The sequence below is a fragment of the Podarcis muralis genome, chromosome 1 (assembly GCF_964188315.1).
Source record: "Podarcis muralis chromosome 1, rPodMur119.hap1.1, whole genome shotgun sequence".
NCBI classification, from domain to species: domain Eukaryota; kingdom Metazoa; phylum Chordata; class Lepidosauria; order Squamata; family Lacertidae; genus Podarcis; species Podarcis muralis.
Window position 1 is genome coordinate 64,621,177 of NC_135655.1, and position 144,179 is coordinate 64,765,355.

The following is a 144,179-nucleotide window of genomic DNA, read 5'->3' on the forward strand; positions in this document are numbered from 1 at the left end:
AGCAGAAGTGGGATGGATTTGGCTTGATGCAGCTTCATAATGATGGTGAGAAAAACTGAGGAGTCAGAATCTCAGGACATTCAAATGCCTTTTTAAAAATAAACAAACTAATAATGGGAACTTCACAGTGAACAAAGCCAAATCAAATATCTCTAGCTCACTTATTAGCTGAGAATTCTACTGTAGGCAAAAGGAGAGCCTTGGATGTTATTCACACATGCATGTTCCTCACCTGATTACTTGCCACTTGCTGGGTGGTAGCAGATGTATGAACTGACACTCCTTCACACCTATGTATTTGAGATGATGAAAAGTGATGGAAGTCATTTCTCTGGTATATGAAGTCTCTCATTCACACACCCATTTTCATTCGAGCGGTCACTCCATGTCCTAAGAAAATAGCAGCTATACACAATCTATGTGAAGCATGGCTGGGATCTATGCTAGTGTAGTTGTTTCTAAAACTTGGTTGGGGCCAGGACTGGCACGGTCCCTAGTGACACACTGCTCTGAAAAATTGACGACGAATGTTGTTCCACTTTCCTTATGATCCTTACCATCAAGACCCCACACATGGGAGGTAATTGGAACTATTAGGAATGATTAAAAGAAGGGTGGATCTAAGAAAACCACACATACACTAGCTGCAAATAGCCTTTTCATTACTTATAGCACTAAATCAGACTGAAGAGTCAATCTGGTTATCATGGAACAATGTCAAGTGCCATTTAATGACACCTCAAAAAAGGCACATAGGTGCCTTGGAAAAATTCTATCACAAGGCATACTTCAAGAACTCATGTTGGGGGACACCATTCTTTGAAGCATACCTAAGACAGGGCACACCTCTCTTGGATACCTAACTTAGCACAATCCTATTCATGTCCATTAACAGATCTGTTTTGGGGAGGATGACTGCGGCTACAGGAAAGAGGGTGTGTGTGTGGTTTGTGGAAGAGAATGGGACTTACTTCTAACTAGACAGGCATATAATTGCATTGACAGACATCTTGGAAGAGGCTGTTGTCCTCCTTTTTGAGATAGGAGGGAATGTTGTTTTAAAGCAGAGCCCTTATGACATACCCATGGATTACCTAAAAGAAGATTTTTCTTTTCAGAATTCTTGTAATTTATATATATATATATGCAGATTTAAGCAGATTTGCAGTGCAAACATATACCAAGCTACTCAGAAGCAAGCCTTATAGTACTGAACGGAGCTTACTCTCAGTTAAGTGTGCGTATGTTCATACTTACCAGTAAATGTCACTGAACTCAACACAGTGTATTTATAATCTCATAATATACTTTGACTAAGAATTCAATTGGTGACAACCCTAATCAAAACATTTCTATGATTTGATTCCCAAAGTATCAGTTTTATTCATCATAAACAAGTTCTTAATATTATTTAACTATTGTACATTTTGAGTTGTAGCATAAATCCATTTTAGCAGGTGTTTGGGATGCAAGTTAAAACCAAACCAGCCTCAATATATTAAATGCATGCATTCTTATTAAGTCTAAACTTTTTAAGAGGGCATTTTTTTCCTGAATCATCAGGATATATAATCTGGAAATCATATGTTGTGTGTGTATCTATTTCTAATCCATATCTATAAATAAAATGGGGGTGGAGTGCATGTGAATATGCATAAGCAGCTAAACATACAACTTTTAAAATGCCTCTCTTGTTATGAGTTTCTCCAGAGGCCTACTGTCTTCTGACAGCAAAAGATAAAGCTGGCTAATACAAATGAGTCACTGTTCCCTTGAAATAAGATGATTCAATTCCTATGGACTTGAATAATTAACTGTTGGCTTATTCTAAAAGATGCATCAGTAAACAGTAACAGAAAGCATAAGCCTCATCATGTTTGCTCTCTTTGTTGTATATATTACCATGGGGGAAATGATACACACACACACCCCTACTTCTAATGTGTGGCATGTTACTTCTGGGGTAGTTTGTCCACCTTTGGTTCTCACCCTGAACTCAGCTGTCACCTGTGGTTCCTAAAGGCTGTCAGCATGTTACAGTGGCCACACCCTGAGAACAGTTTCAGCTGGCCAGCTAAACCAGGTGAGGGTAGCTGATGAGTCTCAAGCCCTCAGTGAGTTAAGGACATCCCCTGCATGTGAAGCAGGCTCCGGTGGCTTGAATGGATGAGACCAATAGCAGGTCCAAAGGTCAAGAAAGCAGTTTCTACGCGTGCAGGAGAGGCAAGAGAGGGACAGATAGGGCTTGTCAACCTGGGAAGGTAGCCCACCTAGGAGAAAGAAAACTTTGATCCTAAACCACCGCTGCCTTTCAGGGTATCTTCAAGAGAAGAAAAGGCTAAGGAGTAAACCCAACACAAATCTGGAGCAGAGTCCCTAAGACGGTGGGATGATGCCTTGTATGCCTCCTTATGGCAACTCCTGCAGCCAAGCTGCTGCCAAAGGTATAGCTATGCTTTTCTTTGGACCACATCAGTCAGACCAAGATGGGGGTCTTGTTGTCTGGGCAGCCCAGGACCTCCATACTCGCAGTCCTGGCTTGCACCCTGGGGAGACCACTCAGTGCTGCTAACACAGCAGTTTGACTTCATTCATTGTGTCTCGAGACAGATGGATGCCAACAGCATACACATCCAGATAAATTGCAATATTTAAAAAAATAATGAAGGGCATGTATGCCATATAATATCCATTACTGTGGAAAAATCCAATTGGCTGTATACCTGGTCTCCACCACCATCGTTCAGCCCGGACACTGAGATCCTCCTCTAAGGGTCTTCTGGTGGTTCCCTCACTACAAGAAGCGAAGTTACAGGTAACCAGGCTGCCCTGTGGAACACCCTCCCTTCAGATGTCAAGAAGATAAAGAATTACATAACTTTTTATGTTTGATGTTTTACTATGTTTTATATGTGCTGTAAGCCACCCAGAGTGGCTGGGGAAAGCCAGCCAGATGGATGGGGTATCAAGAAGAAGGAGGAGGAGGAGGAGGAGGAGGAGTTAATGCTAATAATAATAATAATAATAATAATAATAATAATAATAATATATTTGATGCCTATATCCATACTTTATTATGCACAATGATTCAAGTGCTGGAAATAAGGGACACTTCAGTCATTATATTTTGGGGGGTATATACCTAATGTTTTTAAAGTGCACAACAACAAATGTCCATTTGCAAACATATGTACCGTGATGCAGGTACTCTAATCAAGAAACGATGACTGGCAACCATTCCCTGTTGAGTGTATGCTTGATGGCAAATCATGCATCTTGGTAATGTGTGAAATACACAGGTGAAATGTACACCACCGCTGTAAATTAAATATAATTGTATAAGACAATCATTCCCAATGTGAGTATTTTAATCTACAGCTCCTATTATGCCTAGCCATTGATCATGCTGGCTGAGACTGATGGGAGTTGGTGTCCAAAACATTTGGAAGGCCCCACTTTGGAGCAGGCCAGTATGAAGAAATAACTTCCTAATATAGTAGTCATTTCATGTTGAGCATTTCCTGAGATTTGAACAGGAGCCGGATAATAATTACTATGCCAAACTTACTAGTTAGAAAATTTAAGTGCAGCATACTTGCAAGGAAATGGAAAACCAATATAGTGTAGTGATTAGAGTGTCTGTGGAGATCAGATCCCCGCTCAGCCTCAAAGGTCACCATGGGTCCTTCAGACATTTACTCTCTCCAAATCTAATCTACCTTACAGGATTGTTGTGAGGATAAACTGAGATAGCCTAGATCTATGTACACCACCCTGAGCTGATAGGAAGAAATGTGGGATACAGATGTGGTTAAAAATAAGAATGCACTCGGCCATGGTTAGGCTGGGATTGTGTGGTGATATGATTAAAGTTAGTGAGACTGTAATCCTTATCTGGGTGTAGCTACATTATGTTTGTCTACTCCAAAGTAGGGAAAGATAATTCACAGAAATCAATGAGACCTATTCAAGTGTGGCCTGTGGGTCATTCTCTTAAAGGAAAACTGCTGCAAGTATCTGGGAAGAAGAGTGAACCAACTCTCTACAACATAATATGAAATTTGATACTGTTGTCAGTACAATTCCCCAGTGAGAAGGATAAATTGTGGTCAAGACCTGGACAGGTTAACTAGTGGTCATCCCTTCTGGTGGTACCTTTTATATACAAAAAGAGGTCAACACGATTGGAGAAGAAATTTGAAACCTAATACCAGCCATGAAACAAGACATCTGTTGGACTCTTATTTGTTTCTTTTTAAATGGGCTTTAATTGAAAGCTCAGTGAAAAATGCAGGTTACAGTCTTTGTGGTATCAATAGCTTATAGCAACATCTGAACCGTGATGCATCTAAATTATGTTTGTTCACTTTCTAATTTTAATTGTTTAAGAGCAATACATTATTAGATATATATTTATAGACATATATACACCACTTCAAACAATTAATCGTAAATAATAACCCCTAAACCCTGAAATAATATATTTCCTCACATTGGGCATTTATTTTTGCACATATAATTGTAAATGAGAAGACGTTCAAGTCACTTAAGAGCTATTTGTGTAGCTTAAGAGCCATATGTTAATGGAAATTCTGGACCAGCCTCTTCTTGAGTTCAACTTTAACTTTATTTTACACATTTTGCTAGCCATATAACCAGCATGGCTGCATGTTAAACAAATCCTAAACATTTACAATGATACTGACTTTACTTTGTGTGAGGATCTGTATCTCAAAGTGGAATATTTAACATTAAAAAGCTGAAATTTAAACCAGCTTCAAAATACAAAAAAACAAACATACATTTTCTCTACATTAATGCTGTTTGTGTTAAAACAAGTTAACTTCAATGCAAGATTTTCATTTTCAGTATAGAAAAATATCAGTTCCTCTAACTTTACCAGTTTTAGTAGCAAAGCTAGTGATCTTGCAGATCGTACACACTCTCATAGTCTCTCTCTCATAGTCTCCTATGGGAAGGGAAAGTCCAATGCAACATATTGTTTGAGCTTCCTTAGAAGACTGCAAGTATACCAGCACTTCTTTCTATTGCCCTTCATCAAGGCAATAGGGGAGGAGAAAGAGAGTCTCCAATAGCAAGACGATGGGGTTGGTTAAAAACCAAGTCATTGGGGTGCAAAAAATATTGTGCTCAGTGGTGGCTGGCACCTAAATATGGGAGTCAGATGACTCACATCGTGGCTGCTTAGGAAGACAAGAAGCATCTCTCATTTAAATGTTGCTCCTGCCTAAGGCACATTCAATTACAGTGGTACCTCGGGTTACATACGCTTCAGGTTACAGACTCCGCTAACCCAGAAATATTACCTAGGGTTAAGAACTTAGCTTCAGGATGAGAACAGAAATTGTGCTCCGGCGGCGCGGCAGCAGCAGGAGGCCCAATTAGCTAAAGTGGTGCTTCAGGTTAAGAACAGTTTCAGGTTAAGAACGGACCTCCGGAATGAATTAAGTACTTAACCCGAGGTATCACTGTACCAGTCTGCATAACACATATGACTATACCACTGTATAGGGTTCTCTCCACTTGAACAGGAATCTTGAAAAATGAAGGTTCCCGATCAGACATAGAGAAGCCTATTCATATATACTTATATGCTCATCGGTTCTGTGCAGACTTTAAACTGAGCATGCACAGGTTGTGGAAAGGCGTTGTGCAGTCCTGGCCTCTCCCATATACATCTATTTATTGACTTTCTGAAACCAGCCACACTGGTCCCTTTGTTTTCCCTCTCTTCAGAGTAAACTATTGTGGGAACTGCACAAGCCTATGTGAATTGTGGGGCTCTGGTGTACATCAAGGTGTGCATCCAACCCCCAGCTGAATTGCATGTGCATAGAAGAAACTACTAGAGCACCCACAACTCTGAGGAATGCAAAGAAGAAACTACTAGAGCACCCACAACTCTGAGGAATGCAAGCAAGATATTGGAATGGTTGATTCACAGAACGATATAAAATTATCCCATTTGGGCAGTACAAAGATTACTAAAATTGACTCAATATTTGTACAGGACTGCATCAGTATTTTGAAACGTCAGTGTTTGCAGTAAGCACACAGTATACATGGAACAGACTTTCAAACATACCAATCATTTATATATGAGCATGACAAAGCACTAGCTTGCACTTGCAAATTTCAAGTAAGAAATAAAAAGTACAAAACCTTTTAAGGAAAGAACAAATATACATAGCTAAAGTCTATCGTAATATTTAAAGTATAACATAGTCAACTTGTAATTCTATAATAATGTTACAAATCAAGGTTTTGGAATAGGAAGGTTCAAAATTCCAAGCAGAGGCCTATACTGAACATTATCCTACAGTTTAGTTAACTTGTCTCAACCGCATTATGAAGGCATCTGAGATTTCCTAAAGATTCGACAGACAATGGTTGAAATGTTTGCAGTAGTTCATAGGGTCCATCTGGTTTGTACAGACAGTGTGAAACATCTAAAGCGTAAGTTGAAGTTTAGTCATGTTCCTGTTGTGCATATTATGATGACGGACCAATTCATCAGACCGAGCAAATTTTTTTTGACAGCTGGGCCACCGACAACTGAAAGGCTTTTCACCTGTCAACAAAACACAGAGTTATTAAACTGTCACAGGATGAATTTTTATCATCTAGGCCCATCCCTTCTTTGCATATAGAAAATGTCAATAGAAGAGTGTCCCTAACTTTTAAGTATATGGTGCTCCATCAAGGTCTTTGGAATCTAGCCTAGTGATTTCAAAGGGAGATGGATTGTGCTTTTAGCTTCTATTACTTTTCATTAAAAAATATTAATTATGTTTCCATCATTCTCTGCCTCCAAAAAAGCTCAGAGTGCCTTATTTATGCCTCCAACAGATCTTCCATTCAGGCAATGCTCAGGAGTAGATCTAGTTTGCTTCAGCAGGATAGCTGCTTCATCCTCCTATATATCATACTCTGGGCAATAGCTTCTATTATTATTTTCAATGGGAAATGAACATTCAGAATCTATACAGAACTGAGACTTATGGAATAATATTCTCCTGTTATCATGTAGTTTAAAGCAGTTATTTGTTTTTGGTTTGTTTACAGATTTATATGCCCTTATGGGGAAATGCTCACAAGGCAGCTTACAGATAATTACCATTAAACAATAAAAACAAAAATCAACAATAATCTTTAAGAAGTGCCACTCACTTTTAAACAAAGGAATGGTCAACTTCTACTCTTGGCTAAGCCAGTTTCAGCTTCCTTTTCACATTAGAAGGCAGCCATCCCAACCCCACCAACTTTCAGCAATGAACACAATAGTATGATAACACAACAGTACTGAAGAGGCAACCGACCTCAAAAGAATAGATCAGCACAAAAGTGGCATAACTAGTACTCTCTGCACTGCAGTTTTCAGAAGCGGACTACGTTCTATGTTAATGGTGTATTTGAACCTCATCAGAGGCAAACTTTGGTAATATGGTTCCCTAAGCGAGGACAAAAACTGCCGCCGCCACCCTCTATTTCTGATATTTCACAATAATTACTTTTGGTTCAGTGGCTTTTTATGGATCTTAAAGGGTATGCTTATAAATATTGGTTCTTTCAAATTACTATTATTATTTAGTGCCCCTCGCCTCAGTTCCCTGTGCAGAAAAACCGCCTGCAGCACCCTAAATCTGACACTAATCTCATGCAGCACCAAGGCCACAATTCAGATCAGCACTTTAGCACAAGGGAGTAGGGTTTAACTCTTCCTCTGGCGGCAATCCTGCGCTGCTGAAAACTGCCCGTACCTGAAGCTGCAACTTGCCTCCAGAGCTGCAGAAAATGGCAGCTTTGGGGACAAACAGAAGCTATGTATTGCGGGATATGATTTTTTACAAGAAAATGGGGCAGGGGGAAAGCTAAATCTCCTCTTCTGCCAAGCTGTGGTCCTGACAGAGATATACAAAGAGGGGGATTGATTATTTGCAGTGGCAACACCACTCTAAACTTCTAAGAATTTTTTGTAGATGACCCATTAATGAAAGCAGCAGATAATTTTTACATTCCTTTCAAAATATGATCATACAGTCTCCAGCTTCAGTGCAGTTCTCACTATTTTTCAAATACTTAATGTTCAGGTGAAGGCACACGAAGCTTCATAGGATGGACTAAGCAGGATCACTTGTTTAGCACATCTCCATATAGCACCAAAAGAAAAGTGCCGATATCACCTAGAAAAGCTCTAAACCTTTCAGCATTTGTTTATATTTTGCACCCTTATTTGAGTTTTACTTTTCCACCATGTGATAGTGATAACTCTAACCCATGCCTCTTATGACATTCACTAATTTCCTGGAACTACCATACACATTTAAAACATAGCAAAATCAATTCAGGTAAAATAAATTTAAAAATATAAATGGGAATAAAAGTATACGCACTTGTTTTACCTGTATGAGTCCTGGTGTGAGTCTTCAGGTGGTCAGATCTGGAGAACTTTCTCTGACAGGTTTTACACTGGAAGGGTTTCACACCTAAATAGATAAAAGAAGTCTAGTCCCATGTTCCAATACCTTTTCAGAGAAGTGAGGGACACCAGTTGCTTATGACCTCCAAACTATGGATTTTTGCTTTGCGTTTGTTGTTTAATAGTTACCAAAATTAATCTTTCTCTTTGCACATGCCTACACATCCCAAAGGTCATTAATCAGGCTTCTCAACTTCATAACCCTTCTTCAACCCTCTTTCACCAGTTAGTGCTTTCACAGTGCCTTTGTTCCTGGCAAAGCAGGTAAGGATGAACTCCCTACCAGATTTGTAACTTGAAAAGTAGCAAATGAGGAACATCCTCTGGTGCTGGGGCATTATTTCATTTAAATTTGAAATTTACTTTTGTTCAATATTCTACATATTTTCCTAACACGTTAAAAAAAAGGTCCATCAATTATGTGCTTTAACCTAGGAAATTTACTTTCTATATCCACAAAATGATATGCTAACCAACAAAAGAGCTAACCAACCATAAAGCTAAGCACAATATTCCATGTCCTTCATCACCAAGCCTAAAGTTTTAATATTTGTTAACAAAATGTTTGATGCCCACAAAAAAAAATGTTTAACGGTGTATTTCCCCTAGCAGAAAGCACTTCCACAAACCAATGCATTTTCTTTTCTTTTATTCACTCCCTACCTGGTTAAGTTCCCCCATCCCTTCCAAAAAGCTGCTCCTGAGGGTTTGGAGACTTCTGGGATAGTATGGAATATGGCATGGAGTGCTGAAGTAAATTGGAGAAACTGGATGGCACACTACCCATTGAAGCAAGGGTACTTAACCTTTTTTGTCTGAGGGATACATTCATCCTTGACCAACCTGGGGAGAGGGGCACATGCCACATGTGGGTAGCTACATACCTAGGCTCTCTTGCGCCCTTTGCAAGGAGCTGTATCAGCACCTATCCACCCATCCATCCCTTGCACCCTTGGTAGGAGATACATTGGTTCCTCCAAAGCCGGGAGAGACCATGGACCAGAAACTCAAAAAGTTTACTTTTTGTTGCCTTCTGCACTCCTCCAGTGATTTCCTCCATGGCCATCTCCATTGTGTCTGCTCCACCTCCCCACATCCTCCTCCTCCATCGGTTCACCTCCCTCCCTCCCCGCACTGCTTTCCCTTCTGCGTCCTTCTTCCTCCCTCCCTCCCTTTTTCCTCCTTCTGCAACTCTCACCCACTCTCTTTAGCTTTCTTCCCTCCAAGCCCTGCTGGGTGCTCCACTCAAACTTCTAATAGTACCCCCAGCCAATTGGGTTGGGGCCCCTGCAGAGATGTTGTGATGGTCCACACCAGTGACCAAATTCTTCTGCCAAGGTGCTCAGAGGAGCCTGCGTGTCTCACCTGGCCATCCGGAGTAGTGGAAGTCCTGCCCAGGGAGCATGCAGATGGGCAGGTGGGCTTTTAGTCACTCCAAGACACTTTTTGCACCTCCCTGGGCCTGCGCCCTTGGGAGGGGCCAACCTGAGTAACCCCCAGGTATGCCCCTGCTTGTGGGTGTAATTGAAAGTTGGTGTGGCTGCCCCGCACTCTCACTTGCAAATGCACAGGGCACATCCCCCTGTAGATTAGCTGGGGGGATTATTGCCCCCTTCCTACTTATCACATGATTGTTCTGATGACTGAGGAGGGGCTGGATTGTATCACCATCAAGAATGTTGGGCTGGACAGAGGCAGTTAAACTTCACCATCCACCACATCACTGTTTCTTTCTTAATTTTTCTTTCTGGCACAACACAAAATATGTGGGGTCTTTGGGGTCCCCCAAAATTTGCTTGGTGACTGCATCAAGCCCCCAAATCTATGGCTAGTGATGCCTCCACTAAGCCAAAGGCACTACTGGGTACAACCCTATATATGTTAACTCCAGAGATTCCAAAATTTGGTACAGAATGTTCTGCATTAGCAAATGTTCTCATTATTTCTTAAAACAAACATATAAAATGCTCAGGATTATTGCCCATTCACAGGACCATTGGGATAGGACTATCCTAAGTATGATTTGATTTTCAAACCAATCCAATCAAAGCGCTGCTACTTCCACATCATTCTGGCCAAACAAATTTGAACCATAACTTCACCTCTACTAACTCTTAAAAGAGTGTGTGTGCATGTTTACTAACTGGGAAATGGAGAGAACAGAAGGGGGGGTCCTTACTTTTTCTAACTGATGAGATGATTTTTCTAACTGGTGAGAAGGCAGCTTCAGTGTAGCTATGTTAAGAGTACTGCACCAGATGTTCTGTATTGTGCTCCTGACAGTGTACTGCTCTGAGCAGCTGAAAATGGTGCCAAATGGAAATGGTTCCTAGAACCAGCCTTTGAAATTGAGGGCTTCAGGGCAGCTGAAAGTTAACAATGTACAGTGCCATGAAAAGTGCATCTTGCACAAAATTCACTCCTGATGGCCACAGTAAGCGCACCCAGTGTCAGGTGATTGGCAGCTGGATGTTTGGGCTGACAAATGCCACCTCATGAACCAAACTAGCCTGTTGGATCAAATTAGACTGGCAGCTCACAGGTTCCTACTTTCTTCAAAAATACGCCCCAGGATTTTAAATTGGGCTCAGGTGGAAATAGGCAACCAATACTGGTCTTCCAAAATAGGTGTAATATAAATTGCTCTGGCTGTACCCATTAAAAACCTAGTAGTCATGTTTTGTCATGTTTAATTCAGCATAGTAGTCCAGCTTGGAGGTTACCAGCGCATGGATCACTGTGGCTAGGCTATCTCTGTACAGGAACAGTCACAGCTGAAGAAGCAGCCATCTCTGATGAAAGGTCTCTCTGACTTTTGCATAGCTTGCATGTGACCTACTACACAAAGGCACGAGTCACACCCATTGAGCCACCCACTTTTGTGCCTGGCCGTCCCCACCACTGGCATGTGTCCCCCAGAAGATTGCCTGTCAGGAAGCATGATCCTTGATCTGATGAAGTTTCCCCATCCCTGTTGTCAAGAAAACCAAGGAAGCAAAATAGCAATATTATCTGCTGCTTTGTTTGAAATACTGAGACACAAACAAGAGGCTTTTCACAACTGATTTAACAATTCCAGAATAAAGACATCAAAATCATCAGGCATTCAGTTTGCATTAATAATATATTATAAATTATGCATGTAAATAAAATGTATAAATGCATGTAACGGCTCTCCAAATAACTATGTTTCTACTTAGTGAAGTTTGCATAAGCCCTTTCACCGGATTATTCATCAGGATCACCTGTATCAATGGACAACATATTTGTTCTTTGCATCTTAAAAACAATTGGATTCTCCTGCATCTAACAATATGTACCAAAAGCACAAATCGTTTTGCTTCTCCTCAAAACAGAAGTGATAGTGTTGCTAGCTATGCCACAATTTTAATGATACATGAAAATATCCACTGCATATGTTCAATAAACTGCTTTTTTGCCGTTTAAATTTGAATGTATCCAAACAATTGATGACACGTGAGCCCATAATCCTGAATTACAGGGGCAAGGAGGAGAGAAAGGAATTAGAATTCAAGTTTTCATACTCTAGGTTATGGAAACTGCAAACTGCTACAAATTTCAAAAGCCAAGGCATGCAACAAACCTGTATGTCGTCTTTGGTGTCGTTTGAGTTGATCTGAACGAGAAAATCTTCGTTCACAGTCCTTAAAGTCACACTGATACGGTTTTTCACCTTAGGGAGAACAAGTTTCATTTGAAAAAGGTGAATTAAGTTGGAAAATAAAAGCCCATACGAACACACTAGAACAATTTTCAATCACATACACATTTAAAGCAGGTGAATATATCTGTGTTGTAGCAGGGGTGCTTTATATAAGTCATTTTCAAGGAAAATCTCTGCATGGAAAGAATTGGGTATGCAGTCACATCTGAACTGTGGCAAAGCAGTTTATTTTGCTACCAGTATATGGATACGACAACTTATGTATACTGCAGTTACCCCATCTGGGTACTTAATGCAAAGTAAGTTAAAATTCCTTTAGGAATGATAATCCTGAAACAGATGTTTGTCAGATTCTGTCAGTTTTCTGCCATCAGAAATCAGTTTAAAAGCTGTTCTGACAACCTTGTAGATTTAAAGTACCAAGGGTGGGATTTTCCAAACCAACCCCGGCAGCAGAAGACTTGCACGAGGACTTTCGATTGCATAATGGGGCTTTCAGTGGGCTGGATCCAAGCGAAGCATGAATGAAGGTCCATTGAATGGTGGGGAGAAGGTGACTTCTTCCAGTTCACCCTTTTGCCTGCAGTAGGCCTTTGAGCCCCCTTAAATCTGCTCGGAGGAAGAGGGAACCTTCCAAATGAGAGTGAGAGGTGTTACTGGAGACAGCAGTGTAAGGGGGAATCACATTGAACAGGAGCTTCTGTGGATTCATAGCCCATTCCATGACCAGGACTCTTGTTACTTCTTAATTGCATCTTATGTTTTGAGACTATTCAGTCACTGTCTACCAAAGTCGCAGGTGGGCCCATGCTTTGTTTTGATTTTGGTTTATTTTATTTTTTATTTTTGGAGAAGGTCAACATGTACTGGAAGTGATTAATAATTCAAGATCACAAGGGGCAATTTACCAAAAATAACTAAGGATAAAGTTACATAAATAATATGCTTATTTTCTTCCAACATTAATAGATTGTGAGACCATAACATTTGTTGGAAGAAAGGCCATGCCTTCATCTTGCCCCAAAATTGTCCTATCTGTGATTTTGATTTTGTTCTCTAGATCTAGTAAAATATGTCAACTTTGCCATAAGGGCATCCTCCTGAATTCTTCTATGGGTGCTTCATTGCTCAATCTCCATTTCTCAGCATAAAGAATTGTAGCTGCGACTGGCAAGTAAGAAACCATGTCTAATAGAACCTTCCAAATGATTTAGCAATTTTTTAAAAAAAATACTGGGGTTTCGATTCATATGAGATTTTAGTAGGGCTTTCTATAGAGGCCAGATAAACATCCAGAGTGGTGGCAGTCTTTGTTCTGACCCTTTGCGGGCAAAAGGCTTAGGAAATAACTCTATACATGCCTCACTCTGTCACAATAAGTCATTTCATACAAGTTTTCTTGAGGCAGAAATGCCATGTGCTTATACTTGTAATGTCCCAACTTTTCAATATTTTGATGGCAAAGAAGGAAAACAGCATACAAAAAAATTTGCATTTGAAGCAAAACAGGCAAATGTGCATTGGTAAGATATTTATAGTCAATGGTCAATTCAGATGTTCAGAAACAGAGGAATGCATATGAACCTGTCTTATTGAGTCAGAACATGGGTGCATCTAGCACAGTTTATTCATTTTGTTGCTTTTATATCCCATCCATCCTCCCAAAGGAGCCCAGGGGAGCAAACACCTCTGTGGTTATTTTTTTTAAAGAAGATTAAAAATAAAATGAAAACATATTATACTCATTTTTAAAAGGAATAAAAAAATCTAAAAACAATAAAGCACAATAAAACATATGAATCAGATTTAAGAGCAGGTGTAACACAATCTTGTGTCTGGATTGGCCTGCCAAAGCTGACATTTTCAGCAGGCATCTAAAAGGGTAATGATGGTGACTGCCTAATATCAATAGGCAGGGAGTTCCAAAGTTCAGGTGCTGCCACGCTAAAGGACTAAAGGTAAAGGTACCCCTGCCCGTACGGGCCAGTCTTGACAGACTCTGGGGTTGTGCGCCCATCTCACTTAAGAGGCCAGGGGCCAGCGCTGTCCGGAGACACTTCCGGGTCACGTGGCCAGCGTGACGAAGCTGCTCTGGCGAGCCAGAGCCGCACACGGAAACGCCATTTACCTTCCCGCTAGTAAGCGGTCCCTATTTATCTACTTGCACCCGGGAGTGCTTTCGAACTGCTAGGTTGGCAGGCGCTGGGACCGAGCAACGGGAGCACACCCCGCCGCGGGGATTCGAACCGCCGACCTTTCGATCGGCAAGCCCTAGGCGCTGAGGCTTTTACCCACAGCGCCACCCGCGTCCCTAAAGGACTAGCTTGTTACAAATGCAAAGCAGACTTCCTCTGAGTGACAGTGAGTTTCAGGCTGGGTTCCCCTGCATCCCTTTCATCTTCTAGAGATGCTAGTGATTTGGCTTGGAACCTTGTTCATGCAAAGCATATGCTCTGACCACACAGCTAAGAATCCTGCATAGTGGCATGCATTTCTACATTTCTTCAGGACTAATAAACACTGAATCAGTTCTAGTTTATTCAAGATGCTATATGAGTCTTTTGTAAACTAGGTTTATTCCTATTAAAAAGAGTTGTTTTTGCTAGCATGCCATAAAGCAACTGCTTTGAAACATCGTTATGTCTTTTCCAAATGACAAGCGACATCACCCATATTAACTGCTCTTTCACATTTACACTGAAAGCAAGGAGTTCAATATCTAAACGTTTCTGTTGGATATCTGTAAGAGAATCTTTATAGCTTCCTGTGGAAGTCACCCAAAGGAGTTTACTGGCTTTTAAAACCCAAAATGGGTTGTTTCCACGTCCATTCAGATTAATTTATTTATTCAAAAAGTTATATTTGTCACATGTGTTTAAAACGGTTCCTTTTAAATCTGGCCACAAGGTCTCCCGTAGGAATTGCTGTGCCTTAAAACTGATTGTGAGGAAGGCTGAAGCCTTGGCAGATTTAAGGCAGAGAATGCTGGTGGAACACAATGCACTGAGCAGATTGTAGTCTCCAAAGTTCAGTGCAAACGCAGTTCTAAAGCATGAGCATTTGAGCAGCATGAAGTGATACATTTCACACTGCTTCCACATTGCAAACAAAGGTCTTCTGTTATTATCAGGCTTACTGGAACTGTTATATCTTTCTCAAGTTAAGCTACAGCAACCATCTGCTACAGACCTCTGCTGTCATTCATCTATGTGTGGGAATGTTTTCAAACAGAATATGTCGTTTACCGTTTTCAGTATCTTACTATCTTCACATGTCTCTGCATTTCCGAATAGAAACTTTCATCATTGTAGGAAATCACATTAGATTTTGATGTAAAACATGCATGAAGCCACTTATGTAATCAAGAAAGTTTCAATAACCCAGGGACCTCATCACACTTTATGAGTTGTATCCAACTAGGCCATACTCAAAGTAGATCCATTATGCTCAATCCATTAAAATCCATTAAAATCAATTGACCTCCACTAGTTTCAGTGGATCTACTCTTGAGCAATGCTTTTTCTGGGGGTATGCAGGGGTATACATACCCCTAAACATTTTGTGAATCTTTGTACTGTATTTATTTTTGAACTATAAAATGGTGTTTTCTTGAGACAAAATGAGAGTACAGTATCCCTAAATATTTTAATAGGAAAAAAGCACTGTTCTTGAGTATGACTTAGTCAGATGCGACCCTATATGCCTAAGATGTTTCAAGTTTACACCCATAAATACAAACATGGGTGTCATACAGTTCCCTTGTCAGGAATTATATGCTGAATAGCAAACCATGTACAATGTGTGAATGGCTTTTGGCATTGTTACAAATCTTATAGCTTCTGTGTGTTCGTCTTGAGCTATCGCTACTATTATCTGATATTTATTCAGTGTAAGAAGTATGCTAGGTCCCAAGCACTTTGTTGAATGATAACATGGGGCATCTTGTTATGCTTCCGATGCAGTTTGTGTCCTGAAATAAGGGTTAAGAATTTAGGACAGTGCTATGGGAGTTGCCCTGTGGTGTCCTGCAAGGTTACATATTGTGCCCCGTGCTTTGTAACACCTATATGAAGCCCCTGGGAGCTGTCATTAGGAGATTTGGAGTGAAGTGTCATTATGCAGAAATGACGGGGGCCTTTTGCTTGCAGAGTATGTGCTCTGCCACTGGGCTACTGCCCTCCTCCCTATAATTAGCTACCTATGAATTTCTAGTAAACATCAGGATTGATTCAGACACATGCTGAGATATGAGATGCCAGAAGCACACTTTCCAACACAGATTGGGCTCATAGAAAGCACCTGCTCAGCAGCACACAAGGGGACTAGATGAGCAACATCTGACCTACTGAAAGCCATAGATTAAGGGTGACCACCACATATCTATCCATAATGCAGACTGCTGCTACTGTGCATTCATGCTTGGGTGCACAAATTATTCTTATAGCATGGTAAATTTAATGTGCTGAACATCAGAAAACCTATTCCCATCTCCTTCCAAAAAGGTGAAGACAGATATCATCACCACTGAAAATGTAAGCAACAGAAACTTGTGGAAAGTCACTCAATGGGGAATACCTGATAAACCAGCTATGAAACATTTACAGGAAGAAAGACCATGTGTATTTATTTTCCAAAGAGCTTTGTGGTTATGTAGAAAACCCCATTCATGATACTTTTTTTATACACTAGCTATCTATAAATTTAAACTGGCCTCAAGATTACACTCGGTGCATACATTCCAGGAAATAGCAGTTGTTCCCCAGAGAGCTGTCTCCCACTCGTTTCTCCTCAAGGTTAAACCACTTCATTCTATTCTGTTGAGGCAGCAGACTGATAAGGGCCCGGAAAAGTGAAGTTTAAGGGACATCCCCATACTGATCACCAGTAAGCTCCTTTCCTGCCCCTTTTGCCTTTGGTAATTAGGAAAACACACGGAAGGTTCATCTTCACAGCTATCTTCCCACTGTCTGGTCCCAAATCTAAGGTGCAAAAGACTTGGGGCCAGATTCTGCTAAAGAATTGTGCTAGTGGGAAGCAGGGCAATGAGTTTCACCAGCATGATGGAGATTTCCCCTCTTCTCCTCTCCACTCCCATCAGGTCTGGAGAGTCAGGAGAACCTCCAGAACAGCTCACAGGAAGAGAAGAGCAGAGGTCCTTCAGTCTAGCAAGCAGAAATGCTTGCATTGATGGAACAATTGTATTAGCTCAATGTTGAATTCCACCCATTTGCCTGATTGGAAAAGAGTCATGAAGCACAATTGCATCTTCAAGAATGTTTTTCTTATAGGAGGGGAGCGAGAAACCAGTCATACCAAGGAGATGCTGTCTGTTATGTGTAATCAGTGTGTAATTATGGGAATGCTGATCTGTAGCTTAGCTTGGTATGTGCATGCGTGCTTGCAGCAAGCTCAGCAACTTGCATCAGTGCAGCATAGGGTGACCAGAAAAGGAAGATGTGCCTCCTGCACCTTTAATACCTGTGTATAAAATGGCTTTTCAGCAGGTGTAGGCTGTCATTCAAGCTACCATGTAGTCATCCTAATGTATAGCCAGAGCTGAAAAGTTGGCATCAAGTTTACAGAAGGGTTTATATGTGCTGATACTTTTTCTCTCAGAGTATAATACCTCATAACTGGTATAGTTCTCCAAGTTCATGAATATATCCATGGGCCTTGAAAAACATTATTGTTCTGAAGAGGAATGGGGTACTGGATGAGGTTGGAAAGACTGCACACCCAGAGAGTGCGTGCTCACAATGAACAACTTCATAAGCTAACTCTAAAGGCAATCCTTTAATTGGAAGAGACCAGTCTACAGTGATGGTGGGAACAAAATGGCCTAGTCAGGAAAGAATGTGTAATAAAAACCACAAGACCCAGTATGAACTGGGGTGAGCTGCTCCAGGTCATCAGGTTTGTGACAGTGACTTATGCAAATGTTCTGAAGAAGAGACGGTTGTTTAATTTCCACACTCTGTATCCTTCCCTGGAGAAGGAGCCATGACTTTCCAAACAAAATCTTTAATATAAATTTGTTAAAGTAATGAAATTTTGCTTTTCAAAAGTAGAAAAAATGTTGCAAGAACTGTGCCTGTTATATGGTTGTTTGTTCTGTGCAAAACATTTTTACAGTTTTGCTGAGAAGAAAACTCCGATGGGTACAAAGTAGTACACTTCACTGATTAAAAAACTAAGAGTGGCATTCTACTAATGAGTCACGTCAGTGCATAAGGACTTCTGTTTGTGCAATAGGGCTACCCCCCTTCATCTGGGGGGTGGGATTAGGCGAATCCCTGGAACAGTGCATGGGGGAAAGAGGTGAGGGGTCATTTTGGCTAGAAAGCGCGAAATTGCATTCCTTCCAGACTCCCAAACCATACACCAATTTCCAAAAAACCTTCAAAAACACAAATCATAGTTGCTGGGTCATGTTAATGGTGATTGAAAGCTCCATGAAATCTTACCACTTAATTCAGTGTATTGTTTATATTGCTTTCCCCCCATTGTATTTCTCAGCTTCCTAATGCTCCAAATCAACCAGATGCCTTTTATTATTATATGTTTCAGTTAATGGTATTGTTAATAACCAGCAAAGCACTCAATAAGCAGTTAAAGGGCACATGAGAAGTCAGCAAAAGCTGTGTTGAAACATTAAGAAATGCTGATATGAATTCCAAATTTTTCTATCCGAGCTCTGCATGTTTTCTAATCCAACTGTGGGTAACACTATCTGAGTGAGCAGTCTGCAGGAAATGTAATGAGCCAGTCATGTATAAATATCTAGGTGATGAGAAAGAGGAATCTTATGGAGCACATCCAGATCCACTCCCATGTGTGTGTGTGTGTGTGTGTGTGTGTATTATCAAGCACAATTCACTGGAAAAACATCACATACAAATCATTAATTTGGAATGATATACAGAAGCATTTTGTTCCTTAAAAAAAACCCTTCAAGACTTGTGAGGCCATGCCTGACAAATAAGGTAGTCATTCAATTGTGCTGTATGTGCGAAGCAACCACACACACACACACTGCATCCCTATTAGAGGTGACCAGTGAAGGACTATCTTGCTCTTTTTAGCCCAAGGACCCTAAAATGCCCCATGTTGGAGGGATTATGAACACAGCATGGTCATGTATTCCACTGTCTGAAGGAGTCTTCTACTTGAAGCGGCTGACAGAGTGGTGTAGAGCTAACAACTTGCTCATAAATACAAGGAAGACAAAGGAGCTTGTGGTGGACTTCAGGAGACAGAAGAGCAATGTCCAGCCACTTTTGATTGATGGGGTCTGTGTGGAGAGGGTAACAACGTTCAGATTTCTGGGCATTGAATTACAAGAGGATCTGTCCTGGAGTGTCAACACAAGGGGGCTTGTGAAGAAGGCGCAGCAGAGACTGTACTTTTTGAGAATTCTAAGGAAAAATCATCTTCCGCAGAAACTGCTGCTTGCCTTCTATCACTGTGCCATTGAGAGCGTGCTCACTTATGGCTTATGTGTGTGGTACGGAAGCTGTACTACCCAGGACAGGATGGGGTTGTGCAGAGTTGTTAAGGCAGCAGAGAGCATTGTTGGCTGCCCACTCTCCACCTTAGAGCAGATTTATGCCACAAGGTGCCATAGGAAGGCACTGGACATAGTAAAAGATCCATCGCATCCTGGTCACTGTCTCTTCGAGCTCCTGCCGTCGGGACGGAGATACAGGACGATGAAGACAAGAACGAGCCGTCTTAAGAACAGCTTCTTCTCCAGAGCGATCTTGGCCCTGAATGGGAAGCCTGGACTTTGAAAGTCATCTAATCTTCCTTGCTGTATTATACTGTATTGTTTTAATTAGTGTTTTTATAGTTGTTTTGATTTTGTGTGGAGTGCCCTACCTGGGTGGATGGAGCAGCCAAGTAATTTCGTTGTCCCCGAGAGGGGGCAATGACAATAAAGATTTATTATTATTATTATTATATTATTATTAAGTGTCTACTCCAAGTCTTAATTAAAAACCATAGTAGTTCCTTGAGGTTCCCCATCAGCAGTAAGAAGGCCCAAAGGTCACCTAGTCATAGTGTTTCCCATTATATATACTGTATTTCTATTTAAATCATATGAATTTGTATATAAATTTGCATACCTACAAACCTATGCGAATTTTATGCAAATCAGCACTTGCTTTTGCTGTTGGTATGTAAATAGCCATTTTATATGAATGGGTTCAATTCCCAGTACAGTAAACACCAAAGCACAGAATCAGACTTCTAACTAGGGACAATTTTGCAATCCATTAAAATACTTACCTGTGTGCTTTCTTCCATGCATCTGCAGATGAGACAGTTTGAAATATCGTTTATTGCAGCCAGGGTATTCACACATGAAAGGTCTTTTCTCATTTGTGTCACCTGCTGATCTAACAATCATAGGAGCTACTCCAGGTACTCGTCTCACATCCTATAATGGCATTAAGAATTTGGATTATTATATGACCAGTTTTCAGAACTGGAAGCAGTGCATGCAATAACTGCTCCAATTATACTACCTTAAACTCAAAAAATTGTAATTAATATATATTTAATTTGTTTATTCATCTTTTTTTCTCCTTCCTGTAAAACAAGCTTTAACATATTACTGCTTAGCGAAAAATGAAAATTTCAGTTAATAATCACATGTCATCTGACATGCCAGATCTAATATTTAGGAAAGTGCAATGCCACTTTGAAGTTTCCCATTTAGAGGAATATTGTAGCTTGTTCTAAAGAAAATTATTTCTGTTGTTTCTTTTTCTTTAAGTCAGCCAATAGTTTCTCACTGAGTTTATTACTGATGCAGTGGAACAGTGGAGAAAAGATCCTGTATAGAAGTGTAAAAGAAGAAGAAGAAGAAGAAGAAGAAGAAGAAGAAGAAGAAGAAGAAGAAGAAGAAGAAGAAGAGGAGGAGGAGGAGGAGGAGGAGGAGGAGGAGGAGGAGGAGGAGGAGGAGTAAAAAATAATAATGCATGGCATAGAGAAAGTAGATAGAGAAAAGTTTTTCTCCCTCTCAAAGCGCTAGAACTCATGGACCTCCAATGAAGGTGAATGTTGGAGAACTCAAGGCAGGCAAAAGAAAGCTCTTCACACAGCACATGGTTAAAAGTATGGAACCCATTCTCACAGGAGGCAGTGGTGGCCACCAATTTAGATGGCTTTAAAAGGGGATTCGGCAAATTCATGGAGGATAAAGTATATCAGTGGCTACTAGCCATGATAGCTGCCTCCATGGTCAGATGCAGTAATTATTCTGAATGCCAGTTGCTGGAAACCACAGGAAGGGAGAGAATCCTGTCATGCTTATGTCCTGCCGGCGAGCTCCCTATGGGCATCTGGGACCATCGCCTGATCCAGTTCTTAACTTAAAAGCAGCAGTTTCCAATGACAGCCTGGAAATCCATTTAGAATTGTACATTTTCTGCAGTATACTTACCTGTATTCCTCTAAAGACTCCATGGGTGTGTATTCTATACTGGGCCCCACAGCTGTATAACATAGGGCCTGCATGGTTATCACTTTCATATCCTGTTGCATGGCTGAAAATAAAGAGAGGCCAAAGGTTGGAAATTAACTATACTCTGTTGATGAAGTATTAGCGACAGGCCTTCATTCAATCTGAAAACAATGAAATAGACCAAGGAAACGTAATGGAAACTTAGTGATTCTGTTTCAAACATAGGTTTCAAAGCAGTGCTTTAAATTTTGATTACTGGAAAAAAAAAACAGTACAGATAGGGGTGGGGGAACACAGAGAAGCAAAAGTTAATGCAGCAGATACGTGCAAGTTATTTATCAGTTAAATGCCAAGTTGGCTATTGCTAATATCTTTGGAATGAGCAAAATGCTTCAGGTTTCACATTAAGTGCAGTGGGTTTTTGTCAGCACCTCATGACTCAGATATAACCAGATAGGACTGAGAAAGTGATGACATTTACAAGAACAGCAGTGGTGCAGCCACAGGATAGGATTACAAATCAGAGTCCTAACTATTTAACCCACATATCAGCTTGGAAGATGTACTGTAGCTTAACCTTTAGTAAAATCAACAAACAAGGAAATCGTTACCTTGTGGAAATCAATGATCCCCCTCTGTGCAGCAAGGATGCAACCCAAACATTTCCCTTGAAGTATTTAGGACTTTCAGTTTAAGGCTAAAAATAAGTGAACTTCATCCTGCAACATTTAACTTTCTATAAATATAAACCTGTATTTACCAGACTTCTGATAGCTGAGACACACACTTTTATTCTAAAATGAAACTGGAGAACCATTTCAGTCTTACACTTGAAGAAAAAAAATTACCTTTAAGTCGTGTAAGAGTTAAGAAATTACACAACACCCATCCCTTGACTTCTGTATCAGTCATTGATATCAGTGTGCTTCCTAATTGGAAATTCAATGGAACTTACTCCCAGATAACTGTGCAAGACTGCAAATATGCAGGACAATAATAATTATTATAATAATAATTTATTATTTATACCCTGCCCATCTGGCTGAGTTTCCCCAGCCACTCTGGGCGGCTCCCAATTGAGTGTTAAAAACACTACAGCATTAAATATCCTATGCATCCTATGCATGCTTGTTTAGAAGTACATTTCATTGTGGCTTTCTCCCTAGTAAGTATGTTTTAAGGACTGTAGCCTCAGGTAGTTTGTTTCTTATGGCACAGCACACAGAATGGAAGTTACTGGCATAGATGGAGACCTTTTGCGGGGGGACCATTTGTGCTCAGAACTCTTCTTTACCTTGAAGCTAGGTTACTTGCCCATGGGCAAACCTCTGGGGAATGCGTGTCAGTTGTGGGAGCAGTCAAAGTGAATGTAGTTAGACACACACACACACACACACACACACACACCACTATCTATCCTCCATCCAGGCAAGCAAGAAGTATTATCACAGTTCAAGGGACATTCCAGCCATATGTAGTGGCAGATGCAGAGCATGGCTGTTGAGGGTCACGGCCAGTGGGTGAGTGTCCTGTATAGAGGCCTGAGGGCTAGAAGGTCCCATTCATCCCCTAGGCCTAAAGTGCTCCACCCCTGGTATAATCCAAGGAACCCTCACAAAATATCATATCCTATTATAATGACCCAACACAAACAACATGGAAAAGGAAAGAGGCATGAATAAAAAATGGATTCTCTAACCAATAAGAAACTGTAGATTTTATCCTCATCAGTCAGTCTTTTAGAAAAAAATGAATGTTATAGAATCATAGAACTGTAAAATTGGAAGGGACCCTGAGGGTCATCTAATGCAACTCCCTGCAGTGCAGGAATCCTGCCCACAGCCAGGGCAGGCTCAAACCACCAACCTTTTGGTTAACAGCCACATGCACTAAACCATAGCACCACAGGAGGGCCCCAAGATGTATGTAACTAGTCAATAAAATTTCCACTGCTGTTCCTAAATGAAAGAACATCCATGTGTCTTTGTGCATTATGTAAGTATGGATGAATATATTATTATTATTATTATTATTATTATTATTATTATTATTATTATTATTACTACTACTACTACTACTACTACTACATATTACTTATAAAGTTGCCCTTCAATAAAAATTTCTTGGGTGGCTTACAAGCAAGACATTATTTTAAAAATACTGAATTAATAATTAAAATCAATAAAAGACAAAAACTATATTTGCAACAGCAACAGCATAAATAGTCTGTAGCCAACTAAGTCCTACTCAAAGTTAGACCCGTTGATATTGATGTAATAAATTTAAGTCCATTGGTTTCAATTGGTCTACTCAGAGTATGTCTTATTTGGATACAACCCACAGCCTGGATTATACTACAATAGCCCACAGTAGCCTAGAGCAGTATAAAACACAACTGCCAATTCAAACAGTTTGAACACCTTATTTCAAGTGCTAAAAAAAGATGCATTCACAACCGAGAAACAAAAAAATTCCCCCAAAATGTTAAGCAAGCATTATATATATCTCTGTTTAGAAGACCAAAAAATACTTGATCCTTGGGACAGAAGAAATGTAAAATGATTGAGCATAATAGTATATAGTACATCCAAGGCTATTTAAATGTATAGCTTATATAATAAAATGTGTGATGAAAAACAGAGCAGCTCTGAAGAATCATGACAACTTTGTTAAAAAAAACCAATAAAAAGATATCTGAAAAGTATGAATCCTTGAATTACTTCCTTCCACAACCTTTATTTTGTTGCACTGGCATTGTTCGTAAGATGGATAAACTAGAGCCCCAGGTTAATAAAGATGTACTAAGCTTTTTCTAGGGAATCCAGAGGCAAGTTAGCAAACATCAGCATAAAATATGAAAACTGAGTGATTCATCACCATCAACCCTGGATGTTTTTTAAACAGTTGGGGGGAAGTGGGGGGGGGGGAGAGATTACACAGAACAGATACCACATTAAGCCATAACTTAACAGCAGTTCAAGAAAGAGATCAGGATTTTAGCATGGAGAAGCAGCCAAAAATGTGAGGCACAGAAAATATGCCACTTTCATTTAGGAAAATAATGAAATACTGTTCAATGTGACTATTTAAAACAATTGTCATCATAGCACTGAAAAATATACACTGCTGCTTCCTTTGGTAATAATGCTACAACCAAGCAGATGCATTACAAAGATTATTTACATTTTTTTTAAGAAAAAGTAAAACTCTGTTGAGGCATTCTCATTGCCCAAGCAAGGCCAGTGCCACAGTCTAGAACAGTTAGGCACTCTTAAGCCCATTGCTTTCATTGAGCTCCGCTAATTGTACCTATTAAATTAGCTCCTCCATTTCCCCCTTCCTGCTTCATCCCTCAACACCCCATCCAATCTTGTTGCAAAACGCCCAAAGAACACTTCTACTGGGGAGGGGAAGTTGGGAATGGGGTTCTGCCCAGGCATATCCTGATCCGCACCTATTGCTTATTGCAGTCTTTGCCTTCTGAGTTCTAATTTGAATTATATTCAGGCTTGGAAACAGCACCAGGCAGCTCCCAGAAAATTTTATGATGGCAGGTACTTGACATTTGCTGGGAGTCAGTGTTCTGGAAATCCTTTTAACATGCTGATCATATTGGGAAGTCACCAATTTGAAGAAGAACCAAAACTTATTCTTTTTTTTTTTTTGCAAGTGGAACCACCATAACCATGGAAAAAAGTAGTGGATGACGGAAATGTAGTTGGGTCATTAGTGTTTAAACTACATACCATGGGAGAAAGTAATTGTCAAAGATTGGCAGTGTTGTATAGATTTAAGACACCTTTGTCACGGCTAAAATGGCCGCTGTTTCTTTAATATGAATAAAGCTGGGTCAGCATGAGTCAGCGGTTGTATATATAGAGTGAGAAATGTTAGTTTGTTGCTGAGTTGGGTTGGTTGGTTGGTTAGTTAGTTAGTTAGTTAGTTAGTTAGTTAGTTAGTTAGTGAAAGCTGGTAGTGTTGGTATGTACAGTTGGTCAGTTGCTTTTGCACAAAGACTTTTAAGAATAAAAGTCCTCAAGGATACTTTTCTCATGGACTCTTTTATGCCGACAAGGGTCTGAGGACCAGGCTGAGGAGACAAAGGGAGGTCAGAACCCTTTCCTTTTTTCTTTTTTCTTTTTCTTAGATTGAATAAAATCTTTTTTAAGGACCGGCTTTTTTTCAGAAGCCATGCCAGGCTATGATGGGATAGGAAGGAGGTGAGAAAGCCCTGTTGTGAACAAAGAACACTGCATGCACTTCCATGCCAGTAAAATCAGGATAAAGAAAAGGTCGTGTGCATCTGTGAACTTGTGTTACTTCAGCATGACCTATTTGGAAAGAGTGTGAAACATTGCTGATAAGCCCTCGTGTGTTCCGGTTTATGATTAATATATGGCTTTGAACCTCTGCAGTTATTTAAATATAGTTTATTGTATATCGCTTTGGATTTTTTTAAAAAAGAGAAAATCCATAACCCCACTTAGGATGGGGAAGCAGTAGGCTGGCACAGTCACCTCTCCACCAGCAGAGAGAAGTGGTGTTGGGTGGGGAGGCAGGTTCTGGGGCAGTAGAAGCTCTGGGGGGTGAGTGGGGTCAGGGACTGAGGGTACCAGAGAGTTTGGATCTGCTAGATTCAAGTCTCCTCCCGATATGCCATCCTGGAGCTGACACACCAAAACAAAAAAACAAAAAAACTACTGCCTGCACCACCTTTCTGCCTTGCCAGCAGGAGGCAACCGGACAGGCAGCAGTAAATTTGCCGCTCCACATCTCCCTAGTCCCTTGTTAGAATTGCTCTGCCCACATGGCATTTATAAAAACTAGAAATCTCAGCAGTAGAAATATATAACAACTTATTCACAGAGCAGGGAATCCTAGCTTCTACTTTTTGTGTGCTTGTAGCATAAAAGAGGGTTGCTTAAAGTGGTAGATTAGCAGATAAATTGTGAAAAAGAAGCAGCAGATGAACCTCCCTTAGAATAAGATATCATTTCCTTCTGTAGTTCTTTGTTATGACTCCCACTGTTGTTCATTGACTGTTACACCAGTGGCGTAGCGTGGGGGGTGCAGGGGGGGGCCGGCCGCACCGGGCGCAACATCTGGGGTTAGGGCAAATCCACAGGTTAGGGGGCGCAAATTACTTGCCTTGCCCCGGGTGCTGACAACCCACGCTATGCCACTGGTTACACCACTGGCAAGGGCTTGGCTTTTGTTTTTAATTGTATCTAGAATATCATGCACTTAATAAATAATAAGTCATCATCATAATTTTAAATGCATTTTTGTCAAACACAAAATGAATGGTTTGGTTTAATTGCAATTTAATTTTAGGGTCATGTGAATTGATTATATTTGGAGTGTACTATTTTAATATGAAAAAGAATTTATCACCCACCTTTCACCAGCAGGTCTGAGGGTAGGTTTGGACAATTTAAGAATCAGTATTAAAAACAGTTAAATATAGCTGTGATTACTGCATTGCAGGGAGTTGGACTACATGATCCTTTGGGTCCGTTATAACTCTGGTTCTATGAAATCACAGTCTCAGGAGCAGGGTTAGGGTCCTGAAAAACACATCTCATTTGTGCATGTGTGATTTTAACAAATGTCATATACATCACTTGATCTGTGTTTAAGGTTTACTCACAATGGAGTACATGAACTTGCTATTATTTCAGTGTCAACGATGCAGTGCCCACAGACACCAGCATGCCTGCTAGTACTTCCTATGGTGAAAGGTCTCAGAATATATCTATTTATTTATACAGTGTTTTACCAAATTTATAAACTTCTTCGCAGGTTGAGGCCATCAAAACAGTGTACAACACAATAAAAAGTAAGATAAATCCAAATTCTGAAAACAATTTAAACCATTTCTGCAAATTCTATAGATGTACAATTAATTTTTCACAAATGACTGCATCACACCTCAGGGAAACAACTTCCGTAGGTGCCTAAACACTGGACGCCTGTCTCATAATTAATTCCAGAGGTCTGGAGCTGCAACACTAAAAGCCCAGTTTCTAAGTGGACTTCCAGGGCAGGTGATACTCTCAGCAGCACCAAATCTGGGGAGCGTAGTTGCCCAGTGGTGGGGGGGTGTGGCTTAGGTAAGTTGTTTATGGTTCAAAAATACATGATAACATGTTAGCTCTTCCAGCCCAGTTCCTGTTTGCACAGGCTCAGACTCTTCTACACTGAACACACCCCATTAAACTTCACTGGATTCCACCTTCCCATTTGTTTTGAACAGAGGAGAGTTGCAAAGAGCTCCTCTCTCTTGAGTGTGGCAGTGGCTGATTTGGGTACCTTTCCCACTAATTAATGGGGTTGCTGACAGGTGAGTGATATGCCCACACCATTTTATGTTCCCATCTCCTTTTCTGCTCTTTTAGATGTGGCTGCGCCTTCAAAGTATCTACTATGTGTTGTGCCACAACCATGGAACCATTTTTTGTTGTGTCACACCCCAATGGCAGCTGTTTTATGACTGGTGCCCATGGCATTTCCTCAAAATTCCAAGTGGGGCCCAAAGCTTGGTGACCCTTGAAGAGAGCTGTTCAAAGGACAGTGATTCCAACTATGAGTGTGCACACAGCAATGATGGATGTAGCCCTTTCAGAAAACCATCAGTCGTACTAAAACCAAGTGTTTGACAAATCCAGTAACATCTACCCCTTCTGGAAGGCTGTTCCAGAAGCTAGGTATGGAGATGATTTCTGTGTACACCACCCATCATTGTGTACTATTAGGGCTATGCCTATGTCCAATCACATATGCCCCCAAGCAGAATCTGCTATGGTGCTTTTTAAAAAAATCATTTCTCAGATTTTGAAATCCTTTTCAAACATTTGTTGCAGTATAGTATGGGAAGGAAATCTTAACTAAATCACATAGGGAAATGACAGCAAGTATATAAAGGCTATAATCTGTGAAGAGATATATAGAAGTCACATATTTCAATGCAAAGAAGGATGCCAATATTCATTAAGTTCTTCAAGAAGGAGGGAAACATCTGAAACACTACACTCCTGGGAATCCCTTATGAACAGTCCATGTATTTTAAAGATGTAAATCTTAGGAAGAGTAGCTTATGTTCATGGCAACTGAAACTGAAGGCGCTGTGTTTTGTAACTCTCTCAGCCAAAGAAGACAGATAACTATTTTGGCTCATATTACCAACGATGAGGCTATGTCTAGCTCTGATTTTCCACAGATTCTACAATCTTGGCCTATACCAAAACATTTAAATTGACTTTACCATAGATCGTTCATCATGATTCCATCTTCTCTTTGCTTTTTCCTCCTAAACAACCCAGGTCGCATCACTGCTAAAAGTCTGCACTTATGGATGCATAGAATGCCATTTATTGTCTTCATTCTACTTTCAATATTTCTGTTTAAGCCAGGGGGTTTCCTCCTCCTCCACCACTCAGATCCCTAAAGAGTAACCTCTTCCTTGCTTTAATTACTTGGATCTCAGACAAGGTTTATATGCTTCTTCATTTTGCAGGATATTTTCTCTAGAAGAGACAAAACATCATATCTAAAGAGGAAATTGCAGACAATGAAGGAGAAAAGTCCGAAATGGCCTCCAAAAAAAAAAAAAAAAGGCAGAAGTGGGTATTGTATTGAGATTTAAAAAAAAAAAATCAAAACCATGTAATGTGATGGATTGTTGAGAAACTGGGTATTCTTTCCATTTTTTCTCTCCTGTGAGTTACATGCCAGATGTCAAAGGTACGTACCGCTGGAAACATTGGCCTCAGTTCATTACCATGTTACCGTTACATTTTACATCACTATTTAATGTGAATTTTATCCTGCACATTTTTTTTTTGCAATGTAACAAGTACCATATCTGAATGGGATGCAAGAGTACATTATTGTTATTGTTGTTATTATTATTTATTTGTATCCTGCATTTTTGCCTGACAGGGGCTCACTGAAGTCTGCAAACACATTACATGGGTCATACAATAACGTTCACCAAGGAAGTAGTTTAAGAATCCTTTAATCAGTTGGAGATATGTGCTGTTAATATTATTCCCATCTGTGCTCAAACTATCCAGCAGAGATGGGAAAACTGTGATCTTCCAGATGTTGTTGGGTTTGCACTTCCATCAGCCCCAGCCAGTGGTCAGGGATTATGGCATTTGTGGTTCAATAACATCTGGAGGGTCATGGGTTCCCAAGCCCTGCAACAGAGGATATAACAGTTTGCTACATCCTAGGAGAAGGGCTTATTTGTTTTTATAAGCTTACCAAGATGAATAAGTAGCATCATTAACTTACGTTTATTCGCAACGAATTGCAACCACACCACTGAGATAACTACAGGTTTCAATTTTCAGTCATCTTAGCATGACTTTATATGTAGCAGTTTCCATATAATAAATGACACGTTTTCTCAGTGCTGCCATAGCAACATAAATAATGCGCTCCATCATACTGTTCTCACTGTAAATTTGCTTACTGGCCCAATTTTATTTCCTTTCTTTTTTAAGGGGGGGGGGACTCCTGATGTCCAACACACAGAAAATGAGCTGAAATAAAAAAAGTGTTGTTTTTTAATTGCTAGCATATGCAGTGCTGAATCATTTGAAACAAGTAGCACTGAATAAGAGTGCTATCTAATAATGCTACCTCCCCATAATTAGATAGTATACATTTTGGTTAAGATTTCCAGTGACATGTTAGGATATCTCTTGCACTATAGGTTAATCCATTTCTGTTTAGTGTCATGTCAAACTCACATTACTTACACTCTATCTTTATTTAGTTTTCAGCTCATTCCAGGGCTTCTGTATAATAAGTACATGCTATGTCTGCACATGCTGGATTTGGGGGGGGGGGGGGAGACCTGGATGAGCAACTACTTCTTCTTCATCTTTATGTCTCCCTTCCCACTAATTTTTTTTTAGAAAGAATCTCTTGACAATAATTGATTATGTGTGGATGGGGAATGCTCAGATCTAATTTTTCATGCTTCTGTTAGGGCTTGGTTTCAACAAATACACAAAGCATAGTCAGGAAAAACTAATTCAGAACCTCAAATGGGAGGGTGTGGAGGAATTCCAACACAGAGAAATGTGCACTTAACGCACGTTGGTCTCAGAGAGACTAAGTGAGACAACTCTTCCAGTTGCAGCTAGGCTGTTTGAACTGTGGGATTTCAGTCCACAAATAAATATTGTTATAAGATAGGATAAGGAAATTTGCTTTTCTTCAAACCAAAATTATTTTCAACATGCTAACACCAGAAGGATCCAACTATTATCTATTACAGTGGTACCTTGGGTTATAAACGCCTCGGGTTACAAACACTTTGGGTTACAAACACTTTGGGTTACAGACTCCGCTAACCTAGAAGTAGTACCTCGGGTTAAGAGCTTTACCTCAGGATGAGAACAGAAATCATGCGGTGGCGGTGCAGTGGCAGCGGGAGGCCCCATTAGTTAAAGTGGTACCTCAGGTTAAGAACGGTTTCAGGTTAAGAACGGACCTCCAGAACAAATTAAGTTCGTAACGAGAGGTACCACTGTAGTTAATTAATACCCATCTATCTTTTTAAAAATAAAATAAAATGCTGCAGCTTTACTCTCAGAAGATGCAAGTAAACACCTTGCCAGAAAAAAGCAATTACATATAAATGAAAATAAAGCAATTATAATTATTTAAAATATAGTGAATCATTTCTTTCATACATTTGTGAAAATGCATTTTCTTATTTTCTCTCAAATGTTGATTTCAAATCTACACACCAGATACAAATATCATTTATAACTCACACAGTCGAAAGGTTCTACTCCACCAAAACATGCTAGCCAACATTAAATTCTGTGAGTTGTCCTCTGATTGCTATACTTCTAATGACCTTCATCTCCCCACTCTGTTCAAACTTCAGGAAAGAAAGGAGTGCACTGTCCAAAACCGCCCCCCATATCCTGCCTGCAGCCTCATCAAATATCTTTAGTAGCATGCGGCTCCTTCAAGAAGGACTTCCTGCTTCCAGGGTAACAGGAAACAATTTCTGGGCAAGCAGTGGCCAGACTGGAGCCCACTCCCTACAGGTGGGAGAGAACAACAGTCCGGTCCATAGGGAGGAAGCTCAGGAAAATGGGAGGGACAGCGGAAAAGCAAAGGCAAAGGATGTACAGTAAGATCTATGAGAATTCAAGGTAATAAAAGGACGCAAGAGACGGAAAAAGTATGAAGAAATGGGGAGGAAGATTAAAATAAGACATTTGAAAAGGGATGGAGAAAAGGAAAGCGTGGGCTGCGGCATTGTTACTGTCAGGAGCCACTGTGGATGGAACCGGGACCCACTGTGGCTTTGACCTGAGCTCTGTTGCTCTTTTTGTGAGCAAGCAAGGCCACTGACTAAAACCGTCTCCAGGCCCATCGTCCTGCCTCAGGCTCCAGAGTGACACAGCCCATCCAAGCAGACCACTGGTTTCTTCTGACCTGGCAAAGCTGTAAAAGCTTCCAGATCAGCCTTAGGGTTTCCCCTCTTTGGGGCCAGTTGACAGAAAATTAAAGGGCCAAACGAGGTTTTCCCCACATATCCACCCTCCATTATGTATCGTGAGTAAATAAAATCCTGTTGTATTGGACCCTGCCTCCACACCCTTTCCAAACTGATGAACTTTAGCACTTGGGTCCATTCCAAACCCAGAGAACTCAGTTCCCCAACCCCAGGCATCACCCAGACCCCAACATCTGGTATCCCTGGTCAGGCTTGGGTTTATACTAGGCAATAGTCAGCTTGGCTTTTTCTATGTGGTTACTATGCCCAAACTTTATTTTTCTGCCTGCTGGCCCTGTTCCTATGTACTCTCCATCTCGCCAGCTCCCTGCGACACAGCCCTGCAGTTTTGGGAAGGCTGGATGCAGTAGGCACAGATTTTGAGCAGCTCCATTTATGGAGTTATTCCAAAAAGCTGCAAGTTTATTCAAGGTGTATGGTTTTGTTAAGAAATGCTGGTGAAAAATAGTGCCGCTGTTCTGAAAGTCACCCCAAAAATAAAAAGGCTGGTTAGTCCAGAATACCATCCACATCAATGAATGAATGCTGTCACAGCCAAGGCATCTATGGGACTATCAGGCTGCAGTCATATATGTTCTTACCTGAGAGTAAGTTCAACTGAACTCAATGGGACTTACTTTTGAGTAGACATAAATAAGATTTCACTGTACATCAATGGATACTGTAAATCTACACGATTACACCAGTGTAAGTGAAAGCATGATTATCAGAAGTGCTTATGACTGCACCATATATATTTTTTCAAATGTTATAAAATGAATGCAATCCGCACCTATAATGTGTTATATAAAAGATTATAGCTCATAACAAATTAGATAATATTGCTCTCTTGTGCCCTTTAACTGCTTAACACGCTCAAGAAAAAAATGGTTTTATTGAGCATTTCAAAATCTAACACACACACAAACATAAACAGCCAGGATGTCAGTGACAAATATCCACATGCTAAGAAGTTTAATATTTTGATAAGTCGTTTTATCAAAAAATAAATTATATCATAATTCTGCAATATAAGACTGATTTAAAAACAAAACAAAAACATAAACCTTACCCCTTAAGTTGAGATCCCAAGTTCATTTGATTCCATGTCATGCATTCAAGCTGTGAGGTCATTTGGTATAAATTGTCACTGTTACAAAAATATTTAAAGTTAGATCTAAAGTTATGTGATCCAGTTCAAATAATTTGTTTTAACTGAGAAGCAATATTCTTATTTTCTTCTTTAAAAAAAAAACATTTCGAAAATAAAGGTAAAGCAGTTTAAAGTAATTTATTGCTTTGCCAACATGGTGCTTATCTGTAAGGCTGAATTAAAAAGAAAGAAAAGAATAAAAAAAGAGGAGAATATCAGAGGAGAATATATCATACTACTTTCAGGGTAGCATTCAACTAAGTTTTATTTAGAATAGACTCACTGAAATTAATGAACAAGACTAAGGTCATTAATTTCAGTGGGTCTACTCAGGGTAACACTTAGTTGAATACTTCCCTTATAGTGCTTTTAAAATGTCCATAAAATATGATATAACAAAATTAGTTCTGCAAAGACGAAAAACATTACATGCAATTAATTTACAGTATTTATAGACCCATAACAGCAAATTATTGCTTTGGGGGAGCTGGGGTGGAATTCAGCATCATGCTCTTTTGATCTGAACCCCCCTCTCCTTTCCCATGTGATGTTCTCGGGGGTTCTCCAGGATCCCTCCTCGTCAACTTTTAGGGGTGTGGGGGTATGGAGGAGGAGAGGAAGGAAAGCCCTATAATGCAAGCAGAAGGCCTTCTGTAGGGCTTCCGCTGATGGGGCTTGTTAGCTCAGTTCCACCTATATTTTTTTACTCTTCAATGAAGACTGCAATAGTTAATTAACTGAAACAGCTATAGGGATAGGTGATTAATATTGCTTCATAAAGTAACTTGACTCCAAGTAAAAAAAAACATAAGAACCTGAACTTCAAACTGGGCTCCACCAGCTATGAAGTTTGTGAACACAAATGCTTTTTATTGTTTCATTTTTATTATTATTAAAATATTCTTAGAAAACATCACCTTAATGTTATTAATATAATATCTGGGGACTATTCTTTGAGTGTTGACGTGGGCAAAAGGTGGTATGTAAATGTTTCTATTTTTAAAAAGGAGAACTAAAATAGCTGCAAGACCCATTACATGATTGTCATTGGACACTTCCACCCCATAACAGCATGTTAGTACTGTAGTGATCCAAGCAAATACTTACTGCACATAGGTGCCAACTCCCTGAGGCCCTGGTGCCCAAGCACCCAAGCACACACCTACAAATTTTGGTTCTATGGTCATGCATGCTGCATGGGCACCCACAGACCCAGTTACCCACAGTCGCAGGGCCACGCTGGTACTCCTGTTACTGCATAGTTCTTTCAGAGGACTAATTATTACATGAAAATGCTCCCATTTCCTTGGAGCTCTTAGGAGAAAAGTACTTTGGCTACCTCATGAGAAGAGAAGACTCCCTGCAAAAGACCCTGATGTTGGGAAAGATTGAGAGCACAAGGAGAAGGGGACAACAGAGGACGAGATGGTTGGACAGTGTTGTTGAAGCTACCAGCATGAGTTTGACCAAACTGCGGGAGGCAGTGGAAGACAGGAGTGCCTGGCGTGCTCTGGTCCATGGGGTCACGGAGAGTCAGATACGACTAAACGACTGAACAACAACAACAACAACAACAACAACTAGCTAAGATCAACTTTTTTACAAGTTGCTAAAGGAACCTTCCTGGTGAAGGAAAAGAAGTTACCTTCCTTGATTCTCTTTCATACTTGCATCAGGGGTAAGACAACATAAAGTCCCAGGGCCATATCAGGCACCCCAAGGCTTTCTTGCAGCCTGCACATAGCCCTGCTCTGCTATCAGGCATCCATTTGCCCCTGTTCTTTGTTATCAGAAAACATTATTCTGGGGAAAGTCTTGGTGTGCTGGCCATTCACTGTGAATTTTGAGATACAGATAGATAGAGGTAGAGATAGATACACACAAACACACACACCACTATAAATCGGCAAACCTTTATAAATTTAATTAGAACTAATTTCACTCAAATATATATTTTTTATACCATTTTCTCTTCAGATTTCACTGGACCACTTTTAATATACACCCTTAGAAGCAAATAAATAAAGTTAAATGACTTCAGCTGCGAAGTATGCATAATATCATTTGTCATTACCGCTGAATACTATTATTCATGAGATTGTCTAAACTGCTATTATGTGACTACAATGTCCTGCATATCAGCTCAGAAATTGTTAAGACTCTCCTGCAGTTTCCCCATTTGCAACAGCAGCTCGTGCTGGTCTGTGCCACTACATTTTGCAATTCCATGAATTCTTCCTGTAATGCTGATGTAATTAATTCCTCCAGGGCCCTGATTTTTATTAGAAGCGCCAGACCTCTGCATTTACAGCAGGAGATTTTCCTTTAACTTTATTTCATTTGACAGTTCATTTATAAGGGCCTCCTCCACAAGATCTCCTTTTTTCCTTCATTTGCTTTTTCATCAAGTAATACACTTACTCATCTTGTCACCAGCAGAAAGCCACTCAGGTTGCCAGGTCCAATGACTTGTATGTATATTTTTATGAGTTACGCTGAATGGAGATTTCTGCTAGGGCAGCGTTTTCATCTTGCAGTGCTGTAGTGACAGGAGTAGCCAGACCATATGCAATTTTTGCTTGAATGAAAAACCCATTTTTATATATGTAGATACAGGAGAAGGCAATTGCCAAAAGGATTTAGAAATCAGGACAATTTTTGAACTCAGGCACAGGTTGCAGTATCTTAAGAACCTAAGCAGAAGCCTGCTAGATCAAAGCAGGGATCCATTTAGTCCAGCATACAGCTTCCCACAGAGGCTAACCAGATACCCACTGGGAAACCACAAATAAGTCATGAAGGAAGGCAATACATCTCAAACTGTTGCTTATGAACAAGCAGGTTCCAGGTAGCCATCATAACTAATAACCATTGATAGAAAGACTCATGGAGCAAAATCAGTCTTACTGCCTTTCAAAGCCATCTAACCTAACAGTTGCCACCAAATTAAATAGCAGTGAGTTCTATACATTAATTATGCTTTTGTGGAGTATCTAGTTTCTCTAAAATCTGCTGTAAAATACTTTCATTGAGTAACCTCAAATTCTGGTGTTACAGTAGGGGAAAAACTGCTCCCTATCCACTTTGAGAACGCTATTCATGGTTTTATATCAGGACCTCCCTTGCTCACATTTTTCTAAACTAAAAAACCTAAAATGTTTAAACCTTTCCTCATTTGGAAGCTGCTCCTAACTCCTTGGTCATTTTAGTTGCCCTTCTTTTGCACTTTTCCTAGTTCTACAATATTATAGATCCATGCTATTGACTCTAGCTAAGCGTTCAGTATTCTGTCATTATAAAACCTGAAAGTTCTGTTTGTCATGCAGTCAGGACAACTTGTACAGTATCTACTTTGTATGGAGAAGCAACTAGTGAGGGGTATAATCTGACCAAATGTTTGTTTGTTTATTACACAAATTTATAGGCTGCTTCACAGTTTAAAGCCAGCTATGCATTGAACATGGTAAAAACTGAGCAAAACACAGATATGGATGCTCTAAGAAAAATAAAATCAATTCAATGAACTCTAAAAACAAGAAAACAGACCATGCAAATTCTAAAAAACAGTGAGAAACAATTGCATCAGATATAAAACTGATCTTCCAAAAATTGCTGGATGGAAAATCTTGAAAATTCTCATGAAGAATGGATAAGTTATATACCAGTTTTTGCACTACAGCCTTCACACTGTTTGTAACTTTTTTGTGCCTATCCAAAACATTCATTAAATTTACCCTGTTGGCAGTTTAGATTGTGTCGAAAATTGAACAGTATTGTGCCTTTTGCCAGTTTAGTGAAAATCCAGTGTGTATTGCTTAAGTGGTGATTTGAGGGTCCACCCAGCCCCCTCCAGGGTTGAAGCACAATGTCAATAAACCCTACTGGGTAGGATCAGGGCTCCCAAAAGCCTCATGTTGTCCTGTCACTCTGTTGTTGTTTTTCTTCTATACTTTTCTGAACTCTTAGCTTTATATTTTTCTATAACTCCTTGTTTCTCTAGTCTGTGGACTTTGCAAGAAGTGAGGCTGTGCAAACTGGTTCCTGCAGAGCATTGAAGAACTCTGGATTGTTTGTTAAAGCACAGCAGTGGAGGATTAAAAAAAAAAGTTTAAAGCATCATTGACTTTTTAAAAATCCTGTGTTGCTCTGCTTTAACACACACATAAAAACAGAGCTTCATGCTTAAGGTCTGTTGGAGGACACAAGCAAGTCCTGGATTTATTTATTTTTAAATGTACAAGGAAGAATATGCAATACTTGGCCACCTATTAATTATTTTAAGGTACAAAAGAGCAAAAAACAAACCTCTCTCCCTTTGCTGAAAACATAATGTTAATATGAATAATGGAGTCCAAATGGCCTAATAAAGATATTGCCCTAATACAGTTTTTATAGAGGAAAGCTCCTGACAAAAGCCCCTTGACCAATATGTCTGAATTTTGACAGACTTAAATTTGTTCCTGTAAATTTCATCCACTTTGGACAAAAGGGGGGAAAGGAAATCACAATTTTTAAATTCCTGATTATGATGAATGGGGACCAGAAATAATTGTTTTATGCAGAATGGCTCAGAACTCAAAGCAGAGATCAAAACTTGATAGAGCACAGAGCAGGGGTGCCAACTTGAATAAACTATTGGGGGACCCAGGTAACCCCTGCCCCACATAATTGATCATAAGACGTGGAGCATGCACACCATTTGAATGGCAATTCCGTTCAACTTGGGGGGGGAGTTGGCCCCCTCAAATATTTTATTGGGGGGAGCCAAAGGGACCTTGTTGCTAGGAGTTGGCTCCTATGGCACAGACTGAATGAAAAAAAGATCAGCTTTTTTTTTTAATGCACAAATACTAGGCCAGTATTGGGTCTTATGCACACATCCCTAACCACACACACCACACCACAAACAAGCAGTGTAGCAGACCTCTTTGTTTCCATGATGGGAAGGACCCTGTGGGCACATGCAATGTCTCTGTGGATGCATGTTCACCCACTGGTGCCACATTGGTCACCCTTAAACTAAGGACAAGTATTGTGGCACATGGCTGTGTAATTGATTGAAGCCTGCCTCCCAGAAGAAAAAACAGCTGCTGTTGAAGTGAGCAGGCTGTGAAGTGGAAGGCAATGCACAGGGGTGTAAATGCTGCAATTGTGCAGACTCATTAACATACATAATATAACCCTAAGACTGCAATTTGAAGAGAAGAGTTTCTGAATGGCTAATGCACAGTAACTGATTACAACAGAGCACCTGCGGATACATGTATGGAAAAATAACAAATAAGATAGTGTCAATGCAACCTCAGGTCACTTCTACAGGAGGACCTTTGCCTTAGAAGATACCTCTTCTGACCAGGATGATCAGATTATTCCCCTGACTGTGCAATTAATCTATTTAGAAGTTAGGCCCATTAAATAAATTGGGAGTTGCTCCCAGGTAAGTGTGTATGCAGCCCAAATATGCTGTTGCTAGTTTCTGTTTCTACTCCAGTCATTCATGACAATGAACCAGAATAGAAGCCTGGAAGATCCAGAGAATGAGTGAGTGAGGAAATAAATAAATACTGTTTCTGATTTATTAGGGAGCAGAAAATAATTCCATGAGGCCCTCTATGATGGCTAGAAGAACTTCTGTCATATAACATAGTGTTGTGAGTGGTTGAGGGCTTAGGCTGTATGCCTGAGTGCCTTCTAATTCCTGGATGCAGCTGGAATAGCCAGGCCAGCTTCTTGGTAATGCCTCACCAAGCATGTGGGTAGGCCTCCCCTCCCTCAACTGGCTGGTAGTTAGAAGGACAAAAGCCAGAGTTTTGTGAGAGAGAGCTGGGCTAGAAGCAGGAGGCAGGCAGAAGCCTGAGAGGGAGAGACATACTTGATATCTGCTTGAATCCAAGGCTGTGACTATGGGAGACACAAGATCTTCTTGGGGCATTAATGCTGTGAGCCCCTCCATTGTAGGCTCAGGTTGAATATATGTGTAAATAAACCATATATCATAAAGACACCACAGTCTCCGCTGTCCCTCATTACGAGGAAACCGAACCCTGGGTCAGTGCCTGCAACCCCTGGAATCTTGCGCCACACATAGATTGGGATGGCACACAACAATATTCAAATCTCATTAAAATTGGCTTACATATCAACATGCAATAGAATACATTTTTTGAACCAATGAATCTATTCAAATATCTGCTTTAAATGAGTCTGAAGTACTAGAACTAATTGGAAATAATTGGATTGTTTCAATTATTATGAACTGAACCTCCTAAGCCACTGCAAAGAAAGTACTACAAAAGTCAGTCTTCCCTTCCAGAGATGGTTTGAAAATGAAGTAGGGGGAGGGGAAGACATTCATACAACAGGGATTAATGTCCGTTGGAGTGAAATAAAAGGAAGTTAACTTTAAGCAAAAAAAGGGGGGGACTTAAAAGGAAACCAGTAGTAGATCATATAGAGTTTGTTTTGGCCTGTACTGCTGCCTACGAGTTCTTGACCTTGGTGCAGAAAGAGCTATAATCTGCGCTGCGACTCCTCCACTCTTAAAGTCTTTGTAAGTGTGACTCATAGTAAATTTTCAGCATTAAACATGTTTACTACATCAAACTGCATCAAACTGATACAGAAAAGTTCACAATGTCATTTTAATAGATCCGCAACTGTTGGATATCTAATGCATGTTTGGAGTCGGTGTTTCTTTGCCTTCTGCGCCTGACCATCAAACACCAAAACAACGTTCTTGAAAAACAGATATTACCGGTATGTTGCAGCTAGGGTTGCCAAGTCAACAATGAGGAGATTCCTGTCTGTTAAGGGTTATATAGAAGGAATGAATATATTTTTCCAGATACAGCTTTCCTACTTAACAGTTCTGCTATGACAGGAGAAGCTGTATTTGGGCAAATTCCCCTTTTCAAATATTTCAATCATGCAGCATAATCCCATGCAAGTTTTTCAGACTCGCTCAGTTCAATTCATAAACTGTGTATACACGTAGCCTTTCAGACATAAGGGCTTGTTTCTTCACAGTGTGCTTTTGTACGTAATGGTTTGCAATTGTACACAATAACTTCCTCTAAGGCAGCAGCTAATATCTGTGTTGACTATGCACACCGGTGGGCATGTTTTCCAACTAGTGCACACTGGTGTTCTCTAGACCCCTCTCCTCAATTAGTATGTCCACTGAGTTCAGATACTTTTCGCCCTTTCAAAAGAGAGAGGTGGAAACTGGTGTGCTGATACACTAGTATTCAGAAGTATACAGAGGTGAGTAAGTCACTGTACTGTTTCCTGTTTTACTTATTTCGTTCATTGACAAGTTAAACATGGTGAGGGGGGGGGTGGCACAGCCCTGCAATGTCAGTAGGTCTGCCCCAGTAGGAGGTGACCTGACAAAGCACTCTCCTCTGTACACACGTCTGCAGCAAGCACTTGAGAAGTGCATGCTAGGCACAAAGCAGATTACAACGGTTTCAGCAAAATTTGCTTTGGATTGGCAAATAGTGCAGGATGGGGATGGCATTGGGATGATGTCATGCATACAGCACTCCAAAAAGGCACCTGCATCCAGCACTGGCTGCACGTTATCACACAGTGTGTATACACACTCATAGATAAAGGAGCTATCCTGGCAACTGTTCTTGCTACAAGGAAGAAACATTTACTAAAACAAAAGCAGGACACACACACAAAAAAGTCCACCATAATATTTGTACTGCGAAAAGTTATAGGATTCTGGTAGGAAGCTAGGGACATGCACAGATTGGAAATAAAGCTTCCTTGAAAAAGGAGAGAGAGAAAACGGCATGGTGCATCTGCAGCAGCACAACTCAACACCTTCCAGCAGTTTTATTAAAGTGCTAACCAAGTCAGTAAGTGCTATGGCTTTTTGATAGTTATTGAAAAGTACAAAAGTACTTTCACCCTATGCTTTTGGGTGCTTTGACGGAACTGTTTTTAGAAGTTGTTTCTTTGGCCATGGATGGATCAAGCTGTTAAATGGAGGGACACTGCGTGATACAGATTTGAACAGCTATGCTCATGTTATAAACTGCAAAATGTATCTGCTTAGTACATAATCTGGTTGCTTTGTCAGAATTATGAGAACATCAGCGTTAAATAATGTTTAGTCCACAGTTGCAAACAAAGTTATGGAAACACACTGTAAATGATATTTTAAACCTCAGAAACAAACAAAAAATGGTATAAATTGGGACTCTAAAGATCAGATTTTTAAACAGGTCCTTGTCCACAGTACTAGGGCTCCAGATGTGCAGATGCACACACCAAGCTATGGTATCCCCATTTCCTGCTTCTTAGCAACATATGCACAGAGCTGTCATGCCCATTGGTATAGTGGAGCAGGAACACAGGGGAGCAAAGCTCTGATACTTCTCTGCATAGAAAGAGCAGTGGTGTAATATGCCAGGACTTCATTTGCCAGAGTTGTAAGGGGTTTTTTTGGGGGGGGGGGGTGGAGGACAGAATGGAAAGGCTCACCCAGTGACTAGCTCAAGTTCACTCAGTGAGTTTGATGTCTGAATGGAGATGTGAACCTAGGTCTCTCCAGCCCAAATCCAACACGCAAACCAGTACACACACACCCATTGCCAGATCCCTATTCTATGACTGCCATAGCTGATCTTAATAAAATGGGTTTTATACTATGTACTGTTGCTCTTTGGTGGGGTGGAGGCATATCAACAAGCTGCTGCATTTTTGCATTTTCCTCAGGGAGTGTGGCTGTGGGAACTCCTGCACTTCAAAATGTACTGCTACTTGTTATGCCATGGCCTTCAAAATGGAAATAATGGAAGCATCAGAGTAAGGACATGATGTAAGTGAGTGGAAGCACACCACTTTCTTGCTTAGGAACCAAATCTTCTGGAGCCTGCACCCCACTCCTTTGCCGCTGGGCATTCTGCAGTGTCTTGGCATCGAGGAGTTTTCCATAGGAGGGTGGTTCTGGTCCAAAGAGGGCTCCTGTGCAGCTCAGAAGGCTTACTACCCAGTTTGATCAACAGGACTACTATCTCTAAAATAATTAAAGTTATCTTATTGAAATTCTAGCTGTTATTAAGTCAGCAGAATGAAGTATTATTATTTTTTCATAAACAAGTTACTGTGGTCACTGACAGGAATTGTGCTCAGTGAGTCTTGCCAGCCAGTCATTAAATATTATTAATTGTGCTTCCAAAGATAGTTTCCTTGAGAAATGTAGTCATTTCAGTTTCTCAGAGTTTGCTCCTCAGTTTTCATACTGAGTATCTTCAGATCTACCACAATGGGAAGGCAAAACTAAACAAATTCTCAAATGGATGAAGAAGTAGGTTAAGGCGGTAGAGGCATTTTGAAAACATGCATATTTGGTTTGAAATAGTAAGTCCCATTGAAGTGGTTCCTATGGAGCACCATCTTGACTTGTAGTACCGGGGTGTAAGCAAGGGGAGAGAGGTGGCGGCCCCTCAACCAATCCAACCGGAAGGCCAGCTTATGAAGAAAGTAGTTTGCAGAAGGCTGATGCCATAGCGAGGCCTTTGAAGTCAGCAAATCATGGTTCTGCAAGAAACTCTTGGGCAACCTGAAGCAGAAAACCGCGCGGACTATGTGCGAGGCCAATCAGGTGAGAGATGCATTACTTGGGCAGAAAAGAGCTACCCTTAATCCGACAATAATGAATGGGACATAGAATCTAGGGAGCCTATTAGAGCCGAAGTCTTGGCTACACAATGCATCTCTTTCCGCTTCGTTTGCTGCCGCATTGCTTCTGGCACCGGCCGGTGAGCGACAAACAGAGCCTAGAGGATACTTTGTTCGGTTCCGCTAACGGCTGACACCCCAGCCCTGCTCCACTCGGATCTCACTCATTAAGCTTAATGAAGCAAGCGCAACGCTCGGCTCCACGACTCCTGCACAGCAACACCTCCGAAGGTGGAGAGGCGCTCAGGTCCGTGCTCCCCTCCCCGCCCCACCTTGGCCCTCCTTACAGAACCCTTGTGGGGTTTCGCGGGGCGGAGACCTTTGCTCTGCCCTGATCTGAAATAATGTAAGAGGCACAGGAGTCTCCGCAGTCCCGATTTACTGGAACCATGTTCAGGAGGTTACCCGACGCAGGCAGACTTGGGAGCAGTCTCCTTTAGAAACAGTGGAACTGACTGCTAAACACACCCAGCAAAGAAAGAAATCGTGGTGTCCCACAGAGGTGCGCATTGCGCAGAGGAGATTTGCTCCCCACGGTTATTCCTGTGCAACATCTCTCTCTCTCTCTCTCTCTCTCTCTCTCTCTCTCTCTCTCTCTCTCTCTCTCTCTCTCTCTCTCCATCCATCCATCCGATCCATGCATCCCTTTTTTCCCGCGTCTCCTCCTTCAGTTACTTCAAGTCAGGCTCACTAGCAAAGGGGCTTCTAGAACTGAGCGGCACAATATCAATCAGTAGAGTTAGAACGAAAGTCCGCGCCGCTCTCCTTTGCAGGAGTACATTGTTTTTGCGCCGCACGTTTCTTAGCAGCTCCCTAGACATGGGACTGCTTCCAAGTTCACCAAAAGTTGAAGCATAGGTGGGAGAGAGCGGAGTGGAGGGTTTTGTTCGGGCTCCTAAACAAGCTCAAAACAAACTTAAAAGGTGCTTCGCTCTTCTCCCCTCGGCCCCGGGCCCGCTCCACCATCGCTTCAAAGCAAAGGGCAAGAGCTACCGGTCCCAAGGCAAAGGGTAGCAGATGGGGGTTGTTTTGTTTTTTAAACGCCTGCTGGAGAGGCCACAAAGCTAAGCCCGGATAGAATGGAAAGGGACGGTTTTGTTTAAAATCAACACAGTGTGGATGGCCTTGAGCGAGTTACGTTTTCAACCTCGGTTCCCCCATCGGCAGGGAAAGGAGAGGGGAAAGAAAAAGCTACCAACATCTCCTGTAGTGATGTTATTTCAGGTACTGCATCCCGCATCCGACTTTGAAAAAATGAGAATATTATTTTGCTGTGAAACCCCGCAGTTTGGTCTTTTTTCTCACAGTTGGTATCCATCTCTGGTAAGAAGCCGTTTGCGCTGATTAAACTTTACATCCCCAGAATTCCGGAATGCTGCCTATCTCAGGGACGCCTTGACATTTTGAAGTGGCTCCTATTTGGTCCTGCCATTCTGCGGTGGTGGAAAGGAACACACCCGGGTAACTCCCTTCCTCCTTTCTGTCAGAGAGATGGACTTTTGCCACAGACCAGAATGGAGAAAAATTAAGGAGCGCATCCTTTCCTTCGGCTTACTAATTAACAAATGAACGAGCTCCTTAATTTTCCATATCACTGACAGACCAGGCACCCAGCACAGTTAAATTGAGTAATACTTCTGTGTCCGGCCACATTGGTCCCATAAACTTCAGTGGACCCTAAACTGAACTTGCTTCCAAGGTCCTAGTAAACTGGACTGTGAGAAAAGGGTTGAGTTCCTTTCTAGATCTGAATGCAGCTTTATCAAGGCCTTGGATGAAACACAGAATAAACCCAGTTGTTCCAGGCTTAGCACCAAATACAAGTAATTAATGCTCTATACAAAATACACCCATTTTGTGTCAGAAACCATTTTTTTAAACTGAAGAGGTTGGCTGGTTAATTGGGACATGAAAGCTTGGGCTACCATAAATTTATTCATCTTTAAGGTGCAACAAGATTCTTTTTTTGCTTTTGCTGCATTGTATTATCAAGACTAAATCCGCTTTAAATGATAGCCACTGTTAACAAATATGGGCCTAGAGTCACAAAATCCTTTCAATGAGAATTTAATGGGTTTGTTGGAAGGAAAGGTGGGATAGAAATCTATGAATTTAATTTTTAAAAAATTGCAACAAGAGTGGAGTAATTTAAAATAACAAAAATAGATACGGTGTTTGTTTCATTTATCTACCACCCTAGAATCAAGGATAGAAACCGCAAGGGAATAGATTTTGGCCAAACATTAGGAGACACTTTCAAACTGCAAAAGGCTGTTCCATAGTGGATGAGACTGCCTCCGGTTGTGATGGGCTCTTCTTCCCTGGAGGTGCTTAAAGCAAATGCTGGAGGACAGTCTGTCAGGGATTCTGGTAAGGAAAGGCATTGCAGATCCTGCATTAATCCAGGGGCTTGGGCTAGGTGCTATCCAATGTACCTTCCAATAACATTGCCACATCATATATATTTTTAATAACAAACAAATATGAGCATCTAAGAGCAACACGGTTTTCTGTCCTTGCATTTTAATATTTACGGCTATATTTTGTCAACTTTAATTCTCTGAAAGGAGAATTAGAGACATGCTAAAGTAAGATGTTCCTCATGTTATTGGAGGCCTAAATATGAGAGTTTTGTATAAATAAAGTCTGGTGGGGTGAAGAAGAAAGGAGGAGGTATGGGACAGCAATTCAACTTTGGAGGCATTTGCACCAACAATAAAGCTGTTTTGCCAATATGTGGGAGGTGAACTGTACACAAGAGAACTGGAAGATGAAGAGACCAGAACTAAAGGCTTTGTACCTGTTGTATGGGGTCCTCAGGAGCAAAGCCTGGCTGCCCGTGCAACTGTCCGTCGGGGTGTGGCAGCCATAAACAGGAGGAGGCACCGAATATTGCTGGTCACCTGCAGACAAACCATAGAGAAGTTACTACCCCATAGCAGGGCTGATTTCCATGCTCAGAAGTGTTAATGTCACATCCTGTAAGCTAGAGGAAGGGCTTTTTCTCATGCTCAGGGGTCGATGGGGGCAGGGGGCACCTGAGTCTCCAATAATTTGGAACCGATAATTATTTCCATTTTCAGTAGATATTTCATCATTGAGTAGAACAGAGCTAATGCCTATAGTTATTTCTAAGCTGTGTAGCCATTGACAAAAATCTTATGGAAAACAGGCAAACACTTTGTTTTTGCAAGTGTTCCGTCGGATCCCCAGTTCTGTGTGAGCTATCGGATGATAAAACCTTCAAATCTCCCTTCAACCATAAACCTGCAAAGTGCTTTTTTCTGAGCCTCCCATTTGTCACATGGAAGTAAGACCATAGGAAGCTGCCCTATACCAATTCAGATAATTTATTAATCTAGTTCAGTATTGCCTATAACACTACATTGACTGGCAGTGTTCTCCAGGATTTCAGACAAGAGCCTTTCCCACCTCGACCTACAGAAGCAAGCCAGAGATTAAATTTGGGACTTTTTGTATGCAGCACGATTACTCTGGTGCAGGGGTCAGCAAACTTTTTCAGCAGGGGGCCTCGCCACTGTCCCTCAGACCTTGTGGGGGGCCAGACTATATTGGGGCGGGGGATGAACGAATTCCTATGCCCCACAAATAACCCAGAGATGCATTTTAAATAAAAGGACACATTCTACTCATGTAAAAACACGCTGATTCCTGGACCGTGCGCGGGCTGGGCTTAGAAGGCGATTGGGCCAGATCCGACCACCGGGCCTTAGTTTACCTACCGATGCTCTGGTGTATGCAGTAATACTGGTCAACTTTATATGGCTGTCCTGAACATAACTTTATTAGGAATTGCTCCCGGGTAATTGTGTACAGGATTGTAGCATTAAGACTTCTAACATTTGAAACACCTTTTGTAAATGCTAGGAGCATCATCCAAACAAAGGGCACTATCAAGCTTGAAATCCCAAGATGGTTTCAATGGGATCTGCTTGATTTTGACTGCTTTATGCCCTGAATATTTAGTCAATAATATCACAATAATGTCCACCCAGTAATATAATTCAATCATACAAACTAGAAGTGTCCACTTAGGCATGATAGGGCTTAGATTTTTGTCCATAAGCGTGTGTGTGTGTGTGTGTGTGTGTGTGTGTAAAAGTTGCACTTTCAATGAAACCTACTACTTATAGTGCACAAGCATATTTATTCAGAAGTAATCCTTACTGTATTCAATGCAGGTTGTTCCACTCTTAAACTGGAATAAATCCCACTGAACTCATTGAGACAATTAGGAGCAGTCAGGCCTAGCACTATTGAAGTCATATGAGCTTCAGAAAATCTACACTTGTCTATGATTAATGTACTTTTATGTGCACAGGACCACATTTGTGTTCCGTTATCAATGGCACAATCTCTGAGAAGGTATTTTGAATACCAACGGAGTTTTTATGGGTACACATAAGGGCAGACCACTGCCATCCTGATCATGATTATCAGTACCACTAACCTGTTCCCTACTTATTTGTCTCAAAACTACTTCCATTTGGTTCCTAGAAGCCTAAGTAGTTACCTAGAGACGTCTGCTGGACGATGGGATCCTCGTGCTTGAAGGAGTGGTTTGTAAACTGCGCTGCGTGGTGAGAGGGGGTGTGGCCATAACTTGGAGTCCCATCAAACGCCACCGTGCCGTAACCTGCCAAGAGAACAACATTGTCAAGAACCAGGAGTTGAATCGCCTGCCCTTGAACTTTCTCATGAAGCGGCTTCCTGCAAGAATGTCCCCACCCGGGGCAGGCAGGCGTCGAAAACCTGCAGCCCCCGCTGGTGGCTCCTTCCTTCGGGAAGAGAGAGCCTGCTCAATGAACCCAGATAAACCCACGGCGTGACCAAAATAGTTCTCTCTGTGTTTATGACTGTGGTGAGAGTCCATTCTAAATCTGGTCTTTGGGGCTGTTTGCGTCACTTTCTCCGTCATTCTTTAATTCCTGAATTAGCATCCGAGCTCGGCCTAGTGGAAGGTAACTCTTTCTTTCCATAAACATCAGCACACAGGCTGCTGGTGGCCAAGAACTGCTGAGGGGAATCATTGGGTGTTAAGAGATCCATTAACATCCGAGGCGCACGTCTAATTACTTTCCCCACGATGTGCCTCAATTCTCTTTTTGTAAAATGACGGCAGTGCCGCTTCTCTCTATCTCTCTGGGAGCAAGGAGGACTGAGTAGGACGCGCTCAGGCACGTGCTGCAGGAGCTGTGGGCAGGGGGGAGAATCGTACAGTTATAAGCACTTGTTTTTTAACGTTGATCTCAATGTGACTTGCTGCCAAGTCATAACGAGATCATAAGTTTGTTTACTTGGAAATGACTTGTGTTTGGGAATCTAGGTGCCAAGTAGGCTGTTGGGATGGCGAGGCTCAAAGGTTGTTGTCAAGACTAGTCAAGCCTGGGATCGATGCTTCGGTGGGAAATTAGGAGTCAGGCGTTTTGGCTACGCCTGGAAAGGGCAGGCCGGTCGCTTCTCGCAGTGAGCGATGCTTTCATTAATTCTTCCTCATATTTAAGAGAAAGTCCCCCGTCTGTTGAGCAAACTAGTCTGCCGTTTCACATGTAAAAGGTACCCTTTAATCTCGTTCTCTCTTAACTTCTCACTTATTTTATAAGATTAACTTTCTGAAGAGCCTGCAATAAAAATGGCAGGCCGTTAAATGAAAAATAGCCTCCTACTTTAAGCGAAAATTGCTCGCTCAAATAATAATAAACAGCCTATTTTTTAAAAAAACGGAGTGAATTCAGATGGAAACGGATCGCCTCTAGTGACCTCAGGGTGACACCGAATCGTAAATCAGGCTTTTGGACACCAACTTTCATTAATTACTTGGAGCCAGTTAAACAACTTCAGCTAAAAAGTAATTACAAAGCAATATTATCTTTGAGGCTTCTCGGCTCATCAGCATTTACCCCAAGACCAAAGAATGTTTAGTGTAGCCCTTATGAGATCTACCCTTGGTTTCCCAACCACACGTTATGTTGACTTAGAAATATATTTTAAACTCTATGCTTGCAAAGTTCTTAGGTATACTTAAAGACTAGCGTCTTCTCAACCCCCCCTCCCCGCCCTCTTTCAAGATCACCGTTTATTTCGAGAACACCAAACTGGCGGCAGGGGGGGGCAGGCAAGATTGTGCAAGGCACGCAGAGAAAGCAAGCACCGCTGCACACTTTTCTGTGACATGAGCTTTCCTAGGGCAACAGCCTACTTCGCTAGATGCATCTGGCGGACTCCTGAAGGAGTGACCGTTCTTTCAATAAGCAGTAGATCGGGGGTGATCATGATGGATGTTAGACAGAATGTGACAGAACTCGGGAGAGAAGGGCGAAAGGGAAATTCTTCCAGATCCCTCAGTGACAACCCAAATAAAAGCAGAAACACATAAAACAAAGAAGGTTCTGGTAGAAGACAATCTAGACCTCTATTGCTAAACACATATCTGTGTACTGAGAACAAACATCCTTAGCATGTTTACTCAGAAGTACTATTGATTTCCTAAACGTGATCCCTGGTAAACTTGCCCACGCTTCAACCATCCTTGACAGTGAAAACCCATTGAAATTCATTGGATGAAATCTGGAAGCCACCCGCGTTGGTTTATTCTGCCTGTGAACCGTTCTACGTACCGATTGGAACGGAACTTATGTTAATATTTGCAAATGTAGGTAATCGGAGTACCGGGCCCTTTTGCTTTAGTGTAAATAAGACCCGGAACGTGAAGGCATTTCCTTAAGAAGTAAATCTCACTGCTTTTAACGGAACTTGGCTCTAGAAAACAATGATTGGATCGTGGAATTAAGCTCTTGTTCTAAAGTGCAGTTGTGCTGGCCTCCTGGAGTGCCACATTGATGCCAATGGCGCTGATCCAGAAAAAAATTATCTACGCGGATTGCAATTTTTCTGCTTTAGGGTCTCAGCATAAAGTAGACTGGCGTACCTGCTTCCGGTATAAAGCGTTTGCAGTGGCTCCTATTCTTGCAAACTTTTACAGTGAGATTTTACGGTGAAATGGCTAGATTTGAATCGACCGGTTTCCACTAAAGTCAGCAGGACTAAAAGCCGGTCCCGGTCCTGAACTTATTTCTGCTGAAGTGAGTCTAAAGGCCGCCTAGTTGGAAGCAAGTTTCTTTGTAGCACGATATTTCCTCAGCAAATGGTTTTCTCGAAAGCAGGAACCACTGTGCTCAACGGGGCTTAATCTCGAGCAAGTGCGCCTAGGGCTGCAGCTCCAGTATATCCTAGATCTGAATGTAAACGGGCTTAAATCACAGTGTTTACAGTGATATGGAATGGGCTGCATTCTTCTCTTGTCCTCTCTGGAAAACGCGCTTTCCTAAAGCGCTTTTGGTAACTGCCCTTCCCCACCCCTATCCCTGCCACAGGGGTGCAAAAATGTTTGGGCCTGAAGGGCGAGGCAGAGAGTTCCCTCCACAAGAAGCGAGGGAAGGTACCCAGCACTGTTTTCCCCTTGCCAGTTGGCCAGCGGTGGAGCAGGGAGCGGGAAGCGCCACTCCAAGGCTGCTGCGTGCGCCTGGCGCGTTCTGTTGCGCGCAGCCTTCCCTTTTTTTTCCCCGGCGCACGGACGGCGTTGACAGCCGGTGCCCAACCCTTGCACTTCCCTGCTGCAGCTGTCCCGGGCTTCTTTATCTCCGCTCATAACCCACAAAGCAAAGGTTTGCCTCCTCCCTTTCTCCCTCCTCTTTCCTTTTCAACTTTCCCCGAAGCATTGACACTTCAGATCTGTTCGTTACTCTTGGCCCAGCGTGCAACTTTATTGGGTGACCTTCACAATTCGACTCGGAGCAGAATGATGTTTTGGCCACATTTCCCGGTGTTGCCTGACCCACAGCTTCAGGAATGCGATAAGGGGGCTGAGTTCTGAACCAGCCCTCTGATAGCGAGAGCTCTTTAATTAGGTCTTTATCGGAGGCCGGGCTGATTAAAATGTGCTGAAAATAATTGAGATCTGGACATCTGGCGGAGAAGGCAAATCTTCTGAAGGGATACAATTGTTGGAGGAGCCCAGCTGCATGGAAGAATAGAAGCGACGGGGAGGGGGACGCGGACGGGGCAAGAGATTCAAAGCAGGAAGGTCCCCCCCCCCCCCAAGCCTTGGCAAAACCGTCAAGGTAGTATCTTTCCCACGCTGGAAAACTCGTCTGAAACCTAAACTTCAACCTTGACTGATTCAAAGCAAGAACATTATATTCGTGCCCAAAACATTGTTTGCCAGCTTCTCCAAATTCTTCTCAGCCACCCAATGAAACCTTGGTGTCCTGCCATAGTGCTCTCCCCTGCCCTCTCTTGCGTTCGCCTGTTTCAGCTAGAAAGACGCTGGTGGTTTGTTTTTATTCTGGATTATCGTTAACTTTCTTCTCTACAATTTTTTTAAAAAATCATACTCTTCCTCACCCTTGGTCTTGTGATGCAGTAATTAAAGCAAACCAGCATATTGTTATCACCAGCTTTCTCACTTTCGAGTATATAAAGATCGGGGATCTAAGTTTGAATCTAAGGTATCTGGACGAACCTGTCACTCATCAGGACCAGGACTCACGTTGCCAGGAAACCCATATTTATCAATGCGGCCTTTTGAAAATCAAAAGTATGGATATTTATTTTCTTCATATCAAAAAAGCAGTTATAAGAACTCGAATTCTTATTTTACAAGCATAACTGCCCTACCGAAGTAAATTATTTTCTTTCGCTATTCTGATTTAATATAATATATAGCCTCTGGCTTCTGACAGAATTACCGTGTCTCGGAGGTAGGGCGTATGGACAAAATGCACGCCTCCAAAAGCGATTTCTCATCACTAAACAAGGCGAGGAGAACTAATGCAATTGTGGAACTTCTATTTAGCACTTTTCAACAACACTAATCTGACTTATTAAAAACAGAATATAAAAGTTGCTGTTGATTAATGTGTCCACGGGAAAGCATGGATTTGGGATAAATTGTGCTAATTTCCCCTGCATTCTTTTAATGTTAACAATTACATTTATCCTGCTGTCATTCAAACTCTTTTCCTATATCTATACACTTCAGCTAATCTAGAAAGATTCTTTTGCAACAACTAACAAAAACTGACAACAAATATATTTCTGGTCTCACACACAAAAAGGTGTAAGAAGGGATGTGAATTTTAATCGACACATGATAAAGTGATATAATGCAAAACAATTCTAACTGCAATAAGAGAATTCCAAGGCAATGTTCTTCAAAAAAAATTACTGTATGTATTATATATGCATATATGTTCACAGGTATGTATGTGCATGCATACATACAGGGAGAAAGATACACGAAAAACATGCAATTGGATCAACATAGCAACAGAGGTTCTAATCTCTTATATCTGAGTTTGCTTATTTCCTTCTCCTTCCCAATCGATTTTCCTTTTGTGTTGTGTATTTTCAAATGGCAAGTCTTTGTCTGGGAGCCTTTTCTGAATGAGGAGTGGAATAAAAATAATATCTAAATGAAAATAAATGAAAATCAACTGGTGGCGAACAGGTTGGCAGTTCACATCAAAAGAAATTGAATTGCACTTCTGTTCCATTCTGACAGTTCTGATAAATTTAACTACCCTCCCCCATGATACACAGAAACCCACACATTATATAGGAATCATCATCATGATGTGGAATTCGCTAAGGAGTCAGAAATTGTCAGACCCAATAACCAAACATCAGCATTCCAGTAGGGCAGGGTCCATAAAAAATTACTATTGACCCAGATGCAAGAACTTGATTGGGGGGAGGGAGAGAGGTTAACTGCTATTTAGAAAAGGAGTGGCTTCCCAAAATAATGAAAGAGATTGCCTCCCTAATCTAACATTTTGCAGAACAAAGCTCTAGGTCTTAAAACCCGCCAACAAGGTAACGCTTCCTAAAAAGGATTTTTAAAAGTTTTCTCTCTCCTCTCTTTATCCATGGAAGTGTTACAAATTTTAGCCATGCTGATTTGGTAACTTCCTTAAAATAATGATAAACTGAGTGGTTTCGTGCAAAAGTAAAACTTGGCGAACTGTATGAACTGCGTGAACTATTGTGAACTGTTAATTCGATTAAATGAATTCTTACTGGAAATTAATCATACTTTGGGCTGCTCTGCATTGTTCCAGAACCGCATTTTCAAGGGACAATTGCAAAGTAAGCAAAAGGAGGTTCACTTTTCTCCAAGATGCCTTCCCTCCAAGACGCTGTTGAGAGCCTCAATCTGTGTAGTATTGCAACAGATCAAGTTACAGAAGCAAACACGAGTAATTATGGAATTCACAACAAATAATTCTCTGGAATTCACCAATAATTATATAGTACTTCCACTTCATGCATCTGCTAAAGTAAGCTATTGCCTAGGAAAACTAGTCAACTCAACTCAACTCAGGTCGCAATAAACTGTTCAGGTGACAAACAATCCACCTGGAGATTCCCCCGAATTGAATTGGAGCTGCAGGGTCTAAGGTTAGGTCCCACTAATTTCGCAGTAGAGGACACGCCTTTCTCTTTTACATATAGGAATCTAGATGAAAACAAGAACAATTTAGCATTTTAGTTGAATAATTGTTTCAAGCTGCTTCCAGTTTTACAGTCACCTGTTTTCCTGTTCCTAAATAGAAGAGCAGTCAGAATAAGAATATGACTCGATTCAAGACAAATTTCCTTGAGTCAATGGGATTCTACATATTGTTATTTGGACGTGTCCTCTACCGAAATCAATAGAATTTACATGTCTAGGTCAATTTATTTGTTTAAGGTGCAGCAGAGGTTCCGAGCTTAACTGTTCTTATAAACCCCCGAGTCTAAAGAGATAATAGTGCAGTCCTACACACGTCTTCTCGGAAGTAAACCCCACTGAGTATCTTGCTACTTACTCCCAGGAAAGTGCGTTTAGGATCGCAGTTTGAGTCCTATGGATTTCAACAGAACTTACTACCACACACTTATTGCTGAGGATTGGGGGGGGTACTGTTTAGTACACCGTTCCCCTGAGAACTTACACCTTTTAGACGACAGCTTTAATATATTCCTCTACAGCTATTGTGTAAAAATTGTTATTCAGCCAAGCTCTGCGCGGGAAAAAAACCCCACACGTTTCAGCACAAGGCAACTCCTTTGCAGGTTTAGCTTCTCAATATGAGCAGGTCAGCCAATTGCCTAATGTTACCTTTCTCCCACAGCCCTTAAAAAAAAACAAAAAACCATTATATGATAATTCGCACCATCTCCAGTTTTTATAGACTAGCAAAAGAATCCTGCATGCAAGCTGCACAAGGTAGTTTATGGAATTTAGTTCCAGTCAAATAAATCTTAAAATTCCTGTTGGTAAGTGTCATTCCCGCGGTTTAGTTTCTGTAACATTAACCAAACATTTCGCAGGGTAATCAAGAGCGCCATTATGTACTTTGCCAGGATATCTCCAAGTAGCACTACAACCTGTTAGCTAAAAAAGGAACGAAGTGGGCGTGTGTTCAGAGCACGGATTTTAGAGTTTTACTAACACCAGGCACCACTGCAGTGAGAATAAGTAAACGAACGCTAACTGACAGGAAAACTGATATCCCAAAGAACTGTTAAAGATAATTTACACACACATACACGGAGAATTTTTTGCACATGGGGTAAGGCAAAAACAGCGAGTCTTCTCATAAACTCATTTAGGCTGCAATGCTATGTACAACTGCATTCCTTAAGTACAGTTATTAGAAGAAAGTAAGTCCTGTTGAACTCAGCATCGCTACTAGGGTGGAGAAGTTTGTTTTCCTGAAACACCCCTGAATCTATCTCTTTGAAGGCCGCTAGGAAAAAAGAAGTCTGCGGAGTTTATGCTCATCCGGTACTTGAACAGCAGGAAAGGCTAACACTAAAAATGGCAGCTACCACAAAATCAGTGCTAAGTGTTCCACTGTAGTGAATCTGTATCGCAGCACCCAAAGAAGAAGCGCCCGATAACTTCCACCCTCTTCCTTCCAGCTTCATGTGGGGCGTTAAATATCATAACTGTTACACATGGCGAATACTTCAGGACCACAATTGATTAGAAGCTCCGACGCTTTGAATTGCAGTTTGGAAGCCGCAAACCCTCAAACCGCTTAATCTGGTAGTAATTTCTCTGCATGTGTGTGGGGGGGGGGGACGACGACTATAATTCACAACGCAACCTGGATAGGACACAACTAAAGGCATGCCCCATTGTCGCCTATCAGATGATTATTATTTTTTTAAGTTAGAATTATCGTTTTAAATTACATGGGGTGAGTGCCACTGGCATCTAATCCACTCCAACACCCAGCTCGGAAGTATTCACCTGCCGCCTGCTTAATCTGGTACCTATTGCTTTCCCCGTAGTCTGAAATGGGAAATTCCAGAGCAGCCGAACCTCACATTTCTAGCAACCCGATTTTTATCTTCCTTCAAAAGCAACTCCCGTTCGATTCCACATAGACACGGCTGTCGTTTGGACTGAGAAGGGGTATATTTACAATGCAGTCAAGCCAACAACGCACATCCCTACAATGGTTAAGATTGCTGGCGTACTCTCGGCCAAGTACGGCTGCAATCCTATGCGCACTCCCTCGGGAGGAAGGCTGCAGCGTGACTTGCCCCATGAACTCGGCGGTACTTGCTTTCGCGTGGACTCGCATTGCAGCACGTGTGCGTCGGAACACACGTGTCAACGGAACACCAGTGTGAACATTCCCCCTGAAATATCTAGTTATTTCTACACAGGCCGCCGTATATACCAACTCTTTATGTAACAACTGAGTTGTAACAGCCCGTGGCTAAAGGCAGAGAGCGGGGATAGCTCAACAGACCGATGAATAGGTCTGCCCGCCTGCGAGCCTGGTTCTGATGCGGGTTCCCACGTTGCCACCGCCGGCTTGTGGTCCAGCGATGGCACCGTCCGACGGGAGCATCTTCCAGCCCTTGCTGTCAATCACGGCGCGGGAGGCGAGCGAGAACCCCCGAGGCAGCCAGTCAGGCTGGCGCGCGTACGCGGCGTGTCCAATGGACGCGGCGGCCTTACCTTGGTTGCGGATGGCTTGCTGGCTCTCCAGGCAGTTGGGCAGGTAAGGGCCGCTGGGGAACATCCTGGCCTGGCTGGCGGGCGCTTGGCTGGGCGGCGGCGGGGGCGGCGGCGCGAAGGGGCCGTAGCGGCAGGCTCCGGCGGTGCCGGTGAACTGGCCGGAGAAGTGCACCGTGAAGGCGCTCAGGCACTGCTCCTCGTGAGCCTCCGTGGCGCTCCAGCTGGGCTCCTGCTTGATGAAGGCCGAGTGCGGCGCCAGCGAGCCGTACGACGCTCCGGGCGGGAAGTCCAGCACAGGCGCCCACTGCGCCGCGCCGCTCACTGGCATGGGGCAGTTGCCGTTGCCCGGCAGGGAGGGCACGGCCGGAGGCAGCAGCGCGTTCAGGTCGCGCACGTCGGAGCCCATGGCGTCGCCGCAAACTTTCCGCCGGGGCGCCGGGAACCACTCGCTGCCGCTGCCGCCGCTAATGCCGCCGCCGCCTCCGCCTCCTCCGGCGCCGGCGCTGCACTTGCTCCAAGCGCTCTGGCCCCTGCCCGGGTCCGGCTGAAGGCACCAGGCGGCCGAGCCGAGCCCTTTCGGCGACGCGGGGTCCGGGTTGGGCACGCAACTCCCCGGCTCCAGCCCTGCGGGAGCGGGCAAAAGCGACAGCGCAAGGTTGGTCTCCAGGGTCGCCTTCGGGTCCGGCGGACAGCGAAGTTGAGGAGACACAGAGAGACAGAGAGACAGAGAGAGAGCGGGTGTGAGGGAAAAGAAAGGCGAGCGAGGCAAAAAAAAAGCCGAGTGCGGGACTGGCGGGAAGCGGCTGAGGGGAAGACCTGGCCTGCTGAACTGGCTGCGCGGGAGGAGGGAGGCGCGAACTGACTGACTGAGGAGCCGCCTTGAACTTCTTACCTCAGCGGCGGCTTTGCCCTCAAGTCCCCAAAGCTCAGCTAATTGAGAGGGGGGAGCCGCGCGAGGCGGCAGCGGCAGCAGAGGAGGAGGAGTCAGTGGCAGCAGCAGCAGCAGCCGCAGCGCGGGCGCTCCCTTCACACTTCGCTCGGCGCCTCAGCCGCCTTCGCGCGCCTCAGAAGCACTCGCAGCCCCGGGGGCAGGAGCGGACAGGGCAGACGCCTCTCGCTGCGGCTCTCCCGCCATTGCGCGGGCGGAGGGGCCGAACACCGAGCCCTCCCGCATCCCGCGGAGTCCTGACTTCAGCCACCCGACCTCAACACACCCGGGTTTCTTTCCCGGGCAAGCTGGAGGCTGCTGAGGCGAAATGCTCGGAGGCTGGCTTGGCTCCATAAGCGGCTTAGTTTGCGAAGGGAACTTTGACAAGGCTCAGGGAGAGAAAAGGCGCTTGGAAGCGAAAGATGCCCAATCCAGCGCCCGGCCTTTCCAAGGAAATGCCCCTCCCTGGATGAAACCCTGGGAGACAGGGCGGACCACGCTGAGCCAGGCTATCCCCACGTGCCCACATAACACCTGTTCTCAATACTCTTCCCGCAGTGCTAAAAATAACCGATCTTGTAGTATGGCAGTCCTTACACTTTGGAACTCCCTGCCCCTTGACATCCGTCAGGAACTTTCGGAGAGCTGCTTATAACATTTAGGCCAGCCTGACCGGACATGGAGAAGTTATGTGTGTTTAGCTTATTGCTGAATTTAGTTTTTGAATGTTTTGATTCCGGCTTTTAACTGTGTCTATAAATAAGGTTCTCTTGGGGTGGGTTGTAAACCGCTTGGAGGTTTTATTACAGTCAAGCGATGCACAAAAATTGTTAAATAAATAAGACGGACCAGGAGTTTTAAAGCACGCCCCGCCCGCAATAATCCTAAACAGGAGGTCCTGGGAATTGTAGCTCTGCGTGAATTGTAGCTCTACAGTTCCCAGGTTTCTTTGGAGGTCCTTTAAATGCATGCTGTGTAGCAGCCTATGTCTTCGGAGTATGTCCGTCCATCATCTAGAAACACACAAGGATTTAAGAAGTTCTTAAATTAAAGACATTCGATTGGGCTCGCAGATTCCCCAGTGTTACGTGGCACAAATATACTCCATCCTCTTCTTCATCATCTCATATTCATTAGGTTGGCCGGCTGCCATCCGAGAGTGCTTCTTCCTGAATTTCACTGGAGGTCGAATCCTGCTTTAGGGCTCCCCTGCCATGTGCTTTTACGGAAGCTGGTCTAGCTAACGATGGCCTTAAGGCGCTGGTGAAGCTCATCTTGCAGCTCTACCTCTGAGCTGCGAAACACGAAGCCTCCGATTCGAATCTCACCTCAGCCAGGAGGTCTCCCTCCCTCAGCTTACGTGGGTGTCCATCACCTTCCGAGCCAGTTAGACGAATTACAACCCGTTTCTAAGAACGATCAAGGGCACGGAACACTATATACGGTAAATACTAGTAGATGCAGAGATGTCAAGCAGGTGACATCCGCTGAAAAGAGGGAAAGGGGAACTCTGGCGATGTTCTAACAGGAAAAGTAGAACGAAAGGGAGAGCGACTTTTAAAGTAAAACACCGCTTCCTTCGCACTTCGTGAGCCCGGTGGTTGTGTTAATATGCATCCAGACAGAAAAACAATGAGGGCGGATTCTCACTTCAACAGGGTTTAAAGCAGTTGTTGGCACCGGTGGTCTGTCCCGGGAGACAATGGAGTGCGCCTCCGGGGATGAAGTCAAACCGCTGGAGAATCACAGCGCCTGCTGTGGCTGCAGAGACCAATAACTCATAATTGCTGCCTTCCGTGTTGCTTTTGTCTCGTTAGGAGCACTGAAGTGACCTTCCTGGGGTGCAAGCCTGGGCAGTGTGCATGGAGGTCCTGGGCTGCCCAGAACACAAGAGTTCTTGGCCTCCCTGATGTGGTCCAAAGGAAAGCAGAGCAAAGTTTGACACCAGTTTGGCTGCAAGAGTTGCCGGAAGAAGACGCCATCCAGCAGTCCCAGGGACTCATGATCCTGGATGCTGCAGACCTAAGGCCCAAATCATAGTGAAATTGCTCCACCAAACAGCTGAGCTGAAGAAAAGGGAATGGGGGCACCATTTCCACGCCTCTGCCATCATTTCTTCCCAGACCTTATTATTGAATTTGCCCTACAGAATACCTTCCCTACTAAATCCGGCTCTTCTTCCGCCTCTAAGGGTATGCACGAACAAGGCTGCCATCCCAAGCACGTCTTACTCGGAAGCAAGTCATTTGAAACCAGTGGGACTGACTTCTGAGTACAAATAATGGGGCTGCCTAAGAGAGCCGCATTTGAGGAAGGTTTCTTCTTCTAATCCCGTGAACTGAAGAGGAGCTTGAAATTCACAGCATCACCTGAGGCGGATCTGCTCTCTGTTGCTGGATCCCTGAGGTTACTTGAAGAAAAGTCATTTTTCACAAGTTCCCCCCCCCAGTTCATTTTGCCCCTTTTGATTTTATTTTTATATCTGGTGTCGTCACTGGTCGTCTGTATTGACCTATCAAGGATTTCCCCGCTCTCTTGCTTCCAGAATCGACTCGACACACTTTTGCAACTTGACCCGAAGGGGTGGTGACCCTCCCGCTTTCCACATAAGTCATATGTGCCTGAACCAGCAGGTGGATCTCACCGCCACACTAACAGTACGACGGCGCAGCAGGTTCGCTTATGGGGAAGCAGGGCAGGCTGCCTCTACCCTCTCATTGATGCTCCAGGCATTCTAGCATCTGCTGCCTGAAGCACTGCCTCCCTCTGCCTAATGATAGGGACCCGGTTCGCTACGGAGACCCTCATTTGAATCTAGGCCTTCTCAGACCATGCCTTCCTCAGTCCACTACACCGTGCAGCAGGCTCTTTTCTGAAATACAGGACTCATACCCTCGATCGAATTCGAATGAGGAAAAGGAGGATGTTATGGACATAGTATATATTATTTACGGAGAGTAGTTGTGTTACTCCGGCAGTAGAAACCACAGAAGAGTCTTAGGGGCACCACAAAGACTTGACCCTTTTTTCATTGTGGCATAAGCTGTTGTTGATTAGTCAGCTACGTTAGATCATGTAGCAACTGTATGCTATTGCTTCTATGACACTTTTCAGTGTACAGAGTGCTTGACATGCACCTAATGCCTCAATGCAGCGAAAAGGATTTTCGTGAAGATTTTAAGGTCGGTCCAAAACCAACCCTCCAGATAGAGTGGACTTCTAAAGGCATCCCTTTAGTGGACTCTTCCCGACTAAATAAACAGCCACTTTGGTTCTCCTTCACTGCCCCTTCACTGCAAGGGATTGGAGGAAGGCTGTAAGATGGCAGACACTTCGTCCTAATAACATTTTGTCCCCCATTAGGGGGTCTGATCCGGAGCGACTCTGAAGAGGAGCTGCAATAAAAGAAACTGTGATTAGAGGGTGTTAGAGGGTGTTTAGCCCGGTAGCGGTCGCTCAGCCCAACCTACTTCACAGGGCTTGTTGTAAGAGAAACGGCGAGTGATTTACTAAAAGCAAATATAATAAATAATACAGTTTAGTGGAAAGTGGAGTTCTGTGTGCCATCTACTTTATCTATTTACCGTAAATGCCCGCCAACCAGCAAACAGCTTAAGAGAAGGACCTCATTTGATTTCAAAAAAATGAAAATACTGTGTTCATGGAGTATGATAAAACTCATCTCCAAATCTCCACGTAGTTAATATTCAGATTTTATTTAGCACCCAAGCATTTGTCTACACTCCAACTAACCTATATAACTTATAGAAGTGGTGACTCTCTCTCCAAGCAACTAATTCCCGCAGAGACGGCTGGCGGGGAGAGGACGGGGCAAGCAACCCCCCCCCCAAATCTCACCTCCCACTTGCCCTCCCATATCTGAACTGCTGTCATTCATATATGCTGCTATTTTTCTTTGTCGCCCACTTAGAAACACACTTTGCCCCTTCTGTGCCCACCCTGATATTTTCCCTCTGGTCCCTCCACTGAACTCCCGATCCTTTAAGGCGGCTGCGGGGTGGGGTATTACTTAGCAGCCACTTACTTGTTTTAGTGGAACTTTATTAAGAGTGAAAATAGGAGCAGACGCTGACGCCAATAACATCGACTCGGAAGTAAACCGCACTGAGACCAGTTGCGCTTTCGCCGGGAGAATCTCAGCCTCAAGATGGCAGCCTGAGCCGTTTTTGACATCTGGCTCTGATGACAGCTCCTAACAGATGAAATTTAATGCAATAAACTTACCAGTGTATATTACAGGAGAGGAAGCAAAACGTTGCAAATCACTCTTCTGGTGTCACGTGCAGTTTTTCAGCAGGTATTAAACAACCTAGTTAACATAACCCTCTCTAGGGGACAGGGTTACTTGGTACATGAAAAGGGCAACATCTAGAATTTCAGACTCAGCTTATGAGACTTTCTTAACATTCAAAACTAGTGCAGCAATCTATACCTTTTTAAAGGATCTTGTAAAGTTTGGATATGCATAGTTACTTGCATACATACACACACACACACCAAGTTTGTTTTGTTTGCTGATTTCTTTATTCATTGGACTATATAGTGCCCGGAAAGTACATTATTGCCAAATATCTTCATTTTAAAAATAGCACCCATATATTTCTCAGTTAAAAGCAAGTGCCGAATCAAACCAAGTCAGCAAAATTATTTTGTTTCCTGATCGTGTCTCTGTGTGCCTGTGTTTAACTTCAGTATGGGATATGGTTTGTAAAGGACCTTTACTTCTCCTTTACAGAGAGAGAGTGTGTGTTTCGGACACATAATTCCAGAATTCAACTTTGAATGACTTTGGTAAGTTTATACCTTTTCCTTCTTAGACTGAACTCAGTTGCAGAGTGACAAATCACCTTTGCCTTCGGAGAGTGGTAAATGGTACAGAGTTCAAAAGCGCCCAAGCCTCCTTCTGCTCCTACACAAGCAGTAACAGGTAGGTGCCTATTTAACCGCTAGCCATCGCTTTCTGGGTTTCCCCTTGTTTCTGCCATTTCATTCCGATCTGCCGTAATATAGCACGTAAAACTGCAGTGGTTTAAATTGCAATGCTTGAGAAGTCCGATCCGTTCTGATAATTGGAAAGTTCCTTTTAAACACGGACACCGTCTTCTTTTCCTTGCCAAACCGCTCCGTCTCAAATAAATCCAGGTACTGTAGTATTTTTCTCAGCACGGAATGAAAGATACTGAGTCAGAGCTTATCTTTTTTGAGTACAGGCGGAGAGGCATCGCCGTTTTTAAATCACTTAATGGTGGTTGTTGTTTTTTTTAAATCTCCCCACCCTAAACTATTGCGAAATCTTTAGCAATTCCCATTTGCTCTTCCCTCTAAACTGGCAAAGGCTCTTTTTAAGTACCGTAGAACGAACCGAGATAATATAATCTGTCAACGACCTGTATCCCAGGTTCGCCATCGGCACTAATGAACGACCCCTGCGGCCCTAGGTGGACCAGAGCTCTTTGCGAGGGCCATTGTTGTCTTAACCCTGTGTTAGCTCTTTTTTTTTTTTTTTTTTTTTGGTCCGGATTATAAATTGGTCGACCTTTTCTAGGTTAGCTTTTGTCTATTTACATAGTACAGTTCAGAGTTGGTATTGGCTTTCAAAGAAGAATAACCCGCCCTCAGACCTCTGGAAGGAGTGGGGAAGAATGAACCACACAGCCACTGGTGTTTAATCTGATTTCCGTCTAACTGAACGAAATACATTCAGATCAGTGTGGTTTGGCTGGAGCTCAACGTGGGTCACGCTGACCGATAAATCCCCCCCAAAACATGAAGTGGCAGGGTCAAATTTCCGCCCCCTCCCGGCTAAGTTCTCCTTAAATTTTCCACTACCCCTTTGAAATGGATGGAACTGGCTTCCAATGGCAGTTACGTCGAGGAGAGGTTCAGAATTTCAGGAATTGAGACCATAGCAGGGCTAGATGAAAGCCCATTGGCCGGTCAGTTTCCCCAACGGATCCCGTGTAAGATAGTCCCATCTCATGTTTTGCTTCTAGATCCTCATTCGCAGCATTTAAAAATAACCCCAATAACAGATACACCGGGTTGATTGGATTTCTCCTTTGAGCTTGAAGGCCAAGAGAAAGATAAGACAAGTGCTCGGTTCTCTAAACAACAATAGCAACAATAAGTGGCCAATGACGCGCCCCTTCCCATTTTATGGAAACCGGCAAATTCCAAAAATATTTGGGAGGGACAGCCGTAGAAACAAGGTCTATCGACGCCTCAGGTGGGGGAAAAAGATTTCTAGATGTTGGGGATTTTTATTTCGCTATTGCTCTGGAATTCAGTCACACGACTCGCTTAACCCCACAACTTTGGGGAAGAGCCCCACCACTTTGGGGAAGAGCGGACAGACACGCGGGCTGTCGCAGGAGCAGCATTCCAAACCCGCGTCCGTGGAAAGCGCCCAAGGAAAGTGGGAACGAAAGTGTCGTTCCGGCACTCTCACTTTCCCGCTTGCACACACAGCCTCCTCCCCCACTCGGCTTCGGAAGCGATTTGATCTCGTTTAGGATGGGCGGAGGATGTATGATGCAGGATTCAGACTGCAATCTTCCTTCGTCGTGTCTATTCGGGAGCAAAGCCCACTGAAACCAAGCGGGGTTTACTCTCTGGTAAAGGAGATTCGAAGGAATGCGGCCTGAATCGTCAAAATAAATGCGCTCAGGGACCGCAGCCTTCAAAGAAGTGGAGCGGGGGTGGGGTGGGAGAGAGAGATCGAGATCCAAGCGCATTTCTGCCCTTTTTCTTCGCTGGTGAGTCTCCGCAGAGAAGCAGAGGGGAAATATCTTTCTTCTCACTCACTCAAGGGTTTGATTATTTAAAGTGCCAACCCCGGGAAAAACAAAGCTGTGAACCATCTCCAGGCAGGAGCCGCGGAGGGTGAAGGGAGCAGCGAGAGCTGCGAAGAGACAGAGAATCAATCACCGGCCGCCAGTCCCCCATTCCCAGGAGCGAACCTGTCACCCAGCGCGCCAGGACGGAGGAGCTGCAGCTCAGAAAGCGCCGTCCCAGGAGGCAGCGCAGTGCAGAGCGCCCTTCTTGTTCTCCCAAACTGGGCGCAGCTACTCTTACATGGATAGACCACCCTTCCTGCAAGCAGCTCAAGGCGGTATACACTGTTTCCCCCCTCTCTCCTTTTTTATCTTCACAACAGCCTTGCGGGGTAGGTTAGGCTGAGAGGGCAGTCACTGGGGCAGACAGAGGTTTCTGGGAGAGCAGCACAGAGTTCTTCTGAACTGGGGCCGGGCGTGTGTGTGCCTGAACCATTTTGCATTGTGAATCGCCTGAAGCTCCGCTGTTCCCAATACCCGGAGCTCAAACGTGTCCCTTTCCCAGTCAAGGGTTCGAGAAGGAAGCTTCAACAGCCGAATGGAGAAGAGAAGGGTTGTTTCGGCTTCTGGCCCCTTCCACGCCAGTCCTTCTCCCCACCCCGGAAAAAATCTGAAAGAGACCTGTTGGGATCGTCCATTGGACCTTTGGGCCAAGAAAGCAGCAAAGTGTGCAGGCTTTCCGGTTTCACAGAAGCCTTCGTCGCGCGCGGCAACCCTACAAACACGAGAACCTGGGTTTCGGCAGCACATGGCGCAGATTGAAAGGCAGAGGAGAAAGTTAACGTAATTTGTGTAACTGGAGACGATTGCGACTATTTTGAGTTCTTCAGCTGTAGAGAAGGGGAGGGGGGGCACGAGAGACGCGACGATAAGTCTTGGTCGCCTGCAACGGGTGTGAAGATGTACGCAAACCTCTTCCCAGGAAGTCCAGGCGTTAGTTCTCTCTGTCTCTCTTCCTCCATCTCTCCCTCGCTAGGTCACACCTCCCGCACAAACAAGCGCCTTAAGCGAAAAACTCCCCAATTGCTGTGAACGTCGGCGGAGCCCCGGCCATGAAATCCATCCCGCCTCCGCTAGAGCTATAGGCTGCGTTCTCCACCACCACCACCCCTTTTCTCCATACCAAACCGGCCTAAATCTGTCAGCTTCAGCTCTTTCCAGGTGGGGAATTCCTGGCACCTCTGAAAAAAATACATGTTTAAAAGGAGATGTTTCCACCCAGCTTGTGAAAAGTGTGGAGGGGCGATGGGGGGACGGGGGGGAGCTGTGCTTACAGCAGTGCTGGCGCAGAAGAAGTTACTTTGGTGGAACAAGCATTCCAGAAAAATGCACATGCACACAAACACACACCGAAACGCCCATCGCGCTCTACTGGAGAAGGGAAATGGGCACATTTGTCTCTGTTTTGCACTCTGATTTCCGGGCTCATCGGAGCTTTTGGGGGGGGGGTGGAGCCATTGAAAAGTTCAGCTCAAGAAGTGGGGTGGGGTGGGGGTGACAAGGAGCGATTTCGCCGGCACAGGAAACCAAACTGCGTAAAAAAACCATAATAATACGAGTCACCACTCGCGCTGATCGGCGTGTAGGCATATATTATTCGGAGATCAAAAGAGGCGCGCTGCAAAAGGGAGAGGGATTCCCTCTGCCCTCAGACTCCTTCCTTTCAACTTCGGCGTGTTGTCCTCCCCATCTTTGAAGGGGGGCTGTGAGCAGAGAGGGAGGGCGAGAGAGAAACGAGCCGGGTCTCTGTTAGCTCATCCTCGCCAGGGAATTCTCGGCGCTTCGAGCCCGTCTCTTCCCGCTTCCTCTGTAACCTCACCAGCAACGCGCAACTGTAAAAACAGACAAGAGACGAGCTATCTGTCAAGATTCATGGACTCCTTCGAGCGAAGGAACTTCGGCAAGTAATAAATAGCGCCGCTGACCTCCCTTTGGCCTCAGCCAGTGCCGAAGTATGCATTATGAGATCCCAGGGCAGGCCTGCCATTGGGCTGCAGCGCCTTGGCAATCCCAAGATGTGGACCAATGAAAAATGAAAGGGAGCCGGGAGAGACTTTAATTAATGCGCGTCTTGCTCCAGGAGTTCAGCGCGGCGGGGGCAGCGAGGGCGAAAGGGGGCAAGCTCGCATTCACAGCCAGGGCTGCTCGGTGGGAAGGCGCTCTCTAACCCTGGAGGACTGAAGAGAAAGGGGCCTTCGGATGCAGCCCTAAACCCACGCACATCTTTGAAAGAAAGACCCATGGAAATCAATGGATCTCACTCCATTGTCTGGAGTGAAGCCAACAGGAACAGTTAAGGAAGTAATCCTGTACCCACTTACATGGAAGTTAAGACTCCACCGAGCAAATTTGAGTTTGCTTTTGTGTAGACATGAATAGAACTATGCTGTGCACGGCGGCAATTCTAGCTTAGTACGGTATACTTATTTGGGAGTAAGTGCCATTTAATATAGATGATTAGGATAGGGCAGTAAGATAAATATCATTATTTCAGGAGCAAATGTCTGAAACTAATGTAGAACATAGGGGAGAGAGGAACGGGCCGAATTCATTGAAAGAGAAATGCACAGCATCATATTCCAGCTGATTTTCAGCGGACAGTTGCGTGAATCGATTCAAAACAATGGCTCTTCTTACAAAGGAAATGTATTTAAAGAATGGGGGAGCCCGTCCAACTAAGACAAATGAGAATAAATGCCCCCCTTTGTAAAATATGTATTAATGTTCTTAACCGCCAAAGGGCACGATTCATGGAAAGCCGGGCTATACATTACACACACACACACACACACACACACACACACACACTTCCACTTAACCAGATTGTGAATCAGAAACTAACATAGATAAGTTAAGCGTTTGTTGACAATATATATTTTAAATCAGAAACTTTTCTGAAATTTTAAGAGCAATCTTAAGTTTCCCGTCCTCAGACTTCTTAGTCTCGAGTAAATGCGCTCTAGCGGTTCCTTCGGAGAGAAAAAATTACCCGATTATGAGAATGAGCGCGTGCCTAAGGAAAAAGGCGAATAGTCGGACCCACTGGATCTCCACCTCCAGCCCCTCCCCCCCGTCCCCATCTCGGCTGGGAAGTTCACCGCGGCCTAGTCTATCTTAAACCTCTTGCAAAACACAATGAGGGCGTAATGCCCTTTGTTTTGGGGATGCTTGTGGGAATCTGCCCAATATGAAAAGAAAAGAAAACATATTTTCCTTCCTGCATTTGACAGATCCCAGCCAACAGTGAAGAAGACTTTTGCTCTGTTGCTGTGTGGTCACGGGATATGACCGCTATTGCTTTTGGGTGTCCAACTCATAGCCTGTGTTGTAAATTTATTGTGCTGGATTATTAATTTTAAAAATAAGAAAGACTTGGCTTGGGACTAAGCCCTGTTGAGCGCAGTGGGGCTGCACGTGCAGACGCTTGGTCTGAGTTCCTTTGCTGGATCAGACCAAAGGCCCTCCCATTTCCATCCGGGGTCATGGCGCCGTTCCTGCTAGGAAATGGGGCCAGACAATGAAGGGGTAGCCGTTTTCTGTGGCTTAATCACAGGCGCACCACAGCTCAAACTAGCGGGGGCCTCTTGAGGCCTGGTGGATAGATGAGACTCTAGGGCTTCTTCCCACTTGGCTGAGAGCAAACCCCACGCAGTGCCACTTACTTCTGAGTAAGCATACGGAGGCTTCCGCTGGAGAACTTTTTCAAGCTATCTTAAGCCTCCCTGCTAGCACCGCACCTCCTGGCAGTTAGAAATGCCGTAAGATGATTGTTCTCTTTTGCGGGGGTGGGGGTGAAAAAAGTAGGGGGCTGACTTAGGCTGTTGGGAGTGTGTGGACCTCCCTCTAGTAGACAGACCGTGGATCCTTTACTTTGAAAACCCCCACACAGAGAGCAAATTCCATAAAACCAGTGGGACTTACTTAGTTCCAAGACCCAAGATTATTATGCACGTTTACTCGGAAGTCAGCCCCAGTGACTTAAATGGGGCTGCTTCCCAAGTAGGCTTGCATAGGTTGCGCTGTGCTATGCATCCCACCCTCTTCTTCCTCGCCCAACTTATAAATATATGGTACTCTCGTTCTGGGTTCCTTCCTAGCTTCATGCGCTGCTAATGGTTTCCCTCCCATACCAGCAACTCATCCAGAGTCCTGGCTCCCTCTTCACTCTCTCCGGTGCCAACTTTGCGCAGCAGCAGCCACATCTCAGCCAAATCACTCTCCTCCTCCTTGTTCGGTGGTAGGAGGCAAAAAAAAAAAAAAATATTCCCCAGCTTTTGTGGAGTTTGCTCTATTATTTTACCGTAAATCTTGGGCAATCCTGGAACTAATTATCGAGAGGATATGTCTCAATTTGTTCTGCATTAATGCCACGTTGGGAATGGAGTCGGGGCCACAGCCAGAGCAGACACTCGAGCACATGAAATTGATGAACTGAGACTTGCTCCGAGTCCTGAACACACCATCTGGAATTCCAGTCTGAGGTTACAATTAGAAGTTCTGACCCCAGATTCAACTTTGGGGAAGAACAAGAGGAGGGGAGAGAAAAAAAAGAAAGACAAGGGGAGAGGGGTCTCGAGAGAGATAAACAGGGGAGGGGGGGGGACCAAGTTGCTTTTTCTGCACCTGTAGGAAACACAGTGCTTCTAATCTCTTCTCCCAGAACATTATTCCTCTCCAAACTATTTCGAAATGATCCTATGAACAACTTGTCTGCCGGGCGGAGGGTATTTATACTGTCATAACTTTCCCAACCAGAAGAAAGATTTTGGCTGCAAATTCTGAGCCCTTGACGTCAACCGATTGCCTCAGGGTGTTCTGGATTAGGAACCTTGCACTGATCCTATAACGGCAGGATATGGGTGTGGAGTGGGGGCAGTCTTCATTAGGTCAGGTGACTGGGATCCACAAACCTCTTAAGCTGGTCCTGCTGCATCTGGGGCTATACCAGTTTTATAAACCAATTAGTCCTGTACCTGGGTTTATGACTCACTACTGGGGTTTCATTGAACTGGGGTGGATTCCTCTCACTCTCCTATCTGGAAGCAAGCTCTGTACCAAATGAAAGCCCTGATCTGAACCTGTTTCTCTGGGGGGATGCATACCTCTAAACATTTTGTGAATCTTTGTACTTTTGTCCATGTACTGTATTTATTTTCCCCGATTTGAACTATAAAATGGTGATTTTCTTGAGTCAAAATGAGAGTACCCCTAAACATTTTTTAAAAGAAAAAAAGCACTAATCCTACCTACCTGGGGGTGCAACACAATCCTAAATCCATGTTTGCCTGGGAGGTAACTTGTGTTTCGATGCAGACTATGTTTTGATTGCAACCCTGGTTCCAAGTAAACATGCCTAGGATGGGGCTGCGCTTGGGTTCAGAATGGAGATTAGACTCAACTAACTTGGAATTATGCTTATAACCACAATGTTCTTTAAGTCCCATAATGATTTCCAGCTCTATTTCTAGATAGACAGGATCGCAGCTGTCTGAAATTGCTCAAGCTGTTTTCACAGATTGGTCTGTTAACCGGTTTAGGTCCACACGTTACTACTTCCTGCATTTGTGAATTGCACTCTTTCTTCCAGTTTTCTAGAGCGTCTCCCCCCTTTCTCTGCCTCCCTGCCCCCCACAAGCGATGTCTCACCTTGCACCAAGTTTCATTTTAAATGAAGTACGAGGGTACTACAGGGGTCTTGTTAAATTTATTAGCATATTGCTAGGGCAAAACTGAACATAAATCACCAGGCTGCATAAGGCCATAAAATATCCCTCTACAGCTAGTTCCAGCCAAGATTCTGGTGAATAAGAGTTCATATAGGAGTAGGTATCGGTAACATCTTTCAGATCTATGTGACGTTTTAAACATCTCAGACACACAATAGGATCTATGGAAAGATTAGCTGGGGCTGCTCAGAAAGTGTAGCCATGGTTAAGTCTTCTCAAATATACAAGAAAAATAAAAGTGAGTTTAAAACCTTTCCTGTTCAATTTCATAATTTATATTAACCATTTTCTCTGTAGATTCATGGAAAAGGGGGCAGACCTCACGACTCTCCACATTTGCTACTGCAGGGGTCTTGAGTAGGGTTCCACTATGTCCAGAATTTCCTAGACATACCCAGAATACTGCAGTCCGAAGCAGTGTCGGGGTGGAAATCGGCGAAATGTCCAGGAGAATCTGGACATATGGCAACACATGTTGGCAGTGTCGTTTTTGCCAGTTTTCCTGAAAAATAGCTTTTTTGTTTGTTTGTTATTTTGCCAAAAATGCTTCTTGCCAAGAAAAGCCCAACAACACTTCTGTCTGGATTTTCACTTTTGAATTAAGGTAACCCTAATCTTGAATCCTTGAAACGAAGATCATGGCCACTGGGCCCATCACCTCCTGGCAAATAGAAGGGGAAGAAATGGAGGCAGTGAGATATTTTACTTTCCTGGGCTCCATGATCACTGCAGATGGTGACAGCAGTCACGAAATTAAAAGACGCCTGCTCCTTGGGAGAAAGGCGATGGCAAACCTAGACAGCATATTAAAAAGCAGAGACATCACCTTGCCAACAAAGGTCCGTATAGTGAAAGCCATGGTTTTCCCAGTAGTGATGTATGGAAGTGAGAGCTGGACCATAAAGAAGGCTGATCGCCGAAGAATTGATGCTTTTGAATTATGGTGCTGGAGGAGACTCTTGAGAGTTCCATGGACTGCAAGAAGATCAAGCCTCTCCATTCTGAAGGAAATCAGCCCTGAGTGCTCACTGGAAGGACAGATCGTGAAGATGAGGCTCCAATACTTTGGCCACCTCATGAGAAGAGAAGACTCCCTGGAAAAGACCCTGATGTTGGGAAAGATGGAGGGCACAGGGAGAAGGGGACGACAGAGGATGAGATGGTTGGACAGTGTTCTCGAAGCTACCAGCATGAGTTTGACCAAACTGCGGGAGGCAGTGGAAGACTGGCGTGCTCTGGTCCATGGGGTCACGAAGAGTCGGACACGACTAAACGACTAAACAACAACAAGCTTGAATCCTAAATGCATTATTTTAAAAATAAAAGTCCTGTTGATTTCAAGGAGGAAGAATCATTAGGCCAACCAGCTGTTGGCTTTTTTAAAAGTAAAATGTTTCTAAGCCATTTTCAAAGATGGAAACAGAAAAGGTTGTTATGCTGATCCCATATGCATCAAGATGCACATTAATTGGCCCTCTCCATTACTCTCTTATTGGCATTTAGATATGGAACATACAGCACTGAAATCAACAAACTTTCCTTCCAAGGAAACGAACACAGTGAATGTCAATTGCTATGAAGGCTGAGAAAAGGCAAAGGTTTATTGTGCTGAGAGTTTATTCTGCTGAAATAAGTCCTTGCCTTTGTTGCCAGAGATTGCTGTTTTTTTGCCACGGTGGACTAACTCAGTGACTTTGCTATACCAGCAGGTCTTCGTAGCAATTATCTATGTCTATTCACAAATAAGCCTTGTTTAGTTCAATGGGTTTTACTCCCAGGTCAGTTAACTGGATTATGGCCAGTTTACAGTACAGAGGTTTATCTTTTACAGTTGTACCTCGGGTTACAAAGACTTCGGGTTGCACACCCCGTTAACCCGGAAGTAGTACCTCAGGTTAAGAACTTTACCTCAGGATGAGAACAGAAATGGCACGGCGGCGGCAGCGGGAGGTCCCATTAGCTAAAGTGGTACTTCAGGTTACAAACAGTTTCAGGTTAAGAACGGACCTCCGGAACGAATTAAGTTCGTAACCAGAGGTACCACTGTGTTCAATTTACTTTCAACATAGAATCATAGAACTGTAGAGTTGGAAGGGACCCTGAGGATCATCTGGTCCAACCCTCTGCAATGCAGGAATATGTAGCTGTCCTATATGAGGACTGAACCTTGGTGTTATCAGCACCATGCTCTAACCAACTGAGCTATCCAGGCTCAGATAAAGCAATACATACTGGAAAATATTATGAAGTGTTTAATTATAAGGAATGTTAGGTTATATCACCAGGATTCAAGCCTGTGTGTTCAGAAATGCTATTTAAAGTTCTAAAACTAACAAGAAAGGGTTCCCATTGGGGGGGGGAGCACACGTCTCTAGTGAATCAATAAGTGTGTTTAGAAAGAAGTACAGTATGCGAGATGTTTTGATGAGTCAGTGCCAGTCATTGGTAAGACACAGAGAGGCAATTTGATGAGTCAATGTAAGTCATTTGTAACATCTCTGAGGCGGAAGAGAAGTCAAGGCCATGTTTATTGTAGCAAAGCTATAGTGCAAACAGTTAAGAAGGATGAAATGTTCTACATTTCCGGCACCCATCCCAATTAAGTACCAATGCTGAGGACAGACTATGACTTCATGTTTCTACTTTTTAAATCACCAGAAGAAATAATGGTTGTCAGCAATACAAGGAGATTCTTTTGGTCACTCAACCCTTGAGTATCCCAGGAGCCAGTGAGATATACAGCTATATTCCCTTCAATAGCACAACACCCATTGGCTTGCTCCTTTTGTGGCTGCTAGTCCCAAAACTCATTTCAACATAAACTAGGATCATATTTCAAATGTCAGGATAGCAGTACATATTTTATTGCCCAAGCTGTAAAAGACTGTAATTCACTGTCAAAGCATGACAAATAATTAAAATACCTATTTCAGATCCCATGTTATTCCTTCTCAGAAGCAGCCAAATCTGTGACTAGCTCACAGCTTCTTTGCTCTGAGTGGGGGTTGTTTTTAACAATTAATGCCGCAATCCTATACCCACTTACCTGGAAGTTTGCCCCACTGAACGCAAGTTAGCATGAATGGGGTTGTGTTTGCAAATTGGTCCTATGCACCAGGAAAGCATGACAATAGCCCTTAGGCTGATTCCATAACTCATATTTGCTAAGAATTTACAAGATGCTCTATATGAGGAAATAGTATTCTCTTTTGTATGTACTAAACCTCACATTAATCTCCTAAACAGATTAGCAGATTAGCACCCTCCATCATGCACCACAGTTCTTGAAGATGCTCTTTCTCCCCAATTTATGGCAAGAAAAGTCCTTCCATTAGGCAACCGCTGAAGTAGCAGATTACAAGTTCCATCTTAAATTGCAGCCAAGACTTTGTAAAACAGTGAGTTTCTTTGTTCACAGGACTGTCCTAGGGAGACAATTTTACACATCTAATATTTTACAACTTAATTCCTGTGACCGTAGCTCTTTTATAATGATAATTAAGAAATACAGACCTTGGATAAAATCCAACTCCGATCATACCTTATTTGGCAGCTTGTACTGAAATTCCATTTGGGCAAAAGTGTGTGTGTGTTTTCAAACTGTAAAAGCACTTTCCCTTCTATACACATGATATCTCATATACCTACCCACCTATCAAAACTTGAGCTCTCTAAGCTGCCTTTTGCTATAGTCAACCTTTTCCAGTCCACACTGACAGACCTTATTCCATCCCTTGCCCCAGCAATCAAATTGCTTCTTACTGCTGTTATGTGAATATGTGGACAATATAACTAGTTTCTTATAATTTTCCAGACAGGCAAAGAATATGAAACATAACATGTTTCTAATTTATCTTTATGTAGCAGTAGAATAAAAACAAGCAAACCCTATTTCTATTTTATTCTACCATTTATCTATCTATCATCTATCTCTATCATCTCTCTCTCTCTCTCTCTCTCTCTCTCTCTCTCTCTCTCTCTCTCTCAGTATTATTGTTCTTCATCAGCACACGGGAAGTTGGTAGTAATTGTGTTCAATATCAGCAAAGATGAATCTGGGAGAATTCGCCCTGCTCAGAGCGAATGGCTGTCTGAACAGGACCATGCCTTTTTGAAGGGAGAATAATGCACTGCAAAAACTTTGTTGAAGATCCCACTGCTGCCACTGCTGCTGCTACCACTACTACTCTGTTACCCACTTTGCATATGCAAGAAATGTAATATTCTGTCTGTGCAAATTAACTCAGTGGTTAAACAGCCGACTCTTAATTAAATCTGAGTTTAAACTGCTCTAATATACAGGGAAATACAGAGCTTGAAGAACATATTTGTATCTGTCATCCAGAATGCATCAGTCATGGAAATGCAGTCAAGGGGTCTTAACACCAGTCTCCTACACCAAGTGGACTAATTCCCTATGATCCCGGATCCACAATCATTAAAAAGTGGAAAAGAGCGACTAGGCCATGCAGGTCAAGCCCCACATGGCAATGCCGGATTGTTCCCTATGGCACACATTTCAACTCTTTGTCAAATTGAATGTTATGTTTCCCACACTGTGGGACTTCCATCATGTTCCTGAAGAAATGAATTCATAATCTAACAGATCTTCTCCTTACTCAAGTTCCTTCCGTTCCTTAATTGCCTCCATTATTCATTATCCCGTCATGCAATAACTCTACGTTGTGGGTTGTTGTTTTTTAAGTCTCCATCATGCAGGATTGGCCTTGGCACTTAAGGCACTTAACTCTGATCAGCAAGACCAAGGTAGTGGAGTACCCAAAGCACGATCCCAGTTCATACAATTGTATTTCTTCCTCATACTCTCAGGCAACCCACATCCCAATCTCCCCCATGGCCACAGGAGCAGGGGACATGGTGAGCCTGGCAGGGTTTCAGAACTGCTACAGAAGCTGCATCTGAGGCTATCTTTGGAGGATAGAGAAGTTGGGCTGAGAGCCAGGAAGAGGTGGATTCTCCAGCTTCTGTATCGGCTCCCTGTCTAGAGCAGCTTCCTTGCTGAAATAACAGCTCTTTCCCAAATTTTAGCCTTCTTGGCCCAGGGAAAACAGACAGGACCAGAGGAAGAACTCATGAATTATAAGCACCTCAGTGCCTCCACTATTACTGATCTCAAGTTCCCGTTCCTGTCCTGTTGCATCCATTTTACATGGATGGAAGGAAAGATAGGTGTCAAACAAATTGCACTTCTTAAACAAATGCTGGGAAACACCCTCTCTTATCACCTCCTGGTCAACTTTCACCATGAGAAGTAGGAGTTGCAAGAGGTCAAGAAAGGGGTTAAGGGAAGGACAGCTGGGCCATGAGAAATAAGTTGCGGGAAGATAAGGAGATGAGCACTAGAGATGCCGGAACCAAGGCCTTTCCCCAAGAGAAGATTTAAGATGCAAAGGTCCTTCATGGACTCTTTTCCAGGAACATTTCTGCTATAATAAGTTGGTTCATCTTTAATGACATTTTTGCTGCAATAGACTAACACCAAGGGCCTTCTCGGTGGCTACTCCTGGACTTTGGAACTCCCTGCCTAGAGAAGCTAGACTTGCTCCCTCCCTCCTTCTTGTCCTTCCAGCAGCTGAAGACTTTCCTGTTTCTACAGGCTTTGGGGATTGTTTTTAATGAAAAGGCTGATGCCATGCTGTTTTTATTGTAATTATTTGTATGGTTTTAATAGATTTTATATATGTACATAGTTTGATTCTATCAATCTTTAATTGTTTTGTTTTTTCTATGTTTTTAGTAGTTCTTATTTTTAGCATAAGCCGCCTTGAGTCCTTTTAAGGGGAAATGTGAGGTACAAACAAACACAGCTACACCGTTGGAAATTATGTCTGATTTGTGTCATCACTTTTCAGCACTGGTCTGAAAAGAGGTCATCCTATTATGTGGGAAGCTGTTCTGCAACAAGAAACAACCTAACATACTGCACATGGAGATCAATTAGCTAAAATTCACCTAACTCTGTGTTGGGTTATGGGCAAAGGTTCTCATTCTGTCATCAAAATGTGTATACCTGGGCAGATTCACCTGGGCACACACTGCACCTCCCCTGAACATTAACATTCTCTATTGAAGAAAGAACTTGAAGGACTGCTTCATTCTTTCTGAACATCCTTGATAGCTCTGTTCATTTGCTCATCCTTGATTTCAAAGGATACATTTTCTTGGGCTCCCTTCCAATCCAATCCTAGCTGTTTATTAATGGTGATCCCTGTACTGCCCCAGTACCTGAAGATCTCTGGGCAGCTTACACATACATTCTTAAAACATAAACAGTAAAAATACATCATAGCAGAGATAGATCAATAAAATCAGGCAGGTCTTAATACTTGAACAAAACTGTTTTGTTTGTTGTTGTTGTTTTAAAAAAACCCAACCCTATTGATCTGATCTACATTTTGATAATTTTAGGATGGTTACTGTTTTTAACATCTGAACTGTATATAATACTAGCATTAATGAATATTTTTTTCCAATTTTTTGGTAAGCCACTTAGGACCCAAAAGCATTGCATAAGTTTCACGCACTTGCAGAATGTTAGCCTGTTGGCAGGGGGTCAGAGGGTTTAACCAGCTCGCCCCACCCATGAAGAGTAAGAACTCTGGCACAGCTTCAAGAGGTTCCCAGAAGCAAAGCCTATTTATCTGGAGGCTGTTGGTGGTGGGTTGCTGCTGGTAGGCTGGCCTCAGTGGGCAAGAGGGTGATACCAAGGGGCCTTCTCCCCTTTATGTCACTCCTTCAGGGCACTCTCTCATGGAAAAAGCTGCATCTGTGATGACAGCATGAATGCATCTCACATATGTGATTGGTGGGTATTTGGCGATGGTGCGATTTTACCCTGTTTTGGTTGATTTATTGTGTTTATTGTGCTTTCATTCTCTCTCTCGTTAGCATTAATGTGTTACTCACTGCTTTGGGAATCTTTGGGCCAAAAAGTGGTATATAAATAAATCATAACCTAACAGTGGCTGTGGATTTCTGCCATTTATTTTATTAGACATTAGAACCCTAAAATGTTTTTAAAGTCTTTTAGGGTGAGTGTTGCACAATGGGAATACATAGCTACATTTAACAAAAGCCACACTGCAAAATGTAAAAACAAAAAAAGGACTCCCCCCCCCCCCCTTTTAGCTCTTCTCCCCAAGGAGTGAAAAGGCATTTTCTACATGTCTAAGGAGACATTAAAAATAATTACGTGGAAGAGTAATAGCTCCCTTGGTTGTTTTAATGTATTTTTGTCTACAAACAGGGGAAAAATCTCTAATCTGCTGCCTTGGCTTTGCTTGAAAGGTCTCTCAAACAAAAGTACTTCCAAGTAACTTTAGGATTATTAAGCAGCAAGAACAATGGATGTGGATTTCAATACAACTCCCTACCTTAAAACACAGACACTAGCAGATAGAATAGGTTTTAGCTGCTCAAATCTTTCACAGTAACATGAGATGCGCAAAATATACTTTTGGATTTAATAGTGATCCCTCCCCAGGAAAATATATGAATGAGATCTAACATACTGGTTATCTAAAGGCAATACAAAAAAGTTGATAGAGGGACACTGTTGGACAGTCTGCACAGCTACCCAGATGGAGAGGGTAAGATAATTGGCAGTGGTGACCACAGTGAGGAAGAAAGGAGACCATTCAGGCAAGGAGCCCCCAACTTTAGACTTCTTGGGTGTCCCCCCTAAAGTCTGAAGATGGAAGCACTTATGTCGGGGGGGGGGGGAATTCATGATCACAGCTGGCTGTGCCCGGGCTCAGCTGCTTCAGTCTTTTGCACCACGGTGGTCATTCAGTGGTCTAGTTGCTCTCCATACAGTGATCCCTGGGTTCTTCTCTTCTCCCAGGACAATACAATTCAGTAACTTGGACCCTGTACTTCTGGGATAGGGAACACCAAGCCCTAGGGTCAAATTAATCTCTCCTGGAATTCAGGCCTCTTTATCTGTTATTCTCCCCAGACCACATCCTTATCAGCCTGGCTTTGCACCCTCCATGAATGTTTCTGCCTGGCTGGAATGTGGCCTTGAACTCTGGGAATGCCTCTTAGTTGACTGGAAGGATGCTGCTGAGGGGAGTGAGTGGGTGTAGAAACTGCCCAACTGTGCGGTGACATTCATATTTATTTATTTCATTTATATACCACCTTTACCTTCCAACAAGCTCAAGGGCAGTGCACATGGTTCTCCTCCTCATCCTTACAACAACCCTGTGAGGCAGGGTATGAGATGGTGAATGGCCCAATGTCACCCAGTGAACTTCATGGCTGAGTGGGGATTCAAACCCTGGTCTCCTGGGTCATCGCCCAACATCTTAACCATTATTCCACGCTGGCTTCCCACCCATTTTGTTGCTCCACCAGCTCTTACCTCTGACCCTACCTACCCGTAGGTTGCTGCCTCTGGAAGGTTACAAAGAAGGGAATGCAGCCCCCATGCGGAAAAAGGTTTTCCCATCCTTGCTGTGCGTATATACAACTACAAGCTTGAAGACCAAGCTGAACTAATGGGTATACTTGCACTTCCGTATACACAACGTGTTGCTTTTTATAAACGGATATTAATAGAAACAGACACAACTTTTTCCTCCTCTTTCTGTGAACTGCTGACATTCTTCCAGCAAAGAGGCTACTAAAGTATGTTTTGTACTTTCGGGCAGCAGGAAGGGGCGGGGAGCGACATTTGTGGGGGAAATAAGTGATGGGACGTTATCCAAGTCCGTTCATATGAACCAGAAAAACATAGAAAAACAGCCTAGATGAAGGAGCCAAGGTGGTACCGCCAGCTGCAGGGCCATTAATTAAATGTTCTCCGGTATGTAGCAGTAAGAATGACCTTGGTACTTGTTGAATGCAAGGAGATAACATTTACAGAGAAGCTCTGCTTGTCCTACACAGGTATATTTATCCAAGAAGTAGCTTGCACATTTTACTGCTCTCGAGGCAGTAAATTAGTTCTAATTGCAGAGATATGTAATAAAGCTGTGCTCGGCCTTCTGCAGCATTTGAAGATTTATTTTAGGGTTTCAGCTTTGCTTTGAGTGTCCAACTTAAAAGGGAGGGGGGTGGAGAACACAAGGGGAAATGTAGGTTTTATGGATCTATAAAATTACTCAGCTTCAGATAAATGTATGTTCCAGTGCAACTTAAACAGGATAACCAGAGGCTATGGGACTGTGGCAGGCAGTGCAATGCACTGTATACTTTTACATTACATATTTCCCTCACAAGCAGGGGGCCTCTCTGAAAGCAGACATAATGAGCGTTATCATTATCTCTTGGGAAAGGAAAATGTGGTCACCTGGAAGGACACAGGAAATCTGTGTTAGCCCAGGATTTCTATTAAAACGGTGAGCTCACTAGTAATGCTTCACAAAGCCAAATTCCTTTAATTCAGTTGCTGTTGAATTCAAGGGTTCCACGTGAACTCTTTAGATTCCCCCCCTTTGTTTTAGCTAAGCAAAAACAAAAACAAAACATGAATGAACCAGTTAAGAGGCCATGGGCTGGATACAACTAAACAGTTACACTAGAGGAGCCGACAGTACAAGTGCAATGGGGCTTTGCCTCTGCTTTCCTCTCCCTAGTTAGTTCTGGGGGATCAGGAAAACCTCCAAGACAGGGCACAGGGGTCGGGTGGGGAGGACAGAATGATCAAATTAGCATGGTGTTGAACTCCACCCAGTGGAACCCAAAATCTCAGTATGTCACACAAGGGGTGCCAACTTGAATAAAATATTGACGGGCCCCAGGTAAGCCCTGCCCCACATAATCAATCACATGACACGGTGCATGCACATAATTTGAATAGCAGTGCCCATCAAATTTAGGGACCCCGTCCCCCTCAAATATTTTATTGGGGGGGGCTGAAGTCCCTTCGGCCGCTAGGAGTTGGCTCCTATGTATCACACAAAAATTAGCCTATTGGTAACCTGTTTAGTATTATCTGAGATAAAACTATGCATGCTGGCCACAATTTGTTTATGGAACAAAATGGGACTCGCAACAAAATGTTGCAGCGATTCCTGACCTCCTAGCAGAAGTGCTTCTGTTTTGAGAGCGCCAGCCAGCCATGGCCTCATTTAGGACATACCCTTCCAACATCAACACCATTTCCCATTATTCTGGCCCACAGTGTTAGGTACCCCTGCCCGTACGGGCCAGTCTTGCCAGACTCTAGGGTTGTGCGCTCATCTCACTCTATAGGCCGGGAGCCAGCGCTGTCCGCAGACACTTCCGGGTCACGTGGCCAGCGTGACATCGCTGCTCTGGCAAGCCAGCGCAGCACACGGAACACCGTTTACCTTCCCGCTAGTAAGCGGTCCCTATTTATCTACTTGCACCCGAAGGTGCTTTCGAACTGCTAGGTTGGCAGGCGCTGGGACCGAACGACAGGAGCGCACCCCACCGCAGGGATTCGAACTGCCGACCTTTCGATCGGCAAGTCCTGTGTCTGGCCCACAGTGTAGTAGGGTTTTAATGATTCTCAATAGTGAAGGGAACCTTCATCACATAGCTGTCAACTTTCAGATTTGAAAATAAGGGATCAGCAGCCTCAAAAATAAGGGATCAGCAGCCTCAAAAATAAGGGATCAGCAGCCTCACCTGTCCTGGGGACAGTCTACGGGATATCTAACAATCCGGGATAGCAGCAGGAAGCAGTGGGAAATGGTGCTGGAATAAGGGAATTTCCCGCAAAAAAAGGGAAGGTTGACAGCTATGCTTCATCATGGAAAAGGCACTGAGAATTTGTGCAGCAATGGCCTCATAGTCCCACTGTACGAATGTTCCCTTTTACCTCCATAATGCCTGAAAGGGGGTATTCTCAGGATAAAATGAGGGTGGAGTGGGACACAGAAGGACAAAGACCTTAGAAGGTGTACTCTGACCTGAAGTCTTTGGGAAAAGGCAATATGTATATTTAATTAATGAATAACACTCCCCAAAATGTTCCATAAAGGGATACTGCAATAGAGTGTTCCACACCTTCAATCTGCCAAGCAGAATTTAGCCCCTTTTAGCATGTCATTGTTCCCTAACAATGTTGTGGAAGTTGGGTACTTGCCCACCCACAACAATCCCATAACTGACTGGTGGAGCTCCGCATCTCCAGTTGGGAATAACAAGTACAATGTAAGAGATTAGGATATAAAATGAAAATTTATTGCTTCCAGTTATTGCCCTAATCTTTTTACCTTTAGCGGCACATCTGTCTTCCACACGTTTTAGCACCAGAAAAGCATATAAAACTTTTTTCTTTTTCTTTTTTTTTTGCACTGCACAATTTTGGAATGTTACTTTGCATCTCTTCTCTGATCTCCAAGAATCTGCTTATTTTTAGGAGCAGAGTGAGAAAACAAGGCTGAACTTCTTCAAAATGGTCAGTGTATGCCTGCAAACAGCAATCCCTCCCACTGCCAGCACAAGCCTTTTTTATTGCCAGAAATAAAGTGTACAGAGTGAGACAGAGCCCCACTGAAAAGTTCATAAATATTAGACCGCTCCTTCTGAGGCATACTAGTGCATACTGGTTCAGCAATGTGCAGGCAAGCCAACAGCAAAAACTAGGAAAAACTAGTGTAGCAACTGTATATAAGGGGAGGTGAGAGCACCAACTGCTTCCTAAATTCTCTTTACCCTTCAGAATCGGTGCCTGGTCTTCATTTTTAAATGAGGCGTTCTTATCTCTAGTTAGTTCTTGAACTTAGCACTTAAATCCATGAAGGAAGTTTGGGTCACTCCAATGACCCCATTGGAATGAGGTGGGGGGCAAAATTGAAAAGATCAATTTGGGGGCACAAAATTTTGGTCTTGAACAAGGCGACATATTACAAAAGATTACTGCAGTCTGCACCTGCTGCCAACCTCTGGAGCAATCTGATCACATTCCCTCTCTTACTTGTTGTTGCTGCCTCTCTGCCTGTGTTCATTGAGTGGTCAAGGAGTGACTACAGCAAGGAGGAAGAGGAGCCTCCGCCGCCATCTGTGCATCTAGGCAGCAGTGTGCATGGGGCCAAAGGGAGAGGGAAAGTGAATGGGCAGTGCTGAGAGCAGCAAGGAGTTGGCCCATTGACAGGGCCATCCCTACCATTAGGCAAAGTGCAGAGGGTAGCAGACGCTGGAGAACAGGGAATAGTGGTAAGGTGTTGAGAGACAGCCTGCCTGTGCCCCCTAAACTAGCTTGTTGCTCTCAGGAGGACACTGCCCCATCCACAGAGTCCAAATAAAATTCAGCTGCTAATCTAAACATCTTATTTGTCTGAAATGGGGGTGCTATCTTGTTCTTTGCCTCAGACAGCAGGATATCACGGGCTGACCACTTATGATACCTTGCGCCTCAAAAAGTGGAAGCAACACTGCTACTTGGCTATCCTATGAGTGCGGCAACCTCAGACTGAAGCAGGGTCACCCACAGGCTGTCAGTAGTTTGCAGGAGGGATTCAATCACATGCTGGGAATTTAGGTTTACACAATTAAATTAGCTGGAAGACCTCTGGTACAACAAATTCTCCCCTTTAAAGGACTATTTGTGGTTAATAAGCTGAATGAAAAATGCACTAAAAAGTGTAGGATAAACAATTAATGGGAAGACGTATAACCACTGTAAGTAAAGGTAAAGGGACCCCTGACCATTAGGTCCAGTCACGGACGACTCTGGGGTTGCAGCGCTCATCTCGCTTTATTGGCTTCCATGTGGCCAGCATGACTAAGACGCTACTGGCGAACCAGAGTAGCGCACGGAAATGTCGTTTACCTTCCCGCCGGAGCGGTACCTATTTATCTATCTGCACTTCGTGCTTTCAAACTGCTAGGTTGGCAGGAGGAGGGACCGAGCAACGGGAGCTCACCCCGTCACAGGGATTCGAACCGCTGACCTTCTGATCGGCAAGTCCTAGGCTCAGTGGTTTAATCCACAGCGCCACCCGCGTCCCATCTATAACCACTGTATACAGCCACAAATCAGGTTGAATGCTTCTTGTATATAACTTCTCCACAAATGGATCAGGATGAATGTTCAGTAAGGGCCAGACCTCACTTAACCTCTGCCTAAGCTCTGTGCAAGCAAATCAGGGCAAATGCTCAATAAACAGTACATCTGAAGGAAATATTTTGCGGTAGCCTCAGTACCTGAGTCTCCCTGTGTCTCAGCAAGATAGTTGGGAAATCCAGTTGTGAATTCTTAATACCCAGACAATTATGGTTGTGTGTAAATTCTGCAAGTTAGCAGACTGGATGACGAGAAAGCAACTGACTAATTAAACTGATATATCAGTCCTCAGAACCCAAGATAAATATTGCTAGCACATCAATTAGGCAAGCCATTTTACATGGCTGTGGGTAATATATAAACAAAGTGCTTTATCTGAGCATTGCCTACAAACTCAGAGATTGTAGTGTACTTTCAGATAACATTCCAAACCTATCCTTTTAAGCTTTCAGCCAAGAATTTATTTTTGTACAGTAGTACCTCGGGTTACATACGCTTCAGGTTACATACGCTTCAGGTTACAGACTCCGCTAACCCAGAAATAGTGCTTCAGGTTAAGAACTTTGCTTCAGGATGAGAACAGAAATCGTGCTCCGGTGGGGCAGCAGCAGCTAAAGTGGTGCTTCAGGTTAAGAACAATTTCAGGTTAAGTACAGACCTCCGGAAGGAATTAAGTATTTAACCCAAGGTACCACTGTATTTTCTTTACTGTTGACAAAAAAAAATTTCTGAAGCTTTGCTCCAACTTCTTTTGTTTTTGCTGTATGTTGCATATTTTAAACCAAATCTTGATACTAGCATTAACTACCTGTTGCCATCGGTTTCATTTTCTTCTGACTTGCTTATCTTATTGGATAGCAGGTACTAAATAACAAAATGTTGGCCATCTGAATAGGACTCCATCTAAAAATGTAACTGGATTTTTGCAAACTCCTTCAAATCTAATGAATTTCTTTCTACTAATCTTTGCTATTTCCACCAGAATGTGTCCGCTGGTGTTATGGCAAGGATTTATAAAATCATCCTTCAAGGAGGGGAAATCAGTGTTGTCTCTACACTGCTCCCACTGAATCTAATTGTGAAACTCCTCAGTGACCTTGGTGGGAGTTGAGGAGTGATGAAAGTCGATTACATGTTTTCTGCACTCCCGTAACGTTATACTGGAACTTTAAGCTCAGTGATGAATGTGGGGGAAAAATTGAAACGAAATAATCTGGAGTGGACTTTATCACTCCTCAGGAAACCTCATTCACCATCTGTTCATTGACATTATGAGAGGGAGGGTGCAAGGTTTGAATGCAGCGTTTGAATGCAGGTTTTGCAGGCTCTGCCCATCTCTGTGTAGACCAACAGTGGGTCACCTGGGGCCCTTCAGAGGTTGATGGACTCATCCTTGGTCATTGGTCCATGCTGGCTGGGGCTGGTAGAAGTCCAAAAGCACCTGGAGGGTCAAAGGTTTCCCACCACAGATACGGACCTACATCTTCATTTGCATAGCTCCACCCTACAGGACTGGCCCTGCCATGTGACAGAATAAAGCAACGTATTTCAGGCATTATCCTGAGCAATGGGCAGCGGGAGAATTCAGGAATTAGTGTCTGAATGGTGTATCAAGCCTTGTCAAAGTGTTTGTCCTAGCGAAAGGGAGGCCATTTTGGCTTTGCTTCAGATACAAGGCTGGCGTCAGACATTGTGCTGCCCAAATGGGTTGGTTCGGCCATCTCTGCTCCTCTTTCCTCCTTCTCCCCTGACCTCACCCCCCCTCCTCTCCCTCATTCTTATTCCCCACCTTTTAAAGTATTTTGCCACCACATAAGCAGGCTCTCTCCTTCCGCCTTCCCATTGTATCTGACCTTGCTGTTAGAAAGGGGGCCTTTCCAGAGACATTCTGAACCAGGTGGCCTGGGATAGCGTTGGCAGCATTCGGCCACCACAGCTAGAAACTCTCTTTTAAATTTAAACAAGTTGCATTAGCCTCTCTCTTGCCAGATTAGTCTGTCACCATTCAAACTAGCAGCAGAGGGATGGTGGGGGCAGTAATGGAAACTTATATGAACCAATGACCGCACAGGAACATTAAATATCGGAGGCAAAGCACATAGGATTCCAAGAATGAAATATTTTGCTTCTGATGCTAGCGTTAACACGATCAAGGTCAGACTAAATACTTACTGGGAAAAATAGCTTCTCCTTTGATAGTCTTCTCTGCATGTTTGGGTTGGTGTATTCTTTTAACCAACACCTGCTCTATATTGATTGTACAACAAAAGTGTTTGGTCTATGGATCACAATCTCAGGAACAAAGACTGTGTAAGCACATTCCAGGCCATCAGATGTTAGAATTCTTACAGCAATGTACTTCAAAAGCATATGAAGGGCAAAGCTACATGTTGCATGTAAATGCATGTCATGTTAGCCTGATGTTGCTTTTTAAACTGGAAAAGCCATTTCCAGATGGGAAAATTTGGAGTGGAAAAACACTCAACACCTTTCCATCTTCTGTTTCCTGGTTTCAAAATCGCATATACCCTCCTGACTTTTCCATTGTGTAATTTCAGATGCATGCTTCAGAGGGTTTAGAACCCCATGGGGAGAAAGTTCCTTCGGGAACAATTTCAAGTAAGGAAATGGCAGAAAGGAAAGGGCTGAACATCCCTCTCCTGAACGCACATACACCCCTTTCACTTTAAAAATTGCTGTCAAGCTACTACTGCACGTATTTGCTTCTAATGTAGTATTGCAAGCTACCCCAATCTCTGACTGCTGCAAGATTCCAGGGGTTCCAGGTGCTTGTCTAGGATCCTGTCTCCTAGGAGTAAGGGACAGTGGAGACTGTGGTGTCTTTATAATATATGGTTTGTGTGTGTGTGTGTGTGTGTGTGTGTGTGTGTGTGTGTGTGTGGTTTATTTATGGTTTATTTATACAAACAAACACACACACACACTTACAAAACAAACATGCTCATGGGAACTTCTGCAACTGTATGTATGTGTATACAATTATAAAAGCACATGTGAAGAAAGAAAGTATTCGATAGGTTCAGTAGCAAACAGAAAATTAGCTAACTACCATCTAATAGCTGGTAATTTAATTTTCTTTTTGTATGTATGGGGCTAAATTCTAATATGAAAGACATATTTATAACACACTCAATTAGCAACATGGATTTTACAGTGTTATTGTCATTTAACCTTTTTAATGCATCTTATTGCAAAGGCAAATTTACTGTTTACTTAGATTATTTCATATTGTCTCTATCTGCTATCATCTGTCATTTGACAATCATGTGCTAGGGCAGATCTGCTACCAATTCCTCTCATCTTCTATAGGAAGAAACTTAATTCTTTAAGCCAAGGGTGTAAGACAGGGTCATGAGGTCAACTTAATCTTATAAATAATCTTTGCAACGTAGAAGGGAGATCCTCCAGTGTGCTTATCTCTTCTGCTTAGGGCAGTTATCTTAGTTAAAAGTCAGGATTAGAGTTATCAGGCCAGTGCCTTAAGTTTTAGGAGTTAGACTATTGATCATTATAGGCAGAACACTGGCTTGGACAAGCAGCACATGAAAGATTTCCAGTCCACCCTTTATAAATTAAACGGACTGCTATTTTAGTTAGTTAAAAGCTTTTCTAGAATACAAATTCTCATTATCAGTTAGATAGGAATGGGGGAAAGACCTATGCAATCTATGGAACATACATGGTTTCAGTGGGATAAATGCCATCCACCCTATATTTCATAAGACAAAGCCTTGCTTAGCTTGGTTAGAAAGTAAGGAATCTGACATGAACTGTTTTAGTTTAGGGAATGCATACGCAAAGTTAATATGGTTTTAATGTGGAGCCAGTAGAATGTATCCTTTCAAGCAAGTATGAAATGCCCATTAATCTGTTCAGCTGTCCTCGTTCTTCATGTTCAGGATGTTAAAGAGCTGTAAAAGGATGGAATTTTGTCACTTTTTCAATGTACAGCTAGGTGCAGAGTGTTGTTCCTAAATTAGCTTCAGAACAAATTATTCCAGATTTTTATTGAATGCATCATTATTGTTAACTAATTATTCCATATTACTCCTCTGACATGTGCTGTAAGACAAAACTGGAGACCTACTTACTACAGCAGGGGTGCCCCAACTTTTTTTCAAAGAGTGCCAGATTTAATGAAGTGAACCTGCATGAGGGCCGACCGAAGTTGTTGAAGTTTTTTAAGGATTGAAGTTGTTGAGCTTTTTAAAAGATTTTACTCCAGGACATATATTGCCGCGGGACCGGATTAAATTGACCGGCGGGTTAGGCCCCCAAAACAGACTTTGGACATGCCTGTACTACAGAATGCAGGGCATGGAAGCTGAAGAATGGACCATGGCAGCATCAGTGTAGGAGTCAGTCACCATTCCTAAATAATGTCTTGTTGCCCTAGAACAGTTAACACAACACTTGCTGTCTGTGGGCCAGGATCTATCAACACTATTCCCCACACAGCCCATATCCACATTTCTTTCCTTTCCTAGTAAAATACCAGGGTAGACATTTCCCAGCTCCAGAGCATGAATGGAAAATGGCAAGGGTCTTTAAAAAATCATAGGATGCTGTTCCCTCATCACTTCCTCTTCCAACCTGGAAGTAGTTTGGGACCTGTATCCAAGATGTTGGAGATATGTAAACATATCCATATGAGAGTCTTCTTAACTGGAAAGCAGTTAAACTTCCAAATGATTATGATGATGTCAATTTATATACTCTTCCTCCCAAAAGAGCCCAAGGCAGCAAACACATAAATTTTATATGTGTATTTATGTTCTAAAGGCAGTTAAAACAATAACATTCTCTTAGCCAATGATTTCATGGTTGCCAAGAACAGTGCCCACTATTAGATGCCTGAGTAAACAGGAATGTTTAAAAATTCCTCCTAAAAGTCAAGGAGGGAGACAGGTGCAGCTCACCAGAGAAGGCATTCCACAAACGGGCAACCACCACTGAGAAAACTCTATCAAAGGTCAGTGCCAACTGAGCAGCCAGGTACTTTTATACTCTGTGCTTTCAGAACAGGCGAACCATATGCAATGCGCCTCAGATCAACAATGTGAATCCCTATTTTCACCAGTCTTTTTATAGATCAGCACTTCCTGTTTGCACTTTCTCTGCCGCACGGTGGGATTTTAAAATGTGCTCATCTTACTGTTCTTCTTGTCCTCCCTAAAGTGAATATGCACATCTTCAGCAGGATGGATCAAATGATGAGAAACCATCGCTTTTGGATAAGTTGCAGTGTTAGCAAAGTCATCCTTTATAGCCATGACAACAGTACACACAGATTTCTCCCTTTAAAATAATGCATTTCAACTTGGGCTTCCTCTCCCTGCCCCCCATTTTGACAAATATCCCCCAAATTCTTTGACGGATAATCCTTGTCGGTTGCAATGACATCTACTGGATGTCAGAGCTGACGAAGAGCAGATCCTCCTACTGCTTAACTTCACAAGGCCTACTGCCAGTTAAAAGCCCAGGACTAGAGTCTCCCAGCAGGCAAAACTCCTCGTGTAGTTAATGGAACTTTTTGCCTGGAAGGGGCTACAAGACAGATCGGGACTTCTTTTGGTTATTTAAATTCCTGTTGCTTCTATGAAGCAATTTTCTGTCACTTTTCAAATCCCAGGTAACAAATTTCTAAGCAGATTGGAAGGAAGTAAAGATGCACTAAAAAGTGCTATAATTAACCAAACTGCTCTGCTCCCAGCTGTTATTTATTTCAGAGCTTTGTATATAAGCTGAAGTCAAAATTATTAGGTATTCTCCAAGGCTACTATACAAACAGTGAGATGCAAACTATATTTACTGGACTAGACCTGTTCTGCTATCCTGCCCAAGCTGTCAGAAAACTCACTTCTTTGCTTTGGATTTTTCATTTGGAGAGAATCTAAGGTTTCAGATAGGTTTCACAAACATCCAACACCACATTTTTTTCATGCATTAAAATGGCAATATCCCCAAAGTGATATTTCCCAAATTTTTTACACTTTGGGTTCTTTATTTTTCTTTGCCTTGAATTCAAATTGGAAGGACACTTCACACGTACACCCCCAAAGATACTGATGTAACATGAGACTTTCCAATGGCAACACTGCAGGGTTTTCTTTGGGTGAAAGAGGAATGGAGATTTATGACATATTCGTAATATCTGCTTTATTAACCAGTGAGAGCATGGAGAAGGCAAGCACACTCCTATAGGCAGGCAGCACATCTTGAGATAGATTCAAGAGAGATACTTTTGCAGTCGCTTCCAAGTCTGCGCTCCCACTAACTCCAGCTAGGAAGTCTCAAGGTTGAATCAGACATTACTTTAGTGGTGTGATTAGCAGCCATGTCTGGAGTTTTTTTTAATGATTAAATACCAGTCCTGAGAAGTTTTTGGTTTTTTCCACTGGAACCACTACACATGGGTAGGGGAGATTTAAGACTCCCCTTCTTAGCTGTGTTCCGGATAAAAGCACTACCCTACACGAAAGTTTGACTTAGAAAATGGGAGCGTCTCCCTCCAAAAAGCTAATTGCAGCTGGGGAGCATTTCGTTTCCATACACAATAATACACACTTAAAGGTAAATTTAAAGGGACCCCTGACCATTAGGTCCAGTCGTGACCGACTTGGGTTGCGGTGCTCATCTTGCTTTATTGGCCAAGGGACCCGGCGTACAGCTTCTGGGTCATGTGGCCAGCATGACTAAGCCACTTCTGGTGAACCAGAGCAGCGCACGGAAATGCCGTTTACCTTCCCGCCGGAGCAGTAACATTTACCTTCCTGCCGGAGCGGTACCTATTTATCTACTTGCACTTTGACATGCTTTCGAATTGCTAGGTTGGCAGGAGCAGGGACCGAGCAATGGGAGCTCACCCCGTCGCGGGGATTCCAACCGCCGACCTTCTGATCGGCAAGCCCTAGGCTCAGTGGTTTAACCCACAGTGCCACCCATGTCCCAATACACACTTAGCATTTATTTTATTTTTAAAACTCATACATGGTTGCTAAGCATGCTACTAAAGTAATGCCTAGTTTGTCCTTCAGCTTTATCTTCCTCTGCCCATTTCAGCTTCCAAACTGCTGTCTCCCAGGGCCAAACCACCCATTATGTCCAAGGCATTTTTAACCTAGGACCTAGACCCTTCCAGATGTCTTTTTTATTGTGCATCTATTTCACAATGGTATTGGTGCGATTATACACAATCCCACTTTCAGTACTGTTTGTGTGCTCATTCATTTTCCAGTCGGTTCAAAAGTGAAATCCTGTAACTTTTCATACCACCAATGTCCTGGGGTTGTTGGGGTGTGTGTGTGTGTTTTGTCCTGCTTTCATTGCACTATAGCACAAGAGTGCCCCTTCAAGAGGCAATAATGCATTTACATTGGTGAAGCATTTGTTCAGTGGGTCAACCTACAGATCCCTATTCTGCAGCCTAGTTGATAGACAATTCAATCACATTCAACAGCTCCCATATTTTCCTAGTTATATATAATTTATTTGGGCTTTTCTTGTGTTCTTTGTGGGCTGCATCTTGGACTTCTGGTGCTTTGTGTCCTTCTTGACTCCCTCCTGGATGGTGTCACTGCTCATCTATTCTCAAAGAGGAAAGGGCCTCTCTGTTACAAGAGACATAGTTGAGGATCCATTCAACATGGTGACTTAGTTTGATGAAGGTATAAATAATAAATAATATATATTATTTATTATTTATACCTTCATCAATAATAAATAATAAATTATTATTATTATTATTATAGAAGGTACACATCAGCTTTTCTAAGAGCATTTAGTTTGGGAAACACAGTCTGAAGCACTCGACTCTGTCTAGAGTTGGTGGGTCTGGGATATTTAAGTTACGGGAGTTTGTAATTTAACCTTTACAGACGCCAACTGGTGTGATCCAGCAAGTAAGGTAAGGTAAAGGACCCCTGGGCGGTTAAGTCCAGTCAATGGCAACTATGGGGTGCGGCACTCACCTCACTTTCAGGCCAAGGGAGCCAACATTTGTCCATAGACAGCTTTTTCCAGGTCATGTGGCCAGCATGACTAAACCGCTTCTGGTGCAACATAACACGGTGACAGAAACCAGAGCGCACAGAAACGCCATTTACCTTCCCTCCACAGCGGTACTTATTTATCTACTTGCACTGGCATGCTTTTGAACAGCTAGGCTGGCAGGAGCTGGGAGCTCACCCTGTCACAGGGATTCAAATCGCTGACCTTCTGATTGGCAAGCCCAAGAGGCTCAGTGGTTTAGACCACAGCGCCACCTGCGTCCAGCAAGTAACAGTGACCGGCAGAATCCATTCCGTAGCCTGGTTTGCATTGACTCTCAATCCTGTTCACTGAGGAAACTTATGGCAAGTTGCTGCCTCCCAGTCTGGTTGGGTTGAATGGTGCCCTTCCCTTGGCAGTATAGAAGGGCAGTGTTCACCCTTCAGATAAGGGCAGTGGGCATTTGCAGGTCAAACCCTGTACTTCTCTGAAAATTTATGGCAGCATGTGCACATTCCAACATTTCTTGAAGCTCCTTTCATCAGCTCCTCTTCTTTCACTTTAGCAGCACTCATAATTATGTTCGTTGACGTAAAGGCCTAAGGTTAGGAGGAACCTGTCCATGTGTCAGATACAAATGTGAGTATAAAGACTTATTGATGCCCTGCACGACTTGCTATCAATGCATGATCAGCCCCGACATAAAGACATCAATAAAGAGAATCGGCTTAACAGGACAGGATAATAGCACAGGGAAGCAATGCATCATAGCCGGATGGCTGTGACAGTGACCATAAACCTTTGGATGCTGCCTAGCACCCACAAGGACAACAAGAATCTTCACATCTGGAAGGAGGCCAATGCAATAGTCACTAGGAAGTTTATTTATTACTGCCCACCCCTGGAAAGCATTCCCTAAGAGCCAAGGGAAACAAGAAGACTATGTAAGCTATGCAAAGAAAACGAAAGCACTGCCCCTCCAAAATCCAGTTGACACAAAACATTCTCCATAGGTTCTTGGTCAACGCGAAACATATTTATGCATTCCTTTGTTTATTTGTTTAGATGCATAGGCCACGCTCACAATGTTATCAAATCCATTGAGAGGACTTTCATTTCTGTGAGTCCCTTCCTAAGGTAAAGGTAAAGGTACTCCTGCCCGTACGGGCCAGTCTTGACAGACTCTAGGGTTGTGCGCCCATCTCACTCAAGAGGCCGGGGGCCAGCGCTGTCCGGAGACACTTCCGGGTCACGTGGCCAGCGTGACATCGCTGCTCTGGCGAGCCAGAGCCGCACACGGAAACGCCGTTTACCTTCCCGCTAGTAAGCGGTCCCTATTTATCTACTTGCACTCGGAGGTGCTTTCGAACTGCTAGGTTGGCAGGCGCTGGGACCGAGCAACGGGAGCGCACCCCACCGCGGGGATTCGAACTGCCGACCTTTCGATCGGCAAGCCCTAGGCGCTGAGGCTTTTACCCACAGCGCCACCCGCGTCCCGAGTCCCTTCCTAGTTTTACTAAAATTCATAACATTACGTGGTAACTTCCAGCCCTGTATACTGTTCCCTTGTAATATATTTTAAAAATTTGTTATATAAAATTTCATTTTACACAGATGTTATGTATAATCTACTTTCAGTGAAATGAGTTGGTGATTTGACTCAAAATGTATCTTTCGTTGGCTTCACAAATTGTTCATCATCATCTCTCCCCCCCCCCCATTCAGGCCTAGTCTAAATTTAATTATTTCATTTATCATTTGTATCCTGACGTTCTATTAAAGCAATAACCAAAGTACCTTTCAATAAAAATGAATGGTAATATAATGAAATAAAGCAATAAATAACAAAGCATCAAGAGGCAGCAATTTCTCCTTCTCCTCCTCTGCTGTTGTTTCTCTGTATCTAAGTTAGTCAGGAGGACTAGCTGCAAGTCCCCTTATTTCAGAGGGCCTCTTCTAAGCGGGACTAAGAGATGAATTTTAACCCTGGCTGGGAAGCAGCAGTACAGAGTAGTGGGTTGACGGCTGACCACCACATCCCAAGCCCTGTGAACAAGCGGAAGGTGGAAGGTGCAGTTTGTTCTGTGTTTTTTGATGTGCTGGTTCCAAGCTGATGCAGCTGAGATGCTCAGATTGGAATGGAATGGCTCAGGATCCGTGGCTGACTCTGTTCTGTTCTTGCCTGGTTTCAGTGTGCTGTGTTGACTATCAGCTGCAGGAACACCAGTGGCAGTAGCATTCCTTATGTCTTCCCTTCCATGGTCATAGTGGGGCCCTCTGTAGTGATGGCGGCTGCCTGCCAGAGAAGACCAGCAGATACCAGCAATAAGCACAAATGTTCCTCTGGCACCATTGATTGGAGATTTATGACTGCAGTCTCAATCTAGATCTAAGCCATAGTCTACCCTGTGGGAAAGCTTATAACACTGGCTCCTAAATACGGATTTCTGGGCCTTTTTGTTTGTTGCTGGTTAATTTACCTACATATTTTGCATATGGCATGTTATTGGTTTGATATTATTTCACATATTTTATTATTGCCTTATTATTGCCTTGAGCAAGACAGTTGGAAAAGCAGCACTGCACTGAAGGTTTTTTGTTTTGAAAAATTACGTTTGCCCCAAAGCTCAATTGTCAGTACTGTTCTTCAGCTCTTTATAGTTACTTTTTTAAATGGAAAAGAAAAATAGTTGCATGTCAGAGTATTAACCGGCAGTCAAAATATTTGTGACATCTGTTGTATTCATTCTAAATAATTATTTTAGTACCAACTGCAATAAATACAAAATTAATTTTAAAGCTATATTAAAATGGCATCAGTGATATATCCTAGCTGGACAACAACAGGAAACTGAGAAATTCGCCCATACAGGGCTCAATTTATTCATGCTTAAAAATAGGAGAGTATGTGATTGTATTTTAGGCCGTATATATTAAAGAAAAGGAAGTCTGGCTCTGGTTTAAGCATGAGATTAAAAGGCAGGAGGTTTTGTGTTTAATAATTTCTGTCTTAGTTCCATATTTTAGACGAGTCCCCAATTTTCACTATGTTTCCATATGGGTATCAACAGTGCTTTCTTTCAGGGGGTTCTCAAGGGCACACAGTACCTCTCTCTTTTCGTTGTTAAAAAGTGTGACACAGTAACAACTTCATGGTAAGTAGTGGCACCCATTTTTCTAGACAAAAAGCACTGGGTAGGTAACAGCAATTTGTAAGAATGGAACTACACATTATGAAGCACACAGGGTTTTCCTAGATATACAGTGGTACCTCGGGTTAAGTACTTAATTCGTTCTGGAGGTCCGTACTTAACCTGAAACTGTTCTTAACCTGAAGCACCACTTTAGCTAATGGGGCTTCCTGCTGCCGCTGCGCCACCGGAGCACGATTTTTGTTCTTATCCTGAAGCAAAGTTCTTAACCTGAAGCACCATTTCTGGGTTAGCGGAGTATGTAACCTGAAGCATATGTAACCTGAGGTACCACTGTATGTCTGACCTGTAACACTAAAGCAGTGAGGGCATTTGCAGGGAAGAATTGGCACTGAATTATTTGGCCTCAGAAAGTGGTGCTTAAACCTTCTTACGTGTGCCATTTCCCCTCCGGTTGGGTCAGAAGGCTGGCTATGGAGGGGACATCCGGAGCAGCAACATTTGCAAAAATAAAAGCTAAAACCAACCTGTGGACATGGGGAACAGCTGTAGCTCAGTGGCAGAGCATCTGCTCTGAATGCAGAAGGTCGCAGTTTCAATTCCCAGCATCTCCAGGTAAGGCTGGGGCTATTCCCTGCCCGGAATCTTTGGATAATTGCTGACAGTTCGTGTAGACAGTATTGAGCTAGATGTACCAATGGCCTGAGTCAGTATAAAGCAGCTTCCTAGTTTCCTATGGGAGGGTTAAGTACAACCATCGTACCTGGAGAGACATATATGGCAAGAATGCATTGCCCAAGAACATTGGACAAGTTAGTGAAGGCTGCCAATAAAAGCTTGGGTTTTCCTTTTATAAAGCTCAACAATTTAGGGATGTCCTGGTTTTTACTTTTTGAAATATGGCAACCCTAAATTTAGTCATAGCTCTCACAATTAACAGGTAACAATGCAAACCTATCTTCAGGCAGTACTGCTTTCGTCTGCAAGTGGGAACTTATGTGATAAAAGACCCTACATGGAAAAAAAATCCCACATGCAGAAAGCTAGCGTGACAGGGAGAAATGTTTCGCTCTTGCATCTATTTGCTCTGTAAAGTGATTTGTTTATTTATTTAGTAGAGAAGCATTTAATCGTGTACAATTGGAGAGGAAAAAACCCTTTAGAATGAAAACATCCCCATCTTGGAGATAATTGATGTGTCTTACCATAATATGCTGCAGCCACAAGACCTATTCTGTGAAGAAGTTGCATCATGTTACTTTGTTGAAGAGAAAGCCCTGTCATTAGATGCTGCAAGGTGCTTGACTTTGCCCTGCATAAGGGATGAATCTTGTTTTTTGTGTATACCAACAACTGGGAGAGTTAGTCTAGAAATAAGCTTTCTCCCCTTCTTCCCTTAGAAAAACATAGATGCTGATCAGCCAGAACTCTTCTGTCTTCATGGCTGGACAGAAGCAACTTGGGATGCCTCATATGGGTCTATAGGAACACAGTTGGAGACTGCTGCCAGCATGATTTGGCTCCCCCAGTCAAACCACCAGCACCATATTACCTGGGATTATCCGCACTGTGGTGCATTCATGCTTCATCGCAGTTTCGCTTAGCATTACGAGTGAACTGGGCCACTGTTGAAACAGATCTAATATTGTTAAAGAGCAGAGCAAGACTATACCACTTCTGGCTTCTGGTTTAAAGATTACCCTACTCACGTGTGTTTTTATTACCACAATCATTTTTTATTATTACAGTGTTGCAGCAGCTCCAAAACTGCAGTTGGAAACTTCTGCTTGTGCAACAGTACCCAAAGATAGTAGTATTCTGTGCAAACAAGGACATCTGTGCCCACTTGGCTCTGAGAAATGGAAGATGCTCCCTTAGCTGCAGCTCCTAGTTGGTGCAACACTGCCACCACTAGGTTTGCAGCTGGCCAAGTGGCCCCTGAAAGCTCCTACTGACTCCTAGGGGTCAGCTTTCCTGTGTCTCACATTTCCAAATTTAAGTTTGCTTCTCCAGATTTCCACATCAGTTTGCTATTTATTTGTTTGTTTTAAAGCCCTCATGAAATCCCATTAAAAGAATTAGTGTGAATTCTCCCCAGTATACACATTTTTGTCTGCAACATTCCCATATCTTTCACAGAGCGATTTCCCCAAATAGAACGTGGATTTGTATGCTACTTGCTCTTCTATGTGGATTTTTATGCTGCTGTAGCTGGCATCTGTCTGTCTCAGGAGACAATGGAGGACTGCGCCTCGGAGGGAGAAATGGTTGGATGGTTTTTTTGTAGTCTATGCATTCTGCACATGTTTCTCGGAGGGGGAACTGTCCTGCAAAATTCAGAGGAGTGTGAATTTCAGAGGATGGCCGGGTTTCAGTTTATATATTGCTTTGGAAAGTGCAGATTTAGATGTTCACATTTAAATGTGAACTGAATAGTATATCTCCCTTATCTCCACTGAGTCCCTGTGCCAAAAGGTCACATCCAGATCATTCCTGAACCTTCTCCTTCTCCTGTTATTACTACGAGCCCTTAACCCTGAGCAAGATCTGGCTCTTAATATAGAAATAATAACTAGTCATCTACAGCTGCATGAGCAGGCAATGGTGTTCTGCTGGATTTTCAGTCTAGGTCTTCAGTTTGACCATTTCCCCTCTCACTTCTGCTTCCCCCACCCTCCCCTGTGCCCTTGAAAACAGAAGCCTAACTGATAGAAATTCTGCATGCAAAAATTTTTCTTCCTCTGTTCTGCATCCTGGAAAAGCACCACATACTAAACTGCTGTAGATCAGGTTCAAAAAATGGTGGCAATCCTACCAAGTATTCCAGGTCCTGTACACACTTTTGATCTTATCTTGCCCATCTCCTTAACAACTGCCAGAAGTCCTATATATACAATTAACGTACCCAATATGTTGGCCTTCATGATAACCTCTGGAAATAGGCTTCATAGGAACCATCCGTTGTTAGCCAAACACAACATTCATGCATGAAATTTCAATTTTCTTTCCATACAAGTAAATAGAAAGGAATGTCAGCTATAGCATTTTCAGGCTTTGTTCTAGATCATTCAGGGGACAAGAAAAATGAATAAAATTTCAGAATTTATTCAACATGGTTCATGATGCTCATTCCTGGAGTCCAAGAAGACGTTAAAACATTGAGTTGTAGCAGTGGAAATTAAAGATTTGAACAGGAGAATTGTGAACTCTGGAAAAGAAAACATAACCCATCGGTGGTGATCATGCAGAAACTAAATAAGATTAATGAAGGTGGAGAGCAGACAAACAACCATTTTTAAGGAGCCCCATGTGTCTTGTTTTCTAAAGAGCAGGAACAAGAATCCAGGAATAATTAAAGTGCTCAGTGAACAAATGTAAATCCAATTGGCAAAATCTAGCTTTGTAGACCCTGGAGGACATCAGATTATGCAGTCAGATAGGCATCTGAATTTAAATTTGCTCGTATCCAGCTAAGCAGCAGCAATCGGGGGGGGGGGGGGGATCTACCAAACGCCTGACCTCCATTTGGCTGATTTGCTACAGTATACTGGGATGGGGAGGAGCTTGACACTGAGGCTGGCTCAGTGCTTAATATGTGAAGTAGGAGTTGGAATCTAGCACGGTGATTGGTCAGTTTCATTGTTACCACCTCTGATGGTGGCTTCATTTCCTTTCCAGGTGTTCTTTGTACTTTTGTCCATTTACCATATTTATTTTTCCAGATTTGAACTATAAAATGGTGATTTTCTTGAGTCAAAATGGATGGACTGGACTGGACAAAACCCCTATGAAAAAGCAGTCATGGAGTTCAGTGCTTTTGAGGGGTCTTCAGCTCGTATTGGTGGCAAGAAACCATTTTAAGAAGGGAAGCCATTTTAAATTCAACAGTATTAACCTTCACATCCATTGATTTATATTATCCCTCAAATGGCCATCCTCACCGTTACTGCTGTTCGTAGTAATAAAAGCAAGACAGCTGAGCTCTTGAAATCCTTTTGATAAAGACTGCTCTTGAGAAGCTTATTATGTCAGGAGACCAGAGCCTGAATTCAGCAATGACCAGAAACATGAGCTCTGTCAGGCTTTCCTGATGCTTCCCAAACTAAGGCACAGTTCTGTGCAATCGAATGTGTTTCTTCAAGAGCTACCAGTTCACTGAGCATGCATAGCTATTTAATTACACTTTAATTAGAGTCCTTTCTCTGTGATATGGGAAGGTGGGAGCAGCAGACATAAAAACTTCAACTATACCACTGGGATCACCACAACAAAAATCTAGCTAGAAGCTCAGTGGACTGAAGACAATAAAAATGGCTACTTCCATTAAAACTCTCTTTAAAGTCTGGGACATTTTATTTAGTGAACTTCCCTCCCTAGCGTTGTAAATCCGGTCATTTTGTTTTCCAATCCACAACTGCTTTTTAAGTTAAATTGCTTCAGCATGCCACCTGATTACAGGTCGAAAAAGTGGACAATGCAGAAGACTATCATGTTTACTGAATTCAAATAAAGAAAAGGGGAATTTCACAGGGGTGTACTGGTGGTCAAACAAGACAGTAATGAGAAGACTTCTTGAGACAGTGCTTGAATAATGGGATGCATGAATATATTAATATGGCTCAAACATGCGTATTTTACTGATATCTCTTGGGCTGTTTCTATGTGTGTGTGAAATATATAGATGCCTGTTGTGAAAAGAAAAGTGAAATCCAGCAGTGTAGAATCTCTTGCACAAGGTCTGCTAGTTGTTTTATTTTGTTTTGGTTTTTTTGTATTATTTGATATTTTAGGTGTTACAAGTTGGCTTGCATTTTTCTTTCTTTCAATGAGATGGTACATTAATTAAATACAATACTGACCAATAAAACATATGGTTCATTTATTTAGAATATTAATATACCAGGTTCCATCCAAAAGTATCCCAAGCAATGATAATGGAACAGTGAGAACCACACAGGAGGCTAAACCACCATCTGCCTATAATATACGCTGAATCAGCCTGAGAACCATTTTCACATAAACAGATACTTGTGCATTTAGAGGAAAATAGATATTTCCATCCAAGAAGACTTGAAGAAGTTGGAACTTTTGAGAGATGATTGACAGAAGCATGTATAATAATAGTATATTGGTTACCACCACTGGGAAATTATAGGTGCTTTACTGTAATAACTGTGTATCTTTTTATATATATAAAAAAACACCAACAACCTAAAAGCCTTAAAATGATAAAAAGGAACACCATATCTACCCAAATCACTTTAATCTGTTAACTCATGGTTTTAGAAGAGTGCATGAAGGATTACAACTGCTATATGAAGATTAAGAACACAAACTTATTTATTCAAAAACGTACATTATTTTGAGGGAGCACAAATCCCCAAGTGACATGACCTACTAAACTGATCATTAAATAGAAAGGCTGAGATGGGCAATATATTCCATAAGTAATTATCCTTGGATCTAACTCTAACTCATTTGGTATTAGCCATTCAACACAACACAGGAGACATAGTTTGGTTTGACAACTTTCTTTTTAAAAAAAAATCAGATTGAAGATTATGGCAAGTGATTATCCATCTATTAAAAAAAAAAAAAAAATATAGCAGATAGCAAACAGTATACAGACGAACCTATTAACAAACCAAACAAGTCTTAACAAATATTTTATTATTTTTTATTGCTATGATGATTAGGGTTGCCACTGCAGGAGCATCCCAAAGCCTGAGATTTCAGGGCCCAAATGATGACATTGGGGGAGGGGGTACTCGGTGATGTCATTAAGTATGACACATTAAGCATGAACCACAGTTGCTGAGAGGATGCCAATCAAATTTAAAAAAAAGCAAATATGTCAATGGTTGGAAGTTAAGATAAAAACCTTTGTTAAAGGGGATGGTTTAAATCCTTAGAGAGTCTAAATAATAATTTACAGTTCAATCCTGATGACTAAAGCTTGCAAGCTGCATACACAGTCTTCTTAATAAATAAATAAATCAATTAAAGGCACTCTTTAAGGCACCTAGAGAGGGGCAGGCAAATCTGGAGATTCCAGAGGTCTGGCCACCCTAATAATTATCTATTATATGGTCTATTCAGCCAGCCAACCATAGACCCTATTGTTACAATAAACCAAATGGTTAAAAAAAATGTATTGTTTATGGTTGCATCTTGCAATTTGTGGGAATTTTTATGATTTCTTCAGAGTCACATTAGGTTTTTATGGAACACTCAAAACCTAGAATAGCAAACATCTAAAGTTTACCAAGATTTGAAATACTTCAGGCTGCTAGCCCAAAGGAAAACTAAAATGCAGAACTTCTTAGATCCTTTCACGTTGGCAACATTTAATGCAAGGTCATTGCCAGCAAAATGTTCAGTTTTATTTGCCTTCCATTCCACATGGACAAGAAGATTTTTGTTTTTGAAAGATGTTTAGTTTGTAATGTATGGTGCCCATTTGAAAACTGTTTATGTCTCCTGTATGTAAAGTTTTCCAGAGGCTTTGCTGGTGTCACAAGATATATTTCACAGCATGTTCATGGACAAGCAAGCCGCTTAAATTACTGTCCAAGTCGATGCAGCTACATAAAACTACAAGGACACGATATACTGGTTTAACGCAGGGTGAGTTGTGCTGCATTCAGATTAAATTCTAGTGCATTGTACTTGGCTTAGCTCTCAACAAATGTCCCTGTTGGTCTTCTTTCATTTCAAAAAGTTTTTCTCTTGCAAGAGAAAACACAGAGCCAAAGCAAAATTCCATAACGTTTAGATTAGATGTGGTTTGGCTATAAGTTTTGCCAACTGTTCCCAATCCCAAGGAAGTAGAGTACATCGTTAATATGGGGAGTATACATCATTAACATAAGAAGAATATGCTACCATTAGAACTGACATCTCAAGTGAGCAGAACAGGAGAAGACTTCCTGGTGTGCTGAAGGAAAAAATGGATTGTAACCAAGTAAGTTCTACTAAGAGTCAACCCACTGAAATTGTAGTTGGTACTAATATAGAATATTTGCAAATTTTCAAATAATTCATGTAAACATGTATCTAAGGATGTGCCAATGAATGTACCATTGTGAGCAGACCCAGACTACCTACAGGAGTGCTTGCTTGCTTGTTTGTTCAGCAGCTAGTTCAGGAACCAAAATGTACACATGACTGTGCTCTTCAAAAGGAGGGCATAAGGGGCATGTTGAGATAGTAATTAATAGTAATAGTAATTTATTATTTGTACCCCACCCATCGGGTTGGGTTTCCCCAGCCACTCTGGGTGGCTTCCAACAAAGATTAAAAATACATTAAAATGTCACACATTAAAAACTTCCCTGAACAGGGCTGCCTTCATATGTCTTCTAAATGTCAGGTAGTTGTTTATCTCTTTGACATCTGATGGGAGGACGTTCCACAGGGCAGGCGCCACTACCGAGAAGGCCCTCTGCCTGGTTCCCTGTAGCTTAGCTTCCCATAGTGAGGGAACCGCCAGAAGGCCCTCGGCACTGGACCTCAGTGTCCAGGCAGAACGATGGGGGTGGAGATGTTGAGACATTTTAGACTGTGCCTAGATGTGTATCTTGAGAGCTCTCCTTTCACTTTCTGAACCATGTGACTTGACCTGTGTTTCAGCCATGCAGGAATTTTTGGAATAAAGCCTTCAAGAACAATCAAGCGTTCCAAGTACTGTGTCAAGGAGTGGGAGGTCAGACTGGAATGAGGTATTTGTGTGTTTCCCACATCCTCATCCAGTCCAGAAACACAGGTATCTATTGAGTCCTATTGGAATTCCTCAGAGCACTGGTGCTATAGCCTCATGCAACGTACAGCCATGTCTCTATACATATAATATATTTATTTGCTACAACATGTGAAACTCTCCAGGTGTTGGAGTTGGATTGAGAAGCAGATAATGTAATAATTAATAATAATTTTATTATTTATAGCCCACCCATCTGGCTGGGTACTACACATGTATTTGTAGAATATTCATCTACCAAAGGAAATGTCGGAGACATGCAAAAAAAAAAAAAAAATAGAGAATGAGAATGTCGGAAAAGTTGATGTCATGTGCATATTCTCCCACTGGAACAACTTAATTTTTAATTTGGACAACAGAAGTTCTAACAATCCTGAAACTCAAACAGTAAGTGGACAGCCATGAACCAAATAGTAGTTAACACAGCAGATTTAGTGTAAACCTGAACTTATCTCGATCTCTCAAAGAAAAGGGCACACTGTGCTGACTGATACTCAGTATAGGCGGTAGGAGTAAAACATGCCCACAAGATAATCACATCCTTACAGAAATTGAAAACGTATGTGAAAGTCTTGGTGGTCCTGAAAAGGGGTGGGGGCTCAGACAATTTCTTGATTCTGTGTCATCATTCATTCTTTCATTTGAAAAAATCAAGAGTTTTAGAATGACAAACAAAGATTAATGTTTTATTCATAAAAGGATAGCTTATGAAAGAGTGAAATGGAGCATATTTCTACCTGATAAATGCAGAGACCTGTAAACTCTGAACCCAGCTTGGCCTTTTTTTCTTGTGACCCTGTTTAAGTGATTTATTTACCTTTAAGAACTGAAGTTTGCAGGAGGTAGAATATGCAGTGTAGTAGATCTTTAATTCTAAAATATTTAAACAAGGGTGGCTGGTGTTAGAAATGCTCTACAGAGATGGAGCATCTTTACTTACTTTGCAGCCAATATTTGATTTGGGAATATATTCTGTCGTACCTTGGTTCCCGAACGGCTTAGTTGCCGAACAAATCAGCTCCCAAATGCCGCAAACCCAGAAGTAAATGTTCTGGTTTGTGAACGTTTTTTGGAAGCCGAACGTCCAGCGCGGCTTCTGCTTGAGTGCAGGAAGCTCCTGTAGCCAATTGGAAGCTGCGCCTTGGTTTTGAACAGTTGCGGGAGTCGAACAGGCTTCCGGAACAGATTAAGTTCGAGAACCAAGGTACGTGTGTGTGTGTGTGTGTGTGTGTGTGTGTGTACAGTACTTTTTTTCTGGGGGTATGCAGGGGTACACAAACCCCTAAACATTTTGTGAATCTAAGTTTAGCCTCATTGAGGGGCAGTATTTCAACATGAGTAGGAAAATGAGAGTACCCCTAAACATTTTTTAAGGAAAAAAGCACGAAAGAGAGCGAGAGAGCGCATTCCCAAATCATATAATATTTGGTACATCTTAGCCCTCTTACTAGTGAGGTAGGAATGCTGAATGTAATGCCAATATATTTCATATCTGGCAACCAATGTGCCCCTTTGGTTTCAGATAGTGAATGGGTAGATGAGTTTAAAAATTCCAGAACACAAATTTTCACGGCCTTCTAGCAGCTATGGTGGCTCATTTACCAGAAGTAATGTATTTAGTGTTAATTCTGGAAGTGTATACTCGATTCTGATTAAACAACCCTAACCCTAACCCTAACCATTTCAAATTATGATTTTGTACACAGAGACACATGCATGTACAGTGCATAATACCACAGAAGAAAGGAAATGCATACTATTAGTTTATTTTGTAGAAATATTGTGGCATACTTATTTTATTTCTTACTGGCTTTAAGGGATTTTATTAAACTTAACTCATAATAATAATAAAAACAGTGTTCTCTTTATTTAATACCAGTAGGGAATGTCCAGTACTGCCCTGGAATTTTCAGAAACAAAAAATAGTTTGTGATTTTTAAATGGTTCAGTGATTTTGGATAATGTAATTTGTGAGTTTGGACCCATCATGCAAAAATCAGGTGTTTTGTGTTAATATTTGAAGAGGTAGCCAGACCTATGCCAAAAAACGGGCACAAGAAAAAAGCACACCAAAAACTCAGGCCAATGTAAGTTTCAATAGTGGGAGTGGGTGTGCTTTTTTCTTGGTATATTTAATAAAAAACAGGCACAGACATGCTCAAGCCACATTTCAGTCCACCATCTTGATTCAGAATGGTGACTAGTAGAATATTCATTTCACATATTTATATACTTCACATATTCTATTACAACAATCATGAAATCCCAGGTCTATTAATCAATTTAACATTGAACTGCTTTGCAAATTACTAATTCCCATCACCCCTACACATAGGAAACTTCATTCTGCTTTAAAACTGTCATGTCAAAATCATATATGTAAATTACACCACATATATACACTCTATGGGGAACTATTGCTAATCAGGGTTTCCAGTGTTGCATCTATGCAATGAAAGAGTCACATGTGTATTCAATACATTTCTGCCCTGCATTCTTGCACCAACATGATGCACTGGCGGAGGAAGAGGAGTGGGGGGGGAGCGCACCGCCCCTGGCAGCGCGATCCCAGTGGGGTGCCATTGAGGCTGCCCCCCCTGCCCGCGCTGGGTGCCACGCCCCCAGGACGTGCACCATGCCCCTGTGGGCAGCGTGCCAGGATGCATGCCAGCCCCGCCCCCGCCTGCTCTCTGCCACTGACAGGACTACCAACATAAGGAAGTGTATTCATTACATATTACATGGAAGTCATAACTGTGGAGGGCATGTAGCTTGTGTGAAGCAAATGCCAATTTCTTTTTTCTTGTTTCATAGTTTTTGGAGATCAGAGTTGAAAATATTAACTTTTAAGTTATAGAGTAGTATGGTTTATTTTTTTGTAAGCTATTCCATTATCCATGGTTATAATCTTGGCTGGCTTCAAAAGTAATTGCTTTCCTAAACATAAAGGAAGTCTGATTTTAATTTGCTATCTACATCTACATTCTCATATTCTTTTTATAGATTATTTGAAGTTATCACTAGAATCTTCTTTCACTCAAACATAAGTGAAAGTTTTATCTTACTTTGGATACCACAGAAATAATTTATTACTAAGGAAACAAAACCTTTTGTCTCACAATATATTTCTTCAGGACAGCTGTGGTATTTCAGTGCAAGCACAAAAGCTGCGATGATCTGGGCTGCAATCAACTATTTTTAATAGGAAATTTTTACAGACTTTTAATAAGATCTCCGAACATAATTTATGAGGAGAGGTTTTGAAGTGAAGAGGCATTGTTTGGCAAGTGTTCTTCTTCTAATCTCAGGAAATTTAAATAAAAGAGGGTTCATTTCCTCTAACTTCCACACACACCAAAAAAAAAGTTAAGGAAAACACCTGCTACATAAAGCCACAAAACAAGTTTATTCATAGTCCAAATAAAATTTATTTGAAAAAGTCTGAGGACACAAAGCTCTGGGGATGTCAAATCATCATGATATTTGTATTACAACTAACATTTAATAGCAGAAGTTACCTATTAATTTTATGTGGCCTGGGAAGAGGGTGTGTGTGTGTGTGTGTGTGTGTGTGTGTGTGTGTGTGTGTTCGCTCACCATTTTTGTTCAAGTGATAGATTGGCCTAAAGTATGAAAGAGAGAAAGAGAAATTCCCCAATCCTATAACATCAGACAAATACTGGACTGGGAAATTGTGCAGACATAGCATCATCCAGTGATGACAAATTGTTAAAAGTGAACCAAAAAAACCCAAGTTTATTTTACAAACATTAACAAGTTTATGGTTTCTCAGATAATATTCCTTTCAGTATCTTAACTTTAGTTTCTTTACCAGCCTATACCTTCCTAATACAGTGGTACCTCTAGATACGAACGGGATCCATTCTGGAGCCCCGATCGCATCTAGAGGTAAACATAACTAGCGACGGCACATCTGTGCACACGCGCGTTGCTTTTTGCCGCTTCTGCGCATGCGCGTGACATCATTTTGAGCGTCTGCGCATGCGCAAGCAGCGAAACCCGGAAGCAACGCGCTCTGTTACTTCCAGGTTGATGCTGAGCGCAACTTGAACGCGCTCAACTCGAAGCGTATTCAACCCGAGGTATGACTGTACCTTCCGACTGATTATCTCAACTGTTTGAATGACTCCTCTTAACAAATTCTCTTACTCTCTCACACCAGACTAGCATTGTCCACCTGATATTTGGTGCAAAACCGGTCCAGGTCAGAGAGGGAGTTGCTATCATCCTTCAAAATTCTATCTCCCTCACAAGGAGACTGATCCACAGTGTGTCTGGGTTCAAGGGATTCGTTGCAATATTTAGCTGGAGTCTGAACAGGGAGTATACTTTTCACCATACTGCGAGGTAGTCTTGGATGTTGTGCTGGAGAACCCCTTCATGGTAGTGTTGGGGGACTTCAATATCCATACCAAGCCTGCTTCCAATGGGCCAGGTCAGGAATTCATGGCCTCCATGACATCCATAGGACTTTCTCAGTACATTAGTTGGTCTGACCCATGTAGTCAGGCTGCTCTGCCGCCTGCATGCCCTGCCCCACCCACTGCTAGCAGAAAAGTTGCACTGCCATTGTTGCCAATTTTGGACAAGATCATGCCAATTTGGTGTGAGCTCTTTGGCAGATATAACTTTTTTGGTTTTACATAATTCTGTGCATTTTAACTTTAACCATTTAAAACATTAAAATACAGTGGTACCTCGCAAGACGAATGCCTCGCAAGATGAAAAACTCGCAAGACGAAAGGGTTTTTGGTTTTTTCCCTATGGGCTTGCTTCGCAAGACGAAAACGGCTTGCAAGTTTGTTTCCTTTTTCTTAAAACCGTTAATACCCAGGGTGCATTGCTTGAAGAGGTGCAGTTGCACGCGGTGTGGTAGCCTTTTTTGAGGTTTTTGAAGACTTTGGTGATTTTTGAAGCTTTTCCAAAACTTCTTTTGAAACCGTGCTTCGCAAGAGGAAAAATTCGCAAGACGAACAAACTCGCAGAACGAACTAATTTCGTCTTGCGAGGCACCACTGTAAAAGGTTATTTTGAACCTTCAGACCTCGTTCCCTCCCTCCATGGGTTCTGCATGTATGATAAAGTTTTCTGCATGTTTTACCGTTATCCATCTGTTATATATCCATACGGTAGTTACCATAGTTAGTTCCACATTACAAGTGTCATTACATCCCTGCCAGTGATTTTAACTGTTCACAGGCTGCCTGAACCCTTCTCTCCTGTACTGTAAGTACATATGATGTATGTGGGGGGGGGGGGTCTGCTTATTAGGGGGGGGGGTCTGCTTATTATTCTGCTTATTATTCTGCTTTCTGACTTTAAAGAACAAAACTTAACCTTTACCAGCTTTGCCAATCCCTTCAACATCGATGTGGACAGTGCACCACATCACCTTCAAATGGAATTAATAGAACTTCAGTGCAACAGCAGCCTGAAAGCGAAGTTCCAGGATGCGACAGTCGACGACTTTTACTGTCTCATCCCCCCTGCTTTGATGCCACAGCTCCGACTTCAAGCTGCACGTGTTCTGTCCATGTTTGGGAGCACCTATCTATGTGAACAGATGTTTTCAGTCATGAATCTGAACAAGACCAAGCTCAGATCACGCATCACTGATGATAACCTCCATGCTGTTTTGCGGATTGCTACAGCACAAGACCTAACGCCAGACATCGATGGACTGACCTCAGGAAAACGATGTCAGCCATCTAGTCAGAAAAGTTAAAAAAAAGTTAATGCCTTGTGTTTGCCATATGTGTAATAAACAGTGTTTGGCAATATTTGTATGTTTTTTAAAAAAAATTACTGTCTGTTACCAAAAATCATTTTTCAATAAATTGTACAATAATTGTACATTTGAATATCTACTTGCCATTTTTCTATGTTTCTGCTTTCAGAGCTAGTTATTACTTACATTATTACAAAAAACAGTAATAATTGAATGCAATACAATAATTTATGATAATAAAGAGTGGACACATAGTCCTACAGATACAACCGGCCCTTTGAGGGTGACCAAACTGCTGATGCGGCCCCCGATGAATTTGAGTTTGACACCCCTGTTCTACACAGTTAACTCTGCCCCCTGGGTTCCCGTTGGTTAGTCATTTTACAATTAGTTAACCCTTTCCCTATGAACCCAGTATGATGTCACACAGATAGGAGGGCAAACACCACACCTCCCTCCCCCACTCAAAATGAGATCCTGTAGTGGGAAGTTGGACAAAATCTTCCTGGGAGAGAGACAGGTCAAAGTGTTTGTCACAGGTGAGAGGTAGAGCTGTTTCTGCCTGGGATTCTTGGATCTCTTTTTTGTTTGTTTACCTTCTGTTACTGTGAAGCAGAGATTGCTTAAAGGAATTATGTCAAGGATAGAGGAGGAGGGGAGTCTCCCCCCCCCCATTTTATTTCAGAATTTGATGTTCTACATTGTTATTGGTATTTATAACTTAGACCTGGGCAGATGAGCCATCTGTTAGCATTTCTCTTATATCTTCAAATCTTCTCAGTTTTAATTGATCTTCTGCCTCTATTAACAGGTCTTTATAGGTGGCCCAATCCCCTCATATATTTAATTTTTTAACCAATATTGCTTCTAATGTAGAGAGAGCCACCAAGGTATTTATCCTCTCTAGTAAGTTTTTATATCTGTCCCATACCTCGTATATTGATTTTCTTACCAAGTGGTGTGCTTTAGTTTTATCATACCATAAATATGCATGTCACCCAAACCTATTATCATGACCTTCCAAATCTTGTAAATCTGCATTTTTTAATAAAATCCAATCCTGCAACCAGCAGGAGCAGGACGCCTCATAATATAACTTCAAATCTGGCAAGAAGTCACCTCTTTCTTTAGAGTCTGTTAGTAACTTATATTTTATTATTGGTTTCTTCCCCTGCCAGATACCAAATTGTGAGATCTTTTGTACTCTGCAAGATCTCTCACTATTTTGGGGTGAAATCTTACCCAAAATCAGTGCTAATGGCAACAGTGCTTTTCCACTTATGGCGGAGGCGGTGGGGCACCCACAGGCATGCCATCTGAAGCAGCAGTCTCACCTGCCTCATGGCTTGGCCTGCTCTGGTCCATTATCATTGGTAGCTTATTCACTGGTGAGGTTTTGGCTACGGTAAGCCTGCAATTTATGCACATTTATCTTGTGCACATTCAGCTTTATATGCTTGGCAAACATTTTTGTAAAAATTAAAAAGGGGGTGGAAAGTGTGCATGTACGCAGGAAAAAAAGACTTTGGCAATCCCAGCCGCCATTGCACCGAATGTGTTTTGTCTATACACGATTTTAGCTTTAAGTGCAGTCCACAGAATGTATCCCCATGTAAGTTGAGGGCTTCATCTACTTCATGCTGCTAGGGTGGAGGTCACATTGAGATAGTCCATATTCTGATTTTATTCCTTTTTTTGACATGAAGTTTTATTGTTTCAGATTTTTGTACGTGATCTTGTAAAGTGTTAAGTTAAGCGGCTAAGTGTATATGAAGTAAATAATAAAACAGATGGCACAGGAGGCAAGGCAAAGTGAATACGGGCTTTAAGCATTTTCTCATAAAAGCCTTTCATCAGCTAATCCACCGAAGAGATTCTGGAACACCCATGGATAACAGAGCGCACAGAAATGACAATATTATATCAGTTCTAAATCTGTACATGCAGGCAGTTCACATCATAAAGAGGAGTGAGTGCCAGACAGCGGACGAACACGTAGCCCTCATGAAAATGTTATCATAATCTCCAACGTGATAGTTGGGGGATGGATTCCGTTTGAGCCCTTGATGTGCTCAGTTTCTTCTCCAGTTTATAGTCCTAAAGAACTGGGGGAGGAACTTTTCCAGCAGCCACATTCCACCACAAAAAACCTTCCTGATCCAGTTACAGATGGGTAGCCGTGTTGGTCTGCCATAGTCAAAACAAAAAAAATTCCTTCCAGTAGCACCTTAAAGACCAACTAAGTTAGTTCTTGGTATGAGCTTTCGTGTGCATGCACACTTCTTCAGATATCTGAAGAAGTGTGCATGCACACGAAAGCTCATACCAAGAACTAACTTAGTTGGTCTTTAAGGTGCTACTGGAAGGAATTTTTTTTGTTTTTTCTTCCTGATCCATTCATCCTTGTGGCCTCTGATGACGTGTTGGAGGTTCCTACATTCCATTCCACTCCAGGGCTGCCTAGCGAACTGGCAAAGGGGTTTTACCTTATCCTCACCGATGTTAACATTTAAGAGTGAGCCGTGACCGTCTCGATTTGCTTTTCCCCTGTTTCGCTTTAAGAATCGGGTCTATCATGTACAGTGACTGTTCTTAAAAAACCCAAACACATTTGCACCACGCACAGAGAAAACTTTAGGGGTCTTAATAGCTGCTGCTACCCTGAGTTCCGAAAAGCTCTTTTCCGTGTTCTTCTCTTGCACGGACTGCACGCACACAACTCGAGATTACGGCGCTCGTTAGCAGGTGCGAAAGACGCGTCATCCAGCCTTCGATTCACAAGGAATCGCAACCGGGACAACTGCTGCCTTCTTGCAATCCGAGGAGAGGGACACGAACGGCGCATGCGCACCTGGGGGCGGGCACGCTTCCAGTTAAGGCGAGTGTAGCGGCAGCTTCAGCTGAAGGGAGTGCGCGTGCGCGCCCGGCAACTGCCGTTCCGGGAGCAGGACGAGGTCAGCTGTCCCCCGGAAGCGGAAGCGGCGTGACTGGGAGCGGCCACTTTCCTTTCCGGCCGGGGAGCGTGCTCGGGGCAGCGAGAGAGGCCGTCTGTAGCCATGAGCGTCCCGGCTTTTATCGATATAACCGAGGAAGACCAGGTCAGGATGGGGAGCGGCTGCTGGTTCCCTCCGTCGCTGCCCCTCCCGGAATGCAGGAGGGCAGCTGTTGTCTCCTCAGGTGCCGGAGGCCACCGCTAGGGAGGGGGGGAATCACTCGTGGAACCTCATTCACACGTATACACGGGTTCCACGCGCGCCCTACGAAGCGCCGCTTAGAAGCGAAGTGCTCCCAGCCTCTGCCGTGAAGGAAGCCGAGGCTGGCGGGGTTTTGCTTCCTAGCAGCTTGGTAGGCCCAGCTGGGGCCTCGTCCGGCCTTTAGCCTCGGATCCTTTCTGCACCTGCTTGCCCCTCCCCCCCCCCCCCGCCGCCGCCGCCGCCGCCGCTGTGGCCTCGCTAGCAAACGCCCTTCCTGCGAGGTTGGTTGCCCGGGCGCCTTTCTCGCTGGATCAGCACAGCTGTCTCTAGAGGCGCTTAACCTCCAAGGGATTGTGCTTAAGAGCACGATGGGAAATGAATATTTCTGCCTGTCAACATGTATCGAATGAGAAGTTACAGGCTGTATAACCATAGCTGTCAACTTTCCCCTTTTTAAAAGGGAAATTCCCTTATTCTGAATAGGATTCCTCGCAAGAAAAAGGAAACATTGGCAGCTATGTGTATAACAGGGGTCAGCAACCTAAGGCCCATGGGCCAGAAGCAGCCCACGGAGGTTGTTTGACCGGCCCACGAGCCACCCCCGAACTGAGTTGCCCATTCACGCACAGTGCAGGGACTAACTTCCGCAGCACTGGAAATAGCGTCTGTTCACGCACAGATGCCAAAAATTGTGTGCGCAATCCGGCCCACGGAGGGATCTCCGTGGGACTGATCTGGCCCAGGCAAGATAAACCTTGCTGACCCCTGCTGTATAATATAGAGAGCCCCATGAAAAGCTTTGCTTGGAGGCTGATCTGATCATATTTCTTTATTACTACTCCCCCTGCCTTGTATGTGTCAGTGGTTCTTGTTCAGGAAGAATAGAGAGCATATTCTTAAAAGTATATTTATTACATGGCTAGGAGGAATGTGATCAAGTAGTGGGAGCTTTGGAGTTAAGCTGTTTAACACAGCATCGGCGTAGTCACAAAGAGTAAACAGGATGATCATAAGTGTATGTTTATGACATTACTAGGAGGACTATGATTAAAGGATGTTATTTTTATAGATGCTTTTTTCTTTTGAAAAGGCTGCAGAACTAAGGGCTTACCTGAAATCTAAGGGAGCTGAGATATCAGAAGAAAATTCTGAAGGTGGACTTCATATTGACTTGGCTCAGATCATTGAAGCATGTGATGTGTGCCTGAGGGATGATGATAAAGGTTGGTGTTTGCATAATTTAGGAAGCTATTGATAATCATCTGACCTAGGGTTGTGATCTAGTTTCTTTTAAATTATCTGCCTTCTAGAAAAGTGAGCTGTTCTCCTTTAGGGCATAATTGTATACAAGGGGCCAAGTTTTACAAGTGGGCACAACTGCCTACCTGTCAGTTACCTGATGATAAATCTAAGTCAAAGGCTAGAGTGAGGCTTTTATTTAGAAAAATAAGAACACTGAAGTGGAACATGATAAACATACTATTATGAATAGTGTGGAGTAATTGGGTAGAACCTGACATTTCCCAATGAATTTGTTTAGCAGTCAATTTCAAACAGAAAAAAATCAAGTGCTTCTTCACACAATGTATAATTAATTAATTATTCATACATTGTATAATTAGCAATGGTGTCCTGATTTCCACAACTGTGCAGAGGACAGGGGTGTAACAGATTTTTGTCTAATGCCAGTTATCAAAGTAGTCATTGTAATTTTTTATACTTCATTTCAACACCCTTCAGACAAAAACAAAAGAGTTGTATGGATGTATCTATGGCCTTTTAAACTGGGAGTGTGTGTTTCAGTTTTTGTTATGTATTTATGTGTCTTTATACTGTAAGCTGCCCTGTGATGCTTGCATGAAGGGCAATATAGAAATTCAATAAATAAATAAATTGGAAGTCAAGTAAACATGCCACAGTTACTGTTGGTGTTTGCAAAAAAATAATAATTGGTCCAATAGTCTAGAAAGAGTTTTCTGTATGTTGTATTAACAATGAAAAGCTGAGACAGTCTTACCAAAGAACAATTCAGTGTCACATTTTTCATTACTGAAATATGTTTTTGTTTTTCAATATAGATGTTGAAAGTGTGATGAACAGTGTAGTATCTCTGCTTCTTATTCTGGAACCTGACAAACAAGAAGCTTTGATTGAAAGTCTGTGTGAGAAATTGGTCAAATTTCGGGAAGGTGAACGACCATCACTCAGACTGCAGCTGTAAGTGACTTAGGTGATTGAATGGAATAAATACGTCTTGTACCACAATTATTCCATGAGAAGCAGGATTTTTGGCAGAATGTATTAAGAGTATCTTTGAGTGGGTCAGTAAATTATGTCTGGGCTTGATGGCCAATCATTAGTGTCTTCCAGTCAGTTGTAAGATAAAGGTAAAGGACCCCTGGACAGTTAAATCTGATCTCACCTCAATAATGCTTTGAGTTAGATGCACTGGAAGCAGTGGTCTGGGAACAGTGTGGGATTCAAAGAAATAGGGTGCCTCTGTCATTCTGGGACTAGTTAAGGGCAGCCGCTTGCCATCATGCATAGGAATAATTTTGTACTGCTGAAAAAGAGGAGAGAGAGGTGGAACCTAAGCAAATACACACTTGTTAGACACATAGATTTTATTCAGTATTTTATTTACATGCCAGAGTAAGCAAATTTATTAAAAGCAACACTTAAATAGAAGCTCTGAAAGCCACCAGTTGTTTTTGCACCACGTGCTGCCAAATACAGGTATGGCACATTTTAAAAGGGAATGTTAGGCAAATGTGGATATATGCTACAATGGATATGTCTAGTTTTAAATCCCTCTCCTCCCAATGCTTCGGTTAAGCAGAACAGCTTCCCTTTCTGCTCAACTCCTCATGTTTCATAGATATTAGCAACATACTCCAGGCTTGAGGACTCTCCATCCATGCTGACCTCTGCCATATTGTCGTCCCAGCCCTGTTTGAGTACAACAAAATCACTCTTGAGATTCTCACTCCTACTAACTGCTCTACAACTCTTCCTGCTGTCATTGCTCAATGCAGCGGTGAGCACAACCCCTTTGCCTACTTAAGGCAAAAACCTTTCCTTCTGCTGCTTAGGCAAACGTAAGACACAACTTATCCCTTGTGATCCTTTGCAAAAATGTGTACATTAGATGAGCAGTCTATGTCCATTAATACATTACAAATGTTGGAAATTAATTGACTTGTCATTATTCCTTAGACTGAGTAATCTCTTCCATGGCATGGAGAAGAATACCCCTTCAAGGTATACAGTCTACTGCAGCCTCCTTAAAGTAGCCTCCAGCTGTGGAGCTATACGGTACATTCCAACTGAACTGGAGCAGGTAAGCAGTTGAATAGTATTTGCATATTAACAAAGAATCCCTTAAAAATTAATAAGATTGCAACAAACCAAAATACATTGTAAGAATTACATAATAAGCTGCATCATCAAGAACCCCTTCTTGATTAAGGGAATCCCAAATTGTGATTGTAAAAATAACGAACATGTTGTAGTTTTGTTTTATACGAGCCCGTCTGGAGTGCTGCATTGTACTTCAGCATCCCAAGACAGAGGGTATCCATTCTCTTAAGGGAAAAGTAAAGCATGGATGGGAAATTTCCATTAATGATTTCTGCTCCTGAGCAAGGCACATTCTTCTGATTTTTATAATATTTGCATTTTCAAAAATTGAACTTGAAATAACTTTTCTCAGTAGTAAAAATCATTGCCTTCTGTGTCAAATCTTTTATAGGTTCGAAAATGGATTTCAGATTGGAATCTTACCACAGAGAAAAAGCACACCCTTCTTCGACTGCTCTATGATGTTCTTGTGGATTGCAAAAAGAGGTAACTGAGACTACGTACTGTGCCAAACAATTTTGACACAATTCATTGAGGCAGGGGAAGATCACTGAAATATTTACCATTTCAATTATTGTTTTTAAATTTGTATGACTTGTGTTCAGTTGTGTGCTTAATATAAAGGGCTGCTTGTTCTCATTTGAATGGTACAAATATTCTTAGATTGCATTGACAATTTATGTTTAATAATATTTTAGTTTGGTATTAAAAGCTAGATTGTAAACTGTTGAGCCATCATAGAGAAGAAAGGAGTAATTTTTAAAACACTCCTCCTCCACCTCCATGTTTGTTTCATGGGGGTGGAAGTGGGGTGAAAAGGAGATTAATTTTTCTCTCTAGCTGAACATTGGGAAAGATGGCTAGAGTGTTCTTGGAGTTCTCTCCTCTGTTGGGTTTGCTTGAAATGATTGCTTGAAATGATTGGTGGAGAACAGGTGAGCATTCATCTGATCTCCACTCCAAAAATAATGGATTATCTTAGACGGAAGAAACTGATCTCCAGTTTCTCCATATGGACTGAGTTCAAAAAGTGAGACAGGTATATGCTATACTTTCTTATTGACACACACAATCAGTTATCAGAGTCTGATGTTTCTGGAGTCTTTACTGGAAACGTAATGTGGATGGTTTTTCCCTTCTGAGTACAAACTAAAAAAAGAAAAGAAAAGAAAACACAAGAACTCACCCCAGCCTACTTCTGTTCTTTTTATAGTGAAGTTTTACAGAACTGCTTGATAAGACTTTTTTCCAGGTCAAACTTGATGGTGATAGTGATTAGCTGTCAGTACAAAATCTTAAAATAGCAAAGGTCTCACTAGGCCTGTTAAAAAACTGTGCTAGTAAAGAAAATAGACTTCGGGGCTTTAAGAAAAATGGAGATATGCCTTTGTTTTGATTAAAGAATAGATGTGTCTTTTATTATGATAATATGAAATTATGTTGTTTTTCTAAGCTGTTCTGTTTGGGTCTGGAGAATTACTGGTGCTAAATGCAGAAACATGGCGCTTGACATTGGGATTAGTCTTAAGAAAACCCTCAATGTTGAAGTAGTGGTAATAGCACAATATAGTTGGAAATAAAGCTGATTTTTGTATGAAAGCTGTGCTTTTATAACCTAATGTTATTGTCCTCTTTCAAAAGCCAATTAAAAGCAAAACAAGCCCACCATTTTATAAATGCATGGTTCCCATAATATGAGATGCTCTAATTTTGAAAGTAACATTTTTTTTTCTTTGACTTTTATTATCCTTTTATCCAAGAGATTTATAGCCTGCCCTTCATCAATATTGTGTCGTTTCAATTACATTCATTCTCAGGAGCAAGATAGTGGAAGTAAGAAATTGTACTCTTTAAGTGTAGTAATTGAGAATAGAGATTTCAGTAATAGAAGAGTGAAGCCCTCCCCACTCCTGATAATATCTGCTCCTTGATTTTCATACAATTTTCAGCATTATTTTGCTTTTTAATGATTGTATCCAGATGTGTTCTGGTAAGTCGTGTAAAGATGTTTCCACCTAAGAGAGAAAATTCTGTAACTGGCAAGTAATTTATCAGTTTAAAAGTATAAAATAAACTGTAAAGTTCTAATATTTTATTTTATTTTTTAAAAAGACCCCTGAGACTGAATGACTATGTAGCTGTTTTACCACTTTGGTACCATTGGCAGTCAAAACTCCTACATCCTTTCAAGTGCACTTTTCATTTGAATCATAGCTTCACAGTGCCTTTAACTATCTGACCATCTCCTTTGACACTCCCTTTCTCATACAGTTAGAAGTTTGGGGTCACCCAATGAATCTGAATGTTGGAACATTCAGGAGAAACAATAAGAAGCACTTACTCATACAGTGTATAATTAAGGAATGGAAATTGCTCTAACATAACTACTGCATGTACGGGATGCGGGTGGCGCTGTGGGTTAAACCACAGAGTCTAGGACTTGCCAATCAGAAGGTCGCAGTTCAAATCCCCGCAACGGGGTGAGCTCCCGTTGCTCGGTCCCTGCTCCTGCCAACCTAGCAGTTCAAAAGCATGTCAAAGTGCAAGTAGATAAATAGGTACCATTCTGGCTGGAAGGTAAACGGCGTTTCCGTGTGCTGCTCTGGTTTGCCAGAAGTGGCTTAGTTATACTGGCCACATGACCCGGAAGCTGTACGCCGGCTCCCTTGGCCAATAAAGCGGGATGAGCGCTGCAACCCCAGAGTTGGTCACGACTGGACCTAATGGTCAGGGGTCCCTTTACCTTTAACTACTGCATGTAGTACAAGCAACAACTGTCTTAGATGCATCCAACTGATACGCAACCATCACACCGACCCCAGAAGTGGCTGTAAAAGGGGGTGGGTTGGGGGCAGAGTGGGCTTGCATGTAATCTACTGACATGTGTGGGGTTCAGGAAATCAACCCCCCCATGCAAAACAGTTGTCGCCTGTTATAATTGCTGACTTGGACAGGGGTTGAGGCGAGTTCATAAGCTACGAACTACTTGAGAACTGGAGATTATGTATACCTTTGAATGCCTGTTGTTGAAGTGTGAGTGGCAGAGAGCTGTCACACTCGGTTCCTTCCCATGTGCATCTGGTTGTGAGCACAGGATGCTGGTTTAGTTAGGTCTTTTTTCTGATCTATCAGTTCTCCCCTTAAGTTTGTACATTTTGAAATGATTTTAAAAGGAAGTACTGTTTCTTGCCCACAGTGATAATGCAGCAAAAGTAATGGTAGAGCTGCTGGGAAGTTACACAGAGGACAATGCTTCTCAAGCCAGAGTTGATGCTCACAGGTAATGTAAACATTACAAACTACATTTAGGATTGTTTCATGTGTGAAAGTTTCAGTAACAAGAAATGCAGCCCCAAACATGCTAAATTCTTATTCCTCTCCCCACTCTCCAAATACTTTGCTTGCCACTTCAGATTTGTAGATGAATTGCAAGGGGTTTTGCTAAGACGTTTTGCTGATGGTGAGAGCACAACTGGTAATGTGTGGGATATGCAGGGATTCTTAACTGAATACAGTCGTACCTTGGTTGTCAAATGGAATCCATTCCAGAAGTCTGTTCGACTTCCAAAAACATTTGACAACCAGGGCTCAGCTCAGTTGGAAACTGCATCGGGTGTTTGGGTCCCAAAAAACGTTTGCAAACTGGAACACTCTCTTCCCGGTTTGCGGCGTTCAGGAGCCCAAACATTCGAGTTGCAAGGTGTTTGAGATCCAAGATACGACTGTACAAAATATCTCCCACATTAGAATGCCTAAATGTCACCCTCTTACATTTTTCGAAGTGGTTTTTTGTGTTTTTTTTGTATTTTAGCGGTGGCCAAGACTTGTTGGTATAAAAATAACCTTCTTGTCTAGAGTAGAAGAAAAGTTCAGTTGAAGTACATGTCTAAGACTGTTAAGTTCATTTCCTGCCCAATTCCTTTACAACTTCTGCACAGGAAGCAGAATCTGTGTGTATGAAACGGCAATTCTTTGACTTATGTCTGGATCTTGGTGTTTGTAGAAAATACCAGTTGAATGCATCATCAACATTTTTAAACATTATCTGAGAATGTGTAAAATGCCTTTCCAATATCATTTTGTAGTTGATCTGCCCTTGCAGTGATGCATAGTTAGGGCACTTGGCTCTGCTGCTTATTGGGACCCCAGAGAAAAGTGCAAACCATGTAGATATGTTTTTAAGGGCGCTTAAGTTATACACTGAATAGATTTCTTCAAACAGGGAGACGTTCCATAATATTAAAGAAAACATACTCTAGTTTGGACTCCTGTTGTAGCTGCCATTGGTTTGGGTTTGGTATGAATGGGGCAGTTTGGAAAGGTTTATATAAGGGAAGTAGGGAGAAATACCAGCTTTGGTAGTTCTTCCAGGTAGTAGCAGCAGTGTGTCATATGTTATGGTGGAAAGTAGTGGGGGGAAGGGTTAAATTGCAGTTCATGCAAGTGTAACAGGCAGGAGAAAAGTGTCTCTGAGCGGGTACAGGAGGAATGTGGAGTAACTAATATTTGGTATAGAAAGGAGATCAATCTGCATTTTTTTTTGTTGGTTTCCATTTCCCTCCATTTTGCATTAAAAGCAGTTAATGCTTTACTGTAAGTCTACTTGATCTGTGAAGCAGAAAGCCAACTACAATAAAATATACGTAACTGTTGTTTGGGGCTGGTTCATGGCCAGCCACACAGCTAGGTAGCCAGACTCCCCACCTTTTTGTGACAATAATAGCACAGAGAAAATATTTTGTTCTGAATAGCCTTTTGTTTTCAGTGAATGTTCCTGCAAACTTAGACCTAAATGTTTGGTAGGCATCCCTAAATATAGATGCATATTGAATTGTGTCATGGAAGGAGAAGACAATTGGGCAGGCTTGCTTTTATATATAGGTGTTACAGATGCACACCACTTCTTTCCACTTACATCCCATAATATTTTCAGTGTTAGGCAAATCCCTTTTTTATTTTCCCAGGCTTCTTAAAGAGAACACTCAACTTTGATTAGTTTTTATGCTACTTTTGTTTGTTATCTCTTAACCCAACGTGTTTATATGTATTTATGTTGTATTTGTAAATACTGTTCAAAGGTTTTTGGAATACACTTCGATTTGGAGGTTGTTTTTGCAAGAATGGTTTTTAAAAAGCTATTAAATTAACTAGAAATGCATTTTTTCTTCCTTACACTTTACTTTCCTAAATAGGTGTATTGTCCGTGCATTAAAGGATCCTAATACCTTTCTCTTTGATCACCTTCTCACCTTAAAACCAGTCAAATTTTTGGAAGGAGAACTTATTCATGATGTAAGTATTAATTTCTAAACTTAAATATTACCGTATTTTTCGCCCCATAGGACGCACCGCCCTATAGGACGCACATAGGTTTTTTTTGGGGGGGGGAATAAAGAAAAAAAATGATTTCCCCCCCCCCCAGGCACGGGGCTGGCACGGGGGAAGCCTGAGCTTCCCCTGACGCCAGCCCCCAGAACAGCCCGCTATCCGCAAGCCTAGGGAGCCGCGCCGGTCTCCCCAGGCTTGCAGAGAGCTGCGCGAAGCCCGGGCGCGCTCTTCAGCGCGCCCCAGGCTTCGGAATGCAGGCAGCTCTCCGGGAAGCCCTGGAGCGCAGGCAGCTCCGCGCAACCCTCGGGAGTCCGGCGCGACTTCGCGCCGGGCTCCCTAGGGTTACGCGGAGCTTCCTGAAGCCTGGAGAGCGAGAGGGGTTGGTGCGCACACATTTTCCCTTCATTTTTGGAGGGGAAAAAGTGCGTCCTATAGGGCGAAAAATACGGTAAACCCTTGGCATGCTGCAAGTGAGATAAAATTGCTTGACCATTTTAGTGTGATTTAATCACACATAAGTTATTTTGCATTGTGTTGTTTATAGTGTCTAGGTTTGCATGTCATGCAAACACATAGTTTAGTGTGATGTGAACCATTAGGAAATAAGCCTTGAGCTAACTAGTTATCCTCCCCTCACCCCTAGCTGCTGGAAGGAGTAGCTTATAATATTTTGATTTTCCTTTTGTTTGATCACTGCTTGCCATGCTCAGATCAACAAATTGTGGTCAATATTAACTACAGTTTGTTTCAGACAGACCAACTTCAAACATGGTTACTGAAGCCATCTTATTTAAATTAATCAGAGTTGAGAGAATTAGGCCTCTGCAACAAAATGTTGTAATCTGGAGTGCTTCCGGATTCTGCATGACCATTTCATTTATCCTCTTCACCTCACATTTCTTCTTCAACCCTGCTCACCCATTGGGCTGGGTTATTTTTGGAGGGTGTAGCAGTGAACCCACTTGTGCTCAATCCCAATTGTATTACATTCTTTAATTTCCTTCTTCCCACCCAATTGATAGGGCCCCCCTCCCTGGTTCAGTGTCTTAATGTGTTTGGGGATTTTCACCTTTGTAATACTTCCCTGTACAGATTTTTGTTGTATTTTACCTACCGTATTTTTCGCTCTATAAGACGCACTTCTCACCTCCTAAAAAGTAAGGGGAAATGTGTGTGCGTCTTATGGAGCGAATGCAGGCTGTGCAGCTTTCGCTGAAGCCAGGAGCGCAAGAGGGATTGGTGCGCACCGATCCCTCTTGCTCTCCTGGCTTCAGGGATAGCCTCCTGAGCGCAGCAGGAGCATTCCCGCTGCACTCAGGAGGCTTCCGGAGGCTATCACTGAAGCCAGGAGAGCAAGAGGGATCGATCCCTCTTGCTCTCCTGGCTTCGCTTCACTGGAGAGCCACTGCGCAGCTTTCCCTCTCTGTGCAGCACCCCTTCAGCAAAGCAGCAGGAGAAACGGAGCCCCTTCCGTTTTTCCTGCCGCTTTGCTAGAGAGGCGCTTCGCAGAGAGGGAAAGGACATTTTTTTTCTTGTTCTCCTACTTTAGAACTAGGTGTGTCTTATGGTCGTGTGCGTTTTATAGAGCGAAAAATACGGTAACTCGGGGATACCACAAGTTTACTGGTATTTCTTTCTTCAGCATTAGTCCCACGGTTTTGGCTACAGAAGCATAAGCACAATAGAAAAGTGAGACTTGCAACAGTGTATCGTGGAGTGTGTATAACATAGTTGACATCAAATATTAAGTTCTTTCTCTAACCTGGGTCTGTCTTCATATGCATATTTTTAATTTTGTTTTTGAACGTTTAAAAGTGCTACCAGTCTGCATGCAAGTCAGTGGAGCGTGAAAAAGAGAGTGAAAGATTTTGCCTGGGAGGAGCTTGGAAGGGGGCTAATTAGCTTCACCTCTGACCGGTGGACTATTTTGCTGCAACTTCCTTTTGGTACAGGGGATGGAGTGAACACCCTGCCCAATCTCCAATGCATTAAATGCTTTCAGTCTGGCACCAGTTTAACTTTTACTTCACCAGTTACCCCAGCATCCAACAGTCTCATGCAATAGAAACATATTTTTGATTAAGATGTTGAGGACAAGTGGCTCATGACCATCTTAAGTTTCCCATTTAACTCTAGTATTTAAAAGAAATCAAACCAAGATTTGATCCAAATTGATTTTAGCTAACTAGACTTAAAATAAACTGGGCTGTTATTTATGCTCTGCTTTTTGGAAAGTATTCCTCCTCCCCCCCAAAAAAAATTGGTTTACAATCATTTGTACGTAGCAGGAAACTGGTTTAGTTAAAAGGGAAAGTAGAAGCATTCACTCTCATTCTGATCTTTGCAGAGGGAGGAGAAAGATGGGGCGTGGGAAGTGTGTGAGTTCAGTTTGCCACAGCTCCTTTACAATCATCCTTAAACCTGTGACGGGTAATCTGTGGCCCTTCAGATGCAGTTGGACTTTATCTTCTGTCATCCTTGAGTATTGGGCATTCCAATGGAGTTGATGAGAATGGAGTCCAACAACATCTGGAGGGCCCCAAGTGTCCTACCCCTGCTGTACAGCATGGCAGCTTGAATTCAACCGGTATTTTCTGTTCTGTTCTCTAAATGAAATGTTCGGGAGATGTCTGCTAAATTAGACATGCTCATATCTTGTCCTGTTCTCACAATTGACAATTTCTTTCTTTGTAGCTTTTGACAATTTTTGTTAGTGCCAAGTTAGCATCCTATGTCCGGTTTTATCAGAACAACAAGGACTTCATTGATTCTCTCGGTAAGTTTTTCTTTCTTTTTTAATGCACATTTGGTGTACCCAACACATAGCTGAGATATAAACCTAGCTCCGCTACTTAGAAGGAGGTGCTGTGACTGGCCACTTGCTCTGCTGACTGTGTCTAGTTCCAGGATGAGTACCCTTTTTTGCCTTGTGGGCACAGTTACCCTTTACCAACCATGTGGAGGCTGCATACAGATCAGCTGAGGAGGGGAGTAATGGCTGCTATCCGCTTACCAAATGGTTGATCTCATGACTAGGGAGGGGGCAGTTTGCATCCCCATCAGGGCACTGGGCTTCACCCACTCCAGTCCTGTTCCCCCAGCCCCTGCTAGCTCCAAAATGTATGGGGTCTGAAGGAGCCAGGAAAATTGGCTGCATGGAGCAGGGATCAGATCAGACTCCTGAACTTGTGGTTTGCCACCCTTAGCCTCAGCATTTAAAGTTTATCCTTGGGTTCTCCAGTGCTGTTTGAGATTTTGTCCACTCATGCCTTCGCCATTTGGAATGGATCCCACACTCCAAGGCTCTTGGGCGCTTTACTGATCTGCAGGCAAGCCCGAGAGAGTTGTTCCCAGGGTGCTTATGTTCTACCACAATAAGGCTTTCTTTCCAGTTGTGTGTGCTTGTAGTTACATAATATCAAAAACTGTATCAGAATACAATTGTTTAGTTTGGCGACTGTTCATTCTGAATTGAATGCTTTTCTTTTGCTGTCTTTTGTGTTTTGAACTGTGGTTTTCAAGCATCCACTTGGAAAGACACAGGGACAGTAAATCCTGTGGGAGCAGGTATTATTATTGAATCTGCATTTCTAAACTGAAAATAGCCAATTTGAGAATTCTGACAGCACTCCCAAGTTACATCCACTATGTTATTCATAGATGAGAGGTAGAGAAAGTAGATTTCCCAGTGTTCATTGTCTAAATGACTAAGAGCTCTGTTGTTTGAGTGAAGATAGCCTCCATCTTGTCTTCTTGCTTTTCTTCAGTTGGTCACATACTCCACCCGTGCACTGAGCAAGCCGCAGTTATCAACAGTGCTGCATGAGTGTTGAGGGGGAAGCCCGACATAGTGCAAGAGTGCTGCATAAATGACCTACCAAGCCTTGTGGGGGCAGCCCCATTGCCACAAAGCTGGCAACGGATGTGCAGCAGAGAAACATGCAGGCTACTGCATGGGCAAGGTGCTGTTTGAGGAACAACCAAAACCCCTTGTTGTAGGATCATGATGTGAATCAACCAAATCTCCCTCTAACAAGGCTGAAGTACAGTCAGATTGAGCATTATGCAAGCTTAATCTTTTTGCAGATGCATTAAACCTTGCAAACCACATTCTGTCCCAGTTAATATGTTCCATAGGATGAAGCTTTGTGATGGAATGTTAATGTCAGCAGCCTCTTTATTTACACACTGTGGAAAGAAAGGAGTAGTAATTAACACTTTGGCACTCCCCCATTGATGTGTAATTGACTGTTTCAAAGGAGCACTGGTTCATAAGCTATTGCATGCATGAAAATTACTTTTTCTGTATTGCAGCATTTTAGGACAAGGGTCAGTGACAATGCAAAAATTGTTCAATGATGCAAGCTTTTATATTATGACATTAAGGTTTAGATATACTGGTAATGAATAAATGTTTCCATAAAATTGGGATTTAAAAAAATAGTGACCAGAATGGAGGTTAATTTTATTTGAAAAGAAAAGGGTAATAGGCTTTAAAACATACAAATCTTTTTAGCACTAGGTAGAATCCTGAAAACAAAGGTGAACATTCCTCAATTTAAGATAGAAATTTTAGAAAGAAAAATATATTATTTTTCTTGTGAAAACAAAGAAGGCTTTTCACCTTATGGTAGCTGATATAGCTTGAATGTTATAAAAGCATGCACATGACTATAGTACTCATTAAATATCAGGTAATTTTTAAAAAATCTGAATAATGGAGCCTCTCCTAGGATGTTACCATAGATTAGATTGTGCCAATCAAGTGCATTCAAAGGCAACTTGTTTCATTTGAGTGTAGTATAAACATAACAAATTCTTGTACAATGGATTGAACCAACTAATCTACCATTAGTTATACTTCTAGTAAACCCATTGAAATAAAGAACTTAGGTTCTTCGATTTCAGTGGATCTACTCTTGAGTATGACTTGGTCATCCATTGTCTGTGAGTGAAAATAATGTATTTTTATGTATTTGAAATGCATTAAAATATGGAGAATAGCACAGAACACATCTAATTCTTTTTGGGCCAACCAATTAAGCCAGCCCAGATTGTGGGGTTTTAAAAAACTTTTACGGTACTGGAAGTAATCCTCTAAATGGCTAGTATGCTTTTAATACTATAATATTTTCTATTTTTTACAAATTAATGTTTTCCCTTATTTTATCCCCCTGCTGGTTTTATTTTTCTTCAAAATTAATAACAAGGCTTGCCAATCTAAATCATCTATTCAGCAAAAGCTCTCACAGGTGGCATCAGTTTGTTACAATGTGTTGTTTTATTAATGCTGACAAGTTAGGCCAACAGTTGTATTATCATGTGTCAACTGTGAATCGCCCTAACATGCTCACATTTAAATCTGGTAGTATGGGCAACCTTTTTACTTTAGCAGGGTAATTAACATCTCATTTGCATTTGTTAATTAGAGTTTATGAGCACTAATTGATTTTTTGTGCTTGTAGATTTCCATTAAAACCAGTTAGCTATAGTTTCTGAAGCTCCCTATTCGCTTGAGTTATGATGATCACATTTTTGTTGAATTGGTGCCAGATAAATAGCCTTCATCATAATTACTGCTAATTAACACAACATTATGTCTGGTAGTAATGTGCTTCCCTGCGCTTCTATTAGTCTAACAGTGTTATTAATTCCAAACATAAATATTTGTTGAGTGTTCAGGTTATCTGATCCATACTTCTTTTCCAATGTCTGAAACTTTAAAGAGACTATTTTACAGAAATGTTATTCAACTATTTTGTAAAAGAAAAACCAAACAAAGTAAATTTACACAAACTTTTTTTTTGTTTGCCGTTCACATATTGCTGCATATTGTATTATAGCCTTCCCCAACCTGGTGCCCTCCAGATCTTTTAGGAGTAGAATTCCCATCCACCTCAGGAGATGGGGAGAACTGCTGTTGTAACATCACACTTTTGTATCCCAAGAACTTCACAATTGCATTTGTAGAATTCAACAAGATGACTTAATATCCATAATATCCATAATATCAACAAGAAACTGAATATGTATCTTCCATAAACCTACAGTGTATTTTGAAATCAGTTCTGTAACTACCCTAAGAATTAAGGACCGTAAGAGTTGACACTTGGAAAGTGAACCTCTTGCGGTGGGGATGGCAGGTCACAGTTGCCTCAGTATGTCTCACTTGTACTATAGAAAGGGATTGTTAACTGGGGTGTGTAGGGGGGTGCAAGTAGTATGTTAGGTACTTATTATCTCTTCCACGCTGCATAGATGAAAGGGGTGGTAGGATCACACCCACTCTGTCCTGACATTGGTGCAACATCTGTTAGATCAGTGTGCAAAGAAAAGATGTAGTTGCATAAAAGCAGCCAGTCACAGAAACACCAACTGTTTTTCATACAATGGTTAAGATTTCTTGGAAGCATTTTGGTTTTCCCAATATTACTTCATATCTAGCACTCTGCCACTGCTGAGCACAGAACAAAAGCCAGCACCAGGTGACAATGGATGACCCTCAATCCTAAATAAACAGGCCTACTATTCTGCAAGAAGAAACAAACTCATTCTCTATCTTCACCTCCTGTATTCCGTTCTTCATGCAAACTGACCTTATTTACACCCCTTGGAATAAATTAAAGATCCGAATATAATACTGTAATCCTTCAGTTTTTGTACTGTGAATTTTGCAATGCAGTTCTCCCAGAAAGTATCTAACTGCCTGACGTGGATCAACAATTTCCTAGCAAAAACTTACACTGTAGTGTGATCTCTAATGCAGGTTTATTGCATGAACAGAACATGGCAAAAATGCGACTACTCACCTTTATGGGAATGGCTGTGGAAAACAAGGAAATATCATTTGACACTATGCAGCAGGAACTTCAGGTTGGAGCTGATGATGTTGAAGCATTTGTTATTGATGGTAAGAGAGGTTATATGATCATATCATATGCAGGCTAATAAGAACTTTACTGATACTGAAAACCTGTACAACAGTTAATGATTTGAAGCAGGCGGTTAGGATGTCACAGTTACCTTTTTGCTTCTTTTGGTAAAGTGCATCATCACTGGTGTGGAAACTGCAGTGAAGACCCAAACGGTGCCCATGCTATAATGCAGTAGCCAGTGTAAAGTCCTGAATTGGGTCATTTTGGGGTAGGGTCCCTCGTAGATTATCCAGACCCAATTCTTGGGTTATTCAGGTATGCCAGCATGGAGCTGACATGGGGATGGGGAGCCTATTCCACCCTGGCATGGACAGCAAACAGGATTGCTTTATTGATGTAACCACAATTAGAATGGGATAGTTGACTATGCAGTGTTTCTTGTACTGTTTTGTGATATATTAGAAATTCACCTTTTAATTGTTGCTCTTTGTTAAATTGCATGTGATTTCCAGCGAGAACCTCCTTGTAGAAAGTGCACATTGTACTCTCTTACATATAAAGCACTATGCAAGGCTTTGTGAAATACTTCCCTGTAACACTTTTTTTTCTGCATGCCATGGTATAATGACAAAAATTGAACACCCGTTGAAAGGACATCCCTGCATTCACTTCAGTTCCAGGGGATTACTGAAGCTCTTATCAGTCAGGGTTTCAACACATGTTAAAAGAAATTCCTCATAATTTATTTATTCTTTGCAGCTGTAAAGACAAAGATGGTGCATTGCAAAATTGATCAAACACAGAGAAAAGTAGTGGTCAGGTGAGTCTTAAATCTTTTTGTGAAGCAACTTAGTGCAGTGCTAATTATAGCACTTAAACATCTGTTTAATATTTTTACTAGACGCAAGATATTCCTATCAGTTGCCTGTAGTTAAATAGTTGCTATTTATCATAATTTTATTAAAGCACAGACTGAATGTGATTAGCTTATTTAATGAAAGAGTCCTATTTTCCAGCACATTTCATTTAATGGCCAAACAGTGGTAAGAATACTAATGAGTTTTGTCTGAGGTTTTTAAGTACTGACGAAGGCTGCAGAATACCAGACTAGCTGGTCTATAAAGCCTTGTTATAGAGGGTAAAACGGTTTTGTTTTCACATCTTATCTCATGTTTTATTTTTTTCTGAATACATATGTACTGAAAATATGGTGCTTTTTTTGAAAGCAGAACTTTGATGCAATTCCTTTTACATTTCTTTATTTTAGTCACAGCACACATCGAACCTTTGGAAAACAGCAGTGGCAACAGCTGTATGATACACTTAACTTCTGGAAACTAAATTTGAATCAAGTGAAAAACAGTCTCCTTAGCTTGTCGGATACCTGATTATTTGATGTAATATTTAGTTTGTATTGGATGGAAACTCAGCTATATTAAACCATTCAACTTAATTTTGTGAACTTTTTATTGAAAATATCTAATTGGCTGAAATACCTAAAATAACTTGAACTACAGGCTGATAAAGCAATAAACATTAAACCAGAATGAATCCTGTTCCCCTGTTCTGTTTTATAATCATAAGATCTTATATTCTAGCATAAAGAAGTAGGATAGTCATATGATTTTTATAAATGTGGTATTTTCTGACCTTTAATTGGTAACTTTCAAATGAAATAGCTATTCTAAAGTATTCTTTTTTAAAAACTAAGGTAGACAAACCTGCAGAAATGAAAGCAGTTTTCTTGATACATGACATTTGCTCATATATGTCACCAGTCAAAGACTTTATCAAAACAATTACATTATGCTTCTGCTTTATCTGCTGTTAATGTTTTTTCTGTATCTTCCTCATGCTTTCTCTTTCTTGGCTGGCCAAAACTTTTTAAATGCAGAAACCTTTCAATATTGTCAATTCGTGTTTTTATGAAGACATTTTGTGATTTCCAGTCTTTTTCTTCAGTGTTCTGTGAGCTCTGCTTTAAAATAGCTGCACTGACTTCTGAGAGTGGTTGAGAAGTCTTCTGTTGTCCTAATGGGCACTCTGTTGTGACCTGAAATCCACACATAACACATGAAAGATTTCGTTTTCTCATGGCTGATCAACACTACACTAGACACTCTTCTTGACATTATATAGACATATATATTGGGTGTTTATGCACTGATTTCTTCTGTTTACGTATAGGAGATATAACGAATTGGCATCTGTGGGTATTTTTGTACTGCCCTTCATATTCCCACTGCATTTTTTAAAGAATTATTTTTTTAAATGTAAACAAAATAAAATGCCATCATAGTACAAAAGCAGGCAAAGAAGATTAAAATTGTATCTTAAAAGCTTGGAACTACAGAACGTTTTTTGGTGCCAAAACAACAAGTACTGGGAAACTTCCCTCTCTATCAGATTGCAGATATGATTTACAAATGGGCATTGATTGCACTTTAAAAGGAAGCACAATTCCTATCCTTTCCCACATGTACATGAAGATTGTTTTGTAAAAGAAGATTCTCTAAACTTCCTGCCAATTTCTAATTTAAAATTCTTCAAATATTACTGGGGGGGGGGGAGTAGGATGGTGCATGGAGGGTAAAGAGCACCTTTCACACCCTGCCCCACCCCTGCTTGTGCCCAGGTGCAGACAGAGCACAGAGGGTACTCGCGTGCCCTGCAGGGGCTGGGTGAATGCATGGAGGGAGCCCTCCACGCTCATCCAGTCCCCACTGCTGACAGACGCTCACATGTGGGGGGGGGGGAGTGCCCAAGATTCTGCACCTGGGGTCATGCTATGCCCCTGCCACCACTATCAGTTGTGATTACTAACAATGTAAGGCAAGTAAGGTAGCTAGGATGGCTTTGGGGAATAGGAACAAGTGGGGTGGGGGGAGGAATCGGGTGTTCTTCTCCCACTCATATTTTGTTCCAAGTAGAAGTATTTCAGAGCCACAAACTCAGTTTGAGGAGGGCTTGCAACTTGCCCCAGGGGTGGACTGAGTCTAAAGGAACTGGGAATAGTCTAGTAGTTAAGCCTATTGTGGAGGTACTGAATGTTCCAGGTGTCTTATGAAAAAAGGAAGAATGAGTCAACTTGATTGCTTGAGACCCTAACCAAAGATTGGTCTCAGGAGGGCAGGAAAAGAGAGATCTTCTCAATAAGCCCCAGACAGCACTACACAAAGCCTGTTTTTAATAGGGTGGAGCACTCCTCATGCATACTGTATTTTTGCCAAATTGCCTTTTTTGTTTTACTAGATTTGTGCCACATATGATGGTACAGTGCTCTAGCATGGCTTACTTTATTTCATGATGTAGTTGATGGATTGGTCACGTACAAAACTGATTAACTTGCAGGATCAACCTATATGTACATTTGCTTTTGTTTTCTTTCACTGTAGTCGGGTTTAAAATAGTAAATACTTTGTAGTTTCTAAAAGTGAAGATCCACTTTGTTAATGTCAAGTACTAATTTGAACATGTTGTGTTTAGTATTGGTAGTACATAAGAGATTGAGCATGGGTAGGCAAACTAAGGCCCGGGGGGCAGGATCTGGCCCAATCACCTTCTAAATCCACCCTGCAGACGGTCCGGGAATCAACATGTTTTTACATGAGTAGAATATGTACTTTTATTTAAAATGCATCTCTGGGTTATTTGTGGAGCATAGGAATTCACCCCCCCCCCAAAAAAAAAAACACCATAGTCCAGCCCCCCCCCAGGGTCTGAGGGACAGTGGACCGGTCCCCTGCTGAAAAAGTTTGCTGACCCCTGAGATTGAGGAACTAAATAAAATGTTAGGTATACTTTCATCTCTATGAACAGATTTAGATTGGGTGACAGGAAACTACAAACTACAAAAATAAAATATTGAATGCATGTGTTCCAAACAAATATAGTTTTAAAGCAAATGTTATGAAGTACATTGTACTGCCTTCAGTCTTGTAATCTGAAACAATGGCTGAAAAGTAAACAAAAGTAATATAATATGCTTGAATTTTTGCTTGGTAAGTTATTGTTAAGACATAGTCTTCAATTCAAGCAGACTGGCTAAGATCCAGTTGATTTATATGCTGTGACTTTTTCCTGCTGTTTTCCATCAACTTTAATTGTGAAAAATGTTGCCACATTTGCCCTCTTGATATTATTTTGGAGATCAAGAAGGTCTTAAAGCATCCAGATGCATACAGTTCTACACATATCTCTGGAGTTAGCTCACCAAGGTCTGCTCTGCAATATTTTTAATTGACTTACGTGTTCTGTGGGAAAAGAGGGATCATAAAAAGTCTTTACTATTGCATTCCATTCTTCACTGGGATTTCTCTTGGGGCCTGGATTGATACTTCCGGTATTCAAAGTGTCAGCAATTCCATTACTGTGGGTAGAAACTGATTGACAAAGAGGAAATGGTAACAACTGCCTCTTATTCTCTAGGTACTAATTATATAGTGTTAAACCCCATTTTATCTCTGATCCATAAAAAACCCACCATTACATTAAAGTACAGAAAATAGGTTTTGACACAACATTATACGTAATTAATTTATACTATTTTTTATTTTTTTTTGGAAAAGGAATATCAAACCATTTTAGAAATCAAAAAGCTACTTGTGCAAAAGCATTGTTTACTGCCTTTTTGCTTAAAGAACCCATTAACATAAACCGAATGGGTAGGACTCAGACAACACATGGGAAAACACCCACAGAACTCTTCTGCTCAACTCATGGATGGAACTCTGGAAGCCTACAGGAGACCTCTCTAGCCTTATTTAGATTCCTTCTTGTCTCCTCTATAACTCAAAATAACAAACACAGAAAAGAGATAAGGAAAGGAGAAGGCATGTCAAGGTGTCTGTATATGTGTGTGGCTTGTAAGGGTTATCGTTACTAGGTTATGCTTGTTTTGAGTGGTGTGTGATCTCAGATTTGGGGCAGGTAAAGAAACACAGTACAATTCACAAGAAGAGTGACCCATCAACAGATATGATGGATGTGTGTGTCTTCTCAATCTCCGCTCCAAGTGCTGACTGTTGATGGGCTGTTTCAGGCCCCCTGCGCTCGCTTATTAGCATTCTTTAACTTTAAACTGGACATGGACCGGGCATCCCTTCAAACAGAGGCCTGGCATCTGTAAAATTGGGACATGCAGCTTCCCATCTTTCATACCAGGCTGTTGAAGAGCCAAATATATTCTAAGTTTGTTTACTTTTGGTTGTTCTTTTATTTGGGTCTTTTATTGCAAATTTATAAAGAAGAAAAGAAGAGAACCAGATCAGCTTGCATTAACCATACAGTGACCACCACTGCATCCATTTTACCGTATTTTTCACCCTATAGGGCGCACCGGCCCATAGGGTGCACTTATTTTTATGGTGGGGGAAATAAAGGGGGGGAAATTATTTTCCCCCTGAGCCCCAAAGAGCAAAGAAGCCATGACAGCGAGCGGGATGGATCTGCGCGAAGAACGGGGCGTGCTCCAGAGAGCGCCCCGTGCTTCGGGTTGCTGCCCACAAGCCTTGGGAGCCCGGCGGGCACTCCCGCCGGGCTCCCAAGGCTTGCGGATAGCTTCCTGAAGCCTGGAGAGCGAGAGGGGTCGGTGCGCACCAACACCGCTCGCTCTCCAGGCTTCAGCGAAAGCCTGCATTCGCCCCATAGGACGCACACACATTTCCCCTTCATTTTTGGAGGGGAAAAGTGTGTCCTATAGGGCGAAAAATACGGTAATTTACACATACAAATTGATATGCCATCCAAATCTCCAAACAAGGTCGGTAGCCAATCAAAAATGATGTTTACACCTTCAAATATAGCAAGGGTACATAGCTAGGTGTATAAGGGTGCGGATGGTAGAATTGCACCAAGCCCTATGCCTGTAAAGGGGCCCATACTCTCAGCCTTTTTACTCTTCTAAAGCAGTGTTTCCCAAACTTGGGACTCCAGCTACTGTTGGACTACAACTCCCATCATCCCAAGCTAGCAGGACCAGTGGTCAGGGATGACAGGAACTGTCGTCCAAAAACAGCTAGAACCCTACCATTCAGCCCTAGGAGCCTTCATAAGGGAGCTGCTTCCAGAGGAAGAACTGTCGGGAGAGCGACAGCCATCAGCAGGTGGGTAGTTTCATCTGTGCTGCCCCACTTCCAGCCAGAGTCCTTCAGAAGAGAGTTACTGCCATGGACTTTATGTGTATGTGCATTGTAATGAGCTGAATAGAGTGAAAGATTCTGAGTTAAGGGGGTGAAGAGAGTATGTGTATGAACATAACAGTGCTCAGTTTATTTTTGGGCTATTTTGTCAAAGTTTATTTTGTTTTATAGATTATAAATGCTATATTAAAAAATGCAACTTTTGCTTCAATTTTGATGTTTAGCTTATTTTTTAGTTGTTTAGTTAACAGTGTTTTATAGAGTGTAAGCTTCACTGATTATTTGTTACTTATTCTACACAATTTATGCTTTATTTGTGGTGTTGTTACTACTATTTTTTGTAAGCTGCTTTGGGATTCATTCAAATGAAAAGTGGCATAGAAATATAATAAACCAAACCAAACCAAACACTTAATGTCTTACCTAACGTATCTTCTCTTACAGCAGCATTCATATTCATAGTCTGCTCTACTTCCCATGAACTTTGATTTTTAACTTCTTGCGAAAGTAGCTTTTCTTTCAAAGATGGAACCTTTTCGGAAGTTGAATTGCAAACTGTTTGAATTTCACCTTCACATACCCTTGGTAAATTTGAGTCTGCTGAAGTTTTTTCTGCTTTTTTATCCATAGTTGCGGAGTCAAAGGGTGGCCATCCACTTCTGTTTACTAAATCTTCTCTTGTCTTTATGGATAAGGAACATGAGTCTTCTGTGCTTCCTTTCACAACCATTTCCCTTGTGTCCGGACCACTTGATGGCTCTTCCCTTTCTTTTATTTGTATGCCCTGTTTCTCACAAACCACAAAGGATTGTTCACATGTAGTTTTGGATGTATGCAATTCCTTTTGTTCATCTTCGGCAAATTTATTAACTTTCAAATCTTCAATCGGAGATTCACATCCATTTTCAGGGTGAAGAGACAAAGACTCATTTGTACTTTCAGGTGTCTCTTCTGTGACTTCTGTCAGTATGGAATCATCTTTATCAGATTGTCTGGTTGGTATGTCATTTATATATTTAGATGAGTTTTCAGCGTTTAAATTAAAATTCATAATTAGAGGCAGATGATTCATGTTCCCATCAGTGGTAATCAGAGTATTTACACCTAAATTGTCATTTGAGGAAGCAGGTGAAGGTGGAATTTTCTCTCGTGTGCTGCAAGTACTACTTCGTTCACAGCATTTGTTGTTTTCGCATGCATTATCACTATGTATTTCTTCAGGATTAGTATTACTCTCTTTACATAAAAGAATATTGGAAATTGTGGAACTGAAGCTCTGACTTGGCATTTCTTTACAAATGTCATCATATCTATCAAAGCACACATTGTGCAGGTTTGTGTAATTATTCTCCACCTTTTGTGACAAGATGGAACTAGTTTCAGTCTTTGACAGGCCATTTGTAATTTTCTCACTAGTAGCAATATCCTGAACTTTGGATTCTTCAGCGAGTGCCTTATTTGTGGAAGAAGCTCCCTCATGGGGTGCATTGTTAATATTTTCATTTATCTCAAAAATAAATTCATTCCTTACATTTCTCTCTAGATGCTCATTGAGTTTAGTACAATGATCAGTATCTGGAGTAGAACAATCCAAAGCTGCAGTGCTTTCTAAGAGCATCTTGGGTTCTTCCACCAATGAATAGCAACTGTTTGAGGAATTTACTTCTATCCTTGTCTGTATTTTATCAAATTCCTTTCTGTCTTCTTTTCCTTCGGCTGCTGTTCCTCCACACCCAGCAACACCTGACCCACAAGTTAGTTCTGGAGTAATGAAATGAGCTGTGCAGATAACTTTGCTTGGAGAAGCCTCCTTTCGATTTTTATTGAAATGGCAAACCGCATTGTCTTCATTCATAATATTCTCAAGACAATCCAAATCTGTTGGGTGAAAAGATTTTAATGATGAAAATTGGAAGGATGAATGCTTTCAAATATAGTTCATATAAGGGATGTATTGACACTTTAATCATAGTTAGTTCCTTCATGAATTTGTCTAATCCTCTCTTAAAGCCATCCAAGTTGGTGGCTATCACTATATATTGTGGGAGCCAAGTCCTAACTATGCACTTTGTGAAGAAGTACTATCTTTTATCTGTCCCGAATCTTCCAACGTTCAGCTTTATTAGATGGCTCAGAGTTCCAGAGTTAGAACTTTAATTTCTAAATTTAAAAAGACCCCATTAGAAGAGTTACTCCAACTCCTTGATCATCTTGGTTGTCCTTTTTCCAGCTCTGCAATATCCTTTTTGTGCTAAAGTGACCAGTATTCCAAGTGTGGCTGCACCATAGGTTCGTATAATGGCATTATGATATTGGCACTTATCTTTCCAATCCCTTTTTCAAAGCAGCCACACACTGGGTTGACATCTTCATCTGTCCACTAGGACCACAAGGTCTCATTCCTGGTCAGTTGCATCAAATTCAGACCCTATTAGTATATATGTAAATATTAGGATTTTTTCCCCCAGAATGTGCATCATTGCACACTTACATTGAATCACATTTGCTATTTTACTGCCCATTAACCCAGTGTGAGACATCATTTTGCAGCTCCTTGCCATCCCTTTTTGACCACACTGAACTATTTGGTTACTTCAGTCCTCACCCGTAACTCTTTCTCATTTATGAAAAACTTAAATACCCAATACTGATCCCAGGAAGACTTCATTGGGAGAACTGTTCATTTACTCCTAATTCCTATTCTGTAACCAGTTACTAGGGACGCGGGTGGCGCTGTGGGTTAAACCACAGAGCCTAGGACTTGCCGATCATAAGGTCAGCGGTTCGAATCCCTGTGATGGGGTGAGCTCCCGTTGTTCGGTCCCTGCTCCTGCCAACCTAGCAGTTTGAAAGCACGTCAAAGTGCAAGTAGATAAATAGGTACCGCTCTGGCGGGAAGGTAAATGGCATTTCCGTCCACTGCTCTGGTTCGCCAGAAGCAGCTTAGTCATGCTGGCCACATGACCCAGAAGCTGTACGCCAGCTCCCTCGGCCAATAAAGCGAGATGAGCACCGCAACCCCAGAGTCGGCCACGACTGGACCTAATGGTCATGGGTCCCTTTACCTTTAACCAGTTACTGATCTGCAAAGGGACCTCAACTCTAATTCTATGACTGTTAAGCTTATTCAGGATTCTTTGGTGAGGGAACTTATCAAAAGCTTTTTGAAAATATAAGTAAAAGTAAAGACCGCTTGTTTTCACTCTGAAAGAAATCTAAAAGATAGCTCAGTTGGTTAGAGCGTGGTGCTGAAAACACCAAGGTTACAGGTTTGATCCCTGTATGGGACAGCTGCATATTCCTGCATTACAGTGGAATGGACTAGATGATCCTCGGGGTCCCTTCCAACTCTACAATTCTATGATTCTATTAGTGAGTGATCCTTGCAAAAGCTATTCTTGTTCAGCTTCAACAAGATTTGTTCTTCTATATTTTTGATAATTCTATCTTTAATAATCGTTCCACCAGTTGTCCTGGAACAGATGTTAAAATAACCAGCCTGTAATTGCCTGGATCCCCTCTTCATCTCTTTTTAGAAGCTGGTGTCACATTGACTACTTACTAGTCATCGGATCTATGGAAGGTGATTTAAGTGGCAAGTTACATCTTTTATTAGAAGATAAACAATTACGCATTTCAGTTCGCTAAGAACTCTCAGATGGATGCCAATCAGAAGTGGTCAGTTTTAAATTTATCACTAAAGCCCAGAACTTCGTCTAGAAGACCAGCAGCCCTGTTTATTTTACTGCAAGATGCATTTCTAGCCCTGCTTTTCACTCATTCCATACCCTTGAAATCCATAATCTCATTGCCCTTACTTGGCATCTCATAGTTTTATCATCCTGGCTTTGTTCTGTCTTGCTGAAGTAAGCAAAGCAATGCAGACCTCCTATTCCCCACCCACAATTATTTGTTGGGTGGTGTGGGGGTGCCAATGCTCTCATGGCTATCGGGGTGGGGGTATTAGGCTGCAATTTTAATATGAGCATTTGGCAATGAATATGTATTTCAGTAATGTGAGATTCTGATAATACATTTTAGCTACCATAGCTAAAAAATAATTATTTTAGTTTTTCTTTAGCACAATTAGTTTAGATCAACATCTTCTGGACTGTTTTTTTAAATAATTACACACACACACACACACACACATATATGTACCTTCAACACTAATTGATTCCTCTTCCCCTGTGTTTATATCAGTATTGCTTTGTTTTGCTTTTATTTCATCCAGATTCAAAGACCGAGTAGTTTTTAATCCAATGTCTCTTTGTTCAAGATTATTAGAAACTTCTTTTGATTTCTGTGTATATTTGTTTTCTGTTTGGCTTGTATGCAATTGATTTTCATAACCTGTCTCGGCAACCTGCAATTAAAAAAGAGCACGTTTCTATTACTATTGAGCTGAAATGGGGAAATGGGTACAGTGGTACCTCGGGTTAAGAACTTAATTCGTTCTGGAGGTCCGTTCTTAACCTGAAACTGTTCTTAACCTGAGGTACCACTTTAGCTAATGGGGCCTCCTGATGCCACTGCGCCACCACTGTGCAATTTCTGTTCTCATCCTGAAGCAAAGTTCTTAACCCGAGGTACTATTTCTGGGTTCGCGGAGTCTGTAACCTGAAGCGTCTGTAACCCAAGGTACCACTGTATTTCACAGACATTTACACCTCTATGAAATTTGCTCCCCTCTTCAGCAACTGTTGGCAGCCCTCCACAAAAGAACATAAGATAAGCCTGTTGAATCAATGGCCAATGGCCCATCCAGTCCACCAATCTGTTCTCACCGTGCTCAACCAGATGTCTGTGGGAAGCCTGCAAACAGGAAATGAGCCCAGCAGCACTCTGCCCACCTATGATTCCCAGCGCCTAGTATTCAGAGATAGAACATAGCCTCCATGAATTTTTCTAATCCTCTTTTAAAGCCATCCAAATTGGGTGCCATCCCTGCATCCTGTAGGATCAACTTCCTTTTCTATGCTCTCTGAAGAAGTATTTTCTTTTATCTGTCATGATTCTTCCAGCATTCTGCTACATTGGCTGTCCACAATTTCTAGTGTTATGAAGGAGGAATAAAAACTTTATCCATTTTCTATGTGCCATGCATAATTTTATAAACTTCTATCATGTCGCCTCTCGCTTACCTTTTCTCTAAACCAAAGAGTCCCAAATTCTACAATCTTTCCTCATAGGAGTTTTGCTCCCTTCCCCTTGATCACTTAAGGTGCCCTTTTCTGGACCTTCTTCAACTGTGCAATACCCTTCTTGAGGGGAGGTGACAACAATTGTAAACAGTATTCCAAATGCAGTTCTTTCAACATTAAGCAATTAATATGGAAGGCGCAAGATGACCATTCAATGGGTGGAAATGGAACCAACCGTCAGGGTGGCTGTCCTTTGTAAAGGCCTCTGGATTACCATCCCTTACAGTATATTTGTCTATACTGTATTTACACTCAGCTCTGAACTTCAGGGGCTCCAGAATCTGTATTAAAGGTGAGACTGGGGGGAGTAAGTACTCCAGCACAGTGTTTCCACACACAAAGGAACACTGCTAAGAAAAAAGGAACTAAAATTCTTAAAATGGAATCCCTGAGTTTAAGAAAGAGAAGGTCCTTGACTGATGGCATTCCTTTTACATTTTGTACATTTTCCTGGGCTACATGGATATGTCTAGAATCAAGAGGCCAGGCCATATTGAAAAGGACAGCAAGGCTGAAATCTTCAGTAACAACCTCACCAATATTGGCATCCTCCACTCAAGGCAGTATTTCTTACTTATAGTAGAAATGTATAGAAATCAGTTTCAATACTTGGATTTGTTCTTCTGGATTAGAAATTTAAAAGTATATAAGAAGTAACTATGGATAAATCTTTCAATTCACTGAGGTCCTGTCATAGTTGAGGAAAATGTATCTCGTACTGAGATACCTAAAAGCTCTCATACAATTATTCTAATGTCTCCAATGTATGAACTAGATGGGTTTCTAAAATATGCCTGTTCTTGTTTTAGTTAATAATAGCTTCTTGAACTTTTGGAATTATTTTAAATGTTTTTCTTACTTCCTGGTAACCTTGTTAATTCAGTAGTATTTAAATGGGGGGGGGGGGGGGGGCTTACTTCATTTTTCCAAGTTGCTTGTGTTTTCCCATATTCATTCTGAAGATTAAAGAACTTTTCTTCATTTTCTTTTGCCTTCTCCCTTTGCAGCTCATTATCTCTTTCAAGGGTCTGCAATAAAATTAATTATCCAAAAAATAATCAATACCACATTAATGAATTTTGATGTGTTTTATGTTGCTTGGACCTTTTCTTCTAACATGCTGAAAGTGCCATACAGATCAGTGATAATGTGCTATCACAACAATAATTTTCATAAATTAACAGAAAGGTGCTTATAGTTTAGCTAACAGGAAACAGGGGGAGGTTATGAAAAAGAAATGGCTATAAAAGGGTATAAAAATACTTGCCATTATTCAGTTTCACTGCATAAGTTTTAATGTGCTGAAAAAGTAATATAAAGTGCAGAGCTAAGAAATATGAAATGTAGCACATTCTAAACCTTTGTTTGCGAAGATAAACACTACAGCACATCCTAGAACATATTTTTATTACAATAATCAAACCTGAATTTTATTAACATTCCATGTAATATAGAGTTCAGATTAACTTAAGGACTGTGAAACACCATTGCAAAAATTCCAGTCTGTAGTTTTTCTTGTTTGATTTTCCTATTTCATTTTTAAGTTGGTTCAATGAAATTAAATCTGTGTTAAAAGAATACTGGTATGCTATTCCTACTGCTACTTCACATTTACGTAGCACCAGCAGTGTGCAAGGCAGTACACTAAGAAGGATTTTAAACTGCCATACTTGTCTTAACATTTCTGGATTAACTCATTGTCAGCTTTGCTGTCACATTGATAAATTAAAGTAATCTTGCATAAATCAGTAGTAAAAATTCTCATACATCTCTCAGGTACTATACAATTTTGCCCTCTTCACATTTTTGAAAAATGAATAAAAGGGATACAACCCAGTGTATCCACAACCTAATATAAGATGATGTGATCAAATTTGCCAATGTAAACAGTGTTAGTGCGTTTAGATAAATGGTGACTATGCACGGTTTCTGTGATTCTTTAAAACCATTTCTGGGGTTGGGAAGAGTCCATAAAAGCTCTCTTTCAAAATTAATTATTTGCTGCGTTGCCTTTTTCTACAGACAGTACTTCTGAACCTATACGACACTGAACATTTCTGAAACACTGTTGGCTATGCACACTACGGTGATTATTTGGAGAATGAAAGAAAAACTGTAAAATTTACCTAGAATGTGGGGGATGTGTGGCCCTCCAGATGGTGCTGGACTCAACAGCTCCAGCCAGCATGGCCAGTGGAGTCCATCTAGATTGATAGATGCCTTCGCTAATTGTGGTAGGGATACTACACAGACAGTTTTGAATTTTGCTATTGTTGCTTTCTTTTTAAATGAATCAAAACATATAGAATGCTTGAGGGAGAAAAGAGACCTGACGTATCCTTTCCATGCAATTATCCCTCTATATGGTTCCATTTACTGCTTGAGAGATTTTTTAAAAAAAAAATCTTTCACAGATTTTATTAAAAAGTGAAATGTAAAATCATTTTAAAAATCAATGGAACCAGAGGTCAAGATTCGTTACACAGGATTCTAAAACTCTTTGGCCCCGTTTGAACCAATTTCCATTTCTGGGCCCGCATGCGTAAACCCATTCCGCTCTTTTACGAATCAAAAAGATCTACGTGTCAGCAATCATGCATCAATTGGACACACCTAGAATGGTCACCGCCTGTACTCCTTCTGCCCCTGCAAACAAAATACAGCTCTTCCACTGACATGGCTGCAAGGCATCCTTGCACAGCTATATATTTTCAACAAGGCATAAATACACAGGCCCAGATCACATGGTCAATTACTAGATTTTATCTAAAACATATAAACTATGCTATCCAAGCCTACATACATTGCATTCCACGTGTATGCTTCATTTAAGTATTATACTCACATGCGGATGTCCTCTGGCCTCAGAAAGGGAACTGATGAATTGAGTGGGAGGCATGATTCCCACCACCAACACACACATACCGTAGGTAGCAGAGTATTGTCTGATACTGGTACCTGATGCCATCATTATGCAATTTTGCTGAATGCACTGCTAGTTAAATTGCTGATAGAACTACTCTAAGGAAGATGCTTTTGTCTACCAGCATAAGAACAAATTATAAATCTGCCAGAAGAGATGTGCAAAGTGTGCTGCTGTATTAGACTAAAGAGCCATCATTCTTTCTCCGCTATGGTCAGGCAAAGGCTTCTGGAAGCACACTAGCAGAGCATAATGAATGGCCATCCTTGTTTGTCTCAAGCATCTGGTAAACAGACGTATGTTGTCTCTAAACATGGAGATTTCATTACTTTCAACTGTCTAACAGTTGTCTGTAGACCTATCCTACATTAATTTGTCTAATTGGGGTTTTTTAAAGCCAATATAGCAGCCATGGTCATCATCAAACCTTGTTAACTAGAGGTTGCATCCACTGTAATAACCTCTAGGAACAGAAGAGAGAGTTATACATATGGATGGGATCCTTCCATGAGTGCAACTTTCCTTCCATGAATGGAAGCTCTTTCCATTCATGCAGCATTTACACTAGATGCAATCCTACTATGTCTTCTGTTGAAAAACGCCCTCATTCTGTTGCACTTAACTAGCTGCCTTTTAACTCACTGATGTGACCTTGAATTCTAGTACTATGAGAACTGCCTTTATCTTCTGCTTTCTCCCATTCATAAGTTTATAAACTGCTGACATGGTAACCTTGTCTAAATAGGTGCTGTCTAAATAGCAACATACTCATTTTCAGACCCCTGGCATACATGCTGACTCAACAAAAAGCCTGGTTATAGTATGTTGCACACGAGGAGATCTAGTATATGAAATATGTGAGGCCCCCATTTTGTCAGAAATAGCCAGGCAGATTCCATTGCATTCAGCCGAGTATAAGCACACCTGGTCAACAGCAGTGGGGAAAGGACCCCATTCATGATCGCAAAACTTTGCTTTGGAGAAATATGCATGGAAGAATAGTGCATATCCGAAATTACCAAAATTGAAATTTACTATAATTATCACGTTTCCTCATCCAGCTCTATGGAAAGCCACAGGATAGAGCTCAGGGTTCAGCCTGATAGGGTCACAGTCTTAAGTTCTAAAGAGCATATGACAATCTTTTTAACAAGTTTAAAATACTTTCTAAAGTATTTTAAATATTGTAAATTGTTTTTAATGTTTTATTATAAAATGTAACCTGTCCTGGGATCTTAGGGTGAAGGGGTGGGTAACAACAACAACAACAATAATTTTTATAAAATTATTTAGTAGATTGCCATCAAGTTTCTAATCAAGAAATATCTGACCTGACATGCTTCTTCTAGTTCATTCAGTGACATTCTGGCATTAGCTTCAGTTTGTCTGCAGAGCAGTTGCTGCATATGTTGTAGAGACGCAATCATTTCCTTTTTAATAAAAGAAATGCATTCTCTTTTAAATGACAGGATTATTCTGTAAAGCTGAACACAACAGGATATGCATATATATTTGTAATTTCTTTATTAAAATGTTGCTATTGTTATACTTGTGTAGGAAGATGGTTCAATCATAACCAGAGGCCTCCTTATCCTGAATGTCAAAGGTAAAAGACTGGGAGAATATAATGGCATATTGGCTTGAAGGTCAGAGGGATATGAAGTAGTGGTTAATCTCATACAACTTGAAGTCTCAAACTGCTGCAGCTGAAATTCAGCATTTTATTGCTCCCATGACTATGAAGATGCTAGACCATTCTGAGCTTCCAAGCAACATGCACAATATTGGGGGAAGGGGGGAAAATTATATAAAGAGAACTAATTACAGGTTCATAATTTAACAGTCATGTCAGTAAAGTTCTATTGGTAAACCTAAACAGCATTACCAATTCAGGATGTATTATTTCACATCAAATTAATATGTTTCTTGGTTCTTCAGGTTTCAATACTAGAGATGCTCCAAGTCATGCAAATTTGTATGATGCATTGTGAAAACAAGTATTAGATCTCCAAACTCATTGTATATGATTTAAAGTACTTATATAATTGAGATTCTCAATTCAAAATACACTGAAATCAAACATCTATAATGCCAGTAGTAAAACTCACATAAATGTTTTACAGATTGAATACCTTGTCCAAATAAATAAATAAATAAATAAATAAATAAATAAATAAATACTAATTTAGCTTGTCTTTGAGTAGGCTTACTATTATAAAGTAATTGTGGAGTGTTTGTTTACCATTTCTATAGCAATAAAATGTTTTCTTAGTTTTCTTAAAATGCATTAGCAGATTAGGTAAAGCACAACATCCACAATTAAGGCTACAATCTCATGCATATGTCTTTGGGAGCTGGGAGTTAAAATTTTGGTAGTAAAGTGCTCCCAACCCACTGCTAGAATCTAAAGTTTCAGTTGTGATGATGAGGTCAAGGAGCATCCTTTGACTATATGGCTGCAGTCTTGCATACACTTACCTGAGAGTATGTCTCGCTGAACTTAATGGGGCTTACTTCTGAATAGAAATGTTTGGATTCAACTCAGAGTCAGCCAAAGACACTTTGGTACCTGAGGCAAGCCACAAAATGGCACCACCGCAACCACCAAGGAAGAATGAGTGAGTGAATACCTACATTAGGAACAAGTGGAGAATGGGAGGAGACCAGCTGTGCCTCCTATTCACCTAGAGGTCGCTGTAGAGGTGGCAAGGGGGAGCTTCCAACATGGAAGATACAACCTCCAAGGAGTGTGCTGCAGCTGTTTCACAGCAGCAGCAGGCAATGCATTCTTTGGAGACAGGATCTGCTGTCCCTGTGGATCCTGCCACCTGAAGTGGTCGCCTCACCTTGTCTCATGAGTGGGTCAGTCCTGATTCAACTGCATATCTGAGTAACCAGGGAAGGCCTTATCAACAATGGTCGTACATTTCCCCCCAGGCCATAGAACTCTAAGCATTCTTATTTTAACTTTATATGGATTCATCCTTTGACAACACAGCTTAATGACTGCCATGGCTTAATGACTGCCATCAGTTACTTAACATCTTGGAACTTCATACTGGCTGGGCTATGGTACAAAAGGAACTGTTCAACCACATCATTAACACAGCAAATAAAAAAGGCCTAAAAGTATACATATCTCAGAAAACTACAAAGTTTACTATACAAAAGCTGTAATTTTAATTGCACATGTTCTTAATAAATGTCACTGATATATAATATATTCTTGTAAATTACCTGCTTTTCTTCCTTAAGTTGTGCATTTTCTTCAGTGAGTCTTATATTAAATTCTCTCTCCTATAAATGAAACAAACCATGTCATTGGCCCCTTATGGTTTGTGCTGCAAGCACAGCACCCCATGAGAGAGAGAGAGTGCAGAAAAGAGGGGTCAGATAACAGGAAACTCCTGTATACAGAGCAGTGAGTGTAGGAGGTAATGGGAGGATGCAAAGTGCAATTGGATTGTACCCTAACAATATTATATAGCCATGTTTACCATTCAACAGTATTATAACAGATTTTACACAGAAAAATATAAAAGGATTTTAACATCCAGCATCACCATATACTATACACTATACTATATATGATATAGGAACTATTAAATTAAACTACTTAACAGTGCACTGCACTGCATATTTACTATAGCTGCCTAGTACTATAGAATTTAAAACAGTGCTACCACACTGAAAACACCTATTAAAATATCAGTATAGATCTATTTTTTATAAATAACATGAAATCTTTAACTGGCAAAAAATAATTATCAAATACCATTGAATATTTTTGCTGTAGCTCTTTCAACTCCCATTCCTTTGCTGTAAGATTGAGATTTTCATCTCCCACTCTGTGCTGACAAGTGACATTGGACCTTATCAAGTCTGCTGTAACTTTCTT

The 144,179-nt window shown here is 41.9% G+C and overlaps 3 protein-coding genes and 1 long non-coding RNA gene across 20 annotated transcripts in view; 1 reads left to right on the forward strand and 3 right to left on the reverse strand.

The window, feature by feature from the left end:
* Positions 1–5,118: 5,118 nt before the first annotated feature.
* Positions 5,119–57,080, reverse strand: WT1 (WT1 transcription factor). Of its 3 annotated transcripts, none has more exons than XM_077929989.1 (9): positions 56,077–57,080; positions 47,569–47,691; positions 45,835–45,937; positions 33,258–33,335; positions 21,634–21,736; positions 20,475–20,625; positions 12,105–12,194; positions 8,415–8,507; positions 5,119–6,592 (listed from the first exon to the last, which is right to left on the reverse strand). In XM_077929989.1, the coding sequence occupies exons 1-9, from the start codon at positions 56,480–56,482 to the stop codon at positions 6,471–6,473; spliced, it is 1,269 nt and encodes a 422-aa protein (XP_077786115.1). In that variant the 5' UTR covers positions 56,483–57,080; the 3' UTR covers positions 5,119–6,470. The 3 variants fall into 3 exon arrangements, with proteins under 3 accessions (XP_077786115.1, XP_077786113.1, XP_077786119.1); XM_077929987.1 differs by having other exon boundaries at positions 8,424–8,507; positions 56,077–57,035; XM_077929993.1 differs by lacking the exon at positions 33,258–33,335 and having other exon boundaries at positions 56,077–57,029.
* Positions 5,119–83,131, reverse strand: LOC144327978 (uncharacterized). The gene is made up of 2 exons (XR_013393165.1): positions 83,068–83,131; positions 5,119–5,275 (listed from the first exon to the last, which is right to left on the reverse strand). It is a non-coding gene; the product is annotated as an uncharacterized LOC144327978 (long non-coding RNA).
* Positions 83,132–110,206: 27,075 nt separating this feature from the next.
* On the forward strand, positions 110,207–127,467 carry EIF3M (eukaryotic translation initiation factor 3 subunit M). Of its 2 annotated transcripts, none has more exons than XM_028730291.2 (11): positions 110,207–110,355; positions 111,542–111,674; positions 112,530–112,668; positions 113,668–113,791; positions 114,203–114,297; positions 117,008–117,091; positions 119,004–119,103; positions 121,834–121,915; positions 125,906–126,049; positions 126,774–126,834; positions 127,282–127,467. In XM_028730291.2, exons 1-11 carry the CDS (start codon positions 110,314–110,316, stop codon positions 127,400–127,402), a joined length of 1,125 nt encoding a protein of 374 aa, XP_028586124.1. In that variant the 5' UTR covers positions 110,207–110,313; the 3' UTR covers positions 127,403–127,467. The 2 variants fall into 2 exon arrangements, with proteins under 2 accessions (XP_028586124.1, XP_077786180.1); XM_077930054.1 differs by having other exon boundaries at positions 110,305–110,434.
* Positions 127,464–144,179, reverse strand: part of CCDC73 (coiled-coil domain containing 73) — a 55,908-nt gene continuing 39,192 nt past the window's right edge. For all 14 annotated transcript variants that reach the window (XM_028730104.2, XM_028730087.2, XM_028730225.2 and 11 more), the window contains 8 exons: positions 144,057–144,179; positions 143,519–143,578; positions 141,613–141,711; positions 138,276–138,386; positions 136,316–136,520; positions 132,578–134,032; positions 130,263–130,396; positions 127,464–128,067 (listed from right to left, as the gene is read on the reverse strand). The exon at positions 144,057–144,179 is cut by the window's right edge and continues 6 nt beyond it. In XM_028730104.2, the coding sequence (XP_028585937.2) occupies positions 127,819–128,067; positions 130,263–130,396; positions 132,578–134,032; positions 136,316–136,520; positions 138,276–138,386; positions 141,613–141,711; positions 143,519–143,578; positions 144,057–144,179 (2,436 nt within the window). In that variant the 3' untranslated portion in view covers positions 127,464–127,818. The remainder of the gene's footprint in view (positions 128,068–130,262; positions 130,397–132,577; positions 134,033–136,315; positions 136,521–138,275; positions 138,387–141,612; positions 141,712–143,518; positions 143,579–144,056) is intronic.

Coding starts and splice junctions, on each gene's coding strand:
- WT1 (XM_077929989.1), bottom strand. CDS start 56,482: ATGGGCTCCGACGTGCGCGACCTGAACGCGCTGCTGCCTCCGGCCGTG. Junction 45,938..47,568: donor CGTCCAGCAGACGTCTCTAG/GTAACTACTTAG, acceptor GTTTGTCTGCAG/GTGACCAGCAATATTCGGTG. Junction 6,593..8,414: donor GACTCATACAGGTAAAACAA/GTGCGTATACTT, acceptor TTTTGTTGACAG/GTGAAAAGCCTTTCAGTTGT.
- EIF3M (XM_028730291.2), top strand. CDS start 110,314: ATGAGCGTCCCGGCTTTTATCGATATAACCGAGGAAGACCAG. Junction 112,669..113,667: donor CCATCACTCAGACTGCAGCT/GTAAGTGACTTA, acceptor ATTATTCCTTAG/ACTGAGTAATCTCTTCCATG. Junction 126,835..127,281: donor CAGAGAAAAGTAGTGGTCAG/GTGAGTCTTAAA, acceptor TCTTTATTTTAG/TCACAGCACACATCGAACCT.